The sequence below is a fragment of the Dioscorea cayenensis genome, chromosome 16 (assembly GCF_009730915.1).
Source record: "Dioscorea cayenensis subsp. rotundata cultivar TDr96_F1 chromosome 16, TDr96_F1_v2_PseudoChromosome.rev07_lg8_w22 25.fasta, whole genome shotgun sequence".
NCBI classification, from domain to species: Eukaryota; Viridiplantae; Streptophyta; class Magnoliopsida; order Dioscoreales; family Dioscoreaceae; genus Dioscorea; species Dioscorea cayenensis.
Window position 1 is genome coordinate 23,568,137 of NC_052486.1, and position 114,471 is coordinate 23,682,607.

Sequence of the window (114,471 nt, forward strand, 5' to 3'; positions counted from 1 at the left end):
ACTCCTTCTTCATCACATACTTCACTCCATTCTCATCTTTAAACCCTCTCTTCTTCCCTTCTCTCCCAACCAAACTTATCTTTATCATCCCTCTCCTCCCATTTCCACTATTACTTCCATTGCAATACCTCCAAGCTTTGCACCTCAACATCTCAAACAATCCATGTCTCATCATCCCTGACATCCCTCCAAGTCCTCTCCTCATCATCACCACCTTCTCAAAGCACACAATGTGATCTCTATGATCAGTATTGCTCCCTTCCAACCTCTCCAACACCACTTCTTCTCCCAAACCAACCTTCATTAAGTTATACACCCAACTCCCCACTCTCTTCACCACCTCTCCATTCTTGAACAACAGAAACCTACTTGGCTTCTTGCACTCATTCTCTTTCATCCATGCAAAGAAACCAGCCACTGCATTCATCCCATGCCATGGGTTCTCATAGTCATAAAAGCTATCAGCAATGAAGGTTAGCCCTGGAAGCACTGCAGTACTGTTTTCAGGCAAGTGATGATCAGTGGTGAAAGCATAAGACTTGTTTCTTGGACTTATGCATAGGATCTTGTTGTTGTTTTTTGGATGTTGATGATCAGAGGGGAAGACAAAATGTTCAGGCATTCCATTGATGGCTTTCCCACTGAGTGTGCTCATGAACCATGTCTTGTTTGGGTGTTTGTAAGGTGGTATCTTTGTGTCTTTCAGAGGGTGGAAGTTTAAGGGATGATAAGAGAAGGAGGTGGTAGTGGTGGTGCTAGTGTTTGTAATGGTGAGAGACTGAAAGGTGAGAAGAAAGAAGAAGGAGAAGAGGGTGTAGAGATAGATGGCTGTGCATTCTACTTGCTTGTGTGATGGTTTTGAGGAAGAAGATGACTTCTTGGTATCCATGCATGCTACTGCATGCAAATGTGTTCAGTTTCATGTGAAGTTTGTAACTTAATTATATGTAACTTATAACTGCTGTTTAATTTTCTTGCTTTCTTTTTAACTTTAATGAAAGAGTCACGAGATATTAAACATACTGAAATGTCATGAATCTTGTGAAGCATATATATTTGTTAGTTTCAAATTATTACATTATAATCTTTTTTTAATCTTTAGACTTTTTGACATACACCACCTTTTCTGCATGAAAATTTTAAAAATAAATCAAATGTTTTTTATTTGAACCAATGCCAGGGAGAATATTTTATTACACTGCATTCACTGCACATGCAAAATCATAAAATAAACAAGAAAGGAACATTTTCTTCTTTTTTTTCTATTGTGTTTGGCCAACTCTGTGTGTAATCAGACTATGGGAATATGTCTGCATAGCTTGCATGAGATAAGATGCATACATATTAACAAATTGAAGGACCTACAATCCTTGGCAAAAATGTTCATAATTTATTGAAAAGAAAAAGCATCCTATGAATATGTCTTCCCCAAAATGTTCATAGGATACTTTCTCTTTAATAAATTATAATTTATTCAATTTTATAGTATATATATATATATATATGAAAAAAAATCATCTAGATAAGTCCATATATTTGAAATCTAGCTAGAAACGTTTAAATCTAAGCCTATAAATACTATACAACTTTTTACTGTTTATAATTACTGCACAGTAGAACGTGATTGCTACTATTTATAATGATAATAGTCGTTAAATTACCATCCGATAGCTACTGTGGATATTTCTAGATTTTAAATCTAGAGATGTTCCTAGATGATGGGTCCTCCTGTAAATATATATATATATATATATTCATAAGAGGCAGAACTTGTGAAGCATTTCATTAATGGTTTACAAGAAAACCAAAAGGGCAACCAAGTCAAAGGTAGTGAGGGTCACATCTTAGATCAACTTGCAAAAAAAAAATATTGTTAGAAAGGACAAAGAATTGGCCAAACCACCATTCACTACACTCCTCATAAAAGTTGACAATTTGGAGGAAGACAGAAACCTTGATTGCTAATCAATCAAACAGAGAGCAATGGATCATGGAGAGTCCTCAGAGATAGGAAAAGATCTATCAGAGTCTTTGCTTCTTGATAAGGTACTATATACACATCTTCATTTTAATGCTTAATTCTTGCAAATAATTAATTTCTTTTATTCAGAAAACATCATCTCAATTTCAGGATAAATCCCAGTTACAGCATCAACCTGGTCACTGGAATGCAGCAGCTATAATTCTTGGTATATATCTATGTCTTGTTTCATGATTCACAGTTTTAATTATCATTAAAATTTTGATAATCCTGCAGGATTTGAGTGCTTACAAAGCACAGCATACTTTGGGATCTACACAAACTTAGTTAGATATCTGAAGACAGTTCTCCATGGAAGCAATGCTTCAAATGCAGCAAATGCAGCAATCTGGAATGGAACAAGTTTTTTCACATCACTGATTGGAGCTTTCATAGCCGACACTTTCTGCGGAAATTATCAAACTGTTTTCTTCTCCTCTTTGATCTTTCTTTTGGTATTCCACACTCAATTCATCCCCTTTATGATATATACATATGCATATAGACATAATTCATAATATTTTTCAATAGGGACTGCTGATTATAACATCAACAAGTTTAATACCATCTTTAAGACCTTCTCCCTGTGAAGGACTTGTGCCATCATGCCTTCCAGCAACTACAGTACAAACCATTGCATCCTTTTCAGGGCTTTATCTTATGGCATTTGGAAGTGGAGGTCTAAAAGGTGTTGTTTTACCTCTTGGTGCAGACCAATTTGATGAGAATAATTTTGCAGAGAGAGAACAGAAAGGAATTTTCTTCCACTGGTTTTATGTTTCTTTTACATTTGGCATATTAATGTCAGGCACTTTGATAGTATTTGTAGAAGAAAGCATAGATTGGCCTTTAGGATTCAGCATTTGCACATTGTGCCTGGCTCTTGCTTTATCAGCCTTGATCATTAGCAAACCGGTTTATCGGCTTCGAAAGCCAACTGGAAGTCCTTTGAAGAGAATTTTACAGGTTTTAGTTGCATGCTTCAGCAAGATAAGCTCTGAAATTCCAACTGATACCAATCTCCTATTTGAGACTAAACATACAGACTATAAAAGACAGAGACTTGCCCATACCAATGATTTCAGGTACTAATTTGCAGTATTTTTGATGTTTGATCAGAATTCCATTGCCTTGATTCATGTAAATTTTCAATGCTGTAATTCAGGTTTCTAGACAAAGCTGCTATAGTTTCAGACACCGATGGAGATGACATCGAACACCGGAACCCATGGAAACTCTGCACAATAACTGAAGTAGAAGAACTAAAGACAGTACTAAGATTACTCCCAATCTGGGTCACTGGAATTATCTTCCAAGCTGCATTTTCTCAAATCTGCACCACATTCATTCTACGAGGAAGTGCAATGGAAACAAGAATCTTTTCTTCATTATCCATCCCTCCTGCATCTCTTTCATCCTTTGAAGTAGTCAGTGTCATGTTCTGTGTTCTTTTATACAACAAAATTATAATGCCAATGTCCAAACAATTGTTCAGAAATGGAGCTGGACTTTCAAAGCTTCAAAGGATGGGCATTGGACGTTTTCTGATAATTATAGTCATGGTTACTGCTGGATCAGTGGAAACAATAAGACTGAAGAGAATAAAGAATGGAAATGGACTTACAAACATAACATGGCAACTTCCACAGTATTTCATCGCCGCGGTATCGGATATGTTTAATAACATAAGTCAAGCAGAGTTTTTCTATGATCAAGCTCCAGAATCCATGAAGAGTCTCTGCACTGCATTTGGATTACTTACAGTAGCGCTGGGGAGTTATTTGAGCTCTTTTATAATTACTGCAGTGCAGTTTGTGACAGCACAAAATGGTAGAAGTGGGTGGATTTCTGATGATTTGAATGATGGACATCTTGATTACTTTTTTTGGGTGTTTGCAGGTATTTGTGCAGTTAATTTCATGCTTTACCTTGCATTTGCATGGAATTTTACTCTCAAGAGAGTTGTAATTTAGCTTATTTCTTTGTTGTTGAGTAATGTATTTGCTATTTTTATGGGTTGAATGAATTAATTTGGAGCCAAACAACCTTTGGTCAAATGCCACCAACCCTACTATAAAATACATGATTTGCTAGAAATTTATGGTATGGGTTTGAAACATGCTCGATGCAGTGGTGTCAAAAGGTTCCTAACTGATCTGCTCTTTTCATCGATCGTGGTGAGAATATATGAACTACCCCCATGTATATATTCCAACTGTATATATGTTTGTCGTATTTAATAAAAAAAAATTGGAGATCGGAAGAAGTTGAATGAGTTTGTTGGTTTTTTTTTTTTTGCTTCTTGTTGTTCACCTAACTAAACCATAATTTTTTTTATAAAAAATATTAAATATAATGTTAACATTAATTTGTGAACTTATTGTTGATTTAAAGAATAATAATCATAGTTAAATATATAGAGAAATCTAATTAATTATATTTCCTCTGCCGTCCCCAAGCCACCACAGTAACTTCCGACATAAATTTCCTCTAATTAATTAATTTTATATTTATTATTTTTGGTCAAAAATGGCGCAAAAACAGTGAAGAAAACAGAAAACCAAGTCATGATAACTAATCTCAACCGTTCATTCCCTTGATCTATCCATCCAACGGTTCAAAAAAACCTTTATTTATTTATTTAAATTATTTATTTAATTGGTTCAATTAGTTGGGACTCACACGTCATTGGCTTTCGACGAAGAAGAGAAACAAAAAGAGAAAAAACTCAAACGAGATTCAAAGCCTTCAGAGATTCCCAAACCCTAGAGAGAAGACGAAGAGGAGATCGAGCAATCCGAAGCTCCAGAAGGGTTTTTGGTACTGATTGAGCTGAGGATTTGGGGGGGAGGGATCAAGGCCATGGGGCAAGCCTTCAGGAAGCTTTTTGACGCCTTCTTTGGGAACAAAGAGATGAGGGTTTGATCTTGGATCTTCTCTTCTTTTCGTTTTTCCTTGTTTTTAATCTTGGCAATTCCATGATTTGTTGTTTTTCGTTGATGGGATTAAATTGCTTGTATTTGTTGGCGAATTTGGAAATTTTTGTATAGGTTTTTGGTTTGATGTTCTTTGATTGTAGGTATTTGTTCATGATTATTAATAGGGATGTGAAATTTTCTGTTCTTGCTTGCCTGGTTTCAAGTTTTATGAATCTTTTCTTCAGTGAATTTTCAGATTTGTGCTAAGTTTGTGAATTGTGTTTATTGTGTTAGGTTGTAATGCTTGGATTGGATGCTGCTGGTAAGACTACAATACTTTACAAGCTGCACATTGGCGAGGTTTTATCAACAGTTCCAACAATTGGTATGCTCTTGTTGATGGGTATTATTTGTGTTGATTGATTTGCATTGAGTTTTATAAGTCATAGTTTTCGGGCATTTAGTGGTCTTTATGTTGTGTTTGAGTTGTTGTATTCATGATTATGCTATCTTTCTTGAGTCATTTGCTTTAGCTAAAACTTATGTAGAACTTGTTTTCTTTAAATTATTCAGCTTTTTTTAATTTTCATTGAGGTATTTTCATTAGAATCTGATTCTTCTAGTGGAGACAATTTTGATATGTGTAACTTTTATATACAAAGTCATGTTCTTTCAAAACTTGTACTTTAGTACTGTAATTCTCAATCCATGTAGTTAATATAGCAGTTGTGGTTTTGAATATTGCTGTCATAAATATTAACTTCATTATCAATGTTTCGGGCTTTTGTTTTCTCACTGAGTTTATTGCTATGCTTTTGACACAATGAAGAAGTTTGTATTATCTATCTATCCTCTTTTGATGGATGTATGATGCATGTATGCCCTCCATTGGTCCATTCTTTGTGCTGATAGTCTGACATTAACATGTAAATGCACTGCTCATTGTTGGATCATTATGTCCATAATAGCTTATCACCTTTTAAAGTTACTTTTGTTTTCCACACTTTATAATGCCTTGTCTAAATTTATTGTCTTTTGAGGTTTTGGTACAACTTATTTAAATATACTTGCAGCGATGTTGAGTTTCTGGCTCATCCTTTTTATGTTTTGGTTCTTGATCAGGTTTTAATGTTGAGAAAGTTCAATATAAGAATGTGATGTTCACAGTGTGGGATGTTGGTGGACAAGAGAAACTTAGGCCGTTATGGAGGCATTACTTCAATAATACTGATGGACTTGTAAGTATACCAAACTTTGGTACATGTCTTGTTGGTTCCATGTTATGTTCATTGTTGTCCCGAAGTGAAGTTATTCTTCAATTTCATCACAAAAATTGTGGAATAATCTGGTTAGCTAAGCTTTCACAGATGAATTGTACACTAGTGTTCACCTAAGATTCTAGTGGAGGTTTCTAGAATATTCCCTTGCTTGAAAATAAAAGCAGTTTTGTGGCTCTTTGAATGCAGATATACGTTGTTGACTCTTTGGACAGAGAAAGAATTGGCAAGGCAAAAGCAGAATTCCAGGTTTCACAGTTTACACTCATTAACCTTAGCGACTAGATGATCATTTGAACTTATTTTTATTTGTTTTGAAGCATTTTTTTAATACAGTTGAACTTTGTCATATTATTCTTTCAGGCCATCATCAGTGACCCTTTCATGCTCAACAGTGTCATATTAATATTTGCAAATAAACAAGACATGGTATGTCTTCTGATAACTCTTCAAATCATAACTTTGAAATGCAAGTGCTTATCTGTGCATAGAATTCCATCAAGATTCCTCTTCTTTATATAAGGGAATTGATTTGGGCTGTTAGGACAGTTGTTTATTTTCTTCCATGAAAGTTGTTAAAGGTAGCATCAGCTATAACTTTGATTTATCGCCGAGCTAGATATAGATGAATTCATGTACAGATACTAATTAATAATAGTAAAGCTATCAGGCATTTCTTATATTGTAGGTAACTAGATTGGCTATTTCTCCTGTGCTATGAATCATCTATTTCTCAAATCAAACAGTGATTTTTTAATCTAAATTCAGAAAGGGGCAATGACTCCAATGGAAGTCTGTGAGGGACTAGGTCTATATGATTTGAGGAACCGAGTGTGGCATATTCAAGGATCTTGTGCCCTCAAGGGTGAAGGCCTTTATGAGGGCTTGGACTGGCTTGCTAGCACACTGAAAGAGTTACAAGCCTCTGGACGCGCCACTTCAGTTGGCACATCATCAGTTCCGTCTTTTGGATGAAGGTTAACAATCTTCGATTCGGTTTTTCGCTTTACTTCCATTTTTCCATCTTGTCCTTAAATTTCACTTGATTTTCCACTTTCCAGATTCAAGAGTCAGTAGAAAATTCTCCCGGACTATCACATGTATGGGATGGAGATCTTCTTGGCATGACATGAAGCTAATTTTGTGAGCCATATGTAGTGGTGTAAGAACCATATGATGTTACCATTTGCTCCAACGAAAATTTACAGCTCCAACAGGTGTTGGCAGCTCATAACTTTTGTGACTAAAAACATTTATCCATATCTGGAATTTATGTATAGAAAGTTAGTGTGTTTGCTTGGTCCCACATCTAAACCATTGTGCTATGTTTCTCTTTTAGATTTTCCTCCAATGACAAGCTCTATGACTTGGAAATTTTTACTTGCCTTTAAACATAGGGCAGAGGTTCTATTATTCTATTTTTGGTGCAAGTACTGAAGTGCTGTTTCATGTTTGTGCACAAGACAAGGTTTGTAGCAATTTTGTGAAATATAATTATTGAATAAATACTGGCACTAATCAATATTCTAAATTCATTAATGATTAAATAATTCACAACTAATATTTCTTTTTCGCAAAATAAAAATAGCAACTTTTCGCAAGACACATTATCAATTAATAAAATTTTATATATAGAGGCTCTGAATTCTATGACTAAATTCTATGGATGTTCGTGTATAACTGGTGGGTTTCAATCCATCGGTTATAAAATATCTTTTTAGACATTTAGTTATATATTTCAAAATCAAGTACATAATTTTGACACTGTTGATATATCCATTTGTTTTTATTAAATTTATGTATCCATCTATCTATATATATATATAACCCACTACAGTAACTATTGAATTTACATTTGACGATTATAATGATTTATGTACAACAACAAATAGTACAAAACAGTAAAAAAACATTAAAAGCCATTTAGTCAAACATATTTAGAAAACATCACCGAAATACTTTTCTCACACATATATATTATATATATATTAAAAAAAATTGTGTGTATATAGAAACAAATTGCACCCAATATTTAAACAATAACAAATTTCATCAATTCACAAGGTTAAAACGGTAATTTCACCACTACTATAGATAAGGCAGTGCCGGGGGGCTCACAGAATCGCACGGTGAAGGAGAGAAGTGTGGAAATGGCGGCCACGGCGCTCGGATCTCTGAGCTTCTTCGGCACTCTCCGTCCACCATCCACCTCTACAGCCCGCCGATCAAAGAAACCACTGATGATCCATTCCCGATTCGAGCGACCGCTCGAGGATATCTACAACGTGCGAGTGGAGCGCGGCATCTCCAAAGCGCGGCTGGAGAAGCTCGGCATCGATCGATGGTCCACATGGAAGACGGGCAAGTGCCAGTTCCCGTGGGATTGGCACGTCGATCAGCTGGTCTACGTGGTCAGCGGCGAGGTCCGCGTCGTCCCCGAGGGCGCCACTTCCGGCGAACGACACATGCGGTTCGTCGCCGGCGATCTGATCCGCTACCCTAAGTGGTTCGAGGCTGATATCTTCTTCAATGGACCTTATGAGGAGAAATATCGGTTCTTGGCCTTTGGAGAGGATTGAAATTGAAATCTAAATCCCTAAAAATAGTTCTCCAGGTAAGGTACTCTTTCTATTATCATAGTTATATTGTTTGATCATTATTCATTATTATTATTATTATTATTATTTTTAACTATTTGATTGATTTTGCTCTTCAAATCATTCACGCCTTCATATGAATAATTTCAAACCGAGTCGAGTGTAGAACTGAATTAGCTTCAAATTAAATGTATATATATATATATGAATTTACATCAATCATGTGGACGTCTATATATTAGAAGCATATCTAATTATCAGTATTATTAGTTACGGTAATGTTTTAAACAGTAATTAATGTGCATGTTAATATAATAAATACTGTTTATTCATAAATTTTTTTATCTGTACACATCCATACATCCATAGAAGATTGGTCTTCTGTATGTATATATATATATTATTCTGCAAATTTGAGTAATTTATTTGATGAGCACCAGCGTACTAGAGCTCTTTTGTATTATTTCTCTAAAAGATAAAAGTAATAATTCAAGGAAAAATATGATCTCACACCATCTTTATTATTATAAATAAAGATTAAGTGAGATCATGGGAAAAAAAAAAAAGAAAGGGTAGTGCTTGGCTGAAAAATTATCCACAAAGTACCTTGTTTATTTCTCACTAGTACAAGCATCACAAGCCATTATTGAAATGAGCGAATACCCTCCTCCTATTGTGGAGGTAGTATCATTTGGATTTTTTTTAGATAATATCAAAATATGCATTTAAAGATTTATTGGCTTTTTTTCTGTTAGCAGCAGCGAATATTATCAAGATATATATTAAACATATCCGGCACATATCTTTAAAATAAAATAAAAAATTAGAATAACAATTGGCTCCTTAATTTGAGATAGTCAGTTTGAATATTCTCCCGCATGCATGCATGTAGTAGTAGTAGCTTATCCATATTTTTATTTTAAAAAAAATGTGATATAAAAAAAGGAATGCATCTCTTCACATTTGGTATTATTTTAAAATTTATTTATATTTTGGTATAAAGTGTAAAGTGTAAATGCCTTTTTATTATGATTTTTTAAGATTTGATCATAATTCTATAAATTGACAGTTAATCACTGGCATAGATATGCTACTGCCCTTGGTACTGACTGACTCAAGATGCAGTTACTTCCAATGGTCCTGGCAATGGAGGCCCAAACTCAAAGCAACTTCTTATGTTTTGGAGGAAGAAATGAACCTGCTGAGTGTTGTTGGTCTAGTAGAGAAGTTAAGGGTGACCTGCCCAATATTTCCTGAAGCAATGACTGATATGTGTCACTATTATGTGTTTTGTTCTATTTCTTGCTGTTTTTGTAGAACATTTTATAATTAATGAAAGCTTGGAGCCTAATGGTAGCAAATTACATTTCAAAAACTAATCAGGAATGTGGCATGGTTCTTTCATTAAACAACCCAAGCTTCGGTTTTTGTAATTTTAATCTAATAATCTAATTTCCTAATTTCCCCCATTGCATCCTATAAAACTCCAAAACATTATATCATTATTATATTTGATCCCTACAAAACTGAAATAACAATAAAAAAAAAAAATGATGATTATAAGAATGTAATGATACTTTAGGTTTGAAACTCAGTCAAGCAAGCACTAGTTGTCCCTAATCCCCCAACGGTCAAATTTTTTGAAATCCCACAGCCCTTGCCACAACGGTCAAATTTTTGAAATGAGCTCCTCCATTCCCATGGCTGGCTATAAAAGAACTCCAAATCCCACTCATCTCTTCAGATTTTGATAGAAACACTCCTCCAAATCCTATCAATAAAAAAAACAAACAAGAAGAGATGGATTTCCACAGCCTCTCTAGAAGAGAACTCCAGGCTCTCTGCAAGAAGAACAAGATTCCAGCCAACATGACCAACATCGCCATGGCTGATGCCCTTCAGACTCTCCAGACAGTATTCTTCTTTCCCTTCTATCCTATCTATCTAATGCTGACTACTTCTTATTCTTTTTCTGATGAGCTTTTGATTGTGTTATTTGTATCAGGTTGAAGGGTTAGATGGGATTCAAGAACTCTTATCACCAAACAAAGAGAGTATGATGTCACCGGACTTACCGCGGACTGGCCGGAGGACAACGGTGAGAAGGCAGACGGTTCAAGATGAGATGGCTGGTGGTGATAAGCCGGTGAGCACTGCGCCTCAAACCCGCCGGGGAGCTGCAAGAGCTTCGGCGATTAAGAAAATAGAGCTTGCATTTGAGGATGGAGGAAAACAAGAAGATCATGTGGAGATTCTTGATTCTCCGGCAACTCAAGGAAGCCCCTTGCCTCGGTCTCGTAGAGTGATGGCAAGAGTATCAGAGAGTATGAATTTAACTATTGAAGATGATGATGGCGAGAAGCAAGAGGGTCAAGATAAGGTGGTACTCGAGACTCCGGCGGTTGGCACTGGCCGGAGAACACGTGCTGCAGCGAGGCGAGTTAGCAAGAAAGAGGATGGAGAGAAAGAAGAGGAGATTAAGACTAGTCGATATAGAACGAGGTTGTCATCGAGGAAGCAAATTGGGGAGGTGACGGTGGAGGAGGTTTCGGGGAGACCCAGGACACGGAGCACCCAAATGAGTGCTGCTGTAAAGATGGTAGCTTTGGAGCAAGAAGTAGAGAAACAAGGTAAAGAGCTAGCGATGCTTTGTTATCTTTCTTTCCTTGAATTCCTATGCTGTTTTCTAATTTGATTTGGTGGCAGAGATCGAGGTGCAACATGGAGAGAAAGCCGGCGAGGTTGCAGAAGTGATGGTCTCTGAGGATCCAATCGAAGAAGAGGCGAAGATCGATGATGAAAAGGAAATGCTGAATGAGAGCTTGGAGAATGGAGAGGAGCGGGATGATCATCAAGATAATGGAGAGGAATCACCGATCAGAGGACTAGTGATGATAACAAAGCATAATGATGAGGAGAACTTGGCTGAAATCAATGAACCGATCAAACAGAGCCCCGGCGAAGCAGTGATCTCGATCGAGAATGACGAAAACCCTAATAAAAAAACAGAGGTGAAGGAGGAGTTCAAGATACCTGATCCTCAAGTATCCGATGAAGTCACTGAAGAGGCCAAAGACTATGGCGATCACTTGCCTGAAAACCAAGATCTAGCACCCGAGATTCCGGCGATCATCGGCCAGAACCTTAGTCCGTCCTTCACCGGAGAGAAAGAAGAAGAGGATCTCGATCTCAATCTCCGTCTCGCCACCATTACACTGGACGAATCAAAGCACTCCGAAGACGATCTGCAAATCGAACAAGCAACAGAAATCGAAACCTCACCAAATCGCCAAATCAATCTCGAGATTCAGAACGAAATCGAAACCCTAAATGTAGAACCTTTATCAGAGATCAATGACAGCGCCGCCGTCGATGATCTCAGCTTCTGTGAGATCCGTTCATCAGCGATTGAGACCATCCTCTCCGCCGCTCCTTCTCCCCTCCTCCACGAGACGACAACGGCGGCGGCGGCGGCGACGACGACCGTATCACCAGCTCCGAGCTTGGGTGATATTTATAGGGCGGAAAGTGAGAACGAGAAGGAGAGAGGTTTGACCAGTTTGACCGGCGGTGATCCGAAGGTGAACGTAAGGGCGGAGAAGCAGAACCAGAAGATGGACCTTCATGAACTGAGCCTGAGAAAACTGAGAACACTAGTGAAAGAGAGCATTATTCAGAAATACAATAATAATAATAATAATAAGGTGAGTATATATATATATATATTAATTGCTTGAAAAAAAATTAATAATTTGTTTTTATAAATGCTTATTGTTTTTATTTTAATTTATATTTTGAATTTTAATGGGCAGGTTGAAGAAGGGAAGAGATCAGCACTGGCAGAGTTGAATGAGAACCAGCTCTGAAGAAAATTTTGAACTGAACTTAAGAAAAATAAAACAAGAAAAGAGTGTGTTGTTTGGTTGTGAAACTTATGGTTTCTCTCATCCAACTTTTTGAGATGTTTTGCTCTGTGTTTTGGTACTGGTTTGAGTGCTTGAATTCATATAATTTTGGTGAATTGTTCTATAATAAAAACAAGTACTAAAAAGTGTACTAGTTTTTCATAGTTATGAATGAGAGAGACTTGAATCTAATGGAACAAAAAAAAGCCCATTTTGAATGAGAAAGTTGAACAAACCTTCATGAAATTGAATGGTGGTTGAATGAGCTCTTTGTCTGATTATTTTGGTGAATGGTTGTTGGTACTTACAAGTTGGAGACAAATTGAGTGCTTGTTAAAATTAGTATTCTTTTTAATTATAGTAAGAAAAACAAGCACTAAAAACTAGTTACTGTTTCACAATTTATTCAGTTTCACAGTAATATTTCTTGAAGTATCAGCAGATCTCTTTCTTTTCTTTTAAGCTTCTGTAAACTTTTATGTGTGAAAGAACAAAACAAGAGAATCAATCCTGGTTGTTATAAAACATTTTTACGCGGAAGCACATTCGAAGAACAACAGCATCAAACAAGAGAGGAAATACTTGAGATCAAATTGATAAGGGATCTCAAATAATGTGACTCCAGTGCAAGTATTCTTTTAATCTCAGCAAGAAAAACAAGCACTAAAAACTAGTTACTGTTTCACAAATTTATTCAGTTTCACAGTAATATTTCTTGAATGTCTCTGCAACTTCTTCAAGTATCAGCAGATCTTTCTTTTCTTTTAATCTTCTGTAAACTTTATGTATGAAAGAATAAAACAAGGGAATCAATCCTGATTGTTATAAAACATTTTTACGCGGAAGTACATTAGAAGAACAACAGCATCAAACAAGAGAGGAAATCCTTGAGATCAAATTGATTAAGGGATCATAAATAATGTGACTCCAGTGCATTCTTAGCTTATGGATTTTGTTATAGAATTTGAGAGCTGACTTCTCAAAAGGCAAATTTACAAGAGAATCAGATTCTTCACTTCCTATCAAAAGTTTATAAATTATTATTATTATTTTCTGATACTTAAGAAAACAAATACATTAATTTCATTGTCTCAATGTCCCCATTTTTCTGCACAATAAACACTAGGCCAACATAAATGGAAAGCAAAAGAACATATAAAACTTTTCCTTCCCTATATACATCTATCAAGAAGAGTTCAGAAACATAGCAACAAAATCAAATGAAAATTAACATGTCAATCTAGTATAATTGTCTCTGAACTTCACTTGCGAAACAAAGCCGTCTTTCTCGATCGATGCAGCGTGCTCGCACGAAGGGCACAACGTCAGCGTAGCGGCTTGAGCACGCATTTGCAATGGTTGTTGTTGCGGAGATTTCAATGATCTGAGATCTTGTATTTCCTTCTGCAACCTCTGATTTTCTTCGGTGAGGAATTCGCAGTATTGTCTCAAGTACTCACAATCTACTTCTGTTTGCTTGAGTTTTGTTCTAACAAAAACAAAATTGAATATGAACAACATGTAAATGAATCAAGAATCAAAGCTCAATGTTACATATATATTAATACCTGGCTCTTCTGTTCTGAAACCAGACTTCTACTTGTCTTGGCCTGAGACCCAATCTCTTAGCAATTGCAAGCTTTTGTTTCTGCATTCATGGAGATGAATCAATCCAAGATTACAAAATCAATACCAATATTTCTTATAAGTAAATATAAATAACTAACCGGATTCAAGGTGGCATGTTCTTTGAAGCTCTCTTCGAGATAACAAGCTTGTTCTTTAGAAAGCCGAAGTTTTTTCCGTGTTCTTTTCCGGTCTGCATCATCATCTTCTCCGAATCTCCATCGAGATTGAGAAGAAGAAGGCCCTGCTGACTCATTGTCTAAATCCTTCATGCCATGACTTCCATCTTCATCACCATTAAAAAACACCAAATAATCTCAACTTTTATATGCACTTTAACTATATAAACTACCAAAGGTGCAATTAATAAAACATATATATATATATATATATATAGAATACCAAGATCAAAAGAGCAAGGTAGCTTGAGTTCAAGTTGGAGTGAAGGATGATTTGCTCCATCTTTCTTGCAACCATTGATGGCAAAGTATGAAGAGAGCTCCATGGATGAAAGAAGAGATGATGAAACAAAGTATGAAGCTATATATATATATATATATATATGGAAAGAGAAAGAGAGAAAGAGAGAAAGAGAGAAAGAGAGAGAGAGGAGATAAAGATGTGCATGAATAGCAGTAGTAGCAGTAGTAGTAAGTAAAGGAGCAGGGACATTGGAGGGAAAGTGATGAGAAAATTCCCACCTTGTCTTCATCATTGGTGTCCTCCACATTGATACAAACATGGAAAGAGATGGCATTCATTGCCCCCTCACCTTCTCCAAAATCCTTCTCCCAATTATTTGCCATGCTCTCTCTCTCTCTCTCTCTCTCTTCATCATCATCTTCTAAATCTTTTAATGTAATTTCCAATTTTGCTTCCAATCACATCATTCACTACTTTTCTTATGACCCCACCATATCTATCTATTACAAGCATGAAATACTAAACACTGGTGTATTGTTTTATTATTAATAATATTAAAATCATTCCTATTCCTCATGGAGTTTTGAGTTATTATTGTTCATTTTATTTTAATCTCTAAATTTAGTTCAAAAACATTTACTTTATTTGAATGATGAAGTACATTAATTTATTTGTTTTAACTTTTTTTTTTCTTTGTAGAATAATGAGCAAAACAAGCACATTCATATAGTTTAGAGATCTAGTAAATATTTTTAAAAAAATAAAATAAAATAAATAAAATTTTTAACTTTAAGAGTCAATAATGACTTTAGTTTATTGGCTTTAACTATATATGTCACTAGAGTCTCAACTTTTAATGGAAACAAAATCCCCTATTATATATAATGCTATTTTTATTAAAAATAAATTAATGATCTTAATTAAGCACTTATGACTTAGTTTCATCATATTTTCGGTTACTAAATGTGGCATAGTTTATCTAGTATATTATTACTCAGTTTTATTTTTTGATTTATTTACTCTGAGAGAGTTTTGCTCTGCCCTGTTTTTTGCACATTACTCGCGATCTGCATTTTATATTATATTAATTTTTATTTATAGTATTTAATTAATTTTCTATGTACTTAAACCTTTTATGTATAATGAAGATGAGTTGTCTCTATTTAAATAATAGATAATAACATTATAAATGTATTCATTTGTTGCATGTGGTGTGGTTGTAAGTTTAAACTAATATCATAATTCGATACATGAGATTTGATTTGATTGGATTTTCTCAATAATAATTCCTTTCCTTTTAGTAGAATAAATTTCTTTTCTTTTTGTATTAGAATTGTTTCTCGTCGAAGAGAATCTCTAATCGTTTTAATTATTTTTTTTAAAAAAATATTATTTATTGAGAAGATTGTGATGTTTTGTTTCTTTTTTCCATTGCTTGTTCATACTCTTGTCCAATAGAATCCTAGATGGTTTTTAATTTATTTATTTCAAAAAATATTTAAATATTATCTTGAGATAATAGAGATTGGAGTATATATGAGCAAACTAGACAGACAATGGCCTAATAATTAAAGAAATAGTCTAATTTTAACTCAATGATGGTTTTGACTCTAATTGTATGATGTGATGAGGTAATAATGTTCAAGGGTCCAATGATGTATTCTTTAATTGCTAAAAGTTATGATTATTTAGTTGTCTTCTCTTGGGAAAACTTGGAAGTTTGTCCAACAAAAAATCATTAACAGCCTAACTTAGACTGTATAGGTCTCCCTACCCACCAACTAGTCTAGTTATCCTCACATTACCTTAATTTAAGATAGTATATATATTATATATATATATATATATAAGACTATTCATATAGGACTATTTCTCCGTAGAAGTCCATAGATAAGAAATCTATGGATGTCCATTATAGCCATAAGATCTCGATCTAATGGCTAACATTGATAAACAGTAGTTATTACAATAACATATACAGTAATTACTGTTTAAAACAATATAATGAACACTAATACTGTCCAACCGCTACAAATATGCTCATCATTCTTTATTTTCATATAAAAATAAGTGTATAACAAACTCACATATATTAAAATAAAAAACACAAAATAAACATGCATTAAACGAGGAATAAACAATACGAAAGAAATTAAAACAGTGAAGATAAAACGAAAATTATGTACTTCGGAAAAAAAAAAAATAAGAGATACACCATATTACACTGCCACATAAGATTAGCAAAATTATAATTTGGCCATAGACTTTTATAAATCACTCGCATTACACGTTTGAGATTCCAAAAAATTCAAAATTTCTTTTCACGGTACTTATGACATCCACCAGCTTGATTCTTTATTATTTGGAGCTCCGGACATTCAAAGAATGAATTAATTGTATTATTTTTAATTAATAGATCTGTTATCCATTTATTTTATCTAATAAATCAAATTATTTATATGTTAATTTAAATGAAATAAATAAAACATCAAATTCACTAGGAATTAAAAAACAGAGTATATAGAAAGATGAGGTATGGCCATTGTGTCCTTTTCCATTGGACTCTTTGTAATTTTCTTTGTTGTTCTTGTCTGTTTCTTTGTTCTTCTATTTTTAATCTTCCTATTTTTATTCAATAACACATGGTTTATATATATATATATATATAGATGATGCCTTGAATATAAACCGTGAACCACGAAATCAAGAATAAAAAATATTAAAATTAAAAATAATAAAACAAGTTATTAAGATTAAGTCTGAGGTGTCACCATCCTTCTTTTTTCTCTTTGTATCTAAATCAAAACTACTTCATTATAATAATTATGATTAACTTTCTTTTCAAAAGAAAAGAAAGGAAAAAAGAAAACAATAATTTTGGGTTGCCCGCATCAAATTTTAACTAGATTATTCATTTTTAAAAAAATTATTCTTTATATATATAAGTGAGTGAAATATTTAATGCATTAATGATATATATATATATATAAGGTATAATACATTTTGGGAATGGATCATAACCCACCGGTTCTCATGTATTTTGCATTTAGAGAAGACTTGAATTCAAGTTCTTGAACTTGCAAATCTATATGTATACCACCATGTGGAAAGAACAATAGTTCCTCTTCTCCAGGGTTATATAACATAAAAGATTTAGTCCCTCACCGTGTTCCTGTAGATTTTTTGAGATAAATCTTTATAAAGATTTAAATCATTGTAATTTTGTTTCTCTACATCTGTTTGTTCTTTGATAATACCTTATGTGAGAAGGGATGTTATGTATTACACTTCTTTTTTTTTTTTTTATCACTAGAACAATAGATTGTGTGTGTATATGTATATATATATATATAAATGAATTAATATGATTAGATGATTAATTAAACAAGGGCTAGTGTTGATTAAGCACTCCCTATCGTATCTATGATTTTGGTGATTCGAAAAGGAAAGCACAATGGGGGCTACTCTCTACTCACATTGTAGAGGGAGAGTAGGACAACTCTAGGAATAAGATTCCATCACAAGCTCATCACATCTATCAACTCTTTCATTCTTTTGACCTTTTCCTTGCCTAAATCAATGCTCTCATTTACTCAAAGGCCAAAGCCAAAAAACATCCCCACAATAATTCATTTCTACTTCACTTCCAAGCATCATATATGTATATATATATAATTATTTTTATTTCATAATAAAATAAATAAATAATATTTAATTGACAAATCTATTTAAAATATATTCCATTTGTTCACCAAAAATTAAATTTTTTTCAATATTTAACTAGATAGATAGTGCAAATGAGAATACATAAAATAAATTATTTGTTTTTTTAAATAATATAATGATATGTGCTTCTCTTTTTTTTTGTTTTTCAAATTCAAATCTTATTATATTATGTTCTTTTCTTCAATATTTTCAAACCGTCCACTTTTATTATGACGTCTAAGTTTTTTTTTTGGGCTATTTTAAAATAAATTTGTTTGTTGCTTTAATCATTAACAAACTTACATTGAATTCTTTAATTGGATTTAATTTTTATATTTTTGGTGATAAAAGGAATAAATGTCACACTCTAATTTTTCAACTTGAATTGGCATCAAAGCACAAAAAATAGTGAGGAATGATGACTACACAACCACAATCACCACTATCATTTGTTCAAGGAACTCTTAAATTCACACATGCATCGCATGTAGATAAAAGTGATTTTTTTTTTTAATTCATTATTCTTTTTAAAAAGTTTCCAATTCTAAAAAGAAAAAAATATATATATCTAATTTTGATGGATAATAGAAGTTTAAAATTCCCCAATTATTAATTATCTTCTGGTAAATAATACCATATATTCTTTTAATAATTTAAAAAAAATCTATTATAGTGTATTCTTATATTCTTATATCTTTGCTTCGAATGAAAGGAATTTACTATCATTCCAAATATAAATCTCAATCATTTTTTTCCTGATTTGTGAGAAATGATGATAAACCACTAATATTTTTAATCAATAAAACATTACAAAGACAAATCAAGTTCAATATATATATATTATGTATATAAATCGATACACATATGATGATCATATGATAGTTTTGATAAATGTTATACTTCTTAAATAAGTCGATGTTTTCATTAATGAAGTCAAGAATAATTTTTGTTATTGTTTCTTCTGTTCATTAAAATATAATTTATTTTTATTTTTATTTTGTATTGAGAGGGATTGAAAACTATATCTAAAATTTATTTATCTTAAATAAATAAATAAATATTCATATATACACAAAGACTAAAAAAAAGACTATAACATAAATATATATCAGAAAAAATATAAATATATATTATAAAAATAAAGATTAAATTTATATAAAATACATTAATAAATTTTAATTAATATGCTTAAAACATCGTCAGCACAGTTAAAGTGTGTTTGGAGACAATGTCATGGGTCATGAAATAGACAGTTAGGTCTTGAAAATTTAGTACAATCATCATGAAATTATATAAGAGGTTTACAGGGACCGACATGCAAATGGACCCCCCTCAAAATAATTTTATTTTTTTTTAAAAAAAAAAGGCAATAAAATGACTAAAATACCCCCCACTCATATATGCACAAACACACAAAGTATGCATTCCCCACTTCACGTGCGCGGGTGTGCGTCGTATGAGTAATAATTTGATGATGATTTGTACCGATAGCAACCCATGCTCTGTTATTATTTATTAATAATTTAATAAATCCCACAAGTTACTCGTGGAGTATTAATTAATATTTTAAGTATTATTTAAAAAAATAAAAAAAATAAAAAACTTTTTGTTTACTTACAACACTGAAAAAAGTAGGTACTCACTGACATATTTGTAAGTCATCACAAATCTCTTTTATTTTTTTATTTTTGAGTTTTTTAGTGTCTCAATCAGAGTTAGAACTTAATCTAATCACAATAACAGTGTCCTGAAATAGTATGAGCAAACATAAGTTTTATAAGAAAGATATGTAAAACTAAAATTATTTAAGTAAATAAACAAGGGGTTAATCCAACTCCAATCTTTATTATAAACAAATATATATATAACCTTCGGTAGTTTAATCCAAATTAGTTTAAAATCCATAACTCCAAAAAAACCTAGTGTATCAGAGACCAATAATCTAAAACCTTGTAGTTTCTAGTTATTACATAGTTCATTCAGAGAAGGCAGGGAAAAGAACAGTAATGAATAGCAAGAACCAAGATAGTCCTTGTCGAGGCTGCAAATTGTTTGCAGTAATGATTGGAAGATGCGGCAGAGGCGAGAGCGAGGCCCCGATGCCCATGTGAACTGCGCGTGGGCGGGCATCCAACAAGAGAAGCACATCATGATGGAGACCGTCGAACAACAGGCAGCCATAGCAAAGCTTGCAACTCAAATTATGTAAATTGTTTGTTTGCCTCCGGTCATGCTAGAGACGATGAAACACTGCCACACAATACAAATGGCTTAATCTTACTCCCTATCTCAAACATCTCCAGTCAGCAGCAATAGCAACTGTGTCATTGATGAAACAGTTAATCGACACACTTTTCACTTGAAAATTTTCTCAAATTACTGAATAGCAGAGTTGCAGGATTAACAGAACATAAATGGCATATATAAACTAAGAAGCAAAAAATCGAATTGAAGACTGAATGCGGCCGAGGGACCACTTCGGCTCATGTCATTTCATTTGGACACGGCTACTTGAATAGTCCAGAAATGGAGACAAAAAAAATTGGAAATAGTAAATAAATGAAAGAAGGGTACCTTTGGAGGGATATTAGCAGCATGGACAATGGACAATGATAGGATCAGGGCACCTGCAAATGCACAAACTTATATCTGGATATTGGCTTTGTTATATCATATTTTATAAGGACCAAGTTCAACCTGAGTTGATAACCTCTGCTCATGCTCCCAAGTCATCAGTTAAATGTTGGATTCCAATCTTACCAGCAGATGTTGTTGAGGTCTTTTATAGATCAGGAATTACCAAAGAACTGTATAGATATGTAGATCCAGGATTTGCCTGCAAAAAACCAACGGTTGTCAATGTTCCAATGTAAAGTAGATTTTATTGCCATCAGTAAATCAGTAAACTGAAAGGCTTGAAACAGAAATATGTACAATTTGGGATTGCAGCGGCAGCAACATCAGCAACGGGTAGACTAACTCAGAGATGCAAGGTCAGATATATAAAAATCTAAATTTGCCTCGAGAAAATAGAAGAAAATAGAATTTAACTTCAAAATAGCCCAGAAAAAGTTTGGCAGATGCATACTGATTTTCTAGCATCTGGCAGAAATAACAATTCACGCACAAAAGCCAGTGCACAAACAAAAGAAAAAATTATAAAAGTGAAAAGCAGTATTGACATACAACAAGAATGTGGCACCAAGACCATGCACAAATGTAGTCAGAGTTATACAACACAGAAACTCTAATGAGATAAAGTACTATGTAAATTATGAACAAGCTTGTAATGCATAATAAAGAATTTAACATCACTAAGCACATCCCAACCTTTGTAAATAACATCACTAACAATTTGGTCCCCACTCAAATAAAAAATCATATAAATATATATAGCTTATAGATAATTATAAAATAAAAAAGAAAAATTTATAGAGACCTTGACCTTTTCTCGCTAAAAGATTGATATTATAAAAGCTGTAAAACACAAATATATTTTTATTTTACAGCCAACCAAGCCAACTCATGGACTCACTCCTTGAACTTAGTACTAATATAACAGTGGAGCAAATATCACAACTTAGGCTTGCAAGTACAGAAACCAAATGAACAGTAGAAATCATTGAGTGTCCCATGAAAATATTTGCACCAAATTAACTTCGAAAGTATGATAAGAGTGAAATGCCAGGCAACAAAATACTATTGACTGTAATAAGCCATTATAAAGAAGCTACCATGACCAAGGCCTTGACTGAAAATTGGCCCCAGCTTTCTCATGAAACTAAAAAGTTTACCATTGCCGCAGAGAACCATGATCTTTCCTCAATCAGCTCTTAGCATATGTGATTAATGCATCATATTCAAGTATTTCATACAAAAATAAATGCCAAATATCAAACGGCTACACTCTAAAAGATTGCTGATTGTTTTACTAATGTTAAATACAGAATGAAGTATTACCTTTCGAAACCAAGAAAAACAAACCTGAATAATCTTCCACATTGTGAACACAAAAAGAAAAGGTGAATTGATTAATTTCAACAAAAAAATAGTAGAAAGAAAACTACCATGGATGCATCATGAATAAAAAAAATGTTGGAAAATCACATCGCCAGCCAGGAGTGAAAAAACCATGAGTTCTGACTTCCATCATATTTGTATTTAAAGTAAAGTTGATCAAATTTCAATCTTACATCCAAACCAAATCCTTTATAAATTTTCATCCTTGTCCATCACTATTAATTCTGAGAATATAATCCCACAAAACATGGCCAAAAGAATAACAAGCACAAACAACTTATAATAGTTTTTTAAGAAAACATTATAGGCCTCAAAATATAATAGTTAAAATATAAAGTTTAACCAAAGCATCATATTATACTTGATGTTTAGAAATTAGAATGCTGAAAACTAAACCATCCATCTCATCACAGTGAAGTGCATGGCAGCTTTCACCAACTAATTTTAGGGATTGGACTCTGTTAAACATCTGACAGTCAATGAAGCACGTAGAGGTAAAGACAGAATTTACAACTGGGTCAACAGGAACTAAAAACTTACCACCATGACACATGCAAAGAGCCCAATCCAACAGAAAAGGTTAGTACCTAAACAAAACACAAGAATATGTTAAATGCAGAGAAAAGTCTCAAACAATCTTATCACCGCACCCTTTTTCATTTCTTCAAGACACTGCCTTCTTGGTTAGTTCAAGCAATGATTCAATTGGATTAACATGATCCAATAATGATTGTATTTGTCATTTTCCATACAGGGAAAAAAAATAATATATAGACCACAAGAAATATAGCCCACCAAAAGATTATAAGCCTATCAGAGCAACCAAAATTAACATATAATAGTGACAGAAATTCAAGCAGTGTTATAACATGCAGGATAGTAAGCCACTAGTGAAATTCAGATAATGATATTTGTTTATAATAGTAGATACCAAGAAGCACAATGTGCCAATGGCGGCCAAACAAGAATTAACAAATAAGCTATATTCAAGAGCAAGAATTAACAAATAAGCCATGTTCAAGAGTTAATGAGTTCCATTCATATAATTTAACTGATCAAAAGAGATCACGAAGCACATTTAACACACAAGATATGTACCAAAAAGAGGGGAAAACACAAAGTATAGTATGATATCAGCAACCAAAGCAATAAGATTATTTTTCTCCCAAATAAATGAGCAATTCATTACAAGACTAATCATCAGGTGTAACCTAATGATGGAAATATTTTAGATGATCCAGTGTTACACCAGTTGTAAAAAAAGTTAAAAATGGAAATAACATTGAGACTAGCAACAACAATCAAAGAAAAAAAAAGAGAATAAAAGAAAAACCTCAAACATGAAACACTAACCATATATATATATATATATGAGCAACAGGAGATATGCTCAGAAAGCAGTATACATGCATACCATGCAAAAGGGTACCAAGTTATTCATACGCTAAGTACCATAATTTAAAGGAAGGCTCAGTTCAGCCTTCTCCTCTTCCTTACATGAAGAGCTCCACCATCCACATCCAACGAGCCAGAGGTGCTACTTCTTCCCCTTCTTCTAAGGGACCTAGATGATCCTGCACTGTTTGGTTCCACTACACCATCAGGAACAGCTACATCTCCTTGTATCACAGCCATGGTGCTTGAAGCAGAAGCCTGATCAGCAGCAATTGCAGCTGCAACAGATGGCCTACCACCCAGTGGGTCTAAATTTGGAGGACTCACAGAGGATCCAGAGGCTCCGTAGCGGTTAGTACTACTTGCTAGCCTCTCAACCACCCTACCAAGGTCATAAAGAGAGAACCTTGGCCAGAAGTCCGCTGCCCCATCTTGGGTCGGTAAACTCGAGTTATTATTTTGAGGTTCTGGTGTGACATTTCTATGCAACAAACTATCCCCTGTGTTTAGCCTTCTTTCAAGATTCCTCTCCCGTCTTTGCATATCTGACCTTAGTCTGGCCAGGAGCCTGCGCTGACCCATATCAAACATATCATGCATGCTCGGATCCAGATGACCTTCAAACCTATCACTGTTAGGAAGTCGCGCATCAAAAAGTCGTCTCCAAGACCCATCTCCCAATCTTCTTGTAGAAATAGGTCGGAAGTGCTGCCTGAAGCTCTCAAGCCTATTCCCACGCGGCCTTGGTGGTATCTTCAACCCATGCTGCCCATCTTCTCCATGCTTACTCTCCTGGCCTGCTTCCGAGCTCCCTCTCCCATATATAGGTGTCATATTAGATTCAGTAACTTCACCTTTGCATACTGGACACTCCTTATGCTCAGAATGGAGATGCAGCCATTGATACAGACACGGCCAACAGAACAAATGACCACAAGAAGTAACAACCGGCTCCTTTGCCAACTCCAAGCATATATTGCACTCAAAATTAGCAGCACCCTTGCTCTTATCCTCTGAATCCTCTTCGGAGCCCTCTGCCACCACCCCTTCCTCAGCCACCTTGTTCTTCCCCAGACTTTCTATCGCTGGAGGTTCAGGAATGGCTGATGGGTAGTGCCAACCAAGATCAGGCCTTTCACTGCCAAAGCCAAAAGATGACCTAAATCGCCGTCTAAGCCTCAACCTGTGCTGTGATTCAATCAATCTCCGGAACCGAAGCACAGGGTACTGAATAGAGTCTCTCTGGGATGACGACCCATCAGCTCGGCCCGAGGACTCATCCCCATTCAAAGAAGTAGGCACATTGTGACCCTGCGGGGTTGCCAGGAGAGGGACATAGGGTGGTGAGTAAGGAACATGGGGTTCATCGACCAAACCAGGCGGGGAAGCTGAACCATAGAGTGAATGGGAGACACCATCTTGGGTCATTGATTCATTGGCTTCTTCTTGCGAGAACTGCAATGGCTGAACGTCGGAAGGGGAATACGGATCATCGGGCTCTTCTTCTTCATCGATGGGTGGAATGGGGATATATGAAGGGCCAATGGGCTCGTAGGAAGGGGTGTACGGGGCGTGCTCGGAGCTTGGTTGTGCGGCGTCGTAGGAGGCGTTCGACGGGGAGTAGGGCTCGGGACCTCCGATGTCCATCACAGAGTGGCTATCTCCGGCGTTGGCGTCGGCGTCCGCTGAGGACGGCGAAGAAGGGACGAGGATCGACCCTAGGGCGAGATCGGATCCGAGGTCGAGGACGCGAGGGCCAGGTGATCGAGGGAGTCCCAGATAGAGATTCAAATCCATGTTCCCGATCCTGATCTCATCTCCTTCATCATCCATCCCAATTCATCAATACCAAACCCTAATCCAAAACCCTAATCCCACGCCCATTGCCAACCTTTACCAAAAAGGGGATGATTAGGGTTAGGGTTACGGTTTGAGGAAGAATAAAAACGAAATCGAAACCCTAGGATCCATGAGCAAGAGAATTGGAAAAATCCATGGGATTTCAATGAGAAATCCAAGGGATGATCAAGAAAAAAGTGGATCAATTTGGTGAATTTGGGGATTTAGGGCACAAAATGCGAGCTTGGGGTTCTCCCCGTGTGGTTTTATAGTGGTTTTCTTTGAGCGCCCGCAGAGAGATGACCTAATAAGATAGCTGGATGGATAGATACTTCTATGGGATATCATCGTTGATATTAACCGTTCGATTGAGATTGGACGGTTCAGATCTATAATTGGACACTAGTGCTTTAGTTAGAAAGTGCACGGATGTATCCTTTGGTGTTTGAATTATAGGTTGCTGATGTGGAAAAAATATAATTTTAAAAATAATTAATTAAAAAAAATCTGTCAAAATATATATATATATATATTTTTTTTTCATGACGTTATTATATAAACCCTTGATTGCTATTTTATAAAAAACAATATCTGTTATGATTATTATAATAAATAGTGATGTCTACTGCAGCAGCTATTTTTACTGTAGTAGCCGTCCATGTGATAATGTAATATCAACCAGCACTGTTACTATTTCATCTACCAGAGTATTTTAGATCGTCGGTTCAAATCAATCAAGACTCTTATAAATTTATAAATAACCCCCTACATTTATGTATTGATAAATAAAATAGAAAAAGAGAAAAATAAGAGGAAAGAAAAAGAAAAAAATAAATTTTCAAAGGTATTCGGACTTTTTATTTTTTTTATATTTATAATATATTTATGAAAATTTATATATATATATATATATTGATACTGAAGATACAATAATATCGAATATCATCTAAATAAAACCCCAACGAAAACAAATTTTGAAAATAATAAAAAAGGATAAAATACAAATTCGTTAAAAAAGGGGACAAAATCTTCAAAAATATCAAAAATTCAAACAAAGACATACAATTATAATATAAAATATTAATTTATTAAATCAAAATAAAAAAAAATTAAATGTATCATTTTCCTTAGTTTTATTCACTCGTAGAACTTGCCTCACAATAATTTAAGCCTAAAACTAAATTAACAATTCTTTACTTTTTTTTTTTTTGAAAAATAACTGCCCAGTAAACAACTGTATAATACAAACAATAATGGAACTTTCTAAATGAAAACAGAGTTAAAATTTGCAATTAGAAATTTAGTTATATCACAAGTCATAACTAACCCTAAATGGAACCAAATTTAACAAAACAAGTCCCTCAATGGCAGATTGTTTCTGAGAAGTCACATCTGAGAAAGAATTGGCAATGAAATGTTTGAGAGCAAAAGAAATACAATCAACTTTTGAAAGTGACCAACTTTCATTTTTTTTTTCCTGCAGAAAAAAAAACCTGTAACATAATGTAAGCAAGAAATGCAAGTCTAAATAACAATTGTTCTTGAGAATTTTAAGCATAAGATAATCAAAGACATAAACACTGATAAGATCAGTTTGAGAATACAAGATTTAACATGAGTATACTGCATTTGACTACTAGAATATATAATGCTGAAAACTTGGCCTAACAAGGATTTATCCAGTACAAGTAAAACCAACAACAACAACAACAACAACAAGAACAACAACAAAATCACAATTGAACAACCTTATTGATGCACTAAGGTCAAGCCTTCCATGGATTTTGAAGCACCACATAAAAATGTGTTTCCTTGAGCTTACTCTTCAACATTTTACCATCCATCAAGATTCATAATAAGAAGCATTGCTTGAAAACACATCAGGGTAGCACCTAGGCAAAACACAAATGCGAAAAAAAAAAAATGTTAAACACAATGTATAGCAATAAACAAAAATCACTCCCTCACCCTTCTTTATTTGTTTGGTATTTCAAGGTTCATCCATGAATGATTACATGACTTGTTTGGTGGAATTACAATAATTAGGCATACTTTGCATGATCAGTTTTGCTTCATGGAGAATATATGACATTTGCAGACTACAAGAAATGGAAACTTTTCAACCAAAAGATTATAAGACCATCTCCACGTAATAATATGACAAAAGACCATCCGAGTAATAATATGACAAAGACCATTCAAGAAGTACTACGAAAGCAGTTATACGACAAAAGATCATCCAAGCAATAATTCGACAAAAATCAAGCAAACTTGGTATAGTTATATCCATTAGTACATTTATGGAAGTTGGCATATCTTATCGAACGTGGTTCCAAGAATAGGTAAGGAATAAGTCAATCTAGATAACGACATAAACATATAAAAACCAAACAACAACGACCGTAATAAACACATCAAAAGAAAAACAAATCCACTTCATTAATGTTTTCACCAAGCAAGGTTACATAATTCATTTCCTAAAGTTGAACTGATCAAAGGGATCCTTTGCAGAAATACTATCATTGTTCTGAGATCAAAGTAGCCTAAGCATCAAACTGGTACACATGCCATAGCAGGATATAACAAACAACAATGGTAAAAGATAGAGACAGCATTCTGATATATACATATGAAAGGAGTTTCCAATCATAAAATGAAAACTTGGTATAGTTATATTCATTAGTACATTTATGAAACTTGGTTCCAATAATAGGTAAAGAATAAGTCAATCTAGATAACGACATAAACATATAAAAACCAAATGACAACGTACATAATAAACACATCAAAAGAAAAACAAATCCACTTCATTAATGTTTTCACCAAGCAAGGTTACATAATCCATTTCCTAAAGTTGAACTGATCAAAGGGATGCTTTGCAGAAATACTATCATCGTTCTGAGATCAAAGTAGCCTAAGCATCAAACTGGTACACATGCCATAGCAGGATATAACAAACAACAATGGTAAAAGATAAAGACAGCATTCTTATATATACATATGATAGGAGATTCCATTCATAAAATGCATAAGAGTATTAGGGTTTTCAATTGCTGAGTACCATAAATTGGCAGAACTCTTAATTCAGCCTTCTCCTCTTGCGCACATGAAGTGAACCACCATCCACATCCAAAGAGCCAGAAGTGCTGCTCCTTCCCCTTCTTCTAAGGGAACTAGAAGATCCCGCGCTGTTTGGTTCTGCTGCACCATCAATTGCAGCAACATCACCTTGTATCACTGCAATGGTGCTAGAGGGAGATGCCTGATCAGCAGCAATGGCAACTGCAACATGAGGTAAACCATCAACTGGCCCCGTATTTGGGGGATTTGCAGAGGATACAGATGCTCTATAACGGCTTGTGCTACTAGCTAGTCTCTCAACCACCCTACCAAGGTCAAGTGAGAACCTCTGCCACAGACCCATTCCATCTCGTAATGGTGAATTAGTGTGACTATTTTGAGGGTCAGGTGTGCTGTTTCTAGGCAATAAAGCTTCCCCAACATTCAATTCTCTTTCAGCACTCCCCTCTTCTCTATGCACCATTCCCCCTCTCAACCTCGCTAGAATCCTACGTTGACCAATCCCAAATATTTCATGCACGCTTGCTTCTCCCAATCCATCCGCATTATGCATCAATCGATCATGAAATAAGCGTCTCCATGAAACCTCACCAAGCCTTCTAGTTCTAGTAATAGGTCTCATTTGTTGCCTAAAGCTCTCAACCCTATTCCCCCGCGGCCTTGGAGGTATGTTCAAACCAGGCTTCCCATCTTCTCCACACTTGATCTCCTCCCTAGCTTCCGAGCTACCTCTACCGAAAATAGGAGTAATGTGAGACTCCAGCACTTCTCCTTTGCATACCGGGCATTCTTTATGCTCAGAATGGAGATACAACCATTGATATAAACACGGCCAGCAGAACAAATGACCACATGAAGTAACAACCGGCTCCTTCGCCATCTCAAAGCATATATTGCACTCAAAGTCAGCAGCACTCTTGCTCTTCTCCTCCAAATCCTCATCAGAATCCTCCGTCGCAATGCCTTCCCCGACCACCTTGTCCTTCCCCATGCTTCTCGGAGGTTGAGGAAGAGGTGGCAATGACCAACCAAGATCAGACCTTTCACCACTGCTTACATTGGTTGATGAGTTGAAACTCATGAGCTGCAACCTATGGTGTGATTCAATCAATCTCCGGAACCGAAGCACAGGAAACTGCAGTGAGTCTCCCCGAGACGAAGACCCATCCTCATGGTTCCAATGCTCATCTCCATTGTCGCCTTGCAAAGTCGAAGCAAGAGGGACGAGAGATTCATCAACCAAGCCAGGTGCAGAAGCTCCGCCATCTTGGTTCATCTGCTCATTGGGTGGTTCTTCCAGCGAGAATTGCAAAGGTTGAACCTCGGAAGGGGAATACGAAGGATCCATCAGCGGAATGGGGATATAAGACGGCGAGTAAGGAGCAACCGGGTGCTCAGCAATGGAGGGATCTACGGACGGGAGGTTGACATCATAGGAGGCGTTCGACGGGGAGTAAGGCACCGGCAAGTCGTCAGCGGCAGCGCCGGCTGCACCAATATCCATGGTAGAGTTCTGATCTCCAGCAAAGACAGCAACTGAGGAAGAGGATGATGGAACGGAGATCGAGCCAAGGGCAAGGTCGGATCCAAGGTCGAGGGCAAGAGGACGTGGAGAGCGAGGAAGTCCAAGATAGAGATTCAGATCCATTCCCTCAATCCTGCTCTCATCTCTAGCATCTTCCATCTCGATTCATCGATAACAAGCAAACCAAACCCTAGCTTTTCCAAAACCCATCACAATCTCTCCGCCATTGCCAACAAAGCTCAAATTGGAACCAAAAAAAAGGATTAAGGATGAAGGATTAGGGCATGAGGACGAAAAGGAGATGAATCGAAACCCAAATGGATGGAAAAATGGAGAAATCGAGAGGAAAAGGTAGGGATTTTGGGGAAGATGATGAGAAGGATTGAGAAATGGAGGAATTGGGGGTGGATTTGGGGGGGTTTTGTGGTGGATTTCTGATTTTTTTTTTTTTTCTCGCGGGGAATGAAAGAGAACAAAGAGCACGTGTTTCGTTGCTCTCTCACAGACAACAAAATAAAGAAATAAAGTAACCTTAAAGCGGTTGATTTTAGATTTTTGATCTGACGGTCCAAATCTGATACTCATTTATTATGTACTCTAAATTATATATATATATATATATATTTTTAATATGTAATGAATAACTAAATATCACATATCATATCAAAAAATTTATTATTTCACATAATTTAATAAAAAATTAGTTATTTTTTAAAAATTATTCTTAATTTTTAAAGTGTCAAGAGTAATTTTAAAATATATATATATATATGTAAATATCAAAATGTTCCCTCTATTTTTCATTTTTCGCCCTTTTAGTCCATCTAATATATAATCCGTTTTTTTGGTTTTTGTATTTGCACATTTTCGTCTTTTAGTTGTAAAATTCGCCCTTTTGGTCCTCGTATTTACACATTTTCATCTTTTTTAGTCACTCTAATCCATCAACTTGAAGGACCAAAAGAGTAGATCCATCAATTAGAGCGATTAAAAAAACAAAAATATAAAAATACGAGAACCAAAAAGACGGATTTTATATTAGAGTGATTAAAAAGATGGAAAACGCAAAATAGAAGAACTATTTTGATATTTTGACAAAAAAATAATAATAAATACTTCTTAATGTTTAGAAATGATAGATAAAAAGGAACGAAGGGAGGAATATTTTTTTTTATAAAATTTAATAAAATATTGATATATATATTTATAGAATTTAATAAAATGTTGATATATATATCATCTAAGATATTGATCAATCTTCTAGGCTTGTTATCAGGGGAAAAATTTAAAAAAAAAAAAATCTTGCCTGAAATCCGAATAGATTTTTTTAAACAAATTAAAAATGAAGTAGATTTTAAAAAATATTTAAAAGAGAAAAGCTTGACATTTTAAAAATAATAATTTGAATATTTACAAACAAATAATTTAAAAAAAACAGAAAATGTATTTTTTTATAAATTAAACTAGAATACTCCAAAAGAAATTGAAAAAAATATATACTAGAAAATTCAAAATAAGCTTTTTATTTTAAGGTACCGATCTGGTGTTATTGATGTAGGTCATTTGATGAAATAATAAAGAAAAAAAGTGAATTTGAAAAACTATTATCCTTTCAAGTTAATCATGTGTACTAAATCATTAAATTAATTTATAAAATATTATTTTACCAGTTACTTAAATACTTTGAGTTTCAAATTCTTTGTAAAAGCCAGTTAAATTTATAAATATAATTAGTAAATAAATATAGAATAATTCAAAATATAGTCACATATAATCTATTTATTTGTATAAAAAATACTAAATATATAGAACATATACATATAAAACATTTTTTATTTTATATTTTTATTATAAAATAATGAAGGAGCAGTTTCACTAGCTTGAATGTATATATATATATCTAAATTTTATTATGATTTTTCAGTAAAATAAATCATATTAATCCCATTAATATTTATGGCCTGCTAATCTTTATAAGTAACCCAAATAATTTAGAGAAGACTTGAGAATTGAGATACCTCACAGAATTGGGCTTTGACTCATTATTAGAGCCACACTGAAACATTCTCAATTCCATGCCCATATTATAAAATATCTAGATTGATAAAACCTTTTTTTTATTATATATATTTTTTTAAAAAAAAGTGAGATACTTATACCATTCGTCTGTTTATAAAATAACTTATAAAATAACTTGAATTATAATGTCATAGGATCAAATCCCTCCCCGACAACATTGTTCATCGTACTGTTTATACACTGTTTGTCTAGGATTCTTATACTATTATCATACTATACATACACTGTACATCAGAGTTACAGTACTGTTTAGTACTGTTTATATTCATATAAAAATGACGTTTGTCATTTATTATTAAAAATAATAATAATAATAACTTGAATTATAATTTTTTTGTAATGTTGATTATTAGTATTACATTAACCGAAATATGCCTTGCCCAAATGCATATATTAAATAAATAAATACATTGTTACTCCATAAACTTAACAAATGTCCTAATTATTTTGAATTTTTTTAATTTATCATTGTAAATTTTTGTATTCGTTCTTCAACACCAACCAAGCACCATAATCCCCTTACATTAATTTTCAAGTATTGAAAGCAAAATAAAATAAAAATAAAAATAAAAGTAAAAATCTCATTATCCAAAGTGCAAATTGTCTCAATTATTACATGCAAAACCAAAATAGTTGAACCACATTACAAAGGAGTAGTGATCCCACGGACTCGAGTCCGTGGGATCTGAGCTGCATCCGAGACGTGGCTGCTGTGCAGCCACGTTTTTTCATTTTTAAAAAATATTTTTCCAAGATTTATTTGAGATTTAAATTTTAATAAAAATAAACAAAGGGCAGTATGGTCATTTACTTTGACCATACTGCCTTTTCTTCTTTTTTTCCCTGCGTCTTCTTCTTCTTTTCGTCCAGGCTTCTCAAATATTTGGATCTCAGGCTTCTCAAATATTTCACAACAATTGTGCCTAATTAAACAAGTAAGCTCTCTCTCTATATATATAAATATATAGATGCAAACTCACTCTCAAATTTTAGGAGATATTAATAGGGTTTAGTATTTTATTTGCCTAGAAAAACAAGGAGGTTGAGTTTGATTGAATCTGGATCGGCGAAGGAGTGTTGAAACCAAGCCTTAATTTCCACAACCTTGAGGAGCTCGGTGCTCAACCGGCTCTCACCCCAGCCACACATCCATAGTTCAAGCGGATCAGCGGATCGCATAGACCATAAGCTACAAGATCGGGGCCATGGAACACTGCAGGGAGATCAGCATCAACATCGTCGGCTTTGAGAAGCCTGAGATCCAAATATTTGAGAAGCCTGGACGAAAAGAAGAAGAAGACGCAGGGAAAAAAAGAAGAAAAGGCAGTATGGTCAAAGTAAATGACCATACTGCCCTTTATTTATTTTTATTAAAATTTAAATCTCAAATAAATTCGGGAAAAATATTTTTTAAAAATTTAAAGACGTGGCTGCACAGCAGCCACGTGGGATCACTACTCATTACAAAGAGGATAAGTTCAACACCTCACACAACACCATTTCTTTCACTTCTTTTTCCATTGCAAGCCATGTGGAATTCATACTTGATTGATAGATTATGCTTTCAAAGTTGGCATCAATTAGTACTTAAAATGACACCAAAAAAAAGCATTATAAAAAAATAAATAAATAAAGATGAGTATTGTATCACCATCTTCAATCACTTTATATGAATGCTTATTGGATTATACGCTTCTCTTGTGACACCTTTAATCACAGTAAAGAAAAAGGTTAAAAATCAAAATAAAAATAACCATAGTTAATTTATCCAGCTAGGTTTTCTACCGCTAGGGACCCGCAACTTCAACATTTTCCCTTGGACTCTGTTTAGAAACTCAAGCGCACTTTTATCTTTTTTGGTATATGTCCGCTTAGCACATTAACTGTTCGAATTCACCAACTCGGGAGTAATTCACCCCCTGCTCTCTGGCAACAGATGAAGACCTTTGCTTCCTCCTCCCGGACTTCATTTTTTCAGCTATGTTATTATTTTTTTTTTGTGTCCTTATTTCTATTGATTTTCTAGTTTCCTTTGTTGTTAAAAGCTTATTACTTCTTATGATAGCTCTCTAATTTGGTTGTTTTTTTTTTTTTTTAATTGATGGTTTGTTCTGTTATTTCTATTTTTGTTTGTTTCTTTTTTTAAAAAATAAAGTTATGATTTATGCACTTTAATTAAAAAAATTACCCATTTTCTAAAAACTAATGACCAAGTTGGTGAACAAAGTCTTTAATTAAGTATTAGATTCATCAATAGTCTTCACTAATCTATTCTCTAATTGGAGTTTGTTCCTCCAAAGTACCTTTTCGTTTTTTTTAAATTCATTGGGAGAAGGGTGTTTAATTAAAAAATTAATATTGTAAAATACAACATGAACCTCTTTGCATTCATTTAAAATACACAAACATTTGAGAGAGCTAGTTGGATTTTAAAGTATACTCATAATTTAAACACAATAAATGATCATTCATTTTCTAAATATAAAATTCAGAATAGAGGTAGATAGGATCACTGGTAAATGCATTAAGAGATTTGTTAATTTCAAAGAGAATAGAACAATTTTATTGGAGGGTAAAAATACCAAAAAAGTATATCCAAAGGAACTTCTATTTTGAAATGGCTATATAAAAATTTTAACTAAATATAAAAATCTTAACTATATATATATAACTTTATGAGACTTTGTTTTAAAATGGCACAAATTCTTGATTTTTCTTAATATAATATTTATTTGTTTATTTATTTGGTTAACATGGTATTTATTGATCAAACTATTCTAATTTAAATAAAAAAAAAATTATATTAAAGATCTATTGGTTCTACTTAAAAAATGAGATCATATATAATAAATGTTCGTTAATGTTTGATCCGAATTCTATTGACATGACCAAAAACACTTGCAACCCAACTAATATAATATTTCAATTTATAATTTTTTTTTTAGATCTACTCATACAATTTAAGCAATTACATTGCATTAAAAACTAACATATTCAAGCCAGAAAACCATAATTAAATCAAAATCAACTATATTTGTAATTGACTTTTTCAAGCCAGAAACCATATTTAAAAATTTTATTATGATAAATAATATTTTGAGATTTTATTACAATAAAATAATTTTAACAAAATGAACAACCACAATTATGTTTACTCAATTTTTCAATATTGTAAAATCATACTTCCCTTACCTATATTTTTTTCCAATTTTGTTTTAAATTATTATTATTATTAGGGATTTTTACTTGCATACTCCTGTAAAATCATGAATTTGCTTAAATACCCCCATAAAAATGATATTTGTTTGTATACCCCTATAAATCAATTATATTTGCTTCTATATCCCTATGGTTAAGTTGACTCCTAATGGTGTTAAATCAATGGATGGAATAAGGGTAAATTACCAAAATGGGTTTGCTTATATACTCCTCTAAATTTTTGTTTCTTCTTATTTTGTAGACATTACTCATTCCATTCAACAAATGACCATTATGAGTTTGTTAATATACCCATCAAAACTTTTTATTATATTTTATAGACTTAAATTATTTAAATTATAGATAACCAATATAATTTTTTTATATACGCTTTAATTATTTTTAAAAATTATTAAAAATCATGAATTTTTGAGTAAATTCATATTTTTAAGGTTTTTACAAACATCTCTAAAACATTTTACATTATCACATGCTCTTTACAAACACAACTTAAAAATAGATAAAAATTACAACGTGTAACAATATATAACAAATAATTTCATACTATGGTTAAGGGTAATTGGATAATGTTAAGGGTAGTTAGATGATGTTAAGGGTAATTGGGTAATTTCATACTAAAAAATAACAAATAATTTCATACTAAAAATTATGACCTTTGATGATGTTAAAGGTAATTAGGTAATTTTATTAAGTTGGGTTAAGTGGGAAGTATAGTTAATTCCATAAACCCTAACGGTGGCTAACGGTAGGAATATATAAATAAAAAAGTTAGTTTTTTGAGGATATACAAGAAATAGTATTTTTCTGGGGGTATTTAAGTAATTTCATGGTTTTGTAGGGTTATGCAAGCAATTTTTCCTTATTAGGATTATTATTATTATATATATGTATATATATTTGATGTCGCTTGGCAACTAAATCGGATAGAACAATGAAAACTATGGTGAAAGAGGGTGATATTTCCGTAAAACCCAAAAAAAGGATGATCCTTATCAAAACACCCCCATCATTTTTATTTTTATTTTTTTTATTTTTTATTTTTATTTTTTTGAGAAAAACGACAAGCACCAGGGCGTTGATATCATTCTTTCAATATATACATACATAAATATAATTGTGTATATATGCATCCAAATAATAAAAATAATAATAAGAAAAAGAAGAAGAAGAAGAAGAAGAAGGAAAGGGAAAGGAATGAAAAGGAAGGCATGTTCAGCCAAATACATCATAAGCGAGTGATGTGATAATAATTATAATAAAGAGGAGAAAAGCAAGGCCCCATGGCCCATGCCTTCTTTTATTAGCCTCTAGAACCACGAGAAGATAACGTGATCCTGCAGCACATCACACGCCACAAACAACAAAAACAGTGCAGCACTTAATAATACCATTGTAAATCGTCTTATCTTATCTCAGTCTACATCTATAGATCAATCTATACGGCTATACCTATTGTTATTTTATGCTGTTGATATTGGAAAAGTGAAAATTTCTTTTTTGGTTGAAATTTTGAAAAATAAAATATAATATAAATAAATAAATGCATGTCTTCTTCACATCAAATTAATGCCAAATAGAAGATATAAGAAATTATTGCATAAGTTTATCATGAAAGCAATTAAACAAAGGTGTGAAAAGGAATATATATATATATATATAATATATATACATAATGTACGGTGAAGTAAAACCCCACCATCAATAAAGAATATCAAAAATCAAAAATCAAAGGTTGAAGCAAAGAATATTGAACATAATTGTCATCAGATATCAAGCTCAAGCTGTACATATCTAAATACCGCTCATATATTGTCACATCTTTCAGTATTATTTTAATTAATTTCTAAAATCTTAAAGCATTACAAAGTAAGGATTCAATTGTCCAACGCTTCTCTAATTTATTACATAATTATATATATAATTGATTAAAACAAAATTATTCAAACTATATTTATTCTGCAAATATGTCATTAATCAAAATTAAACATATATTTATTTGCTGTCTAACCGCCATTTATTGCTAAGATGTTTTTTTTTAATATGATGACTAATGAAGTTTTTATCTTCTTTGAGTTATTTATTTATTTATTTTGAAAAAAAAAAAATTCAAACTCAGGACATTTGTATTGAAATATACAGGTAATAGGTTGATTTTATTCATAATTAACAAATGAGCTTTTGGTCAAACAAAGTAATGGGTGTTGCATGTTGTACTGATTAGTTTAGGTTTTTCAATTAAATGAATACAGTTTAGTCGGTGATTTCGATGATAATAAATAATAATAATAATAATAATAATAATAATAATAATAATGGATTAAAAATAAAGACTGGGTACGGAAACCAAACCACCACAAGAGAAAAAGACATTTTAAAAATAGCACAGTTGCAAACACGTAGCATACGGAAGTCCATAAACATAAGAAACGGCACGTGCCAAAACAGGCTCGCCATATTACAAACCCAAGTGGTCCCCACACCACACTTAAAAGGTATCATCAACAACAGTGAACGCTCTTATTTATTTATTTATTTATATCACTATATATATATATAGAGATATTTTTTCCTTTTTTATCTATTTATTAATTCCGGCACGTGCGAAGCGGAAAGCACGTTAGTTGTGGGGGGGTTTGTCGACGTCCTCGAGAGGGCGGAACCAGTGGGTTTCGTTCAGCACCGAGGAAGCGCCGCTGCTCGTAGTGGCGGAAGAGGCGGAGTCGCCGGCGGCGAGTTGTTGCTCGGAGGGGCCGAAGACACCGGTCTTCGGATGTGGGCCCCAGTACTTGTCGGACCTGGACCCGATTACATCGTCCGGGACCACCACCGGGTGCACCTGGTCGTCGTAGTTCTTCTCGTACGACGACACGTGTGCACCCCTCCTAAAAAACAATAAAAATGAAAAAAAAAAAATACAAGATATGAAGAACACGTGGCAGGCGATGGTTACATCTGGAAGTTTCTTGCTGGACACGCACAATGCAGCTAATCCTAATGAGGGTAGTTGGGTTGGTGATGGGTTGAGTACCCTTTTTCAAATCAAGAAAGGGGTATTTTCGGAAAATAAATGAAAAAGGGGGAACAAAATTAGATCCGAGCAAGAGGAAAACATCGCCATTTCTACTGAGAAAAAGACTAGAATAACCTCCTCAACGGAGAAAAGGAATTCAAAACGATGAGATATTTTCCCGGGGAAAAACCAAGAGAAATTTCACCGGAAAATCAGAAAAAACCAGTAATGATGAGTAGATCGACAGTGAAAATTACTAATCCGGCAATGATCGGTATCGATTTTTAAAGATCGAACAGCAAAACATAGCTAAAAATCGAGAAAATAGCTAAAACACTGTAGATTACTCAGAGATTAGCATCAAAGACCATGAAATCGCGTACCTAGAAGCCAAGGCGAAGGAAGAGGGCAAAGGAGCTTGATCGCGAGAGGTGGAAGCCCAGATCCGGTTGGCGAATCGCTTACCGAGAGAACTAGCGATCGCTCGCCCCTTCGAGTTGGCTGCCATGCAATAGCGAACGAAGAGAAACGACGAACGAGAGAGATCGGGAATGAAGGAATCTTGAGAGAAAGAGCTCCCCAATCCTCACACTCTCGAGGAGGCCACTATTTATAGGGGCAATGAGTTACCGCCTACCTACTCATCTAACCGCCTTACCTCACCGTCAATCTAACCGTTAACACTGACGCCACTTAACGGAATCTTGGTGTTAACGTTACATACTTGACGGGCAGATAACGACGTTAGTTCACGTTAGTAATATTCGCGAGAATATCCACTCCTTGAACAATGGCGTGGCAATTCCGCGGGAACGTGAAAATACCGAAACACCCTTCAACAAGACAGACAAAGATGTAGAGTATTGACCTAATTTCGTCATTAACTATAAATCAATATTCCCAAACTCCCCGTACCGTGCGTGTACTATGCTAGTACGGAGATAACCGTGCATTTGCCTCGAGATTAGCTTGCACGTGGGTTCTAATAACTTTTAATTTAAATCTTTTAGTTTACGTTAAAACCTTTTATTTGCACATATGCTCACTTTTGCTTTTTTGTTTTTTTTTCCTTTTGCTTTTTTTAAAATAGATCAGTCTTTTCATAGTGAAAATGTTTTATTGATAGAATTTCAATTTAATAAAGCAAATAATACTCTCCACCACTCTGAAAATCAAGTGCATTTTTAGTTGAACCTATGCATTTGTGTAATTTTTTTTTTCAAATTTAAATAAAGAAATAAAAATCAAGAAGTTTTTGTCCTTTGTCCAAATCAATTCTGATTCCAAAAATAGATTGAGAATGAAAATACGAGCTTGTTCAAAACCAAACAAGTGTTCGGACATGAAATCCCCATTAAATGAGATAAAATAGGAGAATAAATTGGCACTCTTGATGTAACATAGGATGCTTCCATGTATTTATTTATTTATTTATTTTTTCTCAACCACGTAGGCTCCCGCCTGAAATTTCCAAGTCAGCAATTAGTTTGCATTCAAAGATCACAAAATTGGTATGGTTGGTGGACCATTAATGAAGCTAAAGTCTCTGATTCAAAATCTAAAATTGACGATTTTTAATGTAGTTCAAATAAAAAACCAGCATTTCAACTATCAAGAACTGGAGAAGTAGACATCTATTGATGTCATGATAGGTATAAAAAAAATTACAAAGTCAATGTTTTCGATCATAATACAAGTTTTTAATATATATCTTATCATGTACAATGAGACAGGACCTGAATAATGTCGGTTAAATATTGTGTATTATGGCCGAAAAACATGATGCAAAAGTTATGAATTGAAAAAGCTAGATAACATAAGTCATGCGTTTAATTATTAGTGTCCTCATTAATCAAATCAAAATTCAAAGAATGGATAAGAGAGTGCATGAAAGTTGCCACGAACTTTCTTTTAAGTCAAAAACAAGCTAAAGGATTGGCTAGAAAAATAACTGGGTGCCCACTGCACAATGCCGTCAGGGGACTGAGTCCCAAGATACTGCCTCCCCGGAGTAGTACTAACATCTCAAAAAACAAAAATTCCTCAATTCTAAATATTCAATTCAAATAAACCTATCATTCTATCTTTAGACATTGCCCTTTTAAAGATGGTGGGAGCTAGCTATATAACTAGTAGAATGTCTCCACTAAATTCTCATATCAAGGTGATGCTGAGCTTCCACCAAGTGGAAGTGTGTCTCTATTCATGAGAAACAAACACATACATTATTGAAAAGAAGAAATATGCTTTAATTGTACCATGGCATCAGGGACAGAGTACAAAGCTAAACAACAAGCAAGTAACAACCACCAACCTAAGTTTTTGATGATAATTAATGGTCCACCACCTCCATCCTCTTCTCAAAAGCCAATGACTTTGTCGGCTTCAATGGCCCCATGTTTCCTACACCTTAGCTGAAATCACAAGATAAGATCAACAAACAAAGAAATCCAAACCCCACGCTACTTCAGATGTTTAGAATTTAATAAAATGAATAAGAACAAGCACTGGGCCACTGGCAAATAGCACATGACTTACAGCTAGTGATTAAAAATCATCTTCCTCAAAGTCTGAGTCATCAGTGACAGGGCTATCATCATCATCATCATCATCATCCTTTTGCTCCATTTCTGAATCACTTTCCACATATGTGGCTTTCTTTACAGTCCTGTTCCCTCTTCTTGGACGTGCAATCATTATTGGTTCATCTGAAGGACTAGAACTAGATACTAATGAGCTGCCGCTGGAATCTTCACTGTTGCTAAGTGAGGATTTCCCCAACACTGAACCACTCTTCTTGTTGAACGGGGATGCCCTGATCTTCCTCACTTTCTTCTCCGGCGAGCTCTTAGCTTGCTGTTCCACAGGCTTCAGCACTTCGGTGGTGATAAGTTTTTGTTGGTTCAAAACTGACTGTTTCTGCTTGTTGCTGTTAGTTGCTGCACCTATTTTTCTAGCTGCCGTTGTGGTTGTGGTGGCGTCTGCCTTTCTTCTACCAGTTTTCTTTCCTTTAGGAATCTCAATCACCTCAAATTCCTCATCCCCATCTTCATTATCATCCTCTGGGATATTTGACATGTAGTCTTCTAGAGGTTCATCGTCATCGTCCGAGATGTCAGTGATGGCGATCGACGATGATGCCTTTGCAGCAGCTGCTCTTTTGCTCGGTTCCTTCTTTGCTGGCACCTCCTCAACATCCATAGCTGAATAATCAAAAGAGTATTTTGGTTTGCTTGAGAAGAATTATGAGTTTGGAAAGGCCGGAAATTTCTCAATAACACTAATTGAATTAAAGGCATATATGCTTAAACTAAAAGTACCATTTTCATGAGCAGATGAACTGAGGCTTTGTGCGCGCAGTCGGTCTTGAAGTGCGAGTATCTCATCGTCGTCATCGCTTTCACTATCAACCGTCTGCCGAGTAAGAAACAGATAAGATGCAATTACAAGTAGATGCTTACGTTTATAAAAGTTCTGGTTAGATGCTAGGAAAACCAAACATACTTTCTTGGAAGTAGCCTTCTTTGCACCCCCTCTAGGCTTTGGTTTGACGGCTTCAGGAGCGTTGTCTGAAAGGAATGAAGAGAGATAGACTCAGCTAAGAAAACAACTGTAGAAATCAAGTTGTTAGTGAGAGAAGAAAAGCAGTTCATACTAGCATCAGTCTGAGCAGTCACTGGAACAACAGGGGGAGGAGGTTTGGCAGTGTTGGTCTTTCTTGGTCGTTTTGGTCCGTTCTTGGAAGCTGCCGCCGCTTTGCTATTCAAACCCTTCTTTCTCATCTCGTTCTTCGCCAGCTCAGCTTCAGCATCAAGTTTATCTTGTTCCTGTGTTATAAGACCAACAAATTAAAACTACCTCAGCCAATGACCAGAAATGGAGATTGGAGAAGATTAAAGAGATTTCAACGAATAGGATACACATACATCGAGCATTCCTTCAAATGCTTCAAGGTCCTTCGACCACAAAGACATCACAGTGGCACATTTCAATTCTACAACATCATCTTCCAGTTTATTTTTACTAGCAATCAACTCCTGAACCTTCTCTAGAGTGAGGGTTCCAATTGCCATGGATAGAAGGTAGTCATAGTCACTTGCTCTCACACCTCCTCTAACAATCTCTGGACTATCTTCTGAAGACTCTTCGTTTTCTTCTGAATCAGCCATAGCTCCAGCAACTGCAGCCTCAATTCCTTTGTTTTCCTTCCTTATAGGAGTGAATCCTTTTTCCCTGAGCTCAATCAACAAGTCTGCTTTTTTCCTATTGCTCACAATTATCTCGTTTCTAACAACACCAAGGATGAACCTAACTCTGTTATCTAACTTCATCAGTTCGAATTCAAGGCTGTCCAATAATTTTTTCTACACAGCATATGAAGACATTGTTGTCAGTCTTAATGTTCTTCTATGAATGACTCTGAGGATATGAAACAGCTCAGAAAACTCACCTTTCTTTTCTCATAAAATTCAAGCCTCAAACTGAAAAATTCCTCGAGAACTGCAAAGGAATTGGAGAACAATTAGTTACCAATAACCACCTTTGATAGTGAGATGTTCATGTTATTAATGGCTTGTCGACTTACTTTGCTCAGGTGTATCATACTTTTTAATGACCCCACTTGGATCAAAAAGGTGCATATTGCTGGTACTGATGCTTGTAGTAAGCTTGAATTTCTTCTCCAGCCCTTCCTGTCTGGCAATGTTCATGTTCTCCTCCGACAAAATAACTTCAAAATGTACTGTTGTGTCATCGTTGTGCTCTCTGTAATCCTGTTAAAAGAAGGAAACATAAGTACTCGACAAGGAGTGAAATACCTGCAAGCAAGTTTACTTTTCCCATTTTGTTCAGTGTACCTGGATAAATGGTTCCTTGCTTTTCTCATTCCCAGTCATCAATGACTCAAGAAATTCCTTATAATCTTGTGTCCATCTACGTATTGGCAGCTCGAAGATTCTGAGCGTGTTGTTGTCAATTTCCTCCACAATACCAGTGATGGTGTAGGTGACACCAGCCACCTTTGATGCAGATTTCTCAATCCGGCCCTGGTTGATCCAGCGATCAAGTTAGTTGTCCTGACACTATTAGAGAGAAAATTCAACTGAAAAGAGAAATATATTTAACTGACCTTAAATCCTCTATACCATGGGTCCATAGGCTGCATTTCCTCACCATTTAACAACCGTTTTACATTTGCAACTATGTCTCTCGGATTATAATTAGGAATGTAAGAACTCCAGCCAGTTCCAATCCCCTCACTTCCATTTACAAGAACCATAGGTATGATGGGCATGTACCTGTAAATGATCAGAATCAATGTATATTACTATACTTATTCTCACCATCTACACCGGCTTCAAACCAAAAATGAGACTCAAAAAATTACCAGGTTGGCTCAATGGTCTGCCCGTCTTCAGACAAATAGTTAAGAAGAGCATCATCATCCTTTGGAAACAGAAACCGGGTCACTGGGGACAAACAAGTGAAGATATATCTTGCACTTGCATGATCTTTGCCACCCTGAGCATTACAGTGAAAAACGCAAAATATAAACCAAATCCATAAAAGCTCCTATTGTTAATATTGTTACTGCCCACAAAATATAAACTAAATCCATAGGAGGATGAGTTGATAGCGGTGAGTATCTCACTTGATGTCTGGTGCCAAACTGTCCGTTGGGTTGCAAAAGGTTAATATTGTTACTGCCCACGAAATCCTGGGCCATTCCGATTATAGTGCTGGCAAGACTCTGCTCACCGTGATGGTAGGCAGATTTCTCAGAAACATAGCCAGAGAATTGAGCCACCTGAGAAGAAATAGATAAACATTATGATGGATTGTACCTTATCACAATTAAGCATACAACTTATCAATAAGAACTAAGAAACACACCTTAAGTTCTTTGATTAGTGGTCTCTTGAAAGAGCAGTACAAGATCTTCCTTTGGCCTGGCTTGAGACCATCAACCATGGACGGTATTGACCTTTGAAGATCAGCCATGGAGAACAATATCAACTCCTTGTTAACGAAATCACTGTACTTGATGAGCTTCGCACTTTGATCTAGATAAGTTCCTGGCTGCAGTTACCAATGGCTATTAAATTAGGAAAAAATTATCTGTCAAGCACAATTGCAAGGCCAAAAGATATTTGGCATTTACCTCAAACTGGCGGAGCCAGTTTTTTCGAGCCTCGATCTTCTTCTTACTGAATGCCAATTCAATGGCATCTCCATCTTGCTCATCCACCCACAAGAAATCCTTCTGGTGCTTCCCAAGATCACTGAAGTATTCCTTTCCTTCTTTTGATGTGCTTGTACCCAACCCCTACTCAGCAATCGTCTCAAGTAAATTATTGACACATGCCAGCGGCAAATAACATTCAAACGAGTTTTTACTCTTATTAAGCTGATCAAACCTTATAATACTTAATGGTCCAGCCATTTGCATTTCCTTCTATGCTCTTCTTCCATGCTTCATATTCAGGCATGGTGTAAAAGGCCAATACCCTACCATTGCGGTGAGTTGCCTAAAAAGTTTTTCGATTAAGGGTATCAGAACAGATACATAGGTGATAAATAGCTCTTCACAGAACATCAGAAGCAGAATATATACCTTTACAATCGGTGTGATAAACTCAAGCATGAATGAGGGGATTTTCAGCAAGGATGGCCAGAATGAATGGATGAAATTGATCAGGAGACCCTTGATATGGGATCCATCATGATCCTGAAACCGATAGAATAAATAAATATAAGTATGTATATATAGAGAGAGTGATTATATTAGAATTGTAAACACCAGGAAGTTATATTAGCATGGCTTTAAAACCAAACCTGATCAGTCATTATCATGAGATGCCCATATCTTAAACCATTAACACTTTCATACTGCTTCCCATGCTGCAGTCCAAGAGCCTGTTTCAGGTTCTGGATTTCTTGATTGTCCATTATCTGTTTGTGACTTGCTTCTCTCACATTCAGCAGCTTACCCCTCAGAGGGAACACGCCATAGTGGTTCCTGCCTACTACAGAAATACCTGCCATCTGTTCACCCAACGAGAATAACATCCCTTAATTGAGGTACAAAATCACAATTTCATACTAATTTTGGCAATTAACAAGTTACTCACCGCAAGTGCTTTGGCTGAATCTCCCTCAGTCAGGACCAGAGTGCATTTGTGAGAGCTACTTGAACCTGCATCATTAGCATCCTCGAGTTTGGGAATGCCTGTGATCCTCTGCTTCTTTGTTCCATCGGTCTTCTTCAGTTCCTTGCTCTGCTTCATATCAGCCCAAGAGAGGACATTGTCTAAAACTCCAGATTTAGCCACTGCAGCACAGCACAAGTTGTAAAACAATATTACCTCCTCAAACATGCTTTCACATAATAATGAGAAGTGCACTAAGAATATATATCTGAAACACTAACCCTTTTTAAGGAACTCCTCTGAAAGCTCGCATTTAGATCCAAAGCTTCCTTGGCGAGTTGTTAAGTTCTCTTTAGTCTGAGAATCAAATGCAGGATTGTCGATGAGTGCATTGACAAAGACCCACAGATGGTTTTTGACATATTGGGCCTTAAGAATCACATTCTTATTCTTCTTCTTTGCTGAATTGATCACATAGCCAGTGATCTGATTGGTGACATAATCCACATGACTACCACCTTTTGTAGTTGCAATGCCATTTACAAAACTCATCTGTTGGAAATGTCCATCACTAAGACTAACACATACCTCCCACCTTTCGTTCACTCTCTCCATTATCCTGTCAGTAAGTAAATGTTAGATTGCAAGATACAGAATTGAGCCAAAAATAACACTGAAATACTCAAAAGAATTGTCATAAAACCTTGGTAGGGGTTCAGCCCTGAATTTGGAAGCACTTTGGAGGTATAAGTTGACATAATCAGCGAAAGACTTCACAGGCACTCTTTTCCCATTCAATTCTACCTTAACAGTTTTGCCAAGAGTTCCTGCTAGATCAACAACTCTTCTCTTCATCAATGCCACAACATCATCTTCGAGCATTGTCATATTGAATTTAGACAGGTCTGGCTTGAACGTGACTGTAGTCCAATTCTCTCCATTTTTGCACTTGGTAATGTTTGGTTCTGACTTTTTGCTCATGTTATCAGAGAAAACCTATATACAAGTAATCAAAACACACGGATTAAGTAACTAAGGATCTATGATTAAGAGCACAAAAAGGAAACAATCATCCATTGCAAGTGATGAGTAGACTAACTTAGATCATTGCATTTTTCCAAAATTTTAGAGCGGAAGCTAGCAAAATGTATATTTGTCCTTAAAGATTTCTGCATTATTTGATTTGGGAGATTCAATAAACAATCACACAAGATTATCTAAATCCATGATAAGAGCCGATCAAGTAAACTAGAAAAAGTTCAGCAGAATGCTACCATTGCATGACAACCACTTCAAATAGACCTATTCTGCGATGATGAAATGCAATAAACCCTAAATCTAACAAAGGGAAACGTCAATAATGGCAAATTTTAATACCTGTTTGTACTTCTTCTGCCTCTTCCCATCAGCAGTCTCGATCACAAACTCCGTGGAGAAGATGTTCGTCAGCTTCGCACCGTACCCATTCCTCCCTCCAGTGGTTTTCTTTACGTTGTCATTGTAGTTGCTACTCGTTAGCAAGTGCCCAAAAATCATCTCAGGCACATAAACCCCTTCATCAGCATGGATCTCAATGGGAACACCATCACCATTGTTGTAGATGCTGATGCGATTAGCCTGGGGATCAATCTCAACACGCAGACAGTCCATGGAGGGGTCTCGCTGCTTGTTATCAGCAGCGTTGACAAGGATCTCATCAAAGATCTTGTAGAGGCCGGGGACGAAGGTCACCTTTCGGTGAACCATAGTTTCTTTATCATCACCGGACGGCGCTGCTAGATCATCCGCTGCATCGACAGTGATGTTAGGCTTCTCAAACACCCAGAGATCCTGGGTGTGCTTCTCAATGGAGCCGATGTAGGTGTCAGGACGGAGGAGAATGTGCTCCAGCTGCGTCACCTTCTGGTACGTCTCCTCGATCGTCTTCTTGCCAGCGGCGGCTCCATCTCCGGCGGCGGCGTTGTGGGCGGAGCTAGACTGGAGTGGTAGCTTCTTCTCGATGGCCATGGCGAGGGAGATGGGGAGGAGGGACACTGAGATCGTGTCTGAGAGCTTTGAATTTGGGGATTTGGGAGGAGAGTTTGGGCGGGGGATTATAAAGGGAAAGGGCAACGGTCAGTGATTTGAAATTTGAATGCCTAGGTGTTTGAAATGGAGGGTTAGGATTAAGAGAGGATGGATCCGATGGTGGATATAGATTGGGATCATGATGGTGCCTGGATTTAATTTAAGCCGTTGATTTACTGTGAGTTTGAATCTTGATGTGGTCTCATCTAGTTAATCTAGACCGCTAATCAAGAAATGCTCCAGATTTTTGCAAAAAAAAAACTCTAATAAAATAAATTTTATATTATATATATCTCTTTGAAGCATTTATTCGCGTTCTTTCTTGTACGTATTTATTTTTTCGTGTACGTATTTATTTGTTCGAGTATCTTTGAAGCATTTATTCGCGTTCTCTCTTTTATATTATATATATTTGTTCGTATACGTATTTATTTTTTCTCAGGTAATGAGTTTTTTTATAAATCAAAAATACTCAAAACTATATAAAAAATTTCTCATGAAGCAATAACTTTTCATGAGAATTTTTTTAATGGACTATTAATTTAAATAAGATTCCATCATCAATTAATTTAACTATTTCAATGCTACTTTGTGCATGAGAGACCACATGGTGTATGATAAATTATATGTATAATTTGTGTGTTTGTGCAAATATATGTCTCAAGAAATAGTGATTATTTGTACAAATAGTTAATTTTATATATCGATCAATTTTTTTTTTTGTGTGTGATTATTTGTCCAATAATTTGATTTCAAGAGTATTAAGATTTTTTTTATATAAAACATCATATTAATAAATAATCTCAAATTCAATGTTTATAATAAATTTTTACCCAAAAAAAACTTAGCGAATAAAAAAACAATTACAGGAAAACAAATCAACATATTTAATAAATAAATATTGATATAAATATAAAATATAACATAACTCTCGTCAATCATGACATTCTCATGAGTAGTGGTGTCAAACAGATCATGCTCGCTCGGACCCGGTAAGAGTTGGGTTGTGCTTGGCCCAAGCACGGTGCTACAGTGTTATGCCAGGGCCAGGCACGACCCAAATCTTAGGCCATGTTAGGCTAGGGGGTTTACAGCCCGCGGCTCGCTTCAGGCCAACATGGCCCGGCACGCCAAATGCAAGTTTTTTCTTTTTCTTTTTTTAACTTTTTTGGTGTATTTTTTTTTATATATTTTTAGCAATTTTAGAAAATTATTTTATATTTTTAGGGTTTAAAATAAAAAAAATAAATATAATATATTGGGCGGGGCCATGTGATGGGTTGACCTTGGTAGTTGGCGGGTCGTGCCGGCCCAATACAATTTCTAGACGGGTCGTGGCGGCCCGATCATGCACAGTTCCTGGGTCGCAGCAGGCCCATGCCGTGCATAGCCAGGACGGCCTGTCTGAAAGCACTAAGGGAGACAAAGGACATTACATGGAAAGCAAAAACAAACATAGGAATTAAGTAAAAGTATAACCGACTGAAATAAATCTGCGCATGATCCGACATGAAAGGTCTTTGCTGTTGTGAAATAAAGTAAAAGAGTGAAGGTTAGCAGCATGAGAAGCCAAACTAGGAGCAGGAGCCAACCAAATCCAAGGCATGACATGTACATGAGGCCAGCGAGCAGCAACAATCAAATGATGGAGGGTAAAAATCCAGCGTTGGTGATGCCATCCACACAAAAGTTCATAATTTAACAACAAATCTTTAGGGGATAAAATTAAGATAGAATACTCTATTTAGTCCCTGTATTTTACTCAATTGGCCCCTTTAGTCCTTGTCTTTTAATTTGTCCTCAATAGGTCCCTCTATTGTCAAAATCGGGCAAATTAATTCCAACCACTGGCGGTCGTTCCTTCTTCCGTCTATTTATACTGGTGTGGCATTTTCATCAATTAAATATTAATAAACAAATTATTATTTTTTATATTCTGGCTTCTTCTCTAAATAAACGGGTTCAAATCTTGGATTCGAACCCGATAACCTTCTCTCCTTCTTCTCCCTTCATGCTCTTTGCTCTATCCTCTCCCTCTAGCCCTAGCCCACCAATCACCTGCCGACCATCACCGTTGAAGGTTCACCACAGGAGTCACAACCCTCAACGGCCCAGCAAGCCTGTCGATTTCACTCCAGCCATCTTCTCTAATCCCTTTATCCCAACATCCCCTATTTCCAACCATATTCCCAATATCCATTTTTCCTCAAATTATATACATATATACATGCACACGATGTAGATACACAAAAGCATATATACATTGAGGAAGGCGTATATGAAGCTACAAAACGAAAAGATCAAACAAACAGAGAATATGGAGGAGGGGTGCGTTAGCTTCAAAAATTCCAACAAAAAAAACTCTATCATTATTCATCTTGAAATTATCATATCTACTTGTCTTCTTTCTTTACAATAGGAAACAACATCTCAAGCTCTTACTCAACGAGTCTTCGTTGTTGTGATGTATGGGCATCTTCCTACCTTTTGTTATAATTGTGGGAAGATCAGACATGGTTTCAAAACCTACACTCAGACGACGGGAACCGGGCAGGACCGAGTTTCTCCACCCCCTTGTGTGCCATGAGGGTTGGCGGTCAGCTTGAGTCATGTCCCGGATCTCGACGGATGAGTGACGGAGATGGAACTTCAGTCTTTTGTCTCTTCTCCACCGGCGGCTCTTTTAGAGACCCCTATTGTCCCTTCGGATACCGATTTTAGACCATGTATGTTGGTCTCCCACCGGCGAAATTGCGCTCGAGGAAGCGGTACTGGCTCACATGCTAGTCACGCGATCTCGAGCGTGGCAGCCGATGTGAGAGACGGATCCAATGGATCTCGCCCTTCCCCTGTTTGAGGGCCATGTGGCGGCTCTAGCTGGCGCGGTCAAGGAGGGCATCTGGATTCTTGCACCAAACGTCCTAAGGCTCCTTTTCGGGATTTGACATCTATTAATAATCCTTCTGATATACCATATTGCTTGCAATGAATGGGTCAAAAAACTTAAAGAGTGGTAAATAATTTTTTATTGAAAAACATAAAAAAAAAAAAATTTGACAAATCACATTATAGCCCCCTTAAAAATGCATATTTTCTATGTTTATTCACTATTTTAATTTACATACATACTTTAATACACTTATTTATAAATCTACATAATACGACTTCCATTAGTTATTAAGGATGACATTGGACAAATGAAAATCATTGTTTTTTACAAACATGCTAAAATTCTCACTCGCATATATTTTTCCTCATTACCATTTGCTTAAGAAATCTCCAAGTCAAAGTACTCTAATTAAAAAATGAGAATTTAATTTTACTATAGACCTCTCAAAGAAAACAATACAAGAAAAAACCCTTAACTATAGGGTTTACGGTGCTAAACAACTAAAAATAGAAGATAATGTTTTAACTTCAACATGACATTCATCAAATTCCAAAAGACTTTACCTTGAATAACCTTTGAAAAAAAAAATTAAGAGCAAGTGAGTGACTTAAAAAATTAATGAACAAATAATCCCCAAAGTTTTTTTAATATTAATGAGAAAATAACAATACATTATTTTCTATTGCAATGACAAATAAAAGATGCATTTTTAGTTATAAAAAAAATGAGAATACAAATGTAAGAAATAGTTTTACATTTGTTTGCATTTTATCATATTATATTATTAACAAATTTTATAATATTTAGTCAATGACTGAATACTACTTATGTAAAAAATTACACTGCTGCTCTTGCAGGTTGCAGCCCTTTGGAGAAGGATACAAAACTTGTTGCTGAATTACAAACTCTTAGATTTATTATCCACCATTAGTTGCATGTTCATCATATTTTCCTCTCCTGTTCTGAGCTCAAAGATTTGCTGTAAAATTCTGAACCTTTGTGTGGATGGCATCACTAACACTGGATTTTTACTCTCCATCATTTGATTGTTGCTGTTTGCTGGCCTCAAGTTCATGTCTTTTCCCGGATTTCGTTGGCTCCTGCTCCTGGTTTGGCTTCTCATGCTGCTAACCTTCACTCCGTTATTTTATTTCATAACGGCAAAGACCTTCCCCGTTGGATCATGCGCCGATTAATTTCAGCCGGTTACACTTTTAATTAACTCCTATGTTTGTTTTTGCTTTCCTTGTAATATCCTTTGTCTCCCTTAGTGGTGTCAAACAGGCCGGCCTGGCCTTGCACAGCACGGGCCCGTTGCGGCCCGGGAACTGTGCGTCGACCCGTTTAGAAATACTTTAAAATTGCTAAAAATATAAAAAAAAACCTTAAAATTCAAAAACATTGAACTAAAAGCCATATTGACTAAAAAAACAAAAAATATACCAAAAAATTAAAAAAGAAAAAACTTGCGTTTTGTGTGTCGGACCATGTTGGCCCGAAGCAGTCCGTGGGCTGCAAACCCCCTAGGCCAGCACGGCCTGAGATTGGGCCGTATCTGGCCCGTACATGGCACTGTAGTACCGTGCTTGAGCCAAACACTACTCATAAGTTTATTGTACTTATTATTATTATTTTTTAATAAAATGGATAAGTAACTCATCTCAACCAATGTTGTTTGAGCGGGTTGATTTTTAGATTTCTCATTTAACAAATAATTTTTATAATCATCATTTTAATGTGAAGCTGATTACACCTAATAGTTCAAAAGCATACTAAATTAAAAATAAAAAATAAAAAACCTCAATATCCATCATCATGAGCAACTGAGACATCCTCCGCTGTCATTTTGAACTAAACCACCCTATGAACATGGCCATGTGTTTAAGTAAAATGAGTTTAATACATTAGTTAGATGGATCAATCACTCATTTTCTCATTGGTCTGTCCTTTTTTTTTTTCATGTTTTTCTCGTTGTTGTAATCCACTTACTTAACCATTGGAAATTAGGTTTGGTACATATATTTATTTTTATGTTTTCCATTTTAAAATATTTTATGATTCATCACTTTATCCTAAGGTTTTTTTTTTTTAAAAGCATATCTTTCAATTTTTTTTAAACCAAAAACATAGTATCAAATTAATATATATACGCGAAAAGAAAAAAAATTAGACATATGAGAAATGATCCCGCAATGAACGAGTGAGAAATAATCCCACGAACTAGGTTTTATTGTAATTAAGACCAATAAAATAGAAATGTGGCTTATCCTTACTTATTAAATTGCCTCAGTTTAATAATTTATAAAATAAAAAACAACAATTTTGACCAACTTATTCATATATTATATAATAGAAAAAAACAAAATTTATAAACCATAGTTAAAAATGAGTCACGATTCTGTAATAACCACGTCCACTGAATTATTTATCTGGACATATACACATAATTAAAAAATTTATAAAATATAATATTATATTCTTTAAAAATATATTAATTTTTTTTACATAGACAAATCACATATCAATAAGTGATACATATAAAAATTTTAATAATAACTTAAAAATATATATATTTATTTTTTTAATATGAATAAATCACGTGTCAGGAACAAACACAAACAAATATTAATCACGACACACTGCACTAGCTTTGACCAATGCGTTTCGAACACAAAGAAGGGCAAAACCAGTACCTTCTTGCCACGCGGACACCCAACCACAGTGCCCATCCCAGTTACGAAACCGCCCACGATTTTTATGCCGCTATCAGCCACGCCACCCCATGAATTCACTCACCCATGTCTTCACGCCCAAGACAAAGCCCACCTTTTTTTAATTCACCATAATACCCTCCTAAAATAAATGAATTACAACCCATCGCCCAATCTCAACCGTCCTTTGTTGAACTGATCCCCAAGAAACTCATCAGCGAAGGGCATTATAGTAATTTTAGACCGCATATGATGGTATAAACTAACAGCGCCGCACCGCCAGATACGAAAACAAGAGGCGGTGCGATGAGACCCGCGCATATATAAATCGCACGTCTCTTCTTCTCCGAAGCCTAGCGTTTTCAAATCTCACGTCTTGCGAGCGCGAGATCGAGAGAAACATCAGAGATATTCTGCGAAAACATTCGAGGATCGTAGCTTTTGGAGATTCCAATCATCGTCGGAGGTGTGTTCTCTTGTTCTCTTTTTGTTTTTGTTTCTTTTTCTGATCATTTGGGTATTGTTTTTAATGGCTTGATGAATTTATTCATGGTGATTTTGGAGCTTGATCTTTTGTGTTTTGTTGGATTGCTTGGTGTTTCTTTTTTTGATTGTTTGGGGATTATTTGAGTGCATTGGCATGTTGAATTGATTAATGGTGAGTTTGGAGCATGATCCTTTTGGTTTTGCTGGATTTTTTTTTTGATGTTTCTTGCTTGCTAAGAAAGTGATGCTGTTTTCTATTTATGGTCAATGTTTGTCTTATGTTGGAATGCTTCAAAGAAAAAAACTGTTTCTTGTAATTTAAGAAACTCTAGTTTGCCATATTTGGATTTGCGATGTTATCTTTATATCTAGCTTCAGTTCTTTGGGCGAGGAGTTCATATTTTCTACGTAATATATATATATTTTTTTTTGGTTATGGATTTTTATGTGTGCATCTGTGAATAGTATTCATCATGCTTGGGCATGTGCTCAGAAGAGGGTATTCATTTTCTGATGTTTGATGCTTGGAATTTTCATCTTTGTCATTCTGAATTTTTTTAATTTATTTTTTAAAAGTGGATTGTCATTCTGACTCTTGAAGTGCATTATTGACGCTCTGTTTGATCATATTGATTAGGAAAATTAATTCATTGGAAGGTACTGTATGTGCATGATCACTGTTTGATCGTATTGATTAACTGGAAAATTTTGGCTCGATTGTTAATTTATCTGGCTTCTCATGTTAATGAGGCTTTTGATTTCTTTTCCGGTCAAGCTGTGATGTAAACAGTTTTATCTGGTATTAGGATTTTTTTTAGCTAAATTTTTTTATGCCCTGTGAATTATCAACCAGATGTAAGATATTGCTGTTGTCGACCTGTGAAGTTTGAGCGCTGATTGGTCATCACCATTTTGTATTCTTGTTGTTGTTTTCAGTAATGTGCATTAGTAGAATGGGTGGACGAGTCCACAATGAAGAGCAATCAGAAATGAGTGATGAAAGTTGTAGCAGTCCCGTCTCAAGCAACATCACAAGCGGTTTTATATCTGAGAGCCAGTGCGCCTTTTCGAAACTTGGGTTAGTTAGTCTTAATGTAGATGATGAGGAACACATTCTGCTCAAACATCGGTTCTATACAAGCATTGGTGCTCTGGCACAGCACTGTTCTGTTGCGGCTATCCACCGGAACATGTATTGTTCTCCCTTGGGAAGGGCTAGCTTGGAAAGTTTCAGGCTTTTCTTGAAGGCCACAAGACAGAAACGCAATGGAAATGCGAATGTTGTCAATGGATGGCTTGGTACTTCCCAGGATGGGATTCATAGGATCCTAAATGATGGGTTTGGCATTTATGGGATGCCTGAAGATGATGTGCCTCATTGTTTTGGTTTATGTCTTTATTCAGAGCGTTCAGCTGTTGACAGGTAACGTAATATATTTTCCCTAGAGCTTTTTATGAGAAATTCTGAAATAAAATGGAGTTTTGATTAATTTGATGTCTCTATGTTTACATTTGCAGTGTGATGTCCTCACCTGTTGATGTGGATGGATTAAGGCATGTCTTGTTTTGCCGTCTCATCTTGGGGAGCACTGAGGAAGTTCCTCCTGGCTCAAGACAGCTTGGTCCAAGTTCAGATAAATTTGATTCTGGTGTAGACAACATGCAATCTCCAAAGAAATACACCATTTGGTATCCCCATGTGAACACTCATATATTGCCACTGTACATTTTGAGTGTTAGGCTTGACTTCCGTCCTAAAGGTGTGTATACCATACCAAACTTGGTAATTTATCATAGTAGTATTTGACCTTAAAACTTGTTTATATTTGTTATTATGGGAGGGCTTATTCTGTTGATTTACCAGAAATGCAAACTGTTCCTGTGAGGAGGCCTACTTCACCATGGATGCCTTTGAGTGCCCTGATAGCTGTGCTTTCCAGGTCTCTACCTCCTTCTCAAATGTGCTTGATCAGGAGATACCACAGTGATTATATGGTAGGTTGCAACAAAGGCCATTTTCGTTAATCTTCCTGTAATTAGACTTAATTTGCATGCCGGAGAATTCATAGATGGCAGTCCTCACAAAGTTATGTAATGCAGGAGAAAAAAATATCCAGGAAGCAACTGATCTTTCAAATCAGGCAAATATCCGGGGACAAAATACTGATTTCAGCTATTAAATCTTTTCAGGATAAGGTAAATCTGCTTTTACATTTTCTTATTTATTCATTGCTTGCATCTTTCATGAAATGAATATAGGATTCCTAGACTCAATTTTTTTAATAATCTTGAACTTATGTTGCATTAATCAGTTGAAAATAGTAGTAGGTCCTGATAATTCATGGTTGGTAAAAAATTGGATTGTCTTGTGACTTTGTTTCTACAATTCTACGCTGTGCATAGTCTTCCTTTTGTTTTCAAAAACCTTCAAATATTGATTAAACATGCGTGTAACACTGTATGAATTTAAGTGAGATGTTATTTTCCTTGCTGTTTCTTGTAGCTTCTTGTGTGATGATTGTGGTTTATTGCAAATGCAACAATTGTTTCTTGCTGATCTTGTTGACATTTGTACTTATCTGCGTATTGTGTTGGTTTTATTTATTTATTTATTGACATCCAGCAACCGAAAGCAGCAGCATGTACATCAGCTATGCTCATCAAGAGCGAGTAGACGTGCCTCTGTTCATCACCAGCAGACAAATGAATCAGCAAGTGTGGATACCTTGACACCAAACAAATGCGAAGATTGTGGATGATTACAAATCATATTGATGCTAAATTTGCCTGCTGTACAGCAAATGTTGTTTACTTGTTTTAGTTCATGATGACTAACCATAGCAACTCAGTGACACCTGAATGAAAGCATGTGTTTGCTAGTCTCAAACAAAAGCAAAACAATTCAGCAAATACTAGATCTTGTATTTGTTGCCCAATGTAAATTCATGAATGGAGAAGAAGCTGGGGTTTTCCCAGGAGAATTTAAAAGAGTCCTTCTTTGGCTTCCTTTTTTTTTTTTTCTTCTTTTTCTTTGTTTCATTTGAACAAAGGAAATTGATTTTGCTCTTGATTATTATTATTATTATTTAATAAAATTGTTAAATCACAAATTTGTTAAAAATGAAAAAAATAATGTGTATATGAATTTTTTTTAAATTTAAATTATTAAAAATTAATCGAAGAATAAATCAGTTCAAGGCCATTTGATTTAAATGGTTAAAAACATTAATATAATTCCTCATGTTTTGTGCCGAGAATCTCTTGTATGGTGTGCTGAATGAGGACATATTCGAGACATTAACTTGTTTGCACACGTGTTTAACAAGTACGTTCAAAACATTAACTCACTTATCATAGAGATGCTAACAAGTTATTTAAGACCTTCATAAATATATATATATTTAAAAAAAAAAAGATAATTTACCTTCATTATAAAACGTATATCTATCCATATATATAAATATACAAATATTTCAAAAATTTAAATTATTAAATTTTATCAATAGAATAAAAATAAAAAAAATAAAAAAATAATAATAAACTAAAAACAAAAGGGAATGAAATAGGGAATTTTATCAAGTTAAAAGATTCATCACCCGCTTGGAGACCAAAAAGCCAAAAACCCGCGGGTTTTTTGGTTTTTGTTTCTCCGCCGCCTCTCTCTGCTCTCATGGCGCAAAACAACCGCCCCTTCGCCGGCGGCCACCATCGCCCCAACTACTTCCCTCCAAACCCTAGCTTCGCCCCTCCGTTCAACCCCAACATTCAAACCCCTAATTTCTCCATTCAAAACCCTAGCTTCACCACTCCCTTCAATCCCAACATCCAAATCCCGAATTTCTCAATCCAAAATCCTTTTTTCCAGCTCAACCATCTCCTAAATTCTTGCCTCCCGAACCCTAGCGTACCTCTGCACTCTAATCCATCTCCAAGTCCTCAAGTGACCCTTGAGAAGGTCGACAGTGCCGCCGTCAAGGCTCGCGATGACATTGTTCACGCTGGCGATAGCGTCTCTGCTTGGAAAGTTTCGCAGGCTGTGCTTGTTCAGCTAAAGGTTGATTCATGGAGTTCTCTCGGATTTCATCTTCTTGATGTCCCTTCTATCCGTCACCTCACGGCCATCGAAGGGAAGGTATACCTCCTTTTACTTCAACCAATTCTCTGTGTTATTTTGTTGGTTTATTGATTCCCTTTTTTATTTGAACATTCTTTTGTTGTTTCTGGGCTGTTTAGGTGAACGCATTTATTCATTGTTTTGTGAATTCAAGAGGAATTACATCATTATATGATTTGGAGCTTGCGATATGCAAGAATGAGGGTATTGAGCTGTTTGAAGAGCTTGGTCTTGGGCCTCTCGTTCGCCACCCTCTCGTGGAGCATTATTTCTCTGTTCCTCCGAACGTGACTGAAGTTTTTAAGATCACGAGCGAGGATATCATTTGTTACTTGCAAGAATTTATGGGTAAAAATAAAAGGAAGATGATCATGGTGCAGGAGTTCTTGGATTTCATTGCAGTACAGAAGGCTGTCAAGTGCAAGGAAATGCTTGGTGTGCGGATTCGGAGCTTGGGGTATGTGTTCTGTAACTTTCAAGGATAAGGCATGCTCATGTTGATTGTCTACTTTGTTTGTCTTCCTTTAAACCCACTTAGCTTGCATAAATTGTGATCAATACGAGAAATGATCAGTGATTATGTTAACTCTAAGATCATGAGAGAAATGACATTGAATCTTTATCTAATACTTGTCTTCCAGTTCTCTGCATAAATCCAGAGTCTAGATCGCTAATCATTTTTTTTTTTTTATTGTTGTTCTGTGGTATCATTGGTTATAGACGTGTGATTTTCTCATGTAGGCTGCATGTATCTTATATTCGGGAAGCGAGGAAAGCAGAAATAACAGCGCTCAGAACATCAAATATTATTAGGAAAAATTGTAATGTAGGAGCAAGTTCAGTAGAAAGTGATTATCCACAACCACTGGGCAGACTCACACAGAAGGAAATACTTGACAAGAGATTTGGCTTTATATCCAAGCGTATGAAATTATTCTCCTCTTCATGGTCTGGTTTCGGGGCTAAGCATATTCATTTTGATTCCTCTGATGATGATAACAATCGCCATTACAATAATGATGGCATTGATGTTGATGTTGATGTTGATGTTGATGATGATAATGATGATGATGATGATGATGATGATGATGATGATGCTTGCCAATATCAAAACTCTTCTACTGGCAAGGGAAGTGGACAATCTGTGAGTAGCTGCCCTTATCCATCAACAACAGAAGAGATGGCACGGCTGAGATTAAAAGCTGGAAGTGTTAAGAAACCATCTCCAGGTAATGGAATAATCAGGGAGAAAGGTGGTCAAGGCCTTTCTGGTAGAAAACGGAAATTTGAAGAGAAAAAAGGGAATGCTATTTATCCAAAAAAATTGCAAGACAAGCATCGAAACTCTGATTCAAATTTATATCGGATGAAATATGGAGATCTTATTCTTCCATGTGGTGACATTGCAAAGTTTGTAGGAATGTGGAAGGAGGCTTGTCAAGAACGCACCATTTTTGAGGTATTTGTAGTTTAATAAGATACTATGTCATCAAATTATTTAGTTAAAGCTGACATATACGAGCTGAACTTTTTTTCCTCTCTGTATCATGTTTGTTATGCAAAGGCATACATGCTTTTTTGTGCATCATGCACTTTATCCACTGTCCTTGAATAAAACTCTCAAACTATGTGATCTTGTGTTCATAACAATTGATTGTTCCCTTATTGGTCATCTTCCGCATATGCACTGTCTTAGCATGTTGTTGTAGAAGAAAACATTGATTAGGAAATGATGGTTTAATTGTCTGATTGAATTCAGGTTGTCGATATGATGATCAACTTCTATATGCCAAAGTATAATCGTAAAACGAAGGTCACAAATGTCTTATCATCCTTCCCTGTAATTGGGCTCCTAAATGTTGCAGTGAGTTTTTCCTCCTCCTCCTCCTCCTCGGTATAGATGCAGGAAAAAAATGCTCTTCTTCTTCTTCATCAGTGCACACTTTCCGTTTTCGGATTTTATATTCTTTACTTAGTGGTATAGATGGAGGAAAAAAATGCACCATTGTGTAGATTAATTGTTAGCATATGATGCTTGCAGGTGTCAGCCATTAAATATGGAAAACTGGACGCTTGTTATGATGCTTCCTGTAATACTGCTGAACATGAATATGCTCATCAAAGTTCCGATCCATCTATTGATATTGCGCATATTGGGCAATCAGTTAAAGAGAATACTGTATTACATGCCAATAAAGATGTTAAGGAACCAGGCCATGGTATGTCATTACCTCGTCTCCAGGCCTAGCAGTGTAGGGTCTGCTTATAACTCTTTTTACGGGTTCGCTCTCATTTTAATATATACTTTTCCATGTTAACTTATGCAGCCATAACTCTTATTATTATGGTTCAATATCATTGGTGCTCTCCTTTTTTAGACCCTTGCTTGGCCATTTACTTAACATCTTAATTGCTTAGTATCATGGATCCTGTCTGGTTTGGGTATATAAACCAAACATTATAGTTGTAATTCCTAATAATGAATAGAGTAATATGATAGCTTCTATTTATGCTGCTTTGGCATCTGATGATCAAAATCTATCGATCTTTCCTCTTCTCAAACCTCATCAGCTTGAGAGTAGTGTTTTATATTTGTTTCAAGGTGATGAGATGAAATCATGTTGAAATCATGATGTGAGCTTAACTAAAATTTCTTTTTTGGAGTATGATTTATCATTCCACCTTTCCTTCATATTATGACCTCTTTAGTTCATCATTCAGCTTATATTGTGACTTGTCTCAAGTTTCGAATACATGTTTACTCTTGCAGGTACTAGTGTTGATAATATTATTAAAAAAATCACTGAGTATTTCAAAGGCAGCCATCATTCACCTTTTGGTGGAGCATTTGGGATTTTTAAGAAGTTATGTGATTGTGAAGCTTGGCTGACTAGTCAATATGCTGTTAAAGAATTTACTTCTTTTGGCCATGGGAATTTCTGTGAGTTTTTAGAGAAACACTTTTCTCTTTTTCCAGTAGAAATACATGACTTATGGGGGAGTGGTGTTCAGAAGCGAGCTTGTGGAGATGTTGCTATGTTTCAAAAACAGCTGAGTATTTTTGTATCTCAGGCTGAGAGTACAGTAAAGGAGGGTGGTGCTACAATAAATTATATTTCTACGCTTCTAAGGAAACAATTCCCTACGATTAGCTTGCATATAAATGAAAATGAACCTGAGATAGATCTTATCAAGAAGTATAAAGATGATAACTGTGTAAGTTGTGTTGTTTTCTCTTCAACATTGTTAGGTGAAAACTCTACAAGAAACCAGGAAATTTGCTATAAAAATTTACCAGATTCAACAGAGTATCTGGACAATATTGGCCATCAAAAAATTTCTTATGGAACTTTCTCTGCAAAAGATGCCATTGAGTGCCTTCTTAAGGCGCCAATGCTGTCAGATCTCCTGTCATGGTCACATTGGGATACTATATATGCTCCATCACTTGGCTCTCTCTTAGAGTGGCTTTTGAATGATGTGAATACCAAACAATTGTCATGTATTGCAACAATTGATGGAAAGTTGATCAGGATTGATCCTTCTGCTATTGCTGATGAATTTTTGGAAGCTTTGATTCGTTTTTCTTCTTTCCAATCAGCATTGAAATTATTGTCTTTGGTAGCTGTATATAAGGGAATCAGCAATGCTCCCGTGTCTCTATTAAAATGCTATGCTGAACGTGCTATTAATGTTATACTGAGAAATTCTTTAGAAGACAAAGAAACAAATGTTGGTGTGGGATACTTGATAAATAATAGTTCTATGGAAGGACAAGGTACTTGGAATGAGTTTGCCAAAACTTATGCTACAGTTAATTTTCTTGGAACTCCTGCAACTAAAGGGAATGAACAAGCTGAAGACCTATTGAGGGCTAAGAGAGTGCTTTATTCTGTATCTAGACTTATACTTGATTGCCTTAGTTATCTGCCGTCAGAATTTCAAACTTTTGCTGGTAATATCTTGGTTACAGGTTTTAGGTCTGTGACCAAAGATGCTCATTTGCTAATGTTGCATGAATGTTCTCAGACTGATCAGCGCATAATGCTTCACGAGATTGGTTTGTCCCTTGGAATATCAGAATGGATTGAAGATTTTCATCTGTTCAGATCAACAACTGCTAATGGTTTGTTCATGTCTTGTAAGACCTTAAGTTTAGTCTCCAATTCTTCACTAGGAATTGATCAAAATCAGACAACTTATGCTTCTCAGGAACCTGTCTTTAGCAATATTAAGCTTGCTTATGAGGCTGATGAAAATCATCAGGCAGTTGAAGCTCATAAGATAAAAGATGATGCACATTCTGGAGATGAATACAATGAATTTGGTGAAGTCAATCGAAGTGAGGATCTCAATAAAATTTCTGTTGGTAAATCTTGCATGTCTGGACATGGCAAAATTGGAGATGCAGCTCTTATTATTGAGTCCATTCGACGAGAAGAATTTGGTCTGGACCCAAATCTTAACTCTGATGAGAGTGTCTTCCTCAAAAAACAGCATGCTCGCCTTGGAAGAGCATTACATTGCCTTTCACAAGAACTATATTCACAGGATTCACATCTTCTTCTTGAGCTTGTAAGCATTTACTAAACTTATCTTTGTTATCAGTAAAAATTGTCTTAATTTATAGCTATCTTTGTACATACTGTTGGCTGAAGATATCCTTGACAACTGCTTGTAAAATTCTCTCCTAATTCCTTCCTTGACAACTGCTTGTAAAATTTTCTCTCCTAATTCCTTCCTAACTTTTTTATGTTTGTGGATGAAATAGTATTTGAACTCGTTTTTCTTTTTTCATTTTCTGCTTAATTTTGTGATTGCTAGCAACTCTGTCTTGATATGTATGCCAGAATTAATTTGTGTTGTGTGTAAACATTAAATCCAATACAAACACAATTACAAATTTATGTGCAATTCACGCTTTGGATTTTTTTTCCTTAAAAACATTTCCCATGTTAGGTAATGATCACCTATGTTGCTGGCAAAAGTCTCTGTTGTATGTTATGTTTAAACTTGATGTGAGAATATTTAGTGCAACTTATCTGATCACTGTCACATTTACATCATTGAAAGAACAGAAGGATTATAAGGTTATACTTGCTGCATTTCTTTCTTATAGCCACCCTTTCAATTGTTGAAAAAGGATCCTGGGCTAATTTGGCTATATTCATCTGATTGCTTCATGCTTTGACCAGTTTCCATTATTGTGGTTTTAAGTATTAGGCTTTCTACACTTGGTGTGAAATATGTATGTTTATATATTTTTGCCTGGTTTTATTTTGTAGAAGGTCTGTAAGTTCCTGAACACAGATTACTTGTTGCACCCTGGTACTCCTTGTTTTCTCTCCTGTTCTGACATGCTTTGTCTGTGTTTACATTTTAGAATCAAATGCTTAGGTGTTTTATTAATGCAATCAATCACCTGCTTATGGAAAAATGCGCTTGGTCATATATTTTTTAGGGTAAATTTTTTAAATAGTCACCCAACTATTCGCTCACTTTTATTTGAGTCATCGAATTATAAAAAAATTTAATTGGGTACTTTAACTTTAGATTCACGTTCAATTGGGTTACCCGGGCGAACTCCGTGAACAACGTATTGACGTGGCATGCCATGCCATGCACTCTTGTCATATCAGCATGCAACGTGAACAAATAATCAAATTCGATAAGAGACATTGTTGTAATCTATCTGATAAAAAAATTTAAAAATCAAATTACCTTTTATTTATTTGACATGAAGGACCAGGTACATAAGTTGACTATCTTTAAGGTAAAGATGGTTTTTATCCACGTGGTATGCTGATGTGGCAACAGGGCATGACATACCATGTCATGTCAACATGTTGTTAACGGAGTTAGCCTAGGTGACCAAATTGTAAGCAAATGTAAAGTTAGGGTATCCAATTGAAGTTTTTTATAATTCGGTGACTCAAATAGGAGAAACCGAAATAGTTGGGTGACTATTTAAATAATTGACTGTATTATTTTTTTATTTATTTTTAATATTTGCGTTAACCTGCTTTTGACTTGTGAATTGTCTCTCCATTGATGCACTAGGTTCAAAATGCTGATGATAATGTTTATTCAGAATATGTGGACCCGACACTGGTGTTTATTCTACAAGACACAGGCATTGTTGTTCTAAACAATGAACAGGGATTCTCTGTTGAGAATATTAAAGCGCTTTGTGACATTGGAAACTCTACAAAGAAAAGATCAGGTGCTGGATATATTGGGCATAAAGGGATTGGCTTCAAATCAGTATTTCGGGTAGCACTAGCTAGCTCCGCCATTCAGTAAATTGTTGTTAATTGTTTTTTATTTCTATTCACTAATTCATTTGGTTTCTTCCTGCCCTTTGAGTTGCTCCTTGGTTAAATATTGAATCAATGTTATACATTTTTACTGATGACAAGATTGTAACCAGTTTGCTGTGACCATTTACATACAGTGTGAGATCTAGCCTCTAGACTTTGGAATGATTGGTAGGGGTATTGAATTTCAATTTGTATGAAAATGCTTCGGGATCACTGCAATTTCGTAGAATTTGAATTTGAGTGCTTGTTTTTAAATTCCGCGATTTAATTAGAAAATAAAGCTAGATGAGCTCAATTAAAGAAATCTGACCTACACCAAGAGTTAAGGTATTCTATTTAATAATGTCCAATTTGAATCCATGATTCAACTACCATTCTTGTCATTTTAGTTCCAAAATCCAAAGGCCCTCAAATGCTGTCGTTGAAAGATGCAGGCTTTTATGCCTCTGCAACAATATCCTTTTATTGTTTTGACTCTGTTTCTCTCCACCAATTTTCACTTGTCTATTCTCACTTCAATAAAACAAAGAATGTTTTACGAAGATTTTGTCTTTTGATTTCCTTGCCCTTGTGTGCATATATTGATCCTAAATCTTTCCAAAACTTGGTATATCCTTGTTTTTCTTTGCTGATTTAGTTTTCAGATACCGTTCTTCTTTAACTTTTATTCTTACTGATCTGTAGGTCACTGATGCTCCAGAGATTCATTCTAATGGATTTCATGTAAAGTTTGATATTACTGAGGGTCAGATTGGCTTTATCTTGCCGACCGTGATTTCTCCTTGTGACATTGAAACGTTCCAGGGGCTTTTATCTGGCAATAAACATGAGCACGATAATACCTCCTGGAATACCTGTATTTTACTTCCTTTCAGATCAAAATTTAGAAAAGTGTTGGATATCCGGTCCATTGTTAGCATGTTTTCAGACCTTCACCCATCATTGTTGTTGTTCCTGCATCGACTTTGCTGCATCAAATTTAGGAACATGCTTGATGATTCATTTGTCATCATGAAAAAGGAGACTTTGGGTAATGGCATTGTTAAAGTTTCTCATGGAAAAGAGACAATGAGCTGGTTAGTGGTTACTGAAAAGCTGCAGGCAAGTGTCGTCCGGCCAGATGTTCAAAGTACAGAGATAGCCATGGCTTTCACCCTTCAGGAGTCTGAAGATGGAGTATACACGCCACATCTATTTCAACAGCCCGTTTTTGCTTTTCTTCCTTTGCGAAAATATGGCCTGAAATTTATTCTTCAAGGAGATTTTGTTTTACCTTCTTCCAGAGAAGAAGTTGATGGAAATAGTGCTTGGAATCAGTGGCTATTGTCAGAATTCCCTGCTTTGTTTGTTAGTGCTGAGCAAGCATTCTGTGCGCTCCCATGCTTTCAGAAAAACCCAGGAAAGGCGGTGACAGCCTATTTGAGTTTTGTTCCTCTCCCGGTGGAAGTTCATGGATTCTTTTCTCATCTTCCAAACATGATCATTTCCAAATTGCGGATGTCCAACTGCCTGCTTTCAGATGGTCCCAAGTTAGAGTGGGTTCTTCCATGCCAAGTTTTAAGAGGTTGGAATGATCAGATTCGCCTTCTTATATCTGATAGTTTACTTCAGAAACATCTTGGCCTTTGTTATTTGAATCAAGAAGTTAATCTGTCCGATACTTTGGCAAAGGCACTGGGTGTTCAGGACTATGGGCTCAAAATTCTGGTGGATATTATACAATCCATATGCCAGACAAGTGATGGTATTAAATTGATGGGCCTAAACTGGCTGTCTTTGTGGCTTCATGTGGTTTATTCTACGCTATCCAGCTATTCTTCTGGGCATCTATCTCTTAATACTGGCTCAGATCATGATTTGATTAATTGTCTGAAAAAGATCCCCTTCATTCCACTTTCAGATGGGGCGTACAGCTCAACTGCTGAGGGTCCAATATGGTTACCGTGTGATGCCTATGGTAATGGACTTGAAGGAAAGCATAGCTGTAAAGATTTTTCCAATCTTTATGCCAAACTTCGAATTGTTGACCCATGCTTTCTACTTGGTACTTCAAACACTCATGCATTAGAGATGAGACATGGTTGCATTCAAGTTCTCCGTAAAATCGGTGTGCAAGAGTTGTCTGCGCACGAGGTCATAACAAGACATATTCTGGTTTACATATCTGATGACAAATACATAAAAGATGACAGAAACTTATCTGTAGAGTATATATCTTTCATAATGCAGCATTTGCAATATGCTTGTGCAAGCTGTGATACTGAAAAAGCAGATATAATCTCAAAACTTCGAAAAGGATCCCTCCTGTTAACAAACCATGAGTACCACTGCACACAAAATGTGCCGATACATTTTAGCAAAGAGTATGGGAATCCTGTTGATATTGGTAGACTTATTGAATCAACCAATGCTGTATGGCACGAAATCGATGTTGCCTATCTGATGCATCCTACAACACAGTCATCAGCATTTGACTTGGTGAAGTGGCGTGATTTTTTGCAAGAATTAGGTGTCACTGACTTTGTGCAAGTTAATTCTGTCCATAAGAATTTGACAGATGTTCTCCATACTATTCCTGGGAGCATGGCATGCTGTGGAGATATTCAAATTGCATCATCATATATCAGTGACTGGGAATCACCTGAATTGGTGAGTTTGTTATCCACAATATCTTTGGAAGGATCTCGCGATAAATGTATCTATCTTTTGGGAGTTCTTGATAAAATGTGGGATGATTGTTATAGCTGCAAAACCAGTTGTGTTCTTAGCAGTTCAAATGAAAACAAGGAACTAATTGAATCTTCATTTATGAAATGTATCCGTGAGTTCAAATGGATAGCATCAACTTTGGATGACAAACTCCACCATTCTGAAGACCTCTTTTATGACTGTGAGGAAGTGAGCTCCATTTTGGGGAATTTAGCTCCATATGCTGTTCCACGGGTTAGTTCATTCTCAAAAATTCTCAAAGTTGTTGCGTGGTAGACATGCTGACATCTCAACAAACAGTTTCAGCTTAGAACTTGTTTGTTTAATTTGTTCCTTGAACTATATTTGAACTAATCTATATACTTCAATATTGTTTTAATATTTATCATTCCTTAAATGCAGGTGACTAGTAAATTGCTTTTGGAGAAAGTTGGTTTCAAATCACGAGTTTCTCTAGATGATGCTTTGACAGTTTTTTCTTCCTGGAGAATGTCGAAGCCATCTCTGGTCACAAGGTAACCTTTTTGTCTCTTGTCTACCTGTCATGCACCTTGCTCATGTCTATTATAATACTGAAATATGTGGAACAACTTTAAAACTTCAATGTGTTTGTAGCCTCAAACAGCTAGGGCTGAAACATATATCTCAAGCTATAGAATCGTGCTATCATGCTTAAGATTGAAGACCATGGCAATGCTTGATTTTTTTGAAACCTTCTCGCCATGTCCGCATATGAACAGATGCTCTCTTATAGTTGATGCTAACATTATTGAAATCCAGAGCTTTGTGAGTGCTGTCCATCTTTGGTCCTATTTTGGCTTATTAGTCTTTTTGGCTTGCAAGTGTTGTGTCATCTACTTTAAGGGATATTCCTGCAATTGGATTTACACAAAATACCTTGTGGCGTAGTCATCCTTCTGTTTGTGTCGGTTTACCATTTTTTGAGATTGTTTCCATCTTTGATAAAAGCTTGCTGACTTTTAAGAATGCTCGAGGTCAATTCCTCACATTTGGAGGGAATTGGACTCCTTGTTTCATTTGCTGTGTATTTTATGGTCATCATGTTGCCTAATGATTTTGCTTGCTTCTTTCAGCACTGCTCAAATATCAAAGTTTTACACCTTTATCTCGGATAAAATTACCCAAGGGAATTTTCAGATTACCAAGGACCTTGTTTCGAGTCCATTCATATTCATTCCATCTGATATTTCATCTAAATGCAATGATGTCGTGCCCGGCATACTCTTGTCCTCCGAAGATGTGTATTGGCATGATCCAACTGGTTGTGTGGACAAGACGGTGGAAATGGCTCGTTTGTGCGCTTCAATACAGGAGACTGGTTGTCTACATTGTAAGGCATTGGCGACTGTCTACCCTTCCCTTCGTGATTTTTTCGTAAAAGCATGTGGTGTGCCTACCGTTCCTCCGTTTGGCAGCTATCTTTCTATACTGCTTCAGTTGTCAACTGTTTCATTGCCTTCTCAATCATCTCATTTGGTAAGCATTCTTAACATACATCATGAATGATTGGATCATGGCAGAGATCGTCATTATTCTTGTTTTTTATTTTTTAGTAATAGAACTTTGCACATATGTTGTATTTTTAATTCTCTTTCAGGTTTTTCGGGTTTTTCTTAAATGGAGTGATGATTTCAATTCTGGTCTAGTCGATACTGAGGAATTTGTTGAATTGAAGGATAATCTTCTCAAGTTAGAGAACACAATACTTCCAATCTTGGGGGATAGATGGGTTTCCCTCCATCCTTCTTATGGTCTTATATGTTGGTCTGATGATGACAAACTGAAACAACAGTTTAAGCATTGTGATGGTGTTGAGTTCTTAAATTTCAATGAACTTGGTAACCAAGAAAAGGAAGTGCTCTCCGAGAAGGTTGCCAATTTCTTGCAAAAGTTAGGTGTTCCCCCACTTTCACAGGTATCAACTTGGATCAGAGCCTATACAAGTGATTGTATCCAGTTCTTTTCTGACTTACATCTGGCTGTTCTCTTTTCAGGTTGTTTCTCGTGAAGCAATATTTTATGGGGCAACAGATAATAAAGAAAAAGCTTCTCTTATCAATTGGCTATTTCCCTTTGTTCAACGGTATCTCTACAAGTTCTACCCCGAGGTGTATATCAACCTGAAGAAGCTTGGATTTGAGAAGCTTACTCAACTGCAAGTTATTGTAGTGGACAAGTTATTCTACAAGTACACTTTAAAAGGGCATGATAGCACCTCTAAGAAACGGTTCGAGGCTGCTTGTCTTCTCCAGGTTGGGACGTCTGAATCTCTCTTTTCTTTTTTATCTAACATTCAAGTTCCGTAATGCATTATCATCGGTGAATAAGAATGCGCCTTAAAACTAAAGCTCATTTCACCTCTCTTCTGCAGGGAAATATTTTTTATGTGACTCAAACATCCGACCATCACACAATGTTCTTGGAATTTTCTCGATTCTTCTTCAATGGGTCTACTGAGCTGCACCTTGCTAATTTCCTTCATATGATCACAGTCATGGCAGAATCTGGTTCCAGCATGGTACAGACTGAATTTTTCATTGTGAATAGCCAGAAGGTCCCCAACCTACCTGCTGTAGAGCCAGTTTGGTCCCTTTCATCCCTGTCAGCAGGCTCCAATTCAGCTGAAGCACCCCCACCAATCAATTGTTCTCCCATGAATAATAACACCCAGAATGCCCAATCATGCCCTCGGCGGAAACCAGGCATTAGTCCACACTGGCCACCTACAGACTGGAAATCTGCCCCGGATTTCAATTACGCCATGAACAATTATCTGCTGACAAAACCTTTGTCATCACTTGGTACATCTCTTGAAAATGCCACTCCCATGGAGGATATACCAGTTGTTACCGAGATTGAAGGGGATTTTGTCTTAGAAGAGGACATTTTGCCGAAAGACACAAGTGTATCACAAGATTCAGTATTGATCAATGGTAAAGCCCATGTAGCAGACTATCTTGATTCTACTGAATGGCAAATCAGCTCTAATCTGGACCAAGGAAACAGAGCATTCAGTTCACTACCTGCACAGGCTGATTCCTCAATATCCATTGAAACCGACCGACTTCTTTGGCACACTCCTGATGAGAACCTATCAAGGAGAGTCGGCAGGTTGGGGGAGTTGTTATCTTACAAATACTTTACTGAGAAATTCGGCTCTGCCAATGTGAAATGGGTTAATAAAGAAACCGAAACAGGTTTGCCATATGATTTGGTGATCGGTGAGACTGAAGAAAATAGGGAATACATTGAAGTCAAGGCCACCAAATCTGCAAGAAAAGACTGGTTCCAGATATCGACGAAGGAGTGGCAATTTGCATCTCTCAAAGGCGATGCCTTTAGCGTCGCTCATGTTGTTCTGTTATCCCAGAATAAAGCGAAGATTACCGTCTTCAAGAATCCATTGAAACTCTGCCAACAAAATGTAATGCAGCTGGCTGTTCTGATGACGAAGCAACCGAAGAACTCATGAACTTCTTGTGAGTGTGACCTTATTTTTCCAGGCTTTTCGGAGTGGTACTTATTTTCACTTGTGAAAGCTGTTTGCTTGTCAGTTTTGTGAGGGTTCTGCATTCTTACAAACATGAAATTTTCCATGTTTGTACTTTGTGCCGATCTGTAAATAATGATCAAAGAGGAGAGCATTAGTTATTAGATTCAATTCACTTCCCATACAGAAAAGCTTTAATCATTAGGACATTGTGCCAAAGTGAACATTGAGAAGAAAGTATCAATTATGATTATTATTTTCTTCATTGTTGTAACGTGTACCAGACATTGTTATTGAATCAAATGTCATTTTTCTCATTAATGGAAGGCTTTATTTAACTGCTTCGAGTCCAGTGTTTTAACTAAAATTACTTGGTCATTTTTCTTCTTGAAAATTTAATAACAAAAATTGTCAAAGAATTTTAAATTTATTTGTAATATATATATATATATTTTTTCAAATAATAAATCATCTAATTCAAAATTTTGTTGGGAAAATCTCTATAGAACACAAATTAAAAAAAAAACGCAGCGAACTCATATGAACTCAGCCAGGTGTTCATCAGCCAACTAAACACTACCGTTGGGCTTCAGTTCCAAGTTCGGATCCGAATCCCGCTATGATCCGATTAGGGTTTTATTTTATTTTATTTCATTTTATTTTTATTTTATTTTTCTCGTTTAGGGTTTCCAGTTTCCACTCTCTCCACTCGCGCTGCTTTGTTTCTCTTCATCGCCATGAATGGAATCCCTATCGCGCTTGAGAACCTCCATTCTCGTTCTCTATCGTCATCCTTCGCCTCCAACGCCATCACCGTTGCCGTCGCACAGATCTGCCTCAAAGCCGGCTGCAATGGCGCCCGAACATCCGTTCTTCACGCCTTAGCTGACATCGCCGGCCGCTACATCCAGGCACTAGCTCGCTCGGCTGCCGAAGCAGCAAACGCGCGTGGCCGCACTAACTCGAACCTCCTCGACATCACCCGCGCTATTGAAGACCTCTGTTCAAACTCAGGCTTCCGCTTCGCATCCGACCCTATGAGGCCACTACTGAAATCGGCGGTGCTGAAGGAGATAGCAGCGTTTGTGCGATCAGCGGATGAGATCCCCTTCGCGAGGCCGATGCGAAGGAAGGAGGCGGAAAAAGTTAGGGTTTTGATGAGCTTCGCACAGGTGGGGAAGGAGCCGCCATTGCGGCAGGTGCCGCGGTGGTTGCCGTGCTTCCCGGAGTTATGGGAAAAGGGGAAACGTAAGGCTTTAGTGGATTCGGGTTTGGAGGGGTTCGGGTCGGATCCTGTTCAGAATCCGGATCCGAAAAGGAGGTTAGTGGTGGTGAACAGGGAGTTGCCGGTGGTGAGAGCGAGGGTGAAGTTTAGGATCGGGTTGGGAAAGGACACGAGGAAAAGCAAAAAATAATAATAATAATTTTTTATAAAGAAATGAGAAAATAAATAATTACAAAAGGGAAGAGCTTGGAGTTCAGTTCTGGAGATTCGAACAGTGTTACATTCGCTGATGCCTATATTGCGTTACCAGCGGACCTGAGACGTTGTGTGACTTGGCCTTTTGTGGATTTAATCTTTATATATTATTTGTAACCAAATTTTGGGACCACACTTTGTACAAATTAATTTATGTTTCCAAGTACTATGGTTTTGAAATTAATATGTACTTTGCAAAAATGATGACTTTTTTTTAGAAAAAATCATGCATATATATATATATATATATATATATATATCACAATTTAAACAGAAATAAAAAGAAGAAGAGCACCGCCAATCACATATGTTTATCTGCCAATGGTTGGGTTCCAATCCTATGGTTTGTTCATATTTCTCCAAAAAATAATAAAATAATAATAATAATAATAACTTATGCTAATGCTGTGCAACCCAGAGGGTGAAATTACATGATTTAGCAGCAAAGTAAACATCATCAGCTGCATTGTCACAAATGCATTTCAGCACTGACCCATCTATCTATATATACACACACACTCACAACATTGTCACAAATTTTGTACAAAATGATGCATGTATCTTCATATATGGGTAAGTCATCAAATTTGTTTAAGACTTGGCTGCCACAATTTGTAGAAAACAGGATGGATATATCTACTTCACGAACTTCCTCAGACGGCAAAGTCACAAAAATGAAAGCAGCTCGGGCCCTCATGGTTAAAAATTCATGGTTTGTCTCAGAACATCATCTGAACAACCATAAGAAATTCAGCTTAAGTATCTTCTATCAGGATTTCTATAATATTAACAATCATGCCATGGATAGCAGAATCAACCAAAACTAACTTGATAAACCAGTTTTATAACCAAGTTCTTCTACAGAAGGAAATAGCAAAATAAACTTGATATTTCACACTAAGCCTACAAGAAAATCAAAAATAGGTAGTCTTACCTTTCCATTCCTTTTGAAGCCTCTTTGTTTCTAATATTTCGCCATTTGTCTTTCAGATCACCAGGCTGACGAGTTTTATGGAAGATGTGGCGGCCAAAATCTAGAATCTTTGTCCATGGAAGAGTTCTCTCACCATCATTGGCGAATTTCTGAACTGCCGTCTGCATTGTAGAAGCAATCTTTAATAAATAAAAATATGGATAAAACCAACAACAAAAAAGAATTGGCACAATTGGCACAAGTGCAAAAGAAGTGCATCAGTGAAAAAATCTTCAGTTGTAAAAATTTTAAGGGCTCAGCAACTCCTTTTGTTGAGATTAGATGACGGCTCAAAGAAAAAGCAAATTGTCATAGAATTCTTATTTCTATTAGCAAAGACTAGTGGTGAAACACACAACACAATAAGGAAAGAAACAATAGCTGAATTATAAACTAGACAGCAAAATATAACAACATATGGCAGAGAACAAAAGAAACAAACTTTAAGGATTTCTTCCTCTTCGGCTGTCCAATGAAGTCTTGTCCGCCTTCCAAGAGATACGATTGGGTTTGAGCTGAAATAAATAAATAAATAAATAATAGAAATGAACAATCAAGTTGCACACCCCTTAACATAACACGCAAAGTAAAGAATGCTTACTAGCGCTTGTTTTGAGTTTGACGTTTGTTGGCGTTATCAGAAGACAGTTTCTTTTCCTCCTTTGCTATAGCAGGCACACGTGGAGTATGATTCTCCATCTCTAAATCAAGTTTTCTCCTCTTGGCATGATTCCCACTAGTTGGTAAAACTAAAGATCCTGGGTCAGTGGTGTTCTCTGTGTGGAAGTTCATAATAGTTTCAGGTGGCTCATTATCTCTTAGCATGTTTACTGTATCCCCATTATCTTCATTATGTTGTTTGCCTTCAACAGCCACAGACCCATGTTCATTTCTTGTCTGAACAGAATTCAAATCATGGCAGTGCAAATTCCTGCTATCATTATCTGCATCAGGTTCAGAATGCTGGTTTTCTTCTGCAACAAAACTTTCATGAGGAACATCTCTCTCCTCGTTAATATAGTTTGTATCAGCATCCGCAATAGTAGGTGTCACTATTGCATTATGAAATTGCAATTGTTTAGACCCATGGTGGTTCTCTTCCACAACAAGACCTTCCTGAGGAACAACCATCTCCTCATTGTTGCAGTTTGTGTCGTCATTGTCAGCAGTAGGTGTCACTATCGCATTATGAGGCTGTAATTGTTTAGATCCATGGTGGTTCTCTTCCACAACAAAACCTTTATGAGGAACATCCCTCTCCTCGTTGCTGCAGTCCATGCCATCACTCTCAGCAGCGTGTGTCACTGTCGCATTATGAATTTGCAATTGCATGAACTCAACGTGGTCATTTGCAGTTTTACAGCCAGATCTCCTTAATACCAAATCAGTACAAAAGATATCACCCTTATCACCATCATATGAAACTTTAGAAGCTTCTCCTTTTTCCACAACAAAACCTTTCTGAGGAACATCCCTCTCCTCCCTGATGCAGTTCACGCCATCATTCTCAGCTGCGTGTGTCACTGTTGCATTATGAGATTGCAATTGCATGGACTCAATGTGGTCATTCACGGTTTCATAACCAGATCTCCTAAAGATCAAATCAGCACAAGAGACATCACCTTTATCACCCTCACATGAGACTTTAGAAGCTTCTCCTTTTTCCAAATCTACAGTGACCCCAGGTTGATTAACTTCTCTTGGAACTCCGACAGATACTGTCCCCTTTAGTTTATCTTGAATTGAATCCTTGCTCAAAAAAGCTGACAGAGCTTCCCTGGCTCGCAGCATTGTCAACTTTGCTTTGCGATATGCAGTGGTGGTTATTTTGTATGAACAAGGAGGACAATAGTAAAATCCTCTTTCGTCAAAATAAGGTGATGTTCCTAAGCACTTTTCATGAACCGCCATCAAACAGCTATTGTCACTACAATTAAACATTGGACCATTTTTATTACATTTCACACACAAATTTTTTTCGGTCCAATCATCAGCCATAGAATCAAGATCTACATAAATTCTGGCAGCTTTATCAGCATTCACACCAGGATTTGTAGGCACAACACGATAACCATCAGCATCATCATCATTACCTGTTTCCACACAAACAATCTGATCACCATCAAAATGGCTTTGCTCATGGAGAGGCGGATTAGAGTCTTGCTGAGGACCACTCTTTTCTTTACTTGAGATCTGGGGTAAGGAATCATGCCTTGATAACTCCACATTTTCACAGCCATTACCACCAATATTTCTATGTGATTGCTCTCTTCTATCACTATCCATGCAATTCAACACAGGTAAATGTTGTCTAGATCTAGTAGAATCTTCTTCAGTGACCAAATTGGCTGGATCAGCTGCGGAATTAGGCTTTTTCATTTTTGGCATTTGGATTTCTATCTCCTGCTCAGCACCAATATCACAGACCTGATTGTTAGCTTCATTCAATCTGCCCGAGCTACTAGACTCCTTCAAGGACAACAGAAGCTTCGAGTGGCCTTCTACACTACAATTCTTCAACTGAACATTAAATTTTATTCAGTCAATAATATCCCACCAAAAAAAAGAGAAAACCTATACTCCGTTAAGAAATCTGTCCACATACCAAATCAAGAGATGACCTTGGTAAATCTGATGACTTCCGGCGTATATATCGCCGAAGGTCCTTCCCTCGCCAATGACCTCTACTCCTTTCCTTACCCTTATCCATACCCTTAGTAGAGTTACACAAAGAAGATGCCTAGTAAAACAAAATGAAAGCTGTGTGTATGAGAGAACTCAAAAACTCACATGAAAACCCTAGCATCTCTACCTTTTCCCCCAAACTTATCAATAAAACACAAGAAACAACAGGTATATAAGTGATAAGCAAAAAACCAACCCTTTACCATCAATCATACCAGGGAATAAAAAGAGCAAGGAATGTCCATTCAAGGAGAAACCATAAAGCACAAAATAAATAAATAAATAAATATTTAAAAAAAAAAACCCTAATTTGGATTACAAGAAACCACGGGCATTGCATCAAAATCAAATATAATTGACATGCTTTCTCCAAGCAAGCAAAACGACACACAAGAATGAAAGAAAGTATACCTTACGGAGAAGGCGGCAAAGAACCTCCGAGCTAGGCACATTCTCAACTTCTCGACTATCAGAATCCAAAGGCAAAAACTGGGAGGAACCAAAAGCTCCAGAATTCAAGAGTTCCCGCAAATATCTCAAGATGACCTTCTCCTTGATGCAATCGGAGGCCTTATCCCAGAAATTCGGAACCCTATCAATACAAGCTGCGGAGAATTCAAGCCCTAAGGATTCATTCCATTCTAAAGAAACCAAGAAAACCTAAAGATCTCTTGGACGTACCTTGTACAATGGAGGCATCACACCAGTTTTCCTCCGCTAGGGTTTCAATGGACCAGAGCCAAGGCAAGAGTTCGCCGCTGTCGGAGGTCAGGCCGGCGCCGTGGTCGGATAGTTCGTCGGAGGGCATGATGATGATGAAGCGAGAGCGACGAAGAGATACACAAAAGCATAAACAAAACAAGACAAAAAGGCAGGCGATATGAAATCTTAGTGACCCGAATCCGATAAGATCAATATTTATGAAGAGGGAATTTTCTGTAATAGTCCCTGAAAAAAAAAAACTGAAACCATGAAAAAACCCTCCTGAATTTTTTTTTTATATAAATTTTGAAATAATAATTTACAAAATTTTTGACAAATACGATATCAGGACCCTCTAATAATTTGTAAAATTTTAATTTATCTATTGATTATATTTAGCATCTTAAAAAAATTATATATATATATATATATATATAGCCCGCAAAACTTTGAAATTAGAAATATAACCGAATAGAGTTACTTTTTTCTTCATGGGCATATGACCCTCTCATAATTTGTCTTTTTACTCAAATATTTAAAATTTTTTATTCTTTTCTCAAGAAATCTTTACGATAATCAATATATTTCCACAATGTAAATCTATTTTATAAATTATTTACAACTTAAAAGGCTAAAGGATCATTTATATGAAATGTTAAATGGGTTGCATCTTTTAATAAATAATAATAAATTAATTTGTTTAACTCCAAGATATAGAAATTAAAATCTTTACCAAATTAAACGACCTATTTGAAGATTATAAACAGTATTATGCATATTCATATACATATACTGCTAAAAATTTCCAAACCTATAAGTCTCGTGTAATTTATATAAGCGGCTATTAGATTTTTTTGAATTTTTTTTTTGTTGTAAAATAATAAACAAATGAGCAAAGGCAAACACGAATTTAAAGAATGAAAACTTGCTCAGAGACCTCTGTACATGTATATAAATAAACAAAATACATGAGCTAAAAAACCCAAGGACTAGACAACAAAATAAAAGCATCAACAGAGTGCTTTATTACTTTGTCATAGTTAAAAAGCTATACTGCTGATAAGTAGTAAAACTTAAAACAGAAGCATAGCATAAAATAGCCATGATGATGATGATGATGATGATGATGGATGGTATTGGTAACTACAACCGCTGGTATATTCAAAGGGTTTTCCATATCTTGCTCTTTTACAGGAGCATCAGAACAGTTCTCGGGTATAATTATTGAATGGCTGAGCCAAACTAACATACTAAAGAGCTGCAGTTAGTACTTTACAGGAGTCAGCCACAAACCCAAAGTTTCAGTTGAAAGTAAATCTTGGGAGGAAGCTGAGTCTTTTTCCCTAAACTCGCGCACCTGCTTCAGCACAGGCCTCGCACTCGGATACATCTGCGGTGCCTGCCACACTCCCACTACGAACTTTACCTTAATCTGCATCAAGCTATTTCCATAAATTACAATACAATTTTGTCGTAATATAAGTTTACATCAACCTATCTGAGCTTGTCTGTGCAAATGGCTCATCATCGGATAATCAGCTGATAAAAGCTATGGACGCAACGGTCATTTATCCAGGCTCAAGCCAAAAAAGCAAGTTGAGCGAGAGCCAAGTAGTAAAGGCAGAGCGAAAGCTTACATTATGGCCCTGATGGATTTCTTACGGAGGTGCTAGTCATCCGAGCACGGTGGGCTGTGAAAGATGGCCTGCCCACTGCTTCCATTATCCTGCTGAAGACAACCTTCACAGGGACACATGTTACCAGGGGCACAGCTCCTTCAGGTTTAAGCAATCCACCCAATAAGTCATTGCTTCTGTGACGCTTTTTACCACTGATTTCACCACCATGCTTGTGCTCAGTTGCAATAGATGATAGCATCCTTGTTTTCTGGCTAGACAAACTGACTTTCTTGAAAAGCTTCCGCTCTAACTTTCCTGAAGAACGGCGACTACGAGATATGCTTTTCTTTGCCAACTTGGCCTGATGAGTAGAGTATGCCTTTTTAGAAGGTGTTTTGCCCTCACGAACTGGGATTTGACGTAGTTCAGTACTATCCCCTTCCAATGCTGTGACTGGGTTGGTCCGGGGAACTCTCTGCATTGCAGTTCTTCTGGCAGTTCTCCAGACAGGTTGGGATGTAGTACCATCATCAAGACCACCGTCCGTCCTCAAAAGAAGTGAACTGGTGAAACCATCCTCTAGAATTTCAATTTGGATAGGATGCCCTACAATTGCCTTTCCATTCAATCGGCTCATCAATGAAACCAGAGGAACATGTTCCCCCTGATAGCTCGCTGGCTGAACCTTCAGATCCACTTCTACCAACATGGGCTGTAGTAGTTCATCCACATGATCAGTGTAAACAGGATCAACATGCTCATCTGATTCATCCCAATAAGAGCTCTGAGGCAGACCATACAAGCCTTCAGGATCCCAACCTGATGGGGATATGACATGAGAATCATTATCAGAATCAACAAAACCAATGTGGGTCCTCCCTCGATCTTTGATAGCTTTTAAAGCCAATGGGCTTCTTCGATTCCCAAACCCAATAGCATCAGTATGGCCTGAGCCATTGCCCAACAGATCAACCTCATCATAAGCAAAGCTGAAGTCCTCTTTTTTTGGTTGAGAATCTCTTCCTAATTGCTTTTGGTTGGAGGATTCAGGTCTTCGCATTTTAGATCGGTTTCCCTTGTTATCATTTATTGTTTGCCTGACCAGACCATTACTTGAAACAGTAACTTTTCCATCAACAGCGTCTGTAGGTTTCTTCCCCACATGTCTAATGTTGCGTTTCCCTTTCATATGCCATTTTGAAACCCCCACCTCTTTTGAAGCATCAGCAATCTGCTCAGTTGGATGCAACTGTGGCGAGTAATCAGCAAGGCACACCTCATTATCATTCAAATTACCAATACTTTCAGAGATTTCATTGCCAGATACGTAACTTATTTGCCTAATAGAATTAGATCCAGGCAAATCATCTGAAAGAAAACCATAATGATAGATGTGATCAAGAGAGATAGTAATGGTCAAGAAGAATCAAGAACACCAAGAAAGCAATAAACAGAAAACTCTTCAGCAATAAAAGATGACCCAAGCCCTGCTCTGATGTAAATATAATAGCAAAGATAATTAACAAATAGGGAATATCAAACCATGCTCCGTATTCTAGCATTATCTAGTATTCTATGGTTTCCGCTTCTGTTAGTTTCTAATATGCAGAACTGAATGACACTGCATAATATGAGAAGATAAAATCACCCTTGACACTTTTAACTGAATAAAATAAAATTGGATGATTAAAGGAAATGCAAACACTAGAAAAAGAAATTCAAATAAACTGTCAATGTAGACAATCAACCTTTTTTACTGTAAATAATTGGTTTAACATGATCAGATTCCTGATTGCAACAACACATCAAAAGAATAGGAACAACTATTCCACAAGCAGTAATCGCATGAACAGCTTAGGAAAGAAATGCTAGAACAGATAACAGCAATAACCGGAAAAATAACTGACTCTGACGTAAGAGATATATTGTTTCAGTTACATGAAAAAAATCAAAAGCATTAAAAAGCTCTTTTCAAGATGACTGCAGAGCAAATAAATTAATTATTCTTGCAATCAATTTATAAGGCTAGACTAAATATAGGAGTGCAGACGAACAGATGGTAACTCACCTCCATGGCATAAAAAATCAGCACATTTATTTAAAAAAAAAAAAAAAAACCTAACTAGTGACCTCAAACATGCAGTCAAAACTTCCGTCATTTCTTTAAGCCAATTTCCTCCCAAAATTATTATACAATAGTATCCAAAACAAATTCCTTCAAAGGTTAACCCGAACATGAAAGCTCCATCCTAACCACTGACATGGAAAGGAAACAGACCAAATATAATCAATTTCTCGCAACATTCAATGGGTATCATGACTGACTCCAACATTGGCAATGAAATTTACCTATGCTCTAGATTATAAGATACCCAGCCTCCACACTCAATCTCAACTTCCATAGTAGCCATGAGTTCAAAATTCTTCCAAGGAAACTAGGATAAGATATGCTAAAAAATATAACAATAGAACAAGAAAATGAAATGGTGTAATAATACCTGACAGTGGGTTCAAATCCTCCCCTGCGTTCAGTTCTAAATAATCTGTCTCAGATGTATCAGAACCACTAGACTCGATCAATCCAGTAGATGTATACTCCTCTCCCAAAGAATCCATTCTAAACTGCGATTCTACAACTGGCATTTGCCCAAGAGGATATCCCAAATGATCCAAAGAATCACCCGAGTCAGCAGGTAGGTAGACGCATTTGCTCCTTTTCGCTCGGCATATAGCACCCACAGGGTCTGCTTCTACTTGCTTAGTTACCTCAGCATTTTCATCAGGGCGAAAAGACGATGAATCTAGTAGCTTCACACTACTCTGCAATACTTGAACAAGTGGTCGTCGTCTATCACGCCTTTTAACAAGAGACTCTTCAATCGGGCCAGCTTGTGACCTTTTCCTTTTTATGGGCGTGATATTTTTGCTGCCACCAACATGTCCTGCAATTTCCATTGCATTCTGAGAATTAGAAATAAGTTGTAAATGGTTATCAACAGGCTTTCTAGAAGTTTCCCATCCGACAACTTGAGAGAACCTCCTCTTTGATGGGGCAGTCATAAGCCCAAAATCTTGTAGTCCTCGCATCCGGGGCATGGCTTCAGGGGCATCTTCACTGAATTGCTTACCATTTTTCCCCTTGTCAGCATACAAAGAATTACCCATATTATCTTCACGTTGTGGCAAAGCTACTTTTCTGGAAGGTATCTGGGATTTGTGATTTGCAGATTTACCATGACTTTTCAGATCATCATTCTTCATGTGACGTTCTGAAGGAAAATGATGAAGATCTCGTTTCCAAGATCCTGATGTTTTATTGTTTGCACCATTGGGGATTGGTCCTGATTCTTTTTGCTTCATATCAAGCTGTTGTTTCTCAAGCTCTAATGCATGAAGAATAGCATCTTCTCGACGTGCATATTTCTCTCGCTTCTTTATAGGAATGCCCTGGGAAGCTTCAGCCCTTTCAATACAAGCATCAAATTCCCCACAACGAAAAGCCTTCACACGTTTGGATTTCTCTAGATTGTACCAGTCGCTGAAAAATAAAAACAAGCATTACAAATGCATGAAGCTCTTCAATTGCATAGTGCAACTCTCAACAGAATACAAAGAAGAATGCTAAGAATCAAACATTATCTGCAGAAATTAAATCATATGATAGTTCAAAGGATGAGAATATAATCATTCCTTTATATAACCAAGGAAATCAAAAGAGATACAGTATGTTTGAAAAAATATAAAAAGGATTTACCAAATCTCAAAGATACTTGGCCTTTGTTTCGTTTATGTTTATTAGCTAGTTTTTTCAACCTTAAACATTAGGAAAACATAAAAAAGTATATATAATTGATGAGAGAAATGCAAACCATATAGAAATAAGGATGTGTTACGCATAGTGACCACTAAACAACACATGCGATGAACAAACTAAATGAAGCATCAACAAATAAAAATTGTACTGACATAACACACAATGAATGTAGCATCAAACTTAGAAAAAACAGGACCTAGCACATTATTCAAGAAAATAGTGGATGACTAGATATGAATAAAACCATTTAGCCAAAAACAGAATTCAAGTGCAAGCTACAAAGAATGTTCCCATCAGGTTACGGCTTATGGCTAGATTGCTTTTGTCTTCTCCAACACCCTCAAACACACAGTAGATCATTTGCACGTGAGCAGATCCCTCACATGCATATTAAGCTACGAAAAAAGAGTGACTAAAATAAGTTGGAAAAGTTGGTTTGGCAAGGGAAAAGGTTTAACCAATGTGCTGCTACAGGACTTATACAAGGTAGATCAGGAAGCATAATAAACCTTAAATGAAATTATTATCATCAACAAGCAGACAACAAATTGAGAAAAGACATCGAGAAATTAGGAAAATGCTGGCGCTACAAGTGATTTTGTTCCCTTACAAATCCTGTTACACGGAAGTTTGAGAGGTTAATCATCAGGAAATACACTTCTCTTCAATGAAGCTGAACATTCCAATCTTAAAAAATTCTGATGAGTTAAAAATTGTTCAGCCAGAGGCAGCAGGAGGCGCAACAATAAAAGATAAACTCATGTTGGCATCATCAAAGAAGATAATGAGGCATAACTAGATCATTTAGATTTAGCTACCAGCCAAATCAGCAAGTATACAAGTAATTGAATAGTCTGAAACACAAAATGATCAAACATCCATTGGGAAAGTTCCTGATTACTCCAAATCTTTGACAAATCAACTTCACTTTCAAACAAGGATTACAAAGGCAACAATTCGTTGACCCAGTGCAATGTGTTTCTGACAAAATGCACTAGTCAGTACGCTTTTATCAGCAAAGTTTTGCATAGAAAGTCAACAATCACAAAAGTTGTTCCCATAATTAAATCAGACAGAATTAAAACTTATGCAATTTCAGCAATCAAACAATCTAGGGCTCAAACTCAATGAGTCAGGATTTAATATCACAGACGAAATCCACTTATATTGAATATAATGGCATCAAAACTCCTTTTTTTTTTTCTCGTACAAAAACACTATGTGTAGCAACCAGATAAGAGATTTTGAAACAAGACAGAGAATTATATAAAAGCAAAATATCTAGAGATCTACAGGGTGGAAGAAAGCTCACACGCTGGCATCCTCCCGTCCAAGAAGCTTAACCGGAGTCCCGGATCTCGGCGACATGAGGTGCGACGCGGACAACTCTTCAGACCCTAGAATCCTCCCAGGCCACCACGAACCATTCCTCCTCCGAACCCACACAATCGTCCCCACACTACAATCCAGTCCGATCCCCCCCTCAGACACCTCTGACCCCCCCATCTCAAAACCCTAGCCCACCGATCCTTCAGCCCTCTTCAACCACCAGAGAACTCCAGGAGCACCGCGCAATGCCACCACCTGATCACACCACCACTCACTAGGGTTGCCATTCACGGCCGCAAGGATCTGATCATCTCGCTTCTAGGGTTCCCACCGGAGAAATCAATCTCCTTCGCTCCTAGGGTTTCAAGGACCACGATCGGAAGCCGAGGCGTAGCTCCGATCCCTATACAATTTTTTTCCCCTTTTTCCAAGAATTTTCTCAAATTTTTTCCTTTGTTTGCATAGTATAGAAAAAATTAGAAATTTTTGAGAAATTTTTCAGCAGAGAGACGGCGACGGTGACGACACCGACTGATTTTATACCCCGACAATGCCCCGGTATAATGAACTTCGGGCTTAGTTTAACTTATCATGTTCTGCAGAAATGTAAACCTTGGATGGAGATCGGATGGTTGAGAGAGATAGGGGAAGATGGGGAGGAGATGGCACGTGGGGATGAGTTCCCTGTTGATGTACTCGAGGGAGCACGTGACAGTGAGAGTGGATATGAACCGTTGAATCCGGATCGGACGGATGAGATGACTTTGCTTATGCGCGTTCGTCGAGGGAGAGTCGGGTCTGGATTGGATCTTTCCGACCCGTGGTTCGCGGGCGGAGCTGGTTAACCGTGTTTGCCGGTCTGGGTTCGGTTTGGTCCGGTTCGGTTGAACCAAACCAAATTTTATTTAAAGAATAAAGTAGGGTTAATTATGGAAATTAATATTAATTGTTATTATTAATTAAAAAAATTAAATAATATTAAATTTCTTAAATATTTTTTAAGTGAAGGTAAATTCTCTTATTATTATTTTTTTATCATGATGAAAATTCATTTTTGGTCTTTGAATAAATCCATATGTTTTGGCTATATATATATATATATATATAACATTCTATATATATATATATATATATTTGATATGTATTTGATTGTTTTGATATTTAAATTAAAGCCACTGGATCAATTTTGTGCTCATCCGTTTTTCTTAAAAAATTGAAAGCTAGAAATTGAAATGTTTATATAAGGAGGAAGTCTTTAAGTAAAACTCTAATATATATTTATATATATATTAGCAACTTAAATGCTTAAATAAAGATGAAGTTTTTAATTAGAAACTCTTCACTGTGTATTTTGCTTAAAAAAAAGAAATATAAATATTTTTACCACACCATGATATTACTCTGAGAGTTCGGAACTTTCATGTAGGTACATATTTTTATTTATTATGTTTTTTTTATACTTTCGACTTATTTACTTTTACATCAAGCGGACTTATTATTGTTTAATCAATTTATAATTTATCTATTTTTAAATTCTTTTTCTTGTTTTAAAATTTCAATTCTCTTAATTCCACTCCCATTTACCAAAATAGCAAATAAAAAAATAAACTTCTAAGTCTAAAACTGCATGATTAATTAAAAGTTAAAAGAACCACAATTAATCAAATTAAATAACACTTTGAAGCACTGTTCATGGATCATCTAAAAACAAATCTCAAACCTAGCTAGTTATTATTTGGTGGAGTCCAAATGAAGAATTAGCAGCAATTTTTTTTCAATCATCTTTTCATAAACAACACTACTAAACACCATCATCATCATCAACATCATCCTAAGATGAATGAAAAAGAAAGCGTAACATGCATGCAAACTCTTTAATTAAAAACTCAAAACTCAAATCATCTAAAAACCACTAGGAAATGTTGCAGTAGTATACTGTCTATCCATGACTTCAAGCAGCTTCTTTGCAACTGCTCCTGCATACACTGAAGATCCCTCACTTATCTGTGTTTTCCATAAAAAAATAAATAAATAAATCAACAACTTAATTATATATATATATATATATATAAACAAGTTGACAATTTGATTAATTGAAAATTCATACATATATATATATATATGTGCATGTACCTTGGTATTGAGCATGAAGATGTAGTGTTCTCCAATGTTACCACCAGAGACATGGATGAGATTGAGTTGAAGTTCATCAAGAGCTTTGGCAACAAAGAGCAAGCAATTGACCTTCTTCTTCTGAGATAGTTTGATATTAACTTCATCGTCAACAATGCGAACATCGACGAAGCTGTCTTTCGACTTTCTTTGAAGCCAAGAACTCCGCAAAGCTCCATTGAGAGGATGGTGATCATGCTCATCTCTGAGTGGTCTCATGGATGAGCTTTCCATGTCTCCGGCCACTTCTTCGACGTCGGTGGTCCTAACCATCTTTCTCCTCTCTCTTCCATGCCTCTTCTTCTCCACCAAGATCTTCAACTCACTCAGAGTTCTTCTCAGCTCATTGATGTACTCAATTGCATCTCCAACTATTGAAGCTCTATCAGCCTTTCAAACCAAAAACACAAAAGATAACAAGAAGAGAAAAGACATGCATGAAACTCAAGGATGTTTGAAATGGTAAAAAAGTAGTAGTAGGAAAGCAAAACCAACTAAAGAAAGTACCTTTGTTGGGTTTGGAACTAGTGACTTCAAGGCCTTGTATTTCTCATTCAACTGCTCCCTTCTTTGTCTCTCAGTGGCAAAATTTCCTTTCACTTCCCCTTTGTTCCCAATGATCTCCTTCCTGTAATCTATCACTGTGTTATCATACTGTCTTCCATCCATCTCTTGAAACACAGTACCACCACCACCACCTGCAACTCCTCCAACATGATCCCTTTCATCAATTCCACCAAACAAACCATAATTCTGAGGCAGTGACTGAAACAAGTCCCTCAAGAGATTGGTTTGAGGTGGTGTAGGATACCCCAAATGCAGTGAAGAGTCATAAAGCACTGAACCACTCTCCGCTGTCCCCGGCAACTCACCGAAAACATCAAGAGGGAAACTTCCCGGCTTCGAGAACGACATCGAAGCTGCCATGCTACTACATCTTGGTAACTGAAGAAGGTTGAGAAGATCAGGCACTGGGTATGTGCTTGTATGATCATAACACTGCATGTTTGGCTGCTGATCAGACATGTTTTGGATATCTTGCATGGTTGTGTTCCAGTCAGTGGAACTGTCCAGTGGATGAGCTTCTTGAATCAAATGGCTATGAAGCTCATGCTCGATATCGAAGCCAAGCTGGTGCTGCAATTGATCGAGCCCCATCCCCGGAGGATCACCGGAGTTGTTGTTGTTGTTGTTGTCGTCGTTGTTATGCGGATTTGAGAGGTCTTCAAGAGAGAAATTGGATATCTTCATGTTGTCTTCCAAGTCATTGTTGATGTTATTGTTCTGATGATCAAGAGAAGGATGATCACTTTCAACTCCAATTATTAATGGTTCTTGATGTGCTTGGCTTGATTCTTGACAATGATCAAAGTATCCTGATGCATGACTATACATGATCTTGATGTTGCTTTTGATCAGAGAACAGGAATAAAATAAAGTTAACCCCAAAAAAAAAAAAAGAAAAAAGAGGATAATATATGCTCAAAAAGAAACAAAGAAGAAAGTGAGAAATCTCTGAAATCTCAGTTGCCTTAGTGCAATGAAAGTTGTTAGCATTGAAGAGAGATGAGAAGTGGTTTCCTTCTTTTGGTTTTTGTTAGCATTTCTTCCAACTTTGTCCTTCTCCCATCATTATATACTTGAGTGAGAAATTTATGCTTCTCAACTACTCAATAAAAACTCTAGATTTCATTCTTTAATCACCAACTCAAACTACCATCTAACTCACACCTTCCCCTCTTTTTTTCTCCTCCTAAAGTTAAAAGCTAAAAATGAGGACAGTTTTGTAATTTCAAATAACACATGTTAAGAATCCATGCATGCATGCAAACCTGCAACTCAAACTAACTAAAACAAATTAAGCCTAGAGATGTTTTTCTCCAATGATTAACATTAATTGACACACAAACATGTACATATATGTACATATATAAGTATTAACAATTAAGCTAAAGAAATTAATTACTTTATCACAAGAAGTTGATGAGTTTGGAGATTATTAATTAATTAATCTTTCATTATATATGCTTAATTATTTCATTTTTATATTAACTCGTGATTCATCATTGTAAAACAAATTAAGGAGAGGGGTCAAAGTGAGGGAATATCACATGATTAACATTACCAACCACAAAGAGATTGAAGCTCTAAACCCACACTCTTTTTACTTTGGCATCTTTGCTGTTATTCCTCTCAATGGGAGTTGGGAAATGCAAACCACGCCTCCTCAATCTCTCTCTCTTTCTCTCTCTCTCTTAACATATCTCTATACTATCCATAACTGTTTATTGGGTTAGTTCATCACTCATGGTTGGTAATTTTGGAAGGGAGATGATGTCAATATATTGTATTCTTTCTGTTCTCTTTTTAACAGCATGTATATATATATATATTTGAATAAAGTGAATAAACCATCAATTTATTAAAAAGAAAAGAACAAATGAGTACAACAAAGAGGAAATAGTGAATAATAAAATACTGAAAATAAATAACATACTGGAATCCTCACCATGGATGAGGAGAATAGTGAGCAAAAATAATATATGAATATATATTTATAATGTATGTTTATTGCAGTAAAAAAAAAAAAAATTCCATTGTGGTTCTCTTTTTTTTGTGTTAAAAAAGATATGTTGGGATATTATTTTTGGATTCATAATAAATTATTGGTTGAGAAAAATTTGGGAGTTTATGGACTTTGATGAAGTATTTTTGTTTGGAAAATAATTAATTCAACCACTCTCGCAATTGAGTTAATGTTGGTAACTCTCTTCTGTTTTTTTAGTAAGAGGCTGAATGACTAACTTATTCTCAAATAGTTGAGGTAAATGAATTATCATTTTTATCAATATATATAAATAATATAAAAGAAAAAAATTGATAATAATTGTTAAGTGAATATTTAACTAGAGTAATATTATCGTATGAGTAATAATTTTATTTTTATATTTTGTTATTCACATAGATTGACGTTGCATCTATGGGTTGTTTATTTTTTAAAATATGCTACTACCTGCATTTAAACTAAAAATAAATAAAATTAATGAAAAAAACAAATGAAGAAATAAATAAAAAAAAATCCTACTAATGTGTAAAAAAGTTTTGGTTTTTTGAAATTTAATTAAGTATCAACTAAATTATTTATTAATTTATTAAAAACAAATCTAGTCTCAATGAAAAACCTTTTATAAAAATGAAAACCTTTTGAGTTAATAGTTGATAATTACACACATAAAATTTGTTCGAATTTTGAAATTTAAATCAACCTTTTGAAATTCAAGCTTCTTGCGCTCCAGATCCGCTGACCTCATTGACGATATGGTGTCCAACTCGACTCAGGAGTAATTCACTCATCATTGTCTCGAAAGCGGGCCTCCTCTCTCACTACTCGATTTCACGGCTCAGATTTCGCCTTTTTTTCCCTTTCCCTTTCATTTTTCTCTGCTCCTTATTTTCCTCATCTATGGTGAGGATAACTGTTTTCTTTTTTCTCTGTTTGTTCTGTTTGTTATTTTCACTCTTGTACTTTGTTTTTCCAGTTTTTTTTTTCATTAATAAATTAGTGGTTTATCCACTTTATTAAAAAAAAAAGTGTTTTATTTTCTTTAAACACTTTTTTTATAAAAAGGAATTTGCAATGAACCACACAAGTTGAAGTTGAGTTTGTATATAATATTATGAATTATATATAAAGAAAAATTAAACTCGGTTTCGTATTCGCTAATCTTTAAAAAGAGTTCCTTACTGAACATTCATTGCTTTAATGTATAATTAAAACATAGATATCGTGTTGGTTGAACATTGCTTTTACTTCTTTTATGTTCTTTAGTTCTAATTGATTGGTTCTCATAATGGCAAGAACCACCTTTCTTGTACGTTTGCTCATGTTGGGTTGGACAGCTGGTACTTGAATTAAAACATTTTTGTTTTTCTTTAAATAATACAAATTTTAAAGAACAATTATCTCCATAGTAACTAGGGTGTTATCATGTGGAGAACAATTATCTCTATAGTAACTAGTAAACATTATAGTATACATAATGGTGGAAAAGTGTAATATAGAGTGGGATGAGATGAATAATTAAGTGGACCGCACAATACTTCCATCTCATTTGTTAGATTCAAGGTTGTCAGACCCGGCCCGGGCAATGACCCGGCTAAACTCAGAGGTCAGGAGTCAATGGGTTCGACCGGGGTTGAATTATGGTCAATAATTAATTATAAAAAATATTATAATAATTAATAATTAGTAAATATAATATTAAACCCATAATTATAATATAAAAACCTACTCAAATTTGATATTTAAATTGATAAATGACCTTATATACAGTATAGTTTTCTAATTATGTTATTTATTTTTATATTTTTTAAATATTTACAATTTTATTATATTAATATATAATTATCGAACTTCTCCCGGTGTTATTTATTTATTTATTTGTTTGTTAGTTGATTTTGTTAAAATAGATAAGAAATTTAATTCACTAATTCTTATATCTCAATTGAGTTTTATTTTGTTTTAAATTTCCTTATATTTTTTATTTAATTAGAATACTTTAATTTTATATTTTTATAATAAAATTACACTCATTTATTGTTTTATTTTCTTAATAAATTAAATTTTTAGAAAGTATTTACATAACACATTAATAATTTTTATTTTTAAATGTTAATTTTTGTTGGTATGTTTATGATATATATATATATATATATATATATATTGTAATTATATTTATTGATTATAAATTATAAATTAATATTAATAAATATACCCGATTTTGTGGTTTCTAATGAGAAAATAATAATAATTTATTAAATATTGTAAAAAAAATTAAACATTATGACCCGATTGACCCAGCTGGGTCAACCGGTTCCCGGTTAAACCGCCCAGGTCACCGGGCCGGGTTTTTTAATACCCGGTTCAATGGGTATACCCAGGCCGGCCACATTACCGGTTCCTGATTTTTTCGGTTGAATCGACCTGATCGGTCCGAGTTTGACAACCTTGGTTAGATCATGATTTCAATAGTAATCCCAACAAAACCATAACCGTGCAACTCGATTTGCAACCCTATAAAAAATTTATAAACCAAACCAACACCCACCATTATGATCTCAACAGTAACACAACCAATTAGAATTGTCAAACTCGATTTACACCCCTATAAATTTGTCTATCTTTGTCCTATTCTTTCTTTGTTTTTTTCCTTTTGCGGTTGACAAATTGCTATATATATATATATATATATATATATATTCAAATACAGCAAGTGTAAACAGTCATGTGAGTAGAATCAAGAATTGATTATCCAACTCTGCATTCTCACTTTGGGACACGGGGCTCGAGTGGCAAGCTCAAGTCCACATCGGAAACCCAATAACCACTCTGCTGCAACCGAGAAAGATTTGAACTTGAGTAATTAAAAGCCACTACCATCAATTTTGTAATTTTATCGATAACTCCGCGCATGTTTAATTTATCTATTTTTTAAAATATGAATATTATTTATTTTATTTTATCTTTCTTAATTCCCCCACATGGTGATTGTATTTTTTTTAGTTATTTGTAGTGAATTTATTTATTTTCCAGTCAAAACAAATACAAAATCCATTACCTTTTTAAGTTAATTTAACCATTTTTTCAAAAAAAATAAAATAAAATAAAATAAAAGAAAAAAAAAAGAAATAGAAAATCCCAGTTATAACCCTGGTCTAACTTGAATTGAACCGGCAATTGGAACCCGAAAGCCGACTCTCTCAACCCCTCTCGATCTCATGGGCCAGGGAAATCAAACGGTCAGTATCATATCCGGGGCCACAATTGTTTATTTACCATTTAACCCCTCATCTTTGTTCTATTTACCTCCAACTGCCGCCCAAAGTGCATCCAACTCCCGCCATTCTCCCCTTCTCTCTCAATCCAAAACCCTAATTCCTCTTCTCGGCGTTCTCGCGATGCCGATCAAGAGGCTCGCTCTACGATTGCCGAAGGCTTTCAAGCCACATACACCAAGCCCAAGATCCCCCGGATCCACCTCCGCTCGGGATGAGGTCGATCCAGTTGTTTGCTTAATCGACGACCTGGTATCTCCGGAGAATCGGCCAGAGAACAATGGCGTTGATGCCAATGCTGGCTCTGATCTACGTTCCGGTTCCACTGAGGGCAATGAGGGTGGTGGGGACCCTGGCATTGGTGTTTTGAGACGGTCTCCGAGAACCTTGGACGGGTTCTCGGAGCATCGGCCGGTGGTGGTGGAGGTTGAGATTTCCGGCGATTTGGAGCAGCCTCCGGAGTCTAAAAAGGCGAAGATATCTTCTGGCTCGAAGAAGTCGGGCCCTAAGGGCGTGTTCTTTGTTGGAGATCCTGTGCCTGATGAAGAGGCCAGAAGACGGTGGCCTCATCACTACGAGCAGAAGGTACTCAGTTCTTAATTCTTGCAGTAAACTTGCTTTTTGATCCTTTCTCTCATTTTCTTACTTTCTTCTGCTTATTTGATTAATAATGAGCTTAGATTTCAGACGTTTTTGTGTATATCAGTGACATTTTTTTCTGATTATTTGAGTTCTCTCTTGAAGATTTGGTAGCTGTTGTTCTGAATTATATGGAACAGTTGATCGATGAGTATGAGATCCATGTTCTGTTTGTTATGAATAGAGGAAGGTAGTTATGCATATTCTTTTCCCCTTTTTTTTTTTCCTTCAAAAATTTTGGACAAGACACTATTTGTTGACAAGACGACTAGAGCCATTGTCTCTCTAGTCTATTGGAGAACCAGTGGTTTACCATCCTCTAGCTGTTTGACTATACTCATACTGCTTCTTACTGCAAAGTTTGGTGTTGCTTTTGTGATCGCTAGTTGTTGGATAATAGTACATTTTGCCCAGTTCAGTCAAAAACTTTTTCTTGAAATACATATGAATCTATGATGTTACTTACCTGCAACTCTGGTTGCAATGACATACATTACTATGCAGCCATCTTCTTCTGCATCACCATAGAGAAATGGTAGATCTTCAAGTAGTAACTTCAAAGATAGTTCTTCAATGATTAACAGAACTAATGTGATGACCGACATAGATGGTAGATTTTTAATGGCTGAACTCATCTGCTGTCTAACAGGAATGGCGGTCATCTTATGCTAGCTACATATATATTACTAGCGTTTTTTTTTCGTCCTTGTGGGTACTTGGAGGCCTTGCCTCATGTATAAAAGCCATTTCCAGCCACATTTCCTGACTCTTGTGAATGTTGTCAATAAACCATTTATCTAAGTGAGCTAACTTTGTGATAACTATGCAATCATTTTCTATCGCCTCTTGTCTTTAGTAAGAAAATTTTGGTAGAAACTTCTGTTGTTTCTATTATTCATGGTTATTCTATCCTTCTCAATCATATTATATTTTTTGCTTTTGAAGGTTAAAAAGAAAAAAGGTCGGAGGAGTATTGTGAAGTAAGTGACAACCCTTGTGAAATATATATGATCATACATATGCAACCTTAAGTTCCCTTCTAATCTAACATTATGCATTTCTTGTCTTGCTTTAGTACTGATGATGAAGATGAGTTTGCCTTAGAAGTCAAATGCCATTTTTGGCAAGCTAGTGTAAACAAGGAAATTCTCAGTATTGGGGATTGTGTATATGTGAAGGTGAGTCAATCTTCACTTGACTGTCCGTCTTCATGGAATATTTCTTCAGGTTTTATTGTTTGGAGAGTTTTTCAAGTTTGTTGTTATGCTTGGTGAAGCTTACATAACAAGAGCATGTAAATTTACATTCTACTTGGCATGAAGTTACATTGCCTTTTCTTCAACCGCTCAAAGTTACTTTCTTTTGGTATTAACTGCTCCTTTTTATTCCTTGTTTGCATTCTAAATATAGCTTGAGATATTAACTCCAAAATGTGAGTTAACCGAAGATTATTCAGATTCAGTTGAATGGGTCCTTAGACGCTGTTTGGTAGGAGGATACGCACTATTCCACCAACCGAACTTCTTATAAATCTATTTTTAAAGATGTTAAATTATTTAAATAAATATATTCAATAATAATTTTTTGTAAAATTATTAATATTAATAGGCACTTGTTATTATTTTAAAAAGTAAAGTTTTAATATAAAAATATTTAATTTTCGTGAGTATTAATTAAGTCAAACTTTTGTCAGATAATTTTTTTTTTTCTAACCCAATATTTGAAAAGATTCATTTGATTCCATGCTCTTATTCCCCAATTAAACCTCCCCTTAGTCTTTAAAGTTGGGTTATGATGAGATTTGAGTCATATTTGGGTACCTTTAAGGATATTCAGATAGGCATTTGGCATACGTGAAGGTAAAGAGCACTCCATTCTCTATGTAGAATATGTCTTACCATAAATACGCCGCTGTGATTTGGTGGTGCTTCAGTCCCAATGAGAAGCATGCATGGTATAATTTCCCAAATGTTTTATCAGTGCAACTAAAACATGTTTGGTGACCAGTCTCTCTTATGAATAGAATAGCGTTTGGTTCTGCTAAGTTGAAATTACGTAAAACATACAATTTTATAATATATTAGAAAGACACTTTTCAATCAGTATCACACCATTTATTTATTCTATTTTATTTCAATGCCATAATTTTGGCTATTGGTCTATGCCTTTCAATAATAAATAGATTGGCCTATGTGTGTTTTTCAGGGTGAGAAATGGAAGCTAAATTATGTTGGCAAAATTGTAGAGTTTTTTGAAATAGCAGAAGAAGAGTGCTATTTTACAGTTCAGTGGTTCTTTCGAGCTGCAGATACTGTGAGCTTTTCGTTGTTGAAATGCGATCTATGTAGAAGATTCTAGAATTAAATACATATAAGTGAAATGTCATAACACTCATCGTTTACAATTTTGTGGCTTTTTTCCCCATTGTTTCAGGTGATAAAAGATCAAGCAGTCTTCCACGACAAGCAGCGGTTATTCTTTTCTGATTTAAAGAATGACAATCCACTTGATTGCATTGTTTCTAAAGTCACTGTCACTCAAGTTTCACCTTGTGTATGTTTTTGGACTTGACTTCCAAATGGGTTTTATTGATAATGATGTGCTTCTTATTCCACATTGTTGTTATTTGGATTGATATATAGCAAAGAAGTTTTCTCAAATTGAACTTTAACCCCCCTATTCTTTGGACTGCAGGTTGAGTTAAAACAAAAAAGGCTTCCACCCCATGACTTCTACTATGATATGAAATATTCTGTGGACTATTCAACATTCACTAAAATGGAGGAAGGTAAGTTGTTTTAGTCAAACAAGTACTTAATATTTGTAGCTGTGTGCTTAATTGGCAATCCATTACTAATGATCTGTTGGAAGATACAATTAATACCAATAGATGGTGTTCTGTCATTCAAACAATTTGCCACTCTATCCCCATGTTAGTACATCATGCTTAAAGCTAATAGGACGGCCAATGGGCCAGCCTTGCTTGAAATATCTGGGAAAGGGCCTTCATCTCAAGGTCTCAGTTGGCCCTGTGTTAGTAGTTATGAAAAATTTTGAAATAAAAATTTCAAGCTCAGGTTTGTGGGTTAGCTGGCTGGTCAGCCCAAGCTTGCACATTGTGCAAGTAAATTTTTTCAGGAAATTGTTTATTCTGATTCCAATATCTTCTTCAGGGTTAGTTAAATCCAATGATGCTTTTTTGTTTAAAAAAGCATGGTTCTTGCCTATAATATCAGAAGTAGCATCCACAATATTGATCAACATATCTAGGGAGCATCTCTGTTAGGCATTACTTGAAGAACCATGTGTTAAGCTCTTGATTATCTTACTAAATGTTTATAGCAGTGTGACAGGCTTATTTCATATTTCCTACTTCATTGGAGGCTCCAGTGGATAACTGTTGGTGAAATAAAATTCTTAGTCTTTTGAAAGTCATCAGGACAACATGTGTGTTTGCCTGCATATAAATATACGAGTGTGATTTTTCATGTCCTTTTGCTTATCACCTTTATGCGCTTGATTGTTTCAATATTTAGCTAGCTTTACTTAAGATATTGAACTAGTTTTCTATATGACTTGCAGATGATTCTGGCAGACAGAATAATTTAACCCCATCAAATTGCTCTGAAACCATCCATAACAAGATTGAGGAAAAACTTTTCTCTGAACAAGTTCATCAGAACTCAAAGTCCGATAAGACTGAGTTTGCACTATTAGATCTATACTGTGGTTGTGGTGGAATGTCTACTGGGCTTTGTCTTGGAGCTCAATTAGCTGGAGTAAATCTTGTTACAGTAATATCTCATTTCTGCTTATATTACCAAAGCAATGCTATTATTTGTGCTGCAAGTCCACCTGCATATTTGTTATGCCATTCCATTATCTGACTTCCCACTATATTTATCACAGAGATGGGCTGTTGATTTTGATGAAGCTGCATGCAACACTTCAAAATTTAATAATCCTGAAACACAAGTATGTTGCATTTTCATATCCATTTGATTTCTAAGATTGCTTTTATTGTTGACGAGATATTAATGAGCAAGTCTTATTAGGTCAGGAATGAGTCGGCAGATGATTTTTATGCATTAATTAAGGAATGGAAGAAACTTTGTAAGAAGTATGTTGGCAAGGAACTTGGATGCCGAGAGTCTAACTCAAGAGTTACTGATGTAAGTAATTCTAAGAGAAAACTTCGTGATGATCGTACAACCCCTCATGGAGAATATGAAGTATCACATCTAGTTGATATCTGTTATGGTGATCCCACAAATTTGGGAAAGCGGGGGCTCAAATTCAAGGTATGCTGTCATTCTTCATCTTCTAAAACTACCGTCCTGTGCACATTCTTATTTGAGAGTGAAGTTAGGTGTCTTAATCAGTGATTGCTTGTGTTACTTTTTCAGTCAATCCCCCTATTCTTGTATAGATTGGCTCCTGGAATTTTTTTTGTCAAACATGCTCCAAGTGAAATGCATTTTGTAAGGAATGAGACTAACATCAACATACAAAAACAATGGAGTACATGATCCCTGCATAACTTTTAATCTACGTTATGAAATATTAGTATTGCCTCATCACCTTTGTATAGGATGGAAGCTAGGTTGAATGTTTTAGTGACAAGAAAATCATCCTATTCCATGAAGAAGTTACTTCCCACTACTCTTACTCGCATATACTTTAACAATGTACCTTAGCATATAGATAAGGTATGTTATTTACTCTCTTATGAACCCATTTTATTTTTTTTAATGCCCTTCTTTTGTCTTTTTTGTTTTGTTTTTTGTTATAGTTTTTTTTAACAATATTATGGATAAGTTTTGTACTTCAAGTTCTTCTCAAGGACAAATGGTTCCATTGTTTCTTCAAGAATGTTTATTTTTATTACATATTTCTATTGATTTTTGGCATCATAACATATTTACTCATGTCTAGGTTCGTTGGAAGGGCTATGATCCTAGTGAAGATACATGGGAGCCAATTGAAGCACTAAAGTATGAGATTACAAAGCAATAGTAGTTTATTTTTACTATTATTTTCTTCAAGTACTTACTCTTCTAATATTATTAAATTTTCTATCAGAAATAGTCAAATATGCATACAAAATTTTGTGAGAGAAGGATCAAAAGGAAAGATACTGCCTTTTCCCGTGAGTGTTTCTTCAACTAACTTCTATTTTCTTTAATTGATTAGTAAGTGTCATGTACAGTCAGGCAAATGGTAAGCTAGATTTAGCCACAACTGCAAATACTTCTAATATGCCAAAGATATATATCGTCTAAAGGATGGCTGATCAATTGCAGGGAGATGTTGATGTCATATGTGGGGGGCCACCGTGTCAAGGGATCAGTGGTCTCAACCGGTTTAGGAATTTTGCTGCACCACTGGATGATGAACAAAATCGTCAGATTGTTGTCTTCATGGACATTGTACAATTCTTGAAGCCTAAATATGTTTTAATGGAGAATGTGGTTGATATTTTAAGGTTTGCAAAGGCTGCACTTGGGAGATATGCTCTAAGTCGTTTGGTTTTTATGAGTTACCAAGCCAGGCTGGGGATTATGGCTGCTGGTTGCTATGGGCTTCCTCAATTTCGTTTGCGCACATTCATATGGGGGTGCCATCCTCAAGAGGTACATTACTGATTTCTAGCAATTTACTGTTTTTGTCTTTGCTTTATTATTGTCCTTAACCTTTCAGCGACTACCCCAATTTCCACTTCCCACCCATGAAGTGATTTTGAGATGTGGCACTCCAGTTGAGTTTGAGGTACCCCCAATGATCCATTACATGTTCACTTTATCTGGTTCATTTATATGCATATATGGGATCTTTAAGCTTTGAAGTCAAGTTATGAGCATGTTTCTGTTCTAATCATAAATGGTTAACTATTCCAGATGTTGCTTGTTTACTGTATAGCTCTTTAGAGTAGCTATTATGCATCAATGTACTTTTCCTGACATAGTTTCATGCTCTAAAGTTTTTTGTTGACTTTGTCCTAAAATTATGCTCCACATATGTATACATTTTTTTAAGCACTAAATTATAACTTCTATGTTATTTATTTACCGGTTAAGAATTTATCGTTTTGTTTCACATTGGATTGTTGAAGCCAATGCATTTTAACAATGCAGCATCTATTTTATTTTTGTCTTTTTGTCACTTTATTTTATTTTTATTTTCTTTGGGAAGTATGGAATTTTGAGAAAAACTGATGAAAACATGAGAAAACTGATGTAAAACTGAATTCAATAGTCTAAATAGAATTGCTTTACAATGGCCGGGTGCAAGGCATTTTATGCAGTAAAGAAAAAGCTATTTCTAGAAAATATTGATGAAAAACTATTCTGAGTAATTTTCTTGATTCTAAATATTACAGATAATATTGTACAAATTTGTTGAAGTCAATCTGTAGGAGTTATACGAGTTTCCTAAAGAGAAACTTTCCCAAAAAAACCAAGATTTTCCAACACTCCCCCTTAAACCGTTGAATGAATATCCTCCATTCCTAGCTTGTTTATCACTTCCAGAAATCCAACACTAGACAATCCTTTGGTGAGTATATCTACTAGTTAACCCCCAGTAGGAACAAACAGCGTGCATATTATGCTAACTTTTCCTTGATGAAATGCCTATCCACATCAATGTGATTCTCATGGCCATGTTGCACCGGGTTGTGTGCATATTGATGGGTGATTTATTCTCACAATAGAGCCTTATTGGAGCTTCCCACTTAAGCTGCAAGTCCTTCAAGATTATTTTCAGCCATAGTAGTTCACAAATTCTGAGTGCCATTGCTCTAAACTCTGCTTCTGCATTGGATCTTACAATGCCATTTTGCTTCTTACTTCTCCAAGTGACTAGATTACGACCTAGAAATGTGCGACAGCCCGATGTAGATCTCCTGTCAACCATGGATTCTGCAGAGTCAGCATTTGTATAAACTTCAGGACTCAGTTCCTTTTGTTCTTGAATAAAATTTCTCTTCCTGGTGCCCTTTTTAATTATTGTCAGGATTCTATTCAGAGCTCTAAGGTGCAAGTCCTTTGGATTATGCATAAATTGATAATTCTATGCACATATGCTATGTCCAGCCCTGTATGGAATAAGTTAATCGACTTTCCCACAAGTCTCTGGTACATGCCTCTACCAATGGTTGCATCTTCTTGAGCTTCTCATAACCAGTTATTGGACTCAATTTTTTTGGTTCTTAAAAAGAAACAATTTGAAAAGGTTCAATTGTACGAAATGAATTTCTAGATCCAGACATTCCTTAATAGTAAAGCAAGTTAAAAAAAAACAGAATTCAGTTTTGGAGATGTCTATAATTCATTAATGGACAATAAGCATACAAACAAAAAGGAAGAAATTACATGTCGACGACAAACAAATTTTTAATAGAGATGTCAAAATTGAAAGACTTATCCATTTTTTTATTTATTTGATTTTTATTAATAAAATACGCCTTGTCTTCTATATTGTGTGTCAGTGTGTTGTCTACTGGTTTGCACCCAAGGTTGCCTGTTTCAGTCAGCAAGTCCATCACATATTGTTGCTGAGAGATAAGAATTTCTTGTTGAGAATGAGCAACTTCAATTTCAAGGAAGTATTTTAGTCTCCCAAGCTTGTTAATATCAAATTCCTTTACAAGCTGCTCCTATGAGTCTTCAATTCCTAGATAGCATCACCTGCTATGATAATATTGTTCACATAGATTAGTAAGATAGTCACTGCCCATGAAGTTGAATGTTTATAAATAGTGTGTCATCACCCTGGCTTTGTTTGTGCTCTATCCTTATCATAGCTTTGGTGAACCTTCCAAATGAAGCTTTTACAAAGCTTAAAATAAAATAAATAAAAGCTTACGTACCAGTTCAAGTTTTGTTTCTGAAGTGGACCAGGTGCAATCTCCACATATATTTTCTCATGTAGACCTCCATGTAAGGCATCGTTCTATAAATCAACCTGATGCAATTTCCAGCCATAATTTACAGTCATGGACAATGAAACCCTCACAGTATTCATTTTGGCCACAGGAGCAAATATCTGTAGATAATTGAAGCCATAGGTTTGAGTGTATCCTTTGACAGCCAACGTTGCCTTATACTGCCCAAGAGTGCCGTTTGAATTATACTTAATTCTGTAGACCCATCTGAATCCAATTGCTTTCTTCCTCTTTAGCAGTTTTACCAAGACTCAGGTTTTGTTCTTTTCAAGCAATTCCATCTCAAGCTTCATAGCAGGTACCCAATTCTCATCTCCCAATGCTTCAAATAATGTTTTTGGGATAGGAATGGTATTTAAGCTAGAAAGGAAGGCTCTGTGTTTATGGGATAGGTACTTGTACGATATGAATTAGTACATAGGGTGTTTTGAACAGTTTCCGCTTCCTTTTCTTAAAGCTATCTAAATATCTAAGTCTTCTAGTGTGTGTGTGTGCATAGGGTGTTTGACTTGTTTAATATGATGCTTTGATTTTAAGTACTTTTGTTTACTTTTTGAATCAAAGAGAAGTACTTTTATGGTAAAAGTTATTTAAACATGAATTTCAAGATTATGAAGGGCTTATTAAATGAGTATTTTAAAAGCAAGAAAAATTAAGATTTTAATTACAAAAGCGTTTTTGACCCACCAGTCTCATAGAAGTCACAGGTTCTAAACCAGCCCGGCTGAGGTAATGACAGCCCTATAATAGGGGTTTGGTTGCAAAAGTGTTCTAAAGAGAGATAAATTTTGGCTCATTAATTTATAGATGTTATGAGGACATTGACTGCAAATAACTCAATGGCTAAGGTTACATTTGGAATAAAAGTTTGGCTTACAGCTTCCAGATAGGAGCTTATATCTAAAAGCTAAAAGTTTGAGCTTTTCAGTAACAATGTTTTCAGATTTAAAAAGCTGATGCATTTTTATCAACTTACAGTCAAATATCAGTATTAAGTGCTGGAAGAGCTTTTACAATGATCAAATAGTTGTTTTTTAGCTACTGGTGTGCAATGCCAAAGTCAAACATACCCTTAGATAATCAACCTCCCATTCCAAGATGATTGTGTTTATGATACTAGCTGATGGAAGAATTGTTTATTCCTTATTTCATTGAATCACCTATGATTTTCTTAGGTTTGGCTGGAAAATACATTTATTTTGTATTACAGTGTAACATCGTTGGGTATGATGAAGGCCAATCACGGGTTCTGGAAAAAGCGCTTGTTCTTGAGGACGTCCTTTCTGATCTTCCTGCAGTAAGGCAACTAACTTTTTCTTGCCTATCCCTCTTGAGAATTAAATCAGTTTTGTCTTACAGGTTTCCAACAATGAAGTTCGTGAGCAGATGCCTTATGGAAGTGTTCCACGAACAGAGTTTCAAAAGTACATCAGAACACCGAAGCTTGGTGGTGGGTCAGTTTTAGTGATATTAAATTTTATTCAAAGAAACAAATTATAATTTCTTCTTGTGTATGTTTTTTCTTGTCAGTTTTTGTGATGCATATTCATCCAGGGCAGCTCCATTTGTTTTTGAGGGTTGAAATGGCTTTTCTAGATTTTTCCTTGTTACACTGTATTTTAAAGAATAATGCGTGATAAGTACAGTAAGCTGATTTAGAAACTAATCCATCACTGATGGAAATACAACAGGCTTTTGTTAATTTGGCAAGTTTTAATGACAGAATAATGGTGGATATATACACAAACAGAGAAGAAGAAACTAGAGTATGAGATTATTATAACTCAATCCACAGTCATATACCTGGAACCTTGAAAGTAGACTGCACATGACATAATTTTTAGGGGGAGTAAGTTTAGTGTCACATTGTCGAATATAGACATTCTTTCTTTGCTACATTATGACACTTCCAGCAAGCAAGCTACTTTGAGTGAACTCGAATACTTTGTTCGTCTTTTCTCTCATTGGACATGGAACATAATTGATGAGTAGGTGGTAATTTTGGTCTAAGTATGCCTGGCTTGCATGCTTGATATGTTATGGCATCATTTAATGCGCTGTGAACATCATCATTTTGTACGACCACATTTTGTTTTTTATACGATAAAATCCTTTTGTCTGTTCAAAACTTATATAAACTTGATAAACTGCTACATTTCCCTTCTATGCAATAAAGTTCTTTAGTGTTCTTTAAATTGCTTTGTGTTTATGGTGTAAACAGTTTTGTTCGTTTGACAATTTTTTGAAATGCAGTGGGAAAAAGACACAACAGAGCAGATGCTTTTCATAGTCTTTTATATGATCATCGTCCTCTCCCTCAAAATGAGGATGACTACCTAAGAATTTGTGAGATCCCTCGGAGAAAGGTGGTTTTTTAGTTTTGAGCAATGTAAACCAACAGGACGTTTGAGTGCTCGAGTTCATAATTTGTATCATATAATCATTCAGGGAGCAAGTTTCAGGGACCTCCCTGGTGTTATTGTTGATTCCAACAACACTGCTCAGCTTGATCCACAAATGGAAAGGGTGCTTTTGCCATCTGGAAAGCCATTGGTAAGGCATTGTTGATTTTTCAGTCACTTATTGTCTCTTATTATTTCCAGTTATGGGGTTTTTTTTTTTCTTGCGGTATCAACCAGTTGTAGAATTTTTGGCATCATATATGTTTGACTGATGTGCTGTATTAGTTTATGCTTGAACCTTTGAATCCTTTTAACTGTTAGAGCTGATTAGAGTAACTATTTTTGGAAAACTTGGCTCAAACCTTCATTAGATGCCAGCATTCTCTTCATGTCAGAAATGGCTCACTTGTCTCCTCCTTGAAAATTCAATTATTAAACTAACTTCAGCTGGTGCTTTCTGTAGAAGTGATCACTGTAACATCATAGACATGTAGAGATCCTCTTAAAGAAAAAAAAATTCCTTTAAGTTGCAGCACATTTTAGAAAAACTAATTTATTTGCCTCCATCCAAAATTTACTATCCCCTAAAGACAGACTGCTTTGCTGGAAATAAGCAAAGACAGCTCATTTAGAGCTAGAAAAATTTGAAACTGATCCACCTCTGCTCTTAATACCATTGGATATTAAGCTTTGAAAGGATTTCAGTACGAGAACAATGAATGGGATTAAGGTGGGATTTTCTTGTTCTATTTCTTTTCAACAGGTTCCAGATTATGCCATTAATTTGCGGCAAGGAAAAACTTCAAGGTGCGACTCTACTGGAGAAGCCAAAACATATTCACTGTTGTTTATGGCCTTGACTATGTTATGACTGTTCATATAAATCACAGACCTTTTGGCCGCCTATGGTGGGATGAGACAGTAGCAACTGTACTGACTGCTCCAGATACTCACTACCAGGTATGGGCATGGTTCAGAATCACTTCATGATCATTCCTTCGTTTGTGGACTTGAAATAGTTAGCCTTTGATGCTTAAGGTTATAATACACCCTGAACAAGATCGTGTCCTTACTATTCGGGAATGTGCAAGAGTGCAAGGGTTTCCTGATTACTATAAATTCCGTGGCACAATCAAAGACAGGTACTCTACGACTACTAATTGCTCTTTTATCATTTCGAGAATGTGAATAAGCATCCTCAAAAAAGAGTTGATTTTGTTGAGGGCTTTTTCAGTAGAGGACTAATTAAACATCAGGTTCCTTTTTGTTAGAGTGCTCATAACAAACACTATTACAACCACGAAGATGTTCTTAAGATTTATTGGCAAGTGATATAACTTGGCGAGACAGCTTTTTCATAGGTCGTCTCCGGACAAAATGGCTTCACTACCATAAGTCTGAGTATTTTAAGAAGAGAGAGGAGCAATTTTTTTAGAATTTGTGATAACCACCCAAACAAAGCATTGTAGCTTGCTAGATATTTTGGCTCTATTGTATTGTTCCTTGATGTTAAAAGCAAGCTATGCGGACAAAATTCCAAGAGGAGCTTCTCCTAGAAAATATCAAGAGCGAGGCCATTATACTGTATGCAGGTAGGTCACTTTGAAAATCAGTGTTAATTGTAGGATTAGTATAAACTTACTGATTTTTGTTTAAAGTATACACTTATCTTTTATCATCTTATAGTTCTCTAATCTTGAAAGGCCCCATGTATGGTATGGTAGGGTATGATAGCCCTCTGTGAAATTTTGTCCTGCCTCCTTTAGCACAGAAAGAAACTTAGTATGTTAAATTTGGTTTGTCTGCAATTAAAGCACCTGGATGTGCTTGCAGATATCGTCAAATTGGAAATGCTGTTGCTGTCCCAGTTGGTCGAGCTTTGGGTTATGCATTGGCCTTAGCATGGCTAAAGCAAAGCGGAGCAGGGCCCCTCATGACCCTTCCTCGCAAATTCTCATACTTGCACACTCTACGGCCTCTGGGAGAACCATCATCTGAATTTGAACTGTGAGTTTGTTCCTTAATGCTATAAAACTTATGTTTAGAGGACTAACTTATGCTTCTTCATCAATGTAGTTATTCTTTCTGAATATCATACCTTTATTTTATCAGGATTGTTTTTTTTCTCTCTCAAATCCCATATTGTTATTTCATCTTCTTCAGGCATGACCATCAGGAACCGCAGGTGGAAAAAACTGCCTGCAAGAATTCATCAACTGAGCAAATTGAGTTGGAATCATTTGTAAGTTATCATTTAGATTTTAAAAATTCCTTCTAATACATAAGTGCATTTTCTTTTAGTAAATAGTTTTAATAGTTGCAACTGCTTTGCTTCATTGTTGCAGTGTGCCGAAGTTCATCAACATGTAAACATTCTTATAAGAGAACTCAAAGATGTAGAATTAAGTCCAGATGCTATGGATAGCATAAACAGGCTGCTCGCTATTGGCAACACTAAAATGTAAGACGATGGCCCTGGGAAGGTTGTGCTTTCTTGGAAATGAACTCTTTAAAAAGTTCACCAGATTCTTAGGGGGACTCAGGCATTACTAAGCCACTGATGAACTTTCGACCATTTTCTTTCTAATTGGCAAGACAGGGAGCGCTTTTTCTGGCGTCGGCATTCCAACTAACATGATCAGCGTTTTAACCTGTTTGCATTTATAGATTTTGGGTTTAGAAGTATGAACCATGCTTGATTTTCGACTGGAGGGAGGAATGAAGTATCAACCCTCCACTGTCCACTGTCCAAATTTCTTAGTTTGTAACCAAAGATGTGAAAGCAATTTGCTTTTACATGATTTGTACGTAATTATTAACAATGATTTGCTTATTTCTAAATTGTTCTTTTTAAGTTGATAATTAATTTCTGAATTATGATTTTTTTTTCATGTTATTGATGATGTGGTATTATATCTGTTTAATATATTATTTAGTTTTTAATTCAGTTTTTGTATTAGGAAAAAATTCAAAATAAATACACTTCTGCTAAAGTAATCATATTTCTGTAATTCTGCAATAAAAATAGATATATTTATGTATTCTCTGAATTAAAATAATAAATTTTTAGCTTATGAGCTCAAATGAATTTTGTTCATAATTTCAGGACCACTTAGTTTTAACTTTGAACTTTATTTTAAGAAAAGTTTGAGATATATTGCAGTCCACTCTACCCAAATTTTTATTGAACCCATTTAAAAACACCTACTGGGGTTTGGGCTTTTTACCATGGATGCCCATACTATTAATTAACTAATTATATAATAATAATTATTATTATTAAAAATCTTTAGGTAGGCTATCTTAATTTAAACGCGTCTTTTCTGATTTTACGCTTTAAATTTTTGAGAATACATGGACAAACTTTATGCCACTTGCTCACTGGTTTTTCTTGTCACGCGCGCTTATCATCATCAAAGATCTTGGATAAGTTTGGGCATATTGTACTGTTACAATACATCATGCATCTGGTATTCTCCCAACTTTGTACCACCACATCAGCTGCACTTACCCAGTGCAACTGATGATGCATGATGCCATTGTTTTCAACAAATCAACATTTGGCTTTTCCTGTTAGCTCTCCCATTTTATAAATTTCCAGATCTACAAGACTCTCCTCTTCCAGCCAGCCAGCCAGCCAGCCAGCCAGCCAGCCAGCCAGCCAGCCAGCCAGATTTAGTTTTGCCACACAACTCTGCTTCATATCCAGTGGTTGTTGTACCATGATTCTCTCTTGCACTGTGAACTGATGAGCATCTTCGACATTTCCCTTTCTTAAAAGAAAAACATGAGACCTGATGGACCAAACAGGACAACCAACAAAGAAGCCGCATCATAGACCCATGTATAAGGAGTGCGTCCGCAAGGCAAGTATTTGAATGATGCTCGAGAATTACAAACTTCGATCCCCCTACATAGAAGAACGCATTGTATTTATAGTCAGGCAATGGCAACTGATAGTTAAAACAAATATTAAGAAATGCTTCACTGATCCGTACATTAGAAAATGACATGGTTATACTATCCGACAGCAAATTTCTAAAGAATATGAAATTCTGTATGATTACATTGCATGCAATTTGAGAGGGGGGTGGGGTTTAATAAGCAAACCCATCAACAAATTGAAAAGACTGAGGTAGCTTACTGTTTGAAATCAATTGAGAAGGATAAAGGGGTAGGAAAGCAAACATGGCAGACAATTACAGCATGGTATTGTAATTTCTTTTATAACTGTGAAAGAGAAAGGACATTCACACTCACATTAAAACCTTCTTTTTTGTTGAGGGTACCCAGGATTTTGCATGCCCATTGCCGGATCCTTCCTTCTCAGCTGTTCCAGAAAGGAAAAGGTACATTAAGAACAATGAAGAAATACATGAGCAAAGATAGTTGAAACAACGACAGGAATTATGTACCTGCTGTGGATGGGCCTGTCCTGCAGGACCTCGCTGCATAGGAATACCGCCAGGATTTAGGTTCATGCCAGCTTGGGAAGGAATATTAAAAGCAGCCATGCTGCCAACTGGCATCCGTTGCATGCCTACCATAGAAATCTGCCGAGGACCAGGCCTCGGTCCAGCCATAGATTGTGCTGTGACACCCCCAGGAATTGCATTTGCTGACATCTAAATCCAAAAGAAAGATCATGAGCCAAAAAACAATCATAGTGGAAGTTAAGGACAGTTTTTATATGTGATCCAAAAAAATCACGAACAAAAAAAAAGTTCACAGTCCATAGTAAAGATATTGTTTTTAATGTGATGCAGTACTTTCATAGCTAATGTCCAACAAGTTTATGCTGAGATTAATAAAATTCTTGCTCATTTTAGAACCCTGACAATGTGGCAAGCATCAAAAGTAGGTTGAAGTAATAACCACAAAAGTCAAGAAAGAAATTTACCCAAATGAACTATGTGATTTTCATATTTTATTAATAAGAAATGCTGCACTAATTTCACAATTGAACTTAAGTTTGGAAATGCTTCAATACCGGCTGTTGGACACTAGCTGTCCCTTCAAAATCAGTAGTTGTGTCAACTGGACGAGCAGGATAATTGACAGCTTTCTCTCCTGGCTGGGATGTTACGAGTGCACTGAGCATCCACACAATATTTAGCAGGTTAAATATGTAATAATACGGCAAAATGCATCTTAATTTTATTCTAATTTTCTACTTCAGGAAATATTTCAATCAAGAATTTTCAGTGAACTGCTGATGATATCTGGAATGTCGTCAAAATAGTTCTTGCTGGTCATCAGCAATCAAAACTTTGAAAAGTATATGAGCCAAAAATTTACTTACTTGCGCCCTGGAAGAGGATCAAGTCGGAAGTACCTAAAGACAATAAGTAAATTAGTGTTCACAAAGCAACAAACAACTAGAAATGATTACACATTTAAGAGGACTAATCTAGATTGAACTTGATAAAATCTGAGATGGCGAGCCCTAATAGGCTAGAAAAATCACAGAAGTAGGTGGCCTAAGCGATTATTAATATTGTCTCCTAGCACACCCACTGATCATTGATGATAGCTTTCAGAAAGATTTTTTTCCACATCATAAGATTTTAGCATATTTTTTGTTTGCTATAAGCCCAATATTTCAAGGAATTATTGGACCCTAGAACCAGGAAGAAAAACATTTGAAGATAATATCTGATGCTACTCAATTTTATAATTCACTTTTATGAGCATCTTGCTTGCTGAACAAGTAAATCTGTAAACAAATAATACTGATGATGATGGACAGCCACTTACTCATGCTCCAAAGCTTGTGCAGCAGATATGCGCTTTCGAGGGTCATATCTACCAGAGGAAAGTGAAAAAATTACTAACTCATAAGTAACTTTGCAGTGCATGAAGGAAATACTTAGTAACAATTAATGATTAAGCAAAAGCGATGGCTACATAATGATGAAGGACAGCCCACATACTGCATACTAGTTTGATAGTTCTTTGATGTATCTAAGTGCAAAAATAGATAACTATAGGAAAAAAAAAAGCAAGACTACAAGACATGTATAAAATCAAATTTCAAAATAAAACTTTCCATATTAATTCGTTCCTACAGAATCTAAGAACCATGCAGGACTGGTAAAAGGAACCCATTGAAGAATTTAAGAATGTTAGTAATTAGTCAGCCTTCTACAAGAGAAAATGAAACCGAGTTAAATAATGTTTGCGGTTTGCTGTGGCCTTCCATGTTCAAGGCCTCATTGCATCCGTTTAGCCTAATCAAATGTTTGGATGAAACCACACACCCATGAGGCTCAGGAAGGTAGACATCAAATTCATGTAATATGAGACTTTCAGCAATAAAATTCATGAATACAAGAGGAAACTATAAAAAATAAATGAAAAGAAAGAAACAAAATAAAATAGGCATTGGGGGCAATAGCAATATTATCTTTGTTGTTTGAATGCAATGTCATTTTTTAGCAGTATAACCGTACAATATCAAATTCAAAATGCTAGTGAAATAGTTCCACTGATGAGCTTTCTTAATCAAGTTTGCGCTCCAGGAATATGATAAGCGTAAGATATACTAATAATTCCGTCTGTTTGGACTGACAGAAAAATCCATCTGTAAGATGCTATCAATAACTGTTAATTGTTGAACTTATAAAGATGCCCTCCTATCACATTTTTATCAACTTTGATGGAAAAAGTTAGGTATTTATGTACAGAAACAATAGATAATCAAGCACTTCAATTTCTTGTTGTGAAACAGAAATACTGATAACCTTTAGTTCTAAATTTTTTACTATGCAAGTAAACTGGGTCAATAATCTGCCATGTTACAGCTCTCAAACATAAAAAAAAAATGATGCTTGCATAGATTTTTGAATTTTTTTTCCTTAAGACGTATGGTTGCCATAACTGTTTGAAACTGATGACAATGTACCTCAGACCAACAAAATGCTTGTGCTAAGGTCAAAACATTATCATCCTAGACTTCCAAATATTCAAGAAGTGTGAAAACTAAACATATTTATTGAAGCCATAACATACTCGAGCATCTTTGAAAGGAGATCATATGCAGGGCTCTTCTGAGGCAAATGCACATAACTATGGAGACCAGCGTTGTCACTGCAGGAGAGAAAATTAAAACTAACTTTACTTGAAAATCAAATAACAGTATGATCTTTAAGAGGCAGAGGGTGGCATTTCATACTATTTATGTCCCTGGATATGCTGTAGATCAGTTTGCCAAAAAGGAAGATTTACAAGTGTAGGCCATTTCTCTGGAGTAGGGTGGCCTGAACAAAGAAGTGATTGTCAACACCTGTTAGCGTAAAATGTAATAGGAGAAAGGGATACAGACCACACACCTAGGACCTTGAATATCTTGTCTAGCTGATCAAGCTGAGAGGAGAAGTTTTGAATATCATAAGCGTTAAAGATACAATGGCAAACTATTGGTGAGAGTAAGCAAGATGCAATGGAAAGTGAACAGGCGATAAAACAAGCATAAACATAAAAGCAACTCCCAGGAAACACAAGTCATACCTGAAAAGGGTTAGGTGTAGCTTTGACTTCCACACCTTGAAACAATGGTTTTAATGTCAACAATTCAGCAAAAATACACCCAACAGCCCACATGTCTAAATGTGATGGAAGGAAATACTTGATAATAAAATATTGAGTGGTCTACTATCATGAACAATGGAGGAAATAAGCTAGTTGAGTACATAACATATGGTTTGCTATATTTCCTTTGAAAGGATACCGACAGCACTCGTATAATGCTTCGCCCCAAGGAGCAATTCTGGAGCACGGTACCAAATTGTTACCACAACCTGTCAGTTCCAGAACCATCATTAATTTAACTTGCAACTTAGAGACATTTAGACATATTTAGGGAAACAACCACACAAAACATGAAGCTGAAGGATTAAAAAAGAAAAAGTTCATTCTCACAACCATAAAAACTCATTGTTAAAAAAATAGCCATAAAAATCTGAAATGACCCCTCAAAAACACCAAGACATGAGAACGAGTAATTAACATGAGAACTAGCATTCAAGCGAATAGTATATCAGTTGACTCAAGTGTTGCATCTAATAAACATGTTCATTTTGTCTTCATTGATCCCAAAAATATGATATCCTCACTTTAGAATCTAAGCAGCATTTTTATTTTATGAATGTTCATAGAAGTTCATAGACAAATCTGTCTTGAAGAATACAGAACTTGACAAGCTATACCTTGTTCAAGGAAGATATCAACAAGAGTAATACAGAACTATGGCAGTAAACAATCTTAATAGACCAAGTGGGAAAAAAAATGCTAACCAAAGAATTCATAACAACAAATATTCTAACCTGTGATAAAGAGGGCATTATAAAACTAGCTCGATAGAGTCACCAAGCAAGGAGGAAAATAACTTACAGAAGATGAAGAAATCCATTTTAACTCTTCAAGTACTTGCGATGTAATGAAATTGGTCAGAACAAGTTAACCCAAGGATTTCATCAACAAGTAACTTCAATATATATTTCTATAAGGCCCAATTAAATATTAATAATATGAGGCATGGTTCTAAAATAATGGATGGCCTATTTCATGGATCAAAGATAGGTGACAGATATCATCATTAAACTTGGTAAAAAACAGAGTGAGTACTCAACAATTATGATTTCCAGCATGCAAAGAAAACTATTAAAAGACAGTAGTACTCTCCAAAAGATAAATTTTGTTCTATGACCCATCAGAGTCATAAATGTCTAACCTCACCCAGCTACTTAGTTACATAGCAAGACAAAGCTCTATCAATCAGCCATCAACTAGAAGTAATCTTGGCAGCTGAGAAGGATTCATTACCCCATTTTCAAATAATGGCTTTAATGGAGCTTGGTATATTCTGGCAAGGCCAAAGTCAGCAATTTTTACAACTCCATGTTCTTCACCGTCGCCCATAACCTGGTTTAAAGCAAAATTTGAAATTAAGCAGGGAAAATGTTGTAAAACATAATGGCCTATTTATGCTCTATAGTATAACAAGGAAGACATGTTTGAAGTTTACCAATATGTTAGATGGCTTAAGATCCCGGTGTATAATCCAATTGCTGAAAAGAATCCAAGTAGGATTAGTAGGACCTAGTCATAAAATATAATTTCTATAATCACAATGGCAAAAGTGTGGGTAATATAGTTTGAGTTTATTTGATGTAGAAAGAATATATTGGGAAATTAAAGGTGACTATGGATGGTCAAACCCAACCTATGAAGATAGTTGAGCCCATTGAGCAGCTGCCAAAGCAATGACTTAACTGTATATTGATTAATAGGATGGTTAAGCTTCTCTCTGTGATGTCTGATAATTTCCTGCATGAAGAAATGATATTTTATTAATATTCACTGGCAATAGGTCAACAAGGGTAACCGAATTGTCCGCTAATTAGAAGTACAACATAATATCAACATCACTAAAAAAGAAATAAAACAGGCAACAATTACAAATAAACGTTAACATAACAACCATTTGTGGCTCAAGAGCAATCAAGGAGAAACATGTTCAAGAAAAAATGCTCAACCGCAGGATACCGGTAGCTAAAGCAAGAAACCCACATTAAGAAGTCTCATTTTTCTTCCTAGTTGTTGGGACAATGATTAAAAAAAGGCATCATATTGATGTTTATTAAAAAAAAAAAAAATTCTAAAATTTAGTCAATAGAAAACAAAGGCTTACTGTGCCTATGAATGTGCAATTAACAAACTATTTGTGGTAGAATAGAGCTTTGAATTTTTGTTGGTGTTCAAAGAAAAACAGGCGCACAGAAGTGAAGAATGTATCCATTTTCATACATGCTAGGCTTCAGATATTATCAACTGTGACAAGTAAAAACAAAATAATATGCACATCTTACACTACACTGCATAAATGGGCATAGCTAAGGGGAGAATGAAAGAGAAATAGTACAAAAAGCATGATGATTATCCTCATGCCATGAATCACTGCATACAGAGATGGTAGACTGAAGTTAGGTGGTTTGTATTGTATCACGCATCACTAACAAGATGGCATAAATTGAATTGTTTATGCTCCTCACTTAACAAATAAACAGGCATTTATTCCTTGATCATATTTTAAGAGCGAGCCAGCTTGACTTGTACATCATATTTATAAGGTAATCAACAAATCCTAACTACCTACCATTTCAAATTCATATATCACAGAGTACATGTAACTCCCAGATTTAGGTTTAAGAGTTATTCGTTGGACATTAAGCTAGCTTACAAATTATTTAAACCATAACTTGGGGGGAAAAATTAAAATCAATAGTTTTAGTCAAAGCAAATTATTATCTATCTCTAAATTCAAGAAGGTTTTGCAAAAACTGAATACAGCAAAGAGCTAAAGAACAATGTGAAATGAATGCGGAATGTAACAACAAACAAACAAGTTAAATATAGATAGATAGGATACCAGGCAGGTAATAGAAGTAAAGTTCTGCCAGCCCATTGAATACTTACATACAAGTCATGCTCAGCATAGTCAAAAGCAAGATATAGTGACATATCAGCATGATTGATGTGCACATTCACAAGTTTGACAACATTCTCATGATTAATTTCCCGTAGCAACTGCATTATAAACAATAGATCAAGGTAAAATACTTAGTCAAACAGAAGGCATCTGCAAATATATAATCATACATGATACATGTCATCATCAAGATGTCCAACACTAACTTTACTTATGAACATGGCATATATAAACAGGAAAAAAACACAGTTCACCTAAAAGATAGATTGCAGGATCAAGAATCACGAACCCTTGAAAAAGAAATCATTGTTGCTTTAAAATTTTCATGTTCTTTTTATATGCAACTTCAGTTAACATCATATAAGGCCTCCGTTGCTAAAAATTTTCAACTTCATTATTTAGTGTACAATTTTCACGCAATAAATTAACAGATAAACTGAGAGATAAGAATGTCGTCTCGTCTCCATAGATAGATGAAGAAGGAAATCATTCTTCTATGCCGCCACCGATTCATCCAAGCCGAATTAAATCATCAGATTACAAGAATTTTGCGTATAAAGGAATATCTCGAAGCAGAAATTGGCTTGATTAAACCTAAACCATTCAATACTATGCCAATCACAAAAACCTAAGAATTTCAAGCAAGCAGAGTTATCTCGATGTCGAGCTTAATTAACCCTAAACCATTCGCGATCCTATGTTACCACTACCCGGAACCATGAACCCTAAATCAAGAAACGGATCAGAAAACAAGTTAAAATGATAATATTAAAAATCAAAAATAACGATCTCGCCGAAAAAGGCCAGAACCAGATCAACAACCCCGAAATCAGACGATCAACTTCAAAGAATCAAAATTAAAAACCGATGAGACGAATTGGAGGTACCATGATCTCACGGATAGCGGTGGGCGAGACGCCATCGCCATCCTTGGATTGCTTGAACTTCTTGATGGCGATGCAGCCTTTGCGTTGCTTAGGCCTCGCCAAGAACACCAGGCCATAGGTCCCTTCCCCGATCTTGCCCACGAGATCGTAGAGCTGAAGCCACGCCGGGCGATTCCCGCCTCCGCCACCGCGTCCATCCCCCATAGTCCCCGATCGGCGTGAAGCTCCGAGCACCGCCGAGGATTGATGTTCCTCTACCACTGCTCCGCTTCTGAACCGATCCACGTCGTGCTTTGAGATGATCAACGATTCATCAACCCTTCTTCTCACGGAACCAATCTATATATAAACTAGGTAGTCAGAACTGGACCGGACCTTCAAACCGGAGGAGGCCAAAGTTCAAGGGTCAAGAGGTACAACTGGGGTTGAACCGGATAGAACCGGATTTAATAAATAAAAATATAAAATAAAATACATTAAATATTATATTAATTTTTAAATCAAATACACATCTTATATTAATTTTCAAATCAAATACACAACCTATAAAAACAAACAAGTATTGATTCCATATTCAAAACACAATATTTAACAACATTTAGTTAAACTAAACTAATATGAAACACTAAATAATATTAATCTCAAGGCTTTATTAATAATCAATAAGTTGATAAGAATCATTAATTAATAATCATTAAATCATAAGATAATTATTAATTAGATTATCATTAATTCATAATACTATAGATAATTAGATATAAATATAAGATATTCATATTACCAATATCATATTAGGCTGGTTTATTTAAGTTTTTTTAATTTTTTTAATTAAGTTTTAAAACCGGGAGAACCGGCCTAGTTCTCCCGGTTCATGGCCGGTTTTCCATTACCCGGTTTTCTGAGCT

At 35.6% G+C, this 114,471-nt stretch overlaps 18 protein-coding genes and 1 long non-coding RNA gene across 28 annotated transcripts in view; 8 read left to right on the top strand and 11 right to left on the bottom strand.

Annotated features, from left to right (window-relative positions):
- Positions 1-889, bottom strand: part of LOC120278682 — a 1,834-nt gene extending 945 nt beyond the window's left edge. Inside the window, exon 1 of the mRNA XM_039285411.1 lies at positions 1-889. This exon is cut by the window's left edge and continues 68 nt beyond it. Coding sequence (XP_039141345.1) covers positions 1-889 — 889 coding nt within the window.
- Positions 890-1,914: 1,025 nt separating this feature from the next.
- On the top strand, positions 1,915-4,217 carry LOC120279410 (protein NRT1/ PTR FAMILY 8.3-like). Of its 2 annotated transcripts, none has more exons than XM_039286338.1 (5): positions 1,915-2,046; positions 2,132-2,189; positions 2,258-2,475; positions 2,552-3,105; positions 3,186-4,217. In XM_039286338.1, the coding sequence occupies exons 1-5, from the start codon at positions 1,984-1,986 to the stop codon at positions 3,991-3,993; spliced, it is 1,701 nt and encodes a 566-aa protein (XP_039142272.1). In that variant the 5' UTR covers positions 1,915-1,983; the 3' UTR covers positions 3,994-4,217. The 2 variants fall into 2 exon arrangements, with proteins under 2 accessions (XP_039142272.1, XP_039142271.1); XM_039286337.1 differs by having other exon boundaries at positions 1,947-2,046; positions 2,111-2,189.
- Positions 4,218-4,703: 486 nt separating this feature from the next.
- LOC120279606 (ADP-ribosylation factor 1-like 2) lies at positions 4,704-7,633 on the top strand. Its single transcript, XM_039286534.1, has 7 exons — positions 4,704-4,939; positions 5,233-5,323; positions 6,061-6,176; positions 6,405-6,464; positions 6,579-6,644; positions 6,984-7,192; positions 7,277-7,633. The coding sequence occupies exons 1-6, from the start codon at positions 4,883-4,885 to the stop codon at positions 7,188-7,190; spliced, it is 597 nt and encodes a 198-aa protein (XP_039142468.1). The 5' UTR covers positions 4,704-4,882; the 3' UTR covers positions 7,191-7,192; positions 7,277-7,633.
- Positions 7,634-8,242: 609 nt separating this feature from the next.
- Positions 8,243-10,187, top strand: LOC120278931. 4 transcript variants are annotated; one of them, XM_039285672.1, is made up of 2 exons: positions 8,243-8,834; positions 9,882-10,187. In XM_039285672.1, the coding sequence occupies exon 1, from the start codon at positions 8,366-8,368 to the stop codon at positions 8,792-8,794; it is 429 nt and encodes a 142-aa protein (XP_039141606.1). In that variant the 5' UTR covers positions 8,243-8,365; the 3' UTR covers positions 8,795-8,834; positions 9,882-10,187. The 4 variants fall into 4 exon arrangements, with proteins under 4 accessions (XP_039141606.1, XP_039141608.1, XP_039141607.1 ...); XM_039285674.1 differs by having other exon boundaries at positions 9,938-10,187; XM_039285673.1 differs by having other exon boundaries at positions 8,244-8,829; positions 9,938-10,187.
- Positions 10,188-10,290: 103 nt separating this feature from the next.
- On the top strand, positions 10,291-12,982 carry LOC120278929 (titin homolog). The gene is made up of 4 exons (XM_039285668.1): positions 10,291-10,726; positions 10,818-11,442; positions 11,519-12,516; positions 12,625-12,982. Exons 1-4 carry the CDS (start codon positions 10,613-10,615, stop codon positions 12,676-12,678), a joined length of 1,791 nt encoding a protein of 596 aa, XP_039141602.1. The 5' UTR covers positions 10,291-10,612; the 3' UTR covers positions 12,679-12,982.
- An 800-nt stretch (positions 12,983-13,782) lies between these two features.
- On the bottom strand, positions 13,783-15,029 carry LOC120278930 (homeobox-leucine zipper protein HAT14-like). The gene is made up of 4 exons (XM_039285669.1): positions 14,746-15,029; positions 14,445-14,629; positions 14,286-14,365; positions 13,783-14,206 (listed from the first exon to the last, which is right to left on the bottom strand). The coding sequence occupies exons 1-4, from the start codon at positions 14,846-14,848 to the stop codon at positions 13,945-13,947; spliced, it is 630 nt and encodes a 209-aa protein (XP_039141603.1). The 5' UTR covers positions 14,849-15,029; the 3' UTR covers positions 13,783-13,944.
- A 5,268-nt stretch (positions 15,030-20,297) lies between these two features.
- LOC120279568 lies at positions 20,298-21,465 on the bottom strand. Its single transcript, XR_005541950.1, has 2 exons — positions 21,046-21,465; positions 20,298-20,790 (listed from the first exon to the last, which is right to left on the bottom strand). It is a non-coding gene; the product is annotated as an uncharacterized LOC120279568 (long non-coding RNA).
- Positions 21,466-23,624: 2,159 nt separating this feature from the next.
- On the bottom strand, positions 23,625-25,831 carry LOC120279277. The gene has a single exon (XM_039286165.1). The coding sequence runs from the start codon at positions 25,717-25,719 to the stop codon at positions 23,962-23,964; it is 1,758 nt and encodes a 585-aa protein (XP_039142099.1). The 5' UTR covers positions 25,720-25,831; the 3' UTR covers positions 23,625-23,961.
- Positions 25,832-27,282: 1,451 nt separating this feature from the next.
- Positions 27,283-30,806, bottom strand: LOC120279105. Its single transcript, XM_039285967.1, has 2 exons — positions 28,787-30,806; positions 27,283-27,617 (listed from the first exon to the last, which is right to left on the bottom strand). Exon 1 carries the CDS (start codon positions 30,488-30,490, stop codon positions 28,805-28,807), a length of 1,686 nt encoding a protein of 561 aa, XP_039141901.1. The 5' UTR covers positions 30,491-30,806; the 3' UTR covers positions 27,283-27,617; positions 28,787-28,804.
- A 7,179-nt stretch (positions 30,807-37,985) lies between these two features.
- Positions 37,986-39,239, bottom strand: LOC120278733 (late embryogenesis abundant protein At5g17165-like). Its single transcript, XM_039285459.1, has 2 exons — positions 39,023-39,239; positions 37,986-38,511 (listed from the first exon to the last, which is right to left on the bottom strand). The coding sequence occupies exons 1-2, from the start codon at positions 39,145-39,147 to the stop codon at positions 38,247-38,249; spliced, it is 390 nt and encodes a 129-aa protein (XP_039141393.1). The 5' UTR covers positions 39,148-39,239; the 3' UTR covers positions 37,986-38,246.
- Positions 39,240-40,804: 1,565 nt separating this feature from the next.
- Positions 40,805-47,851, bottom strand: LOC120279060 (DNA topoisomerase 2-like). The gene is made up of 21 exons (XM_039285911.1): positions 47,165-47,851; positions 46,491-46,783; positions 46,069-46,406; positions 45,770-45,969; positions 45,474-45,683; positions 45,253-45,366; positions 45,056-45,166; positions 44,800-44,964; positions 44,532-44,717; positions 44,290-44,445; positions 44,026-44,159; positions 43,768-43,936; positions 43,496-43,684; positions 43,225-43,411; positions 43,090-43,139; positions 42,566-43,003; positions 42,295-42,466; positions 42,144-42,208; positions 41,960-42,053; positions 41,178-41,842; positions 40,805-41,053 (listed from the first exon to the last, which is right to left on the bottom strand). The coding sequence occupies exons 1-20, from the start codon at positions 47,792-47,794 to the stop codon at positions 41,187-41,189; spliced, it is 4,557 nt and encodes a 1,518-aa protein (XP_039141845.1). The 5' UTR covers positions 47,795-47,851; the 3' UTR covers positions 40,805-41,053; positions 41,178-41,186.
- A 5,911-nt stretch (positions 47,852-53,762) lies between these two features.
- LOC120279421 (probable inactive poly [ADP-ribose] polymerase SRO3) lies at positions 53,763-56,914 on the top strand. The gene is made up of 6 exons (XM_039286355.1): positions 53,763-53,921; positions 54,878-55,364; positions 55,460-55,701; positions 55,806-55,936; positions 56,042-56,137; positions 56,565-56,914. The coding sequence occupies exons 2-6, from the start codon at positions 54,880-54,882 to the stop codon at positions 56,613-56,615; spliced, it is 1,005 nt and encodes a 334-aa protein (XP_039142289.1). The 5' UTR covers positions 53,763-53,921; positions 54,878-54,879; the 3' UTR covers positions 56,616-56,914.
- Positions 56,915-57,555: 641 nt separating this feature from the next.
- On the top strand, positions 57,556-70,916 carry LOC120279346 (protein NO VEIN-like). Its single transcript, XM_039286273.1, has 13 exons — positions 57,556-58,073; positions 58,175-58,512; positions 58,797-59,514; positions 59,815-59,919; positions 60,097-60,274; positions 60,826-62,630; positions 64,116-64,328; positions 65,060-67,318; positions 67,487-67,599; positions 68,179-68,581; positions 68,703-69,020; positions 69,100-69,357; positions 69,477-70,916. The coding sequence occupies exons 1-13, from the start codon at positions 57,612-57,614 to the stop codon at positions 70,575-70,577; spliced, it is 8,271 nt and encodes a 2,756-aa protein (XP_039142207.1). The 5' UTR covers positions 57,556-57,611; the 3' UTR covers positions 70,578-70,916.
- Positions 70,917-71,092: 176 nt separating this feature from the next.
- LOC120279464 (transcription initiation factor TFIID subunit 8-like) lies at positions 71,093-72,027 on the top strand. Its single transcript, XM_039286395.1, has one exon. It carries the CDS (start codon positions 71,333-71,335, stop codon positions 72,008-72,010), a length of 678 nt encoding a protein of 225 aa, XP_039142329.1. The 5' UTR covers positions 71,093-71,332; the 3' UTR covers positions 72,011-72,027.
- A 373-nt stretch (positions 72,028-72,400) lies between these two features.
- Positions 72,401-76,608, bottom strand: LOC120279258. 2 transcript variants are annotated; one of them, XM_039286142.1, is made up of 7 exons: positions 76,415-76,608; positions 76,145-76,338; positions 75,654-75,788; positions 73,650-75,568; positions 73,491-73,563; positions 73,010-73,170; positions 72,401-72,806 (listed from the first exon to the last, which is right to left on the bottom strand). In XM_039286142.1, exons 1-7 carry the CDS (start codon positions 76,539-76,541, stop codon positions 72,803-72,805), a joined length of 2,613 nt encoding a protein of 870 aa, XP_039142076.1. In that variant the 5' UTR covers positions 76,542-76,608; the 3' UTR covers positions 72,401-72,802. The 2 variants fall into 2 exon arrangements, with proteins under 2 accessions (XP_039142076.1, XP_039142077.1); XM_039286143.1 differs by having other exon boundaries at positions 76,145-76,325; positions 76,415-76,530.
- An 829-nt stretch (positions 76,609-77,437) lies between these two features.
- LOC120278996 (uncharacterized protein At1g51745-like) lies at positions 77,438-83,698 on the bottom strand. 2 transcript variants are annotated; one of them, XM_039285809.1, is made up of 4 exons: positions 83,181-83,698; positions 80,553-81,592; positions 78,073-79,422; positions 77,438-77,867 (listed from the first exon to the last, which is right to left on the bottom strand). In XM_039285809.1, exons 1-3 carry the CDS (start codon positions 83,372-83,374, stop codon positions 78,074-78,076), a joined length of 2,583 nt encoding a protein of 860 aa, XP_039141743.1. In that variant the 5' UTR covers positions 83,375-83,698; the 3' UTR covers positions 77,438-77,867; position 78,073. The 2 variants fall into 2 exon arrangements, with proteins under 2 accessions (XP_039141743.1, XP_039141742.1); XM_039285808.1 differs by having other exon boundaries at positions 77,438-79,422.
- A 1,134-nt stretch (positions 83,699-84,832) lies between these two features.
- Positions 84,833-87,048, bottom strand: LOC120278834 (transcription factor EAT1-like). Of its 2 annotated transcripts, none has more exons than XM_039285571.1 (3): positions 85,877-87,048; positions 85,331-85,759; positions 84,833-85,173 (listed from the first exon to the last, which is right to left on the bottom strand). In XM_039285571.1, the coding sequence occupies exons 1-3, from the start codon at positions 86,762-86,764 to the stop codon at positions 85,096-85,098; spliced, it is 1,395 nt and encodes a 464-aa protein (XP_039141505.1). In that variant the 5' UTR covers positions 86,765-87,048; the 3' UTR covers positions 84,833-85,095. The 2 variants fall into 2 exon arrangements, with proteins under 2 accessions (XP_039141505.1, XP_039141504.1); XM_039285570.1 differs by having other exon boundaries at positions 84,833-85,201; positions 85,877-87,033.
- A 4,217-nt stretch (positions 87,049-91,265) lies between these two features.
- On the top strand, positions 91,266-105,017 carry LOC120279261 (DNA (cytosine-5)-methyltransferase CMT2-like). Of its 3 annotated transcripts, XM_039286148.1 has the most exons (24): positions 91,266-91,789; positions 92,789-92,823; positions 92,919-93,021; positions 94,049-94,156; positions 94,277-94,396; positions 94,538-94,631; positions 95,426-95,637; positions 95,753-95,818; positions 95,899-96,144; positions 96,779-96,837; positions 96,926-96,992; positions 97,147-97,476; positions 97,544-97,612; positions 100,999-101,085; positions 101,148-101,238; positions 102,042-102,154; positions 102,237-102,341; positions 102,954-102,997; positions 103,081-103,150; positions 103,229-103,332; positions 104,024-104,197; positions 104,354-104,432; positions 104,536-104,651; positions 104,790-105,017. In XM_039286148.1, the coding sequence occupies exons 1-24, from the start codon at positions 91,328-91,330 to the stop codon at positions 104,821-104,823; spliced, it is 2,988 nt and encodes a 995-aa protein (XP_039142082.1). In that variant the 5' UTR covers positions 91,266-91,327; the 3' UTR covers positions 104,824-105,017. The 3 variants fall into 3 exon arrangements, 1 of the variants encoding a protein (XP_039142082.1); XR_005541851.1 differs by lacking the exons at positions 104,354-104,432; positions 104,536-104,651; positions 104,790-105,017 and adding an exon at positions 103,447-103,782 and having other exon boundaries at positions 100,964-101,085; positions 101,148-101,242; positions 104,024-104,112; XR_005541852.1 differs by lacking the exons at positions 104,354-104,432; positions 104,536-104,651; positions 104,790-105,017 and adding an exon at positions 103,462-103,782 and having other exon boundaries at positions 100,964-101,085; positions 101,148-101,242; positions 104,024-104,112.
- Positions 105,018-105,851: 834 nt separating this feature from the next.
- On the bottom strand, positions 105,852-113,893 carry LOC120279262 (cyclin-dependent kinase E-1). The gene is made up of 16 exons (XM_039286149.1): positions 113,567-113,893; positions 112,667-112,777; positions 111,414-111,517; positions 111,216-111,258; positions 111,014-111,112; positions 109,920-109,989; positions 109,700-109,794; positions 109,522-109,555; positions 109,365-109,449; positions 109,202-109,279; positions 107,948-107,995; positions 107,493-107,525; positions 107,181-107,283; positions 106,606-106,815; positions 106,451-106,520; positions 105,852-106,100 (listed from the first exon to the last, which is right to left on the bottom strand). The coding sequence occupies exons 1-15, from the start codon at positions 113,768-113,770 to the stop codon at positions 106,452-106,454; spliced, it is 1,386 nt and encodes a 461-aa protein (XP_039142083.1). The 5' UTR covers positions 113,771-113,893; the 3' UTR covers positions 105,852-106,100; position 106,451.
- Positions 113,894-114,471: the final 578 nt, after the last annotated feature.

What these genes read in the sequence shown, in the direction of transcription:
- LOC120279410 (XM_039286337.1), top strand. Translation starts at nt 1,984, where the DNA reads ATGGATCATGGAGAGTCCTCAGAGATAGGAAAAGATCTATCAGAGTCT. An exon ending in AGTCTTTGCTTCTTGATAAG is followed by an intron (nt 2,047 to 2,110) that starts GTACTATATACA and finishes TCTTTTATTCAG; the next exon opens with AAAACATCATCTCAATTTCA. An exon ending in CCTCTTTGATCTTTCTTTTG is followed by an intron (nt 2,476 to 2,551) that starts GTATTCCACACT and finishes ATTTTTCAATAG; the next exon opens with GGACTGCTGATTATAACATC.
- LOC120279606 (XM_039286534.1), top strand. Translation starts at nt 4,883, where the DNA reads ATGGGGCAAGCCTTCAGGAAGCTTTTTGACGCCTTCTTTGGGAACAAA. An exon ending in ATCAACAGTTCCAACAATTG is followed by an intron (nt 5,324 to 6,060) that starts GTATGCTCTTGT and finishes GTTCTTGATCAG; the next exon opens with GTTTTAATGTTGAGAAAGTT. An exon ending in AGGCAAAAGCAGAATTCCAG is followed by an intron (nt 6,465 to 6,578) that starts GTTTCACAGTTT and finishes TTATTCTTTCAG; the next exon opens with GCCATCATCAGTGACCCTTT.
- LOC120278931 (XM_039285672.1), top strand. Translation starts at nt 8,366, where the DNA reads ATGGCGGCCACGGCGCTCGGATCTCTGAGCTTCTTCGGCACTCTCCGT.
- LOC120278929 (XM_039285668.1), top strand. Translation starts at nt 10,613, where the DNA reads ATGGATTTCCACAGCCTCTCTAGAAGAGAACTCCAGGCTCTCTGCAAG. An exon ending in GCAAGAAGTAGAGAAACAAG is followed by an intron (nt 11,443 to 11,518) that starts GTAAAGAGCTAG and finishes ATTTGGTGGCAG; the next exon opens with AGATCGAGGTGCAACATGGA. An exon ending in ATAATAATAATAATAATAAG is followed by an intron (nt 12,517 to 12,624) that starts GTGAGTATATAT and finishes TTTAATGGGCAG; the next exon opens with GTTGAAGAAGGGAAGAGATC.
- LOC120278930 (XM_039285669.1), bottom strand. Translation starts at nt 14,848, where the DNA reads ATGGAGCTCTCTTCATACTTTGCCATCAATGGTTGCAAGAAAGATGGA. An exon ending in AACATGCCACCTTGAATCCG is followed by an intron (nt 14,366 to 14,444) that starts GTTAGTTATTTA and finishes CCATGAATGCAG; the next exon opens with AAACAAAAGCTTGCAATTGC. An exon ending in TTTCAGAACAGAAGAGCCAG is followed by an intron (nt 14,207 to 14,285) that starts GTATTAATATAT and finishes TGTTTTTGTTAG; the next exon opens with AACAAAACTCAAGCAAACAG.
- LOC120279277 (XM_039286165.1), bottom strand. Translation starts at nt 25,719, where the DNA reads ATGGATGATGAAGGAGATGAGATCAGGATCGGGAACATGGATTTGAAT.
- LOC120279105 (XM_039285967.1), bottom strand. Translation starts at nt 30,490, where the DNA reads ATGGAAGATGCTAGAGATGAGAGCAGGATTGAGGGAATGGATCTGAAT.
- LOC120278733 (XM_039285459.1), bottom strand. Translation starts at nt 39,147, where the DNA reads ATGGCAGCCAACTCGAAGGGGCGAGCGATCGCTAGTTCTCTCGGTAAG. An exon ending in TCCTTCGCCTTGGCTTCTAG is followed by an intron (nt 38,512 to 39,022) that starts GTACGCGATTTC and finishes ATTGTTTTTTAG; the next exon opens with GAGGGGTGCACACGTGTCGT.
- LOC120279060 (XM_039285911.1), bottom strand. Translation starts at nt 47,794, where the DNA reads ATGGCCATCGAGAAGAAGCTACCACTCCAGTCTAGCTCCGCCCACAAC. An exon ending in GCAAGGAACCATTTATCCAG is followed by an intron (nt 43,412 to 43,495) that starts GTACACTGAACA and finishes TTCTTTTAACAG; the next exon opens with GATTACAGAGAGCACAACGA. An exon ending in AATTTTATGAGAAAAGAAAG is followed by an intron (nt 43,004 to 43,089) that starts GTGAGTTTTCTG and finishes TATGCTGTGTAG; the next exon opens with AAAAAATTATTGGACAGCCT.
- LOC120279421 (XM_039286355.1), top strand. Translation starts at nt 54,880, where the DNA reads ATGTGCATTAGTAGAATGGGTGGACGAGTCCACAATGAAGAGCAATCA. An exon ending in GAGCGTTCAGCTGTTGACAG is followed by an intron (nt 55,365 to 55,459) that starts GTAACGTAATAT and finishes TTACATTTGCAG; the next exon opens with TGTGATGTCCTCACCTGTTG. An exon ending in GCTTGACTTCCGTCCTAAAG is followed by an intron (nt 55,702 to 55,805) that starts GTGTGTATACCA and finishes TTGATTTACCAG; the next exon opens with AAATGCAAACTGTTCCTGTG.
- LOC120279346 (XM_039286273.1), top strand. Translation starts at nt 57,612, where the DNA reads ATGGCGCAAAACAACCGCCCCTTCGCCGGCGGCCACCATCGCCCCAAC. An exon ending in CACATCTTCTTCTTGAGCTT is followed by an intron (nt 62,631 to 64,115) that starts GTAAGCATTTAC and finishes TTGATGCACTAG; the next exon opens with GTTCAAAATGCTGATGATAA. An exon ending in GCTTCAAATCAGTATTTCGG is followed by an intron (nt 64,329 to 65,059) that starts GTAGCACTAGCT and finishes ACTGATCTGTAG; the next exon opens with GTCACTGATGCTCCAGAGAT.
- LOC120279464 (XM_039286395.1), top strand. Translation starts at nt 71,333, where the DNA reads ATGAATGGAATCCCTATCGCGCTTGAGAACCTCCATTCTCGTTCTCTA.
- LOC120279258 (XM_039286142.1), bottom strand. Translation starts at nt 76,541, where the DNA reads ATGCCCTCCGACGAACTATCCGACCACGGCGCCGGCCTGACCTCCGAC. An exon ending in CAAGGTCATCTCTTGATTTG is followed by an intron (nt 75,569 to 75,653) that starts GTATGTGGACAG and finishes TTTAATGTTCAG; the next exon opens with TTGAAGAATTGTAGTGTAGA. An exon ending in CAAACTCAAAACAAGCGCTA is followed by an intron (nt 73,564 to 73,649) that starts GTAAGCATTCTT and finishes TATTTATTTCAG; the next exon opens with CTCAAACCCAATCGTATCTC.
- LOC120278996 (XM_039285809.1), bottom strand. Translation starts at nt 83,374, where the DNA reads ATGGGGGGGTCAGAGGTGTCTGAGGGGGGGATCGGACTGGATTGTAGT. An exon ending in GGACGGGAGGATGCCAGCGT is followed by an intron (nt 81,593 to 83,180) that starts GTGAGCTTTCTT and finishes TTTATTTTTCAG; the next exon opens with CGACTGGTACAATCTAGAGA. An exon ending in GGATTTGAACCCACTGTCAG is followed by an intron (nt 79,423 to 80,552) that starts GTATTATTACAC and finishes GTTTTCTTTCAG; the next exon opens with ATGATTTGCCTGGATCTAAT.
- LOC120278834 (XM_039285570.1), bottom strand. Translation starts at nt 86,764, where the DNA reads ATGTATAGTCATGCATCAGGATACTTTGATCATTGTCAAGAATCAAGC. An exon ending in TAGTTCCAAACCCAACAAAG is followed by an intron (nt 85,760 to 85,876) that starts GTACTTTCTTTA and finishes TTGGTTTGAAAG; the next exon opens with GCTGATAGAGCTTCAATAGT. An exon ending in TCTTCATGCTCAATACCAAG is followed by an intron (nt 85,202 to 85,330) that starts GTACATGCACAT and finishes TGGAAAACACAG; the next exon opens with ATAAGTGAGGGATCTTCAGT.
- LOC120279261 (XM_039286148.1), top strand. Translation starts at nt 91,328, where the DNA reads ATGCCGATCAAGAGGCTCGCTCTACGATTGCCGAAGGCTTTCAAGCCA. An exon ending in TCACTCAAGTTTCACCTTGT is followed by an intron (nt 94,397 to 94,537) that starts GTATGTTTTTGG and finishes TTTGGACTGCAG; the next exon opens with GTTGAGTTAAAACAAAAAAG. An exon ending in GAGCCAATTGAAGCACTAAA is followed by an intron (nt 96,838 to 96,925) that starts GTATGAGATTAC and finishes ATTTTCTATCAG; the next exon opens with AAATAGTCAAATATGCATAC.
- LOC120279262 (XM_039286149.1), bottom strand. Translation starts at nt 113,770, where the DNA reads ATGGGGGATGGACGCGGTGGCGGAGGCGGGAATCGCCCGGCGTGGCTT. An exon ending in GGGCTCAACTATCTTCATAG is followed by an intron (nt 111,259 to 111,413) that starts GTTGGGTTTGAC and finishes GATTCTTTTCAG; the next exon opens with CAATTGGATTATACACCGGG. An exon ending in GCATTATACGAGTGCTGTCG is followed by an intron (nt 109,795 to 109,919) that starts GTATCCTTTCAA and finishes CATCACATTTAG; the next exon opens with ACATGTGGGCTGTTGGGTGT.